The sequence below is a fragment of the Oncorhynchus mykiss genome, chromosome 12, assembly GCF_057628025.1.
Source record: "Oncorhynchus mykiss isolate SJ-2025 chromosome 12, ASM5762802v1, whole genome shotgun sequence".
Taxonomy (NCBI): Eukaryota; Metazoa; Chordata; class Actinopteri; order Salmoniformes; family Salmonidae; genus Oncorhynchus; species Oncorhynchus mykiss.
In genome coordinates, this window is record NC_143033.1 from 53,497,422 (window position 1) to 53,641,600 (window position 144,179).

Sequence of the window (144,179 nt, forward strand, 5' to 3'; positions counted from 1 at the left end):
GAATGGACCTCGACGTCACTGCCAGGACATATGGAGGGTACACGCCACTGCACATTGCTGCATTGCATGACCAGGAGTTTGTGTTGGCCATGCTGGTGTGTGAATATGGAGCGGAAGTGAATATAAGAGACAATTGTGGGAAGAAGCCATATCACTACCTACACAAAGGGATTTCTGCTGAGGTGAGGGAGCTACTTGGTGAACCTAATGCCCAGCCCCAGGAAGTTATCCAACTGGAAGGGAGGAGCTAGATAACTTCCCAGAACTCTCCAAAGGCTTGCATACGATAAGTCGCCTCTTCAAAAAAGAAAAAGCACAAGCAAAGACCCACTTTTTATTCGCTGGGTGACGACCCGAGGGACGAGAGAGATGAAAGTTAATCCATGCACAGAGCCACCTCCGATGTATTTAAGTGACATGAGTCTGATATGAACTGCAATAATAGGCTATTATATTTTGCATGAAATCTATCTAATCATGTGTGCTTTTGAGGATTTTGACTCTGATTTAGAGATGACAATATAGGGGTATAAGAGGAGGAACAGGTACAGTATGTACATAAGGGTTTTATTCAGTTGTGTTGAACTTAGTTTTCATAAATCAACAAGAGCAACCAGCATATCATTCCAGTCCCCTCCCTTTTAAGCAATCAAACCTCAAGAAAACATATTATCAGGATAGGAGGTATAGTAAGTAACTTGTAAAATGTGGTACTCTCTGTTGTGTCATGTACAGTGCCTTGCGAAAGTATTCGGCCCCCTTGAACTTTGCGACCTTTTGCCACATTTCAGGCTTCAAACATAAAGATATAAAACTGTATTTTTTTGTGAAGAATCAACAACAAGTGGGACACAATCATGAAGTGGAACGACATTTATTGTATAATTCAAACCTTTTTAACAATCAAAAACTGAAAAATTGGGCGTGCAAAATTATTCAGCCCCTTTACTTTCAGTGCAGCAAACTCTCTCCAGAAGTTCAGTGAGGATCTCTGAATGATCCAATGTTGACCTAAATGACTAATGATGATAAATACAATCCACCTGTGTGTAATCAAGTCTCCGTATAAATGCACCTGCACTGTGATAGTCTCAGAGGTCCGTTAAAAGCGCAGAGAGCATCATGAAGAACAAGGAACACACCAGGCAGGTCCGATATACTGTTGTGAAGAAGTTTAAAGCCGGATTTGGATACAAAAAGATTTCCCAAGCTTTAAACATCCCAAGGAGCACTGTGCAAGCGATAATATTGAAATGGAAGGAGTATCAGACCACTGCAAATCTACCAAGACCTGGCCGTCCCTCTAAACTTTCAGCTCATACAAGGAGAAGACTGATCAGAGATGCAGCCAAGAGGCCCATGATCACTCTGGATGAACTGCAGAGATCTACAGCTGAGGTGGGAGACTCTGTCCATAGGACAACAATCAGTCGTATATTGCACAAATCTGGCCTTTATGGAAGAGTGGCAAGAAGAAAGCCATTTCTTAAAGATATCCATAAAAAGTGTTGTTTAAAGTTTGCTACAAGCCACCTGGGAGACACACCAAACATGTGGAAGAAGGTGCTCTGGTCAGATGAAACCAAAATTGAACTTTTCGGCAACAATGCAAAACGTTATATTTGGCGAAAAAGCAACACAGCTGAACACACCATCCCCACTGTCAAACATGGTGGTGGCAGCATAATGGTTTGGGCCTGCTTTTCTTCAGCAGGGACAGGGAAGATGGTTAAAATTGATGGGAAGATGGATGGAGCCAAATACAGGACCATTCTGGAAGAAAACCTGATGGAGTCTGCAAAAGACCTGAGACTGGGACGGAGATTTGTCTTCCAACAAGACAATGATCCAAAACATAAAGCAAAATCTACAATGGAATGGTTCAAAAATAAACATATCCAGGTGTTAGAATGGCCAAGGCAAAGTCCAGACCTGAATCCAATCGAGAATCTGTGGAAAGAACTGAAAACTGCTGTTCACAAATGCTCTCCATCCAACCTCACTGAGCTCGAGCTGTTTTGCAAGGAGGAATGGGAAAACATTTCAGTCTCTCGATGTGCAAAACTGATAGAGACATACCCCAAGTGACTTACAGCTGTAATCGCAGCAAAAGGTGGCGCTACAAAGTATTAACTTAAGGGGGCTGAATAATTTTGCATGCCCAATTTTTCAGTTTTTGATTTGTTAAAAAAGTTTGAAATATCAAATAAATGTCGTTCCACTTCATGATTGTGTCCCACTTGTTGATAATTCTTCACAAAAAAAATACAGTTTTATATCTTTATGTTTGAAGCCTGAAATGTGGCAAAAGGTCGCAAAGTTCAAGGGGGCCGAATACTTTCGCAAGGCACTGTACATTGCATTCTTAGTGTATCTAATGGTGTGTCACGTTTTTATTTCATATTGAATTAGTAATGCATGACATACTAATGGGATTCAATGTCCATTTCAGCAGATCCTTGTCAAACTAAATCTGTACATGACCATTTCAACAACAGATTAGGAAACCATTTAAACATTATTGCGTTCCTGTATTAAACATGTGATTAAGAGGAGAATAGGGTATGAATATGGCTTCATGCCTGGACATTTATAGTGCCTTCACTCTCAGTGTTGGCAATTTCCATTTGTATAATAATTTCCCTGTATAGTCGTTGAACTGTGAAATATATTCTAGGTAATTTTCGATCGATTTTCTTTCTAAGAAATACATTTGTGGGAAGAGGCTGTAGTACTGGATAATTGTGAAAATAAACAAGAGTACGTGGCCTAACTGTTCCAAGATTCCTGTAGTATGAATGTGTTATGATGAGTAAATAGTGATAAACTGTTAAAGGGTTGAGTTGGTAAAATGCAAAGACATACTTATGAAATCTCAAATGACATGCCTTTTGTCTTTAATCTGTGTTATTGCTCTCGTACAATACATACTTTACTAATAATAATATGTCATTTGCCAGTGTTAGGAAAAAAATATATTTCATGAAGATAAAAACCAACTACTGAACTCTGGCATCCCAAATATCGGCATGTGAAATATGTCCGTTTGTTGGTTTCGTGGCTTCATATAGGCAGCATGAGATTGTGATTCAGCTAACTGAGCATGTGCTAATGTCAGCCTGGGCCCCTGAGGCTGAAGAGATGAGAAGTGAACAGGCTTACTCAAGCTGTGTCTCTGCCCCTCTCATGATGTCACCTCCTTCGCAGTGAAATGTCTGCGTCAAGCCAATTCTCACCCCAGGGCTGGAACACTGCAGCAGGGCCAGGGGCGAGGACACAGTCACACGAATGACTCGTCACTGTCTTTTATTACACAACACTTTTTGGACCATTACCCACAGTCCCACACTACGGTAGCCTGAATATTCACTGGACCACTACCCACACTACAGTAGCTTGCATATGATATCTGTATAACACCGGTTTTGCGATCCTTGTATATTGTAAATGTCTCTCAATCAGTTTATTGTAAAATCCAATTTACTGTTATGTCCTTGTTTGCTAAAGTATGCATATGCTTAGCTTGACCTTCTCTAGTAACCTTGGGAGTCCGACGAAAAGTACTTTGCTATTGGAAGTTAGTTAATGCTGTATTCTGGCATCTCTCTCTTGGTTTCTGGAGGGATGTGCCAAAAAATCCTGTTTTTTCTCAAACATTCAATGCCTCATAATAGGCGTTTGTTGTTGTTCACAAACAAACTGGGCAGCATTCCATCAGAGCTGCTAACGAGGCCAGAGGACATGGGGAGACGCCTCCCTTCAACAAGCCGATCCAATCCCACTGAATTTGAGCTCATCAGCCTCTCCATATAACACATACCATATTAGTGAAGACATTAACATCTGCTAACATTATGAATCTGTTGTTTCAAAAGATGTTTCAAGAAGCATAAAATGAGTTAGATGTACCTTAGGCCATTTTTATTCAGATATAGCGAATGGTTTGGTGGAAGGATAATGTTTAATTTATTCACAATATAACAAAATGTCATGACAATTTCAAGCAACAAATTAAGAAAACTTTCCACAAGGCAAACAAAACACAACACAGGGAGGTGACAGTGAGTCAGACACAATGAAGACAGGCAGAGGAAATACAAAGGCCCATACTGTCATCACAAGACTGGGATTGATTGAAAACCAATAAACGTGTCATTCGTTGTGATTATCCTTTCTAAATGGATCTCTTTCCGGATTGCAAAACCCTACCCCCACTAAACAAACAATACCTGTTTCAAAACATCAGTCCTGTTGTGGGATATTTATTAACACTTTTTGACAAATGGGTAAAAATAAGTGATAAGTTACTAACAATAATATATGTTTATATACATAGCAGGAAATAGCATGGGTCTGTTGAAAGCAAGAATGTCCTTTCTGTTGGTGACGCTCTGCCTCGGTTTCCAGGGACAGATCTTTCGCATGTCTCAGGAATTCCTTCAGGCCATATAAACAACGAGGCTCTGAGGCAGAATCCCACTTCACCTTTGTGGCTGTCCTCTATACAAAGGCCAAAACAAACACACATTTGTTTAGCAAACTGAAATGGACATCGCCATAAATCTCCAGAGAAATGTGTAGAGTGAGAGAGTTGAGCAGTGTACATTATACATTTCCACAAAATATTCTATTGTTTGTGTTCTCTCTTAATTATTTCGCAAAAAAAAAAAATCCATTCTGCCGATGAACAGTACATTGACATTTTTTCTTCTTCTTTCAGTTCTGCAACCATCAACGCCTGAGGAAGTCCTCAAACAGAAGATCCACTCGTGGGTGAACGTTATATAGTAATATAGTACATGAGCACATGTATGAGAGCAATAATAACAACATTCATCTGTGAATTAATAGGATTGGGCAAACAAGCAAAAGGACCAAAGAACACAAAGCAAACACACGGTACTGTTACCTAAACAGGGAAAGGTTTCTCTCATCCTAATCCCCTCACAATGAACACATACACTATCAATCAGAGGGAAGCAGTGATGTAAGTAAGCTCTGCTGGATCATCATTTAGCACAGGATCATAACAACGCTGTGCTTTCCACTTGGTCAAATATTCAAACAATATTGATCATAGCAAAACAGAAATCAACATCACACAAGGACCAAAGAACACGAAGCAAACATTATTATGCATTCATTATTTTTTTTGTTTTGCATTATTATGCAAAACAAAAGGTCGAAAATGAAGATTTGTGGTTGTGCATTTCCACATAAGTCAAAACAAATAAATAGGCATGCCTGATGAAGGCTTTTCCTGGGGAATGTTGACATTGAAGGCCACCACAAGGATTCCATTAAAACTATTACTAGAGCGAGGACAGATTCACTACTTCTAGAGTACTGTGAGAGAGCCTAATAAACAGTCTAGTGGAAGAAGGTAAAGGAAAGAGAGTTAAGTTCTTGGTCATTTAATTCTTGTATAATTTCAAGTCAGCGTAGTTTGTCAGATACAAAGGATATATTGTTTTTAATGATCTGGAATGGAAATGCTTAATATCTTTTTAAAAGATTCACCTCTTTGGTGTAACTTTGTCAGCGTGAAACAATAAGACATAACATCGGTAGTCTAAATTGCAGTGGGCTATACTGTACATAATTGGCATCGTTGAATGTCATACATACCACCAGTGGAGGCTGCTGAGGGGAAGACGGCTCATAATAATGGCTGAAATGGAGCGAATGGAATGGCATCAAACACATGGAAACCACTCCAACCATTACCACGAGCCTGTTCTCCCCAATTAAGGTGCCACCAACTTCCCAAACTTCCTATATAAACCAGTTGAAAAAACAACATTGGATGGAGTAAGGCTTAGCTTTTGAATTTAGTGTTTTCAAAAGAAAACAGAAATGTGCAGTTACATATCAAAGTGCTTTTTTTCATTCACCTTTTTTTGGTTTTCATCTATAGTGCCTTCATTTTAAACGCGTAAAAAAAACAAAAAAACATAAGGAGATTAAATCTACCACCTACTTTGACTGAGATACACAGTATTTTAGCAACCTTATCAGGCTATCCTCACTCACCAGGCTTCAGACAGACACATACAGTACAGTATGATTGATCAACAAGACTACTTCCAGGCCAGAATACAATCTTAAAGCTTATAATGTTTTTCAAAGTCACAGACGGAGGTGAAAAGGACATAAAATTATAGTGATAATAGATATACTGAACATTCCACACTGTAGTCCTAACTTCTACACCTCTCTAAAAGGCACACAAATATTCCTTATACATACATACATATGGACAGATGGTAGTCTGAGGGACTCCTTTTTTTTCTTCTTTTTTTTTTACAGACATCCATGTCATTTTGCTGGCTGGTGACAGCCCAGGATGGATGAAGCAGAGGCGATTCAGGGCTCTATAAGCCCAGAGAGTTGATGGACAGCTGGGGGAGATGATAGACTAGGATGGGGTCCTGATGGTGGTCCCCAGGGAGGGAGGGTGTTGAGCAGGGACTCTAGCTGCTCTTCCCCCAGACGCTGCCTCTCGTCCAGGTCCTTCATCCTGATGAGGAGCGAGGCCTTGGTCTGGACGAAGTGCTGGTAGCCCTGTAGCTGCTCGGCCGTCAGGCAGCGAGACAGGAAGTTAGACACCATCCTCTCCCGTCTGTCCAGGTTGTCCTTCAGGTCTTTGGCGTCCTCCCACTGCTTGCACAGCAGACGGTGACGGTTGTCCAGAGAATCCTGCCAAGGGATTAAAAAAGGTTGGATTATTCCCTAAATGTTTCATCATTATCCAATGTGTACTAGTAGTGTTTACGGAAAGGCATTTTGTGGTCAGCTCCAATGTGTACTAGTAGTGTTTACGGAAAGGCATTTTGTGGTCAGCTGTTATGGAGAAACTGCCAGTCAAGTAAGCTCATGTTGCAGTTTCACAGTAAAGTGATGCAGTATTTATTTTTGTCAACAGAGGGCAGGACAGATAGAAATTTGCATCGAAACTGGTTTGGAGTTTCGGTGACTCATTGTAAATACCAGCACTGCTGATAGCAGCAGAAAACACAAGCCACTAAAACACGCTCAATACAAAGGGCAGTCAATGTGAAATTCATAGAAATATTTCAACTATGAGCCCATTGAATACAAATATGAAGATCCAGGGAAACAACAAAACATCCGAATTTAGCATGGGCACTAAAGCAAATTTGAAGCACACGAAACTAGAACATTTAGCAAGAAACTACTGTGGAGATAATCAGAGGGGAATCACATGACATCAGGTGATGTACGCTGCAGTCTAATCATAACATCTTATTAGGAATTGACTGAAAAGTACATATCCAGCTGAGAAACACTGTCAACATGTTCATTACAAAACCAAAACAAAACAATCCCTCTTCATTTCTCACAATTGCTCAGATAAGGTGCTTTTTTTTCAACCAGCATGTTCGCATGTTGCATGTTTGATCTCTCTCACCTTCTCCTCTTCGTCTGTGTGCTGGTCCACGGTGCTCAGGGCATTCTGCACGCGGGCCAGCCGAGAGGACAGACACAGCAGCAGGCTGACCACGCGTTCCAGGTCTCCGATGAACAGGCCGTAGCGCTCAAGCTCCACGGGCGTACATCGCTCCCGAACCAGGGCCTCCACGGCCTCGCCCCGCACCCCATTCTCATGCACCTCCACCTGCAGGGCACCACAGGGCTCCTCCAGGGCCCGCAGGCGCTCCTCAATACACACCACCAGCAGCCTCTGTAGGAAGGGGAGGGAATTGGTGAGTTTGAGAGAGAACATTATACATGACATTGTGCTTTTGGGCTCTTTATGGTCAGCTCAAAACAAACAGGAGATAAGATAAGAGTCTGACAGTTTATCTGGCATCTCAATAATCAGGGCAGACTTTATCAGGTGGTGCCAAACCTGCTTAGTTAAACTGCATCCAGATGACATCATCAACTGGCAGAGATAAAGTAAACCCACTTCTATTACAACAACAAAAAACATAATGCAGAGCTGAAAAGCAATAATGACCTTCTTCTCCGTGACATCCGCCTTGCTCAGTGGCTCTGGTTGGGGTTGGATTTGATCATCGTCAGGAGATGTGGGACGTGCTTCAGGGTCATCCACCGCTTCAGAGCTTCAGGTAGAGAGAGCGGAAAAAGACACGGGCATGATACTGATGATAGTGATGCATATGGATGAGATTAACCTTGGAAAGATGTTCATCGGCCTTTAGCCATGAGATTGTCTTTTACACGTGTCTCTCAATCTAGTGCAATTTGGAAGCAGATATCTAGGCGCGTTGACATAACAGCAGGTAACATGGCACCTGCTGATCGAGGGTGTGGCCATCAGACACCTGAACCGGTACAGTATAATGTGTCTAATAATGAGAGTCACCTGTCTGCAGCGTCTCTCTGCTCCAGCTTCTTCTTATAGTGCTCCTCCATCAGCAGAGTGTCCTCCGACAGTAGACGCTCCATTAGCATCAGCGCCGTCTTACGATTGGTCAACGGGTGCAGCACCCGAGCCAGCGATTGGTCCGCTGTGACCACCTCCTCCACCAGCTCCTCCCATTTTGACTCCTCTGTGGTGGGTGACTTTTCTGGGCTCTCTGTCTCGCCTGCTGGGGTCTCCCCCTCCACCGCATTGGTTTCCTTTTTTTCCTCTGGTTGTTCGCCCTCCCCCCTCTGGGAAGTGTCAGTGTCAGGGACTGGTGTGGTGGAGGAGGAAATTGTAAGGGGCTCACAAGCTGCCGGAGCAGGGGCTAGATTTGGAGTTTCTCCCTCGGCCAGATTATCAGAAAGTGCTGGGTCCTCGCCCTCGTCTTTGCTCCCTGGTTCAGGTGGTATGATCCACAGAGTGGGGTCTGTGGTGACTCCACAGCTCAGGGAGACTTCCTGAGGGGACTTGGGACTCACACTGGGCTCGTCCACTGACTGCTCTCTCACCACAGAGTGGTGTAAAGGACGGGCGGTCTTCACTCTGCTGGAATGAGAAAGACATTAGAAAATGGAATTATTCAAATAATATCAACAGTGATAAATAGCCATTTATACAGTAACATTGATTTAAATGATGAGAATATCATATGCTGAGTGAGGGTCACTTTATCATTATATGGTCACCTACCTGGAGCCAGTCTTGCTCTCTCTAGTGCCCCTGGGATTTGTGGGTATGGAGGGAGAAGTTGAGGTAGACTTGACCGCTCTCTCACTGGACTCCTGACCGTTATGGGACGGTGGGAGTGGGACATCGCAGGAGAGCTCAGCGGTCTCGATCTCATCTTTAACGAGGGGGCCAAAGTCATATGATCTGGGGGAGCCGTCTGAGCGAGTCCTGACCCGAGACGAGGTTCTCCATGCAGGGGAGACAGACTCACTAGACTCTCTGGTGCTTTTAGTCATCTCCTCTTTGTCTTCCTCACTGCCCAGCTGTGGTGCAGATTCCTGCTTGAAGAGGGGCTTCCTCTTGGTCTGCCTCTGGGCTTTCTCCTGGCCCTCGCCAAAGAATGAGACAATCCTCTTCTCCTGGCCTGGTCCTGGGCCCATCTGCCTACTGCAGAGCTGGTCCAGCTGCTCAGAGCTCTTATTGAGGACCAGAGAGTGGCTGACCTGGGACATACCCAGCTCCTCCATGGACTTTCCCCGCTGGGCCACCACCCGGACCCGCTGACCCTCAGGGACTGACATTGCCTGGCCTCTCCTCATTACCACCGTCTCCTCATCTACTGGCCTCTGAGTCTGAGCGCTGAAAAAGAACACAGAGATTGTGATGAGATTCAGATGCTTTGGAGACTGACGTGCCAGTTTCCTCTCAGATATGGTATGTTCTTATCTTACCCTAATCATAGCTGATTAAAAAACACTAGTTTAGAAAAATACTCCCTGAATATAGTTGTAATGTAGGTCTAATGTTTATCTTGATGTTACGTCTATATACTTCTCAGAATAGAATGTTGGCATGGTATACAGTATCCACACCCCTCAACTTATTTCACAATATGTTGTGTTACAGCCTGAATTCTAAATATTTTTTTCTCACCTATCTACACACAATACCCCATAATGACAATGTGATAACATGTTTTTAGACATTTTTTTTTATTTTATTGAAAATTAAATACTGAAGTATCTCATTTACATACAGTGCCTTCGGAAAGTACTCAGACCACTTTACTTTTTCCACATTTTGTTACATTACAACCATATCCTAAAATTGATTAAATAAAAATCCTCAGCAATCTACACACAATACCCCATCATGAAAAAGCAAAAACAGGTTATTAGAATATTTTGCAAATGTATTAAAATAAAAAAACAAAAATACCTTATTTACATAAATATTCAGAAAATTTGCTATAAAAACACAAAATTAAGGTCAGATGCACCCTGTTTCCATTGATCATCCTTGAGATGTTTCTACAACTTGATTGGAGTCCATCTGTGGTAAATTCAATTGATTGGACATGATTTGGAAAGGCACACACCTGTCTATATAAGGTCCCACACTTGACAACGCATATCAAAGCAAAAACAAAGCCATGAGGTCGAAGGAATTGTCCGAAGAGCTCCGAGACAGGATTGTGTCGCGGCACAACAAAACATTTGTGCAAAGCTTTCATCAAGGCAAAGGGTGGCTACTTTGAAGAATACATATATTTTGATTTGTTGAACACCTTTTTGGTTACTACATGATTCCATATGTGTTATTTCATAGTTGTGATGTCTTCACTATTATTCTACAATGTAGAAAATAGTCAAAAATAAAGAAAAACCCTGAAATGAGTAGGTGTGTCCAAACTTTTGACTGGCACTGTATGTAAAATGTGATATTTATTTGTATTATTTTATATTTAATACATTTGCAAAAAATTTTAAAAAAAAATGTTTTTGCTTTGTCATTATGGGGTATTGTGTGTATATTGATGAGGGGGAAAAACGATTTAATGCATTATAGAATAAGGCTGTAAAAGTCAAGGGGTCTGAATACTTTCCGAAGGCACTGTAAGCATTCCTACCCCTGAGTTAATACATGTTAGAATCCCCTTTGGCAGCGATTACAGCTATGTGCCTTTCAGGGTAAGTATCTACGACCTTTGCACACCTTGTACAATATTTGCACTATTTATTTCTGTTAAGTTGGTTGTTGATCATTGTTAGGCAGAAATTTTCAAGTCTTGCCATAGATTTTCAAAACTGTAACTAAGCCACTCAGGAACATTCAATGCCGTCTTTGTAAGCAAATCCAGTGTATATTTGGTCTTGTGTTTTAGGTTATTGTCCTGCTGAAAGGTGAATTTGTCTCCCAATGTTTGTTGGAAAGCAGACTGAACCAGGTTTTCCTCAAGGATTTTGCCTGTGGTTAGTTCTATTCAGTTTCTTTTTATCCTAAAAAACACCCTAGTCCTTGCCGATGACAAGAATACCCATAACATGATGCAGCCACCACCACGTTTGAAAATATGAAGAGTGGTACTCAGTGACATTTTGGATTTGCCCAACACATAACACTTTCTATTTAGGACAAAGTTCATTTCTTTGCAGTTCCAGTTTAGTGCCTTATTGCAAACAGGATGCATGTTTTGGAATATTTTTTAATCTGTACAGGCTTTCTTTTCACTCTATCACTTAGGCTAGTATTGTGGAGTAACTATAATTTTGTTGACGCATCCTCGGCAACTGTATTAGGAAGAACGCCTCTATCTTTGTAGTGGCTGGGTGTATTGATACACCACCCAAAGTGTAATTAATAACTTCACCATGCTCAAATGGATACGCAATGTCTGTTTTTTTTACCCATCTACCAATAAGTGCCCTTCTTTGCGAGGCATTGGAAAACCTTCCTGGTCTTTGTGGTTGTATTTGAGTATGAAATGCACTGCTCAACTGATGGACCTTACAGATAACTGTATGTGTGAGGTACAGAGATGAGGTAGTCATCCATGCAACTTATTATATGACTTGAAATTACACTACATGGCCAAAATCATGGGCATTAATATGGAGTTGGTCCTCCCTTTGCGGCTATAACATCCTCCACTCTTCTGGGAAAGCTTTCCACTAGATGTTGGAACATTGCTGTGGGGACTTGCTTCCATTCAGCCACAAGAGCATTAGTGAGGTCGGGCACTGATGTTGGTTAATTAGGCCTGGCTTGCAGTCGGCGTTCCAATTCATCCCAAAGGTGTTCGATGGGGATGAGGTCAAGGCTAAGTGCAGGCCAGTAAAGTTATTCCACACTGCTCTCGACAAACCATTTCTGTATGGACCTCGCTTTGAGCACGGGGGCATTGTCATGCTGAAATAGGAAATGGCCTTCCCCCAAACTGTTGCCACAAAAAACAGCCCCAGACCAATATTCCTCATCCACCAATCTTTACAGTTGTCACTATGCATTCGGGCAGGTAGCGTTCTCCTGGAATCCGTCAAACACAGATTGGTGAAGCGTGATTCAGCCATCTAGAGAGTGTGTTTCCACTGCTTCAGAGTCCAATGGCGGCGAGCTTAACTCCACTCCAGCCGGTGCTTGGCATTGCACATGGTGATCTTAGGCTTGTGTGCGGCTGCTCGGCCATGGAAACCCATTTCATGGAGCTCCAGACAAACAGTTTTTCTGCTGACGTTGCTTTCAGATGCAGTTTGGAACTCTGTAGTGAGTGTTGCAACCATGGACAGATTATATTTATGCGCTACAGCACTCGTCGCTCCCGTTCTGTGAACTTCTGTGGCCTAACACTTCGCGGCTGAGCCGTTCTTGCTCCTAGACGTTTTCACTTCACAATAACAGCACTTACAGTTGACCGGGGCAGCTAGCAGGGCATAAATTTGACGAACTGACTTGTTGGAAAGGTGGTTTCCTATGACAGTGCCACGTTGAAAGTCACTGAGCTCTTCAGTACGGGCCATTCTACTGCCAATGTTTATCTATGGAGATTGCGGGTGTGGCTGAGAAAGCTGAACCCACTCATTTTAAGGGGTGTCCACATTGTATTTAGGCTTGCCATAACAAAGGGGTTGAATACTTATTGACTCAAGACATTTCAGCTTTTCATTTTTAATTCATTTGTAAACATTTCTAAAAACAATTATGGGGTATTGTGCGTAGGCCAGTGAAACACAATATCTCAATTGAATCCATTTTAAATTCAGGCTGTAACAACAAAATGTGGAAAAAGTCAAGGGGTGTGAATACTTTCTGAAGGCACTGTATGTGTTTTCCCTTTCAATGCCGCAGTAAATCAAGTTGGAGCAAGCACCCGTGTACAACACACATGGTTTACAGTAAACATTACAGGCACAGATACTCCCACTTTCCCAATAAACTATTGAGGGCAACATACCTGGAAGTGTCCAGAGTATTCACTGGTGAGGGATCATTCATGTAGTTGTGACCCTGTAGCCAAACGCATACCAATAATCAACATTAATAACACCCTTTGAACATTTATTGGGGTACATTCAGAAAACTGACATGGGCCTCCATAAAATTCCATGAAATTCTACAAATACCATTAAAGCCTGGTGAGTGAGGCTAGTGTTCTGATGATGATGATGATGATGATGATGAGGCTTACCTGAAATGCATGGGGCGTTGAGGTGGAACGATTTCTGAAGAACTCAGGTGGTTCAGGCTGGTCCAGAAGACTTTCCACAGAGGCAGACTTCCCCTGAGAGTGGCTGGGTAACTCTCTCCAGCTGGCCTGTTGGGAATAACCTCGGGCCTGGGTGGAGCTGGAGCTGAACTGTGAGTACCTTATCGAGCTGGAGGTTGAGTCCAGGATGCGACCAGCGGAGTGGGGCCTGTGTAGCTTCTTCTTGGGGCCTTCTTTATTCCCAGACTGAGGCCTGGAATCCCAGTCAGAAGGCTTCCCAGCCGTGGAGTGCCTCTGGCTGGGGACTTGAGAGGCTTGAGGGTTGGGCTGCTGGGACTCAGCCACCTTGTGTCCCGTCTTGCGCTCCATGTAGGCCACCAGGGCCTTGTGCTGGAGGTGCTTCAGGGATGTCTTGGAGAGGCTGGAGGCAGACATGGCCCTGCCTCTGGTTTCAAACATCTTTCTCCTAGCTGCCACCAGGCCCTGTTCTCCCAGCTCCCCCTCCTCACTTGAGAGCACTAGCAGGCCTCCTTCACTTTCGTTGCCCAGGGAACGGCAGGCTGCGTGGTGGGAGGGTGTGTCACCCAGCTGGTTCAGATTCTCCGGCTCTGAGTAGCACAGCTTCTTCTGCTCTGGAGTCAGGCGCTTCCTTCCCCTGATTCGAGGCACCTGAGGCTGGGCAACATTCGCTGGTCTCCCGTTTTCCTTTTCACTGTCCTTCACCACCACGCTCTCTATCACCTTCTCAACCTCCTTCCCCGTTTCCTTTATGTTCTCCTCATCGGTCCCCTCAGAGTGTGTTGGGGAGGGGGTGAGTGTGTCTGTTGAGGTCTCAGAGTCCTGTGAAGAGGAGACCATGTGAAGTACTGTGGGCCTGAGCTCAGGCCTCTGCCTCACTCTGTGGGGCCAGGACAGCTGCAGGTCCCTCCTCTTAAAGGAGGTCTCCCTGAGCACCTTAGACTGGGCGTCCTTCAGTTTCTCCTTGTAGTACTTCGTGAAGGGGTCATCCAGGGTGTTGCAGGGGTGGGAGGTAGCCTCCACTCTCTCTTCCTTGGATGTTTCACCCCGTGGTGTCGTATCACTACAGCTAATGGGGGTGGTGTTCCGGCCTGCATCTTTACTTTTCACACTGACCTCAATGTCCTTTTCGGGCTTGTGCAAACTCAGCGCCACCCTGTTGGCTCCAGTGAGGTGGTACAGAAGCGGGGTGGTTTCCTTGTTTATCTTTTCACTGGCAACGTCTCCTAATAGCTGCCTCCTCCCTCTCTTGACCTGTTTGTATCTCTTGTGGTGGTTGGCCTGCTCCATGCTGATTGGAGGAGGGACTACCAGGTTGTGGAAGTTTGATAATGGAGGGCAGTTCTCCTCTGGGCCGCAGTAGAAGATGTGGTGGTTGGGGCTGTGATGCCTGCCGATCTCTCTGCTCTGGACCTTGTGACTTTGCTCTAAGGCATCGAAACTGCGCGAGCCCTGGTTTGAAATGTGAGAGGGGCCGTATGAAATTCTATTCTGAATCAGTTTCTCCTCATCTTGACTCTTGGTGTAAAACTCCCTATCATTGGTTGTTGCGGTGTCATGGGTGCTGTGCTGCATCTGTTGGGTGTTCCTGAACATGTTGTCCATGGTGTTGTGTGAACTCTCCATCTCCACCAGCCTGTGGGTCTCCACTGGCTCTGGCACAGGGCTCTCACTGCCCACCTCTGGCACACACAGAGAGCCATGCTTCAGACTGGACTTACAAACACCTGTAACGAAGTAGAACTGGCCCTTGTGCTGGATGCTGCTGTTGACCATGTTCTGTGCCACATGCCAGGGGCTGGCGGACCGCTGCTGCTCCGGCATGAGGGAGCCATGGGCCAAGTGCGCCCTCTTGCGCTGACCCTCCAAGTGCCCGCCATCGCCGCTACCGGACTGCTGTTTGGGCTGCTCAGGCTGACTCGTGTGAGGGGGTGATCCACTTAAGATGTTTGCTGACTTTTGTTGCTCAGTGTCATTAACTGTGTGGTCAGGGTTGACTGGGTCCCTGTGATAGGGCTGTGAGGCCCGGTGGCCATAGACTAGGTCAGGCTTGAGACAGGCAGCAACAGAATTATTTGTCTGGGGCCGTGGAGGTGGCCTGTCTGCCAGCTGGCCCTCGGGGCCGTGCTGTGCCCTACAGTTCTCCAAGTTCCTGGTGGCTATGAAGCTGTCCATGCGGGCGGGGGGAGGAGGCGGAAGGGGAGGAGGGGGCGGTAGCGTTTCCTGATTCTGATCACAGTACTGTGAAGTACTCAGGCAGCCATCGTTGTGGCGGTACTGATTTGAGATGGCCTCCACCGAGCGGTAGAGCTGATCCATGCTCTTGGCGTCAGAGTCGAGGACGTTGGGATGGTAGATGGCCTTCACATACTTCAGGTCTGTGTAGTGCAGGCTGTGGTGCTGGAGGTCGTCTGAAAGGAGGGGGGACGGATATTCTGGGGCACTGGAGCCCCCAGAGAAGGAGCTGTAGGCCGAGTCGCCCTTGCCGTGCTGGTGGGTGATCTGGTCGATGCTGCTAGTGGACTTGGCTGGGGAGAGCCGACTCAATGGTAGGCTCAGAGGGTGCAGGTCTAGGTTGCTCATTCTCTCAAAGTGGAAATTATAGGAATCCATCTGGCATTGGAAACTGAAGAGTGGACCCAGGTGAAATGGGAGTGATACGGACACATTTAGCTTAATCTTTCACTTCTGAGAATTCAGGTCATTTTCTGCCTTCTTTTCTAAGCTTCTTCAGTAGTCTGCTTTTTCAATAACTCCTAAAATTAAAAAAAAACACATTGGTTATCTTAATAGAAATAAAATGTCATTTATCATGCTCCATTTCCTCCTCCTAGAGCTGGGAGTCAAAAATCCAACCTAAATATGCCATAGCTTTTTCCTGCCAATGAAAACATACAGGAAATGGGGCATGCACCATGTGCTGCTTTCTCGGCGAGTATAGCTGACTGTGTTGACTATTAGTACTATGTTTGTGTGAGATTATCATCATGGCATGTCTACTTGGACAACAACACTCAATACCGACCTACTAGATCAAAGGTACAGCCACAGAACCTTTCAGCTAAATGCAATTAAGAAATTCTCAGAGAATTCTAACAACTATTTCTCTCTAAATAGATTTTTGGAATTTCTGACATCTGCAATGCTGCATGACCTCTCTTGTTAGTGAGAGGTGGAAATCTAAGTTCCACCCCTGACAAAAATATGTCCTTTCCAAGTGCTAATGTACACCGTAGCACTGGTATCTGTAATAGTGCCAAAGTACACCGTAGCACTGGTATCTGTAGTAGTGCTAATGTACACCGTAGCACTGGTATCTGTAGTAGTGCTAATGTACACCGTAGCACTGGTATCTGTAGTAGTGCTAATGTACACCATACACTTATATCTGTAATAATATAAATGTGATTTCACCGTTCACTCCATTGATCTGGAATTTCTCACGAGAAAGACTTGCCCACTGCCCACACGTGCCCACTGGTCCACTGTCAGGACGAGGGCATTTCCATGTAAAAGGACCCATGATCACCAACATGTGAAGTTCATAGGAGCATTGGTTATCAAATTGGGTGGCAAATTGGGTGGCAAATGAAAGCTATGAGTCAATATGTTTGATAAATTAAGGCATATATACATTTTTGAATCGTTTTCCATCCTAAAAATGCAATAAGCAAAGGCTTTGATTTATTGTCAGACAGATATAAAATCTGTCCTATAAAACATTTACCAGAAAAAGTCTTAAAAAGGGATTACAGAAGATGTACATTAAAACACAATAATAATGTAAAGACCCCTGCCAACTAATATCAACACTTATATTTAGTTTAGGATATTTTTTTCTGCATTCTGTAAGTTTAAGAACCATTGACTTGAAATACGGTTACCAAAAACTATTGGTCGACCGATTAATCGGAACGGCCGATTAAATAAGGACGATTTCAAGTTTTCATAACAATCGGAAATTGGTATTTTTGGACACCAATTTTTTAATATATATATTTTTTAAAATTACACCTTTATTTAACTAGGCAAGTCAGTTAAGAACACATTCTTATTTTCAATGACGGCCTAGGAACGGTGGGTTAACTGCCTTGTTCAGGGGCAGAACAACAAATTTTTACCTTGTCAGCTCGGGGATTCAATCTTGCAACCTTACAGTTAACTAGATCAACGCTCTAACCACCTGCCTCTCATTGCACTCCACGAGGAGCCTGCCTGTCATGTGAATGCAGTAAGAAGCCAAGATAAGTTTAATGCTAGCTAGCAACTTATCTTACATAAAACAATCAATCAATCAATCATAATCACTAGTTAACTACATATGGTAGATGATATTACTAGTTTATCTAGCATGTCCTGCATTGTATATAATCGATGCGGTGCGCATTCCCGAAAAAGGGCTGTCGTTGCTCCAACGTGTACCTAACCATAAACATCAATGCTTTCTTAAAATCAATACACAAGTATATATTTTTAAACCTGCATATTTAGTTAATATTGCCTGCCAAAATTAATTTATTTTAACTAGGTAAATTGTGTCACTTCTCTTGCAACAGAGTCAGGGTATATGCAGCAGTTTGGGCCGCCTGGCTCGTTGAGAACTGTGTGAAGACTATTTCTTCCTAACAAAGACAGCCAACTTCGCCAAACGGGGGATGATTTAACAAAAGAGCATTTGCGAAAAAAGCACAATCGTTGCACGACTTTACCTAACCAAAAACACCAATGCCTTTCTTAAAATCAATACACAGAAGTATATATTTTTTAAACTTGCATATTTATCTATTTAACGGTTCTCTTCTTCCTCTTCCTCTGAAGAAGAGGTAGCAGGGATCGGACCAAGACGCAGCGTAGTTATAATTCATGGTTCTTTTAATAACGAAACTATACATGAAATAGACTACAAAACAAGAAACATGAAAACCCGAAACAGTCCCGTGTGGTACAAACACTGACACAGGAGACAATCACCCACAAATTCCAACACAAAACAGGCTACCTAAATATGGTTCCCAATCAGAGACAATGACTAACACCTGCCTCTGATTGAGAACCATATCAGGCCAAACATAGAAATAGACAAACCAGACACACAACATAGAATGCCCACCCAGCTCACGTCCTGACCAACACTAAAACAAGGAAAACACACAAGAACGATGGTCAGAACGTGACAGTACCCCTCCCCCCCCCAAGGTGCGGACTCCGACCGCACAACCTAAACCTATAGGGGAGGGTCTGGGTGGGCACCTGTCCGCGGTGGCGGCTCTGGCGCTGGACTTGGACCCCACTCCATAATTGTCTTAGTCCACCTCCTTAGCGTCCCTTGAGTGGCGACCCTCGCCGCTGACCTTGGCCTAGGAACCCTAACAACGGGCCCCACTGGACTGAGGGGCAGCTCCAGACTGAGGGGCAGCTTGGGACTGAGGCTGAGGGGTAGCTCGGGACTGAGGGGTAGCTCGGGACTGTGGGGGAGCTCGGGACTGAGGGGGAGCTCGGGACTGAGGGGGAGCTCGGGACTGAGGGGGAGCTCGGGACTGAGGGGGAGCTCGGGACTGAGGGGGAGCTCAGGACTGAGAGGAAACTCAGGCAGGTTGATGGATCTGGCAGATCCTGGCTGGCTGGTGGTTCTGGCAGATCCTGGCTGACTGGTGGTTCTGGCAGGTCCTGGCTGACTGGTGGTTCCGACAGATCCTGGCTGACTGGCAGTTCTGGCAGATCCTGGCGGATCCTGGCTGAATGGCGGATCCTGGCAGACTGGCGGATCCTGGCTGACTGGCAGTTCTGGCAGATCCTGGCTGACTGGCGGCACTGGCGGCTATTTGCAGACTGGCGGCACCTTGCATACTGGCGGCACTGGCGGCTCCTTGCAGACTGGCGGCACTGGGCAGACTGGCGGCACTGGCGGCGCTGGGCAGACGGGTGGCTCAGGCGGCGCTGGGCAGACTGGCGACTCTGATGGCGCTGGGCAGACGGGTAGCTCAGGCGGCGCTGGGCAGACTGGCGACTCTGATGGCGCTGGGCAGACGGGAAGCTCCGGCAACGCTGGAGAGGAAAGCTCTGGCAGCGCTGGACTGAGGAGCTCTGGCGCCTCTGGACTGAGGGGCGGGAGCTCTGGCAGCGCTGGACAGGCAAAGTGCACTATAGGCCTGGTGCGTGGTGCTGGCACTGGTGGTACTGGGCCGAGGACACACACAGGAAGCCTGGTGCGGGGAGCTGCCACCGGAGGGCTGGTGCGTGGAGGTGGTACTGGATAGACTGAACCGTGCAGGCGCACTGGAGCTCTTGAGCACCGAGCCTGCCCAACCTTACCCAGTTGAATGCTCCCGGTCGCCCTGCCAGTGCGGCGAGGTGGAATAGCCCGCACTGGGCTATGCAGGCGAACCGGGGACACCGTGCGCAAGGCTGGTGCCATGTAAGCCGGCCCAAGGAGACGCACTGGAGACCAGATGCGTAGAGCCGGCTTCATGACACTTGGCTCGATGCTTACTCTAGCCCGGCCGATTCGAGGAGCTGGTACAGTGCCTTGCGAAAGTATTCGGCCCCCTTGAACTTTGCGACCTTTTGCCACATTTCAGGCTTCAAACATAAAGATATAAAACTGTATTTTTTTGTGAAGAATCAACAACAAGTGGGACACAATCATGAAGTGGAACGACATTTATTGGATATTTCAAACTTTTTTAACAAATCAAAAACTGAAAAATTGGGCGTGCAAAATTATTCAGCCCCCTTAAGTTAATACTTTGTAGCGCCACCTTTTGCTGCGATTACAGCTGTAAGTCGCTTGGGGTATGTCTCTATCAGTTTTGCACATCGAGAGACTGACATTCTTTCCCATTCCTCCTTACAAAACAGCTCGAGCTCAGTGAGGTTGGATGGAGAGCATTTGTGAACAGCAGTTTTCAGTTCTTTCCACAGATTCTCGATTGGATTCAGGTCTGGACTTTGACTTGGCCATTCTAACACCTGGATATGTTTATTTTTGAACCATTCCATTGTAAATTTTGCTTTATGTTTTGGATCATTGTCTTGTTGGAAGACAAATCTCCGTCCCAGTCTCAGGTCTTTTGCAGACTCCATCAGGTTTTCTTCCAGAATGGTCCTGTATTTGGCTCCATCCATCTTCCCATCAATTTTAACCATCTTCCCTGTCCCTGCTGAAGAAAAGCAGGCCCAAACCATGATGCTGCCACCACCATGTTTGACAGTGGGGATGGTGTGTTCAGCTGTGTTGCTTTTACGCCAAACATAACGTTTTGCATTGTTGCCAAAAAGTTCAATTTTGGTTTCATCTGACCAGAGCACCTTCTTCCACATGTTTGGTGTGTCTCCCAGGTGGCTTGTGGCAAACTTTAAACGACACTTTTTATGGATATCTTTAAGAAATGGCTTTCTTCTTGCCACTCTTCCATAAAGGCCGGATTTGTGCAATATACGACTGATTGTTGTCCTATGGACAGAGTCTCCCACCTCAGCTGTAGATCTCTGCAGTTCATCCAGAGTGATCATGGGCCTCTTGGCTGCATCTCTGATCAGTCTTCTCCTTGTATGAGCTGAAAGTTTAGAGGGACGGCCAGGTCTTGGTAGATTTGCAGTGGTCTGATACTCCTTCCATTTCAATATTATCGCTTGCACAGTGCTCCTTGGGATGTTTAAAGCTTGGGAAATCTTTCTGTATCCAAATCCGGCTTTAAACTTCTTCACAACAGTATCTCGTACCTGCCTGGTGTGTTTCTTGTTCTTCATGATGCTCTCTGCGCTTTTAACGGACCTCTGAGACTATCACAGTGCAGGTGCATTTATACGGAGACTTGATTACACACAGGTGGATTGTATTTATCATCATTAGTCATTTAGGTCAACATTGGATCATTCAGAGATCCTCACTGAACTTCTGGAGAGAGTTTGCTGCACTGAAAGTAAAGGGGCTGAATAATTTTGCACGCCCAATTTTTCAGTTTTTGATTTGTTAAAAAAGGTTTGAAATATCCAATAAATGTCGTTCCACTTCATGATTGTCTCCCACTTGTTGTTGATTCTTCACAAAAAAATACAGTTTTATATCTTTATGTTTGAAGCCTGAAATGTGGCAAAAGGTCGCAAAGTTCAAGGGGGGCGAATACTTTCGCAAGGCACTGTATGTACCGCACCGGGCTATGCACCCTTACTGGAGACACCATGCGCTCCACAGCATAACACGGTGCCTGCCCGGTCTCTCTAGCCCCCCGGTAAGCACAGGAAGTTGGCGCAGGTCTCCTACCTGGCGTCGCCATACTCCCTGTGTGCCACCCCCCCAATACATTTTTGGGGCTGACTCGCGGGCTTCCTTGCCAACCGTGTTCCTTCGTATCGCCGGCTCCTCTCTCCGGCTGCCTCTGCTCTCCTAAGTGCCTCCACCTGTTCCCATGGGAGGCGATCTCTTCCAGCCAGTATTTCCTCCCAAGTGTAGCAACCCTTGCCGTCCAAAACATCTTCCCATGTCCATTCCTCCTTTCGCTGCTCCTGCTGCCGCTGCCTGTCACCACGCCGCTTGGTCCTGTTGTGGTGGGTGATTCTGTAACGGTTCTCTTCTTCCTCTTCCTCTGAAGAAGAGGTGTAGCAGGGATTGGACCAAGACGCAGCGTAGTTATAATTCATGGTTCTTTTAATAACGAAACTATACATGAAATAGACTACAAAACAAGAAACATGAAAACCCGAAACAGTCCCGTGTGGTACAAACACTGACACAGGAGACAATCACCCACAAAACCCAACACAAAACAGGCTACCTAAATATGGTTCCCAATCAGAGACAATGACTAACACCTGCCTCTGATTGAGAACCATATCAGGCCAAACATAGAAATAGACAAACCAGACACACAACATAGAATGCCCACCCAGCTCACGTCCTGACAAACACTAAAACAAGGAAAACACACAAGAACAATGGTCAGAACGTGACAAGCTAAAAGGTTAGCAGGTTAGCAGGCCATATTAACCAGGTGAAATTGTGTCACTTCTCTTGCGTTCATTGCACGCAAAGTCAGGGTATATGCAACAGTTTGGGCCACCTGGCTTGTTGCGAACTAATTTGACAGAATTTTACGTAATTATGACATAACATTGAAGGTTGAACAATGTAACAGCAATATTTAGACTTAGCGATGCCACCCGTTAGATAAAATACGGAACGGTTCCGATATTTCACTGAAATAATAAACGTTTTGTTTTCGAAATTATAGTTTCCGGATTCAACCATATTAATGACCAAAGGCTCGTATTTCTGTGTGTTATTATGTTATAATTAAGTCTATGATTTAATATTTGATAGAGCAGTCTGACTGGGCGGTGATTGGCAGAAGCAGGCTCATAAGCATTCATTCAAACAGCACTTTTGTGTGTTTTGCCAGCAGCTCTTCGCTGTGCTTCGCTGTGCTTTAACTACAACCTAAAACCTCTTACCTTGGAATATTGAAGTCTCATGTTAAAAGGAACCACCAGCTTTCATATGTTATCATGTTCTGAGCAAGGAACTTAAACGTTAGCTTTTTTACATATTGCACTTTTACTTTCTTCTCCAACACTTTGTTTTTGCATTATTTAAACCAAATTGAACATGTTTCATTATTTATTTGAGGCTAAATTGATTTTTATTGATGTATTATATTAAGTTAAAATAAGTGTTCATTCAGTATTGTTGTAATTGTCATTATTACAAATAAATAAATAAAAATCGGCCGATTACTCGGTATCGGCTTTTTTTTGGGCCTCCAATAATCGGTATCGGCGTTGAAAAATCATAATCGGTCGATCTCTACCAAAATGTCTTAAAGATATGTGAGTTTTTCTAAATTATCTCCCTCATGAGGAGGGAGGATAATGAAAGTTCACAGAAGTAACAAGTAAAGGTAGACCTACCAATTAGTGTTTTTACTAATATCAATTTTGTTTAGGAATTATTAAGTGATTCAAACTCAAAATGATGTTACCAAATCGGTGACAGAATTTCAGAATTTCTGCAACTTAATTGGCTACAATGGGAAATCATAGTAGTTACAAACCACAGTTGGGTCACCTGCTACATTTCTCCCTTCCACTGGCATGGTGCACAAAACTTGAGAGAAATAAGATTTTTGTGCGTATGGAACATTTCTGGGGTCGTTTATTTCAGCTTATGAAACATGGGACCACTTTACATGTGGTTAGAGCGGGGTAGCCTAGGGGTAGCCTAGTGGTTAGAGCGTTGGACTAGTAACCGGAAGGTTGTGAGTTCAAACCCCCGAGCTGACAAGGTACAAATCTGTCGTTCTGCCCCTGAACAGGCAGTTAACCCACTGTTCCCAGGCCGTCATTGAAAATAAGAATTTGTTCTTAACTGACTTGCCTGGTTAAATAAAGGTAAAATAAAAAAAAAAAAAAAATGTTGCGTTTATTTTTTTGTTCAGTATACATACAAATGCAAGGTGTCATGTTATAGCTGACACCCCATTCTTTCTGCAGACATCTTTGACTCTTAATTCGGCATACAATTTAAGTGAAAAATCTTAACGCAGTCTTAACGCAATTCTGTTACTGTAGAATTGTCCATGACTTCAACTATTAAGGTCTCTAAGGGCACTAAGTCCTGAGTTAGGAGGGCTCAGCCTCAGAGGAGAATAGGCCTTTTCTTGGCTAATCACGGAAATGGAGGGCTGGGAATTTAAATATCAGCAATTAAGCACAAGAGGCTAACAAAAGAACAGTTCTGTTTTCTTGCAATGCAAAGATGTCGACAGCATTTTTTTTTCCTATAGCAAATGTTTTTCACAGGAAAACAAAATGTATTTCAAATATAATTGTAAGGAAATGTGTAAAAAGTATCAAATACAACATTTGGAACAACATGTTTGAGTTTAATGGAAAGCCTACATACAGCATGGAACACCTGCTAGAGGTGCCTGTGGAACCAGACCCCTTAATTAGAACCTTGAGGTGCACGTTGCACCGCTCCAAAAATGCCCGGAATTCCATATACATTTTGCAGACATATTTGAGGATTAGTCATGTGATAACTTTTTTTTTATGGATTATCCACCACTGGAACACTGCATGTAGCACTGTGTGTTGGATTAACTCATCAGGAAACCAACCAAGCACATACACTGAATGTGGTGAATGACTTGACAATTAGTCAGTTTCTTTAAGGTCTAATCTAAGGTTTTAAACACCAAACACCACATCACAATTGGTTAGTCGCCCGTAAAACGGCTGCCATTTTTTCCCGGCGCCATCATCTGTTGGGTGTTTGTTTGGTGTTTGTTAAAGAAAAGCTTTCAAAGGTAAATATTGTTGTTTATATGTCATGGTTCAATATCTCAGTGATAAAACCAAGGGCTTTTTTCTCCATTTTGTCGTAGCAGGAAGTAATAAGTTCCAAAGAACTTTGAATCGTCATCTTCAATAACGGCTTGAATAAACAATTTCATGCTGACCTTGTTTGTAACAGAAGAGGGAGTCTGATTTATCTAGGTTTAGTACAGTGAAACTTCTCTTTCTGGCAAAATTGGTGTTTACAATTAGGTTTTACCCAACATCAAAATACTGATACAAAGTCCACCAACAGGAAGCTGTAATGGTGGGTGATAGTACAGTTTAAGAAGAAAGCTGAACACAGGCCTTTGGTGATTAGTTTTCCTCCAGGAGGTGCATACCTGTCACGCATACACACAGATCAGTGTAGCCAACACAAATACAAGCCAATGAGCTCCACAGTCCTTGATGCAGAACAGGTTTCACTCTCTCATGGGCCAACACAGACATACACAAAAAAATTGGTCAAATACCAACCATTTAAGATGGCTGAGGTACCTCTGTTCCAAGCCACGTTGTACCAGAAACTACAGTGACCATTCTGAGACCTTCAACGACCAAGTGTTATAGATCTCCCCCTTGTCCCCTGGTTTGCAGCTGATGAAAATATGAAAACCTCCAGCTATCATGCACACTGACGTCCCGGGTCTAGTTAGTGATGTTAAAAGGGGTTTGTTTTCATGTGTTGTAGAGGTACACCTGATTCTCAATGTGCAGCGGCTGCCAGGCTTCTATCCTTGAACTGCTAGCACACTAACAGGGGAACTACAGGGGAGCGCTCATTTGAAAGTGATGGGGAGGCCAGTTAGTGGCAAAAATGCACAGAGAGAACAGAGAGAGAGAAATTCCCAGACAAATACACTCACACCATTACTACAGCAAACTACACCAGAAAACTGAACTGGTTGGCTGGATAAACCATCACATAGGCTAGTGACTAATATTAGAGTCAAATCAACTCATACCAACAGGCCTAAATGGAATACATTTTTAAGAGTACCACAAGGAAACTTGTAAGCAGCAACTTACCAAATCCTGTGACAAAGTTGTTGGTTTGAGAGCTCACACTTTTGATGCCACATGAAATAATGAAGAAGAAAAAAACAACTATTTCCAAGTTAGCACTTGACTTTTAGATACAATTCAGATTGCTTTAGTAGTAATCTACTGGTGAATCTATCGGTGAAAGAAGGACCAAAACAAGTTACCAGGAGGAAATGTAAAGTTCCAGTGAGTCCTTCTCCCCCAAGACCAAGACGAGAGGCGGCTATTGCATGCCTGTGACGTCTGTCCGCCTAGCTGATGAACAATGAGCACCGCAGATAGTTAGTGCCGTAAAAAAGAAGAAAAAAAAAAAAAAAAAGGGCCTCGCATTCCTGGCTGGCTTCAAAGAAAGACAGTGCTCGGGCACCATTCATTCCCAGGGTCCTCGGCACATGGAGAGCAGCCAAGCAGCAGGGGTGGGTGCTGCTCTCAACCCTAAACACTCACAAAGACGGACAAGCCAGGGACCCCACCTTTTCCCTCCTCGCCCCTCTACTGCAGGCCCCAACTACCCAAACATTGGTCTTCATTTCCAAAATCTTGGGCCAAAAAGGTAGTTGTGTCTCAGTTGTTTCAGTGTAGGACATTCCATTTTACTCCAATCTCATTATGCTGACTTCTTTAAAAAAAACAGACTAAGGTCATGGAGATGTTATGACATTTCACAACAAAGACATTATGTTTGATTAGCTTAAGGCATAGTGCCTGAGGGCATTTCCATGTAAAAGAACCCATGAGCACCAAAGTGAAGTTCATAGGAGCATGTCAAATTGGGTGTCAAATGAAAGCTAAGAGTCTAGATGTTTGGGAAATGAAAGCATTAATACATTTTTCAACCATTTTCCATCTAAAAAAAAATGTAAGAGACTGAAAAACAGCTTCTATCTCAAGGCCATCAGACTGTTAAACAGCCACCACTAACATTGAGTGGCTGCTGCCAACACACTGACACTGACTCAACTCCAGCCACTTTAATAATGGGAATTGATGGGAAATGATGTAAATATATCACTAGCCACTTTAAACAATGCTACCTTATATAAATGTTACTTACCCTACATTATTCATCTCATATGCATACGTATATACCGTACTCTATATCATCGACGGTATCCTTATGTAATACATGTATCACTAGCCACTTTATACTATACTATGCCACTTTGTTTACATACTCATCTCATTTGTACATACTGTACCCGATACCATCTACTGTACCTTGCCTATGCTGCTCTGTACCATCACTCATTCATATATCCTTATGTACATATTCTTTATCCCCTTACACTGTGTACAAGACAGTAGTTTTGGAATTGTTAGTTAGATTACTTGTTATTACTGCATTGTCGGAACTAGAAGCACAAGCATTTCGCTACACTCGCATTAACATCTGCTAACCATGTGTATGTGACAAATAAAATTTGATTTGATTTGATTTGATGTTGACGTTAACGTCCACAGATGGACCGGACCAAATCTTAACATATTATAGACGTATGTTCCACGAGTTTGTATTTTTGACGTTTTTGGAAAACGTCATAAAAACCTGAGCGAGATTTTACCGGAATTCCGTTACCAAAGTTTGCATCTGCACGGTTCTTTCACTAAATTAGTTTGTGTAAAATGTTCAGTGCAAATTGTTAAAGGTAGTGCATAGATGTTTATGGTATGTTACACTTTGGAAACAATCTTTTTGTTTGGCATACATTTTAAAGTAAAAAAAAACATTTTTTTGTCAAAGAATAATTCTGTTACACTGGAATTGCCGCTGACTACTAGGCCTGTTTCACCTGTAGTGGTGTTTTCCTGTAAGATACAGTATAGACCTGTATTTCCCTGATGATCACTTGGCCATTGTGCTTTATGTTATTGGCTGGTTCATTCTGGAAGCGTCTGGTCTGAGGTGTTATGTGCTCTGTTGTTATTGTCAAATCTTTGACCTGCTGCCATTCCCACCTGCCAGCCCACTGAATGAGTCACAAAGGCGTAGAGATGGGCAAGCAACACAGGAGAGAAGGGCTATTCTTAACACCACTCGGACACTCCCCACAGAGCCACAGTGCTGAATCCAACATCTACATGTTGTTTTTGTATATTTGTGCACATGACTAATTGTATTGACTATTGACACCCACACAAAATGGACACGTGAAGGGCAAGTTTAAGTGATGCAGCCGTTTAAGACCCTACATTGACTTGATGTGCCTGATATGTCAGCTATACCATATGTCAGATTTAGCCTACTTAACTTGGTAACAAACCATTTTCTACCTGGCAACTAATCTCAGTTTCCCCCAATCACATACAGACATTCAATAAGGGAAAAGCGAGAAAGAGAAAGCAAGAGTTTAAAGTCATTGTTTTAAAATACTTAGTTGGGAGGTGTCAGGGTTCAAAATCTCAGTAAGAAGATTTGATTGCTAGGCCGAGCAGGGCAGAATTCCACCATTGCATTTCAGGCTTTCATAGGTACTTATTTTTACAGCGTGACCTCAATTTTAATGCCGCGAGACCAGACCACCAGGGGCTCGGCATGCACTCTCTACCAGGCTGATGTCATCGAAGACAGCTAAGTGCACTAGTATTGACTCCAGTGATGCGGAGCCTGAGGATGACTGGATGAACGGCTGCTGACCGATAAGATGTCCTAACGGGACCAGATCGTGTGAATTACAGGGTGATTTTCAAATGTAAGGCAGTCCTATAGGTCTATGCTAGGTAATTGGAGAGACCCTGAGGATCCAAGCATCTATATGGCACGTAGGCTGCTTCAACTCAGCCCAGGTTACTGCTGCAAGCCAAAGAACAGAGGTTGGAAGGCTTCCGGGCGCTAAATTTGCACATACAAATTTGCCCCTCCAGCCGAGGGGCACTTGGAGCACCAGATTACACAAGTCATGTAAGCAATAAAGAGAGTTTTGAACCACTGACACAAACAAAACATCTGACTACAGCCTGAGGTGTCTGTCAGTTGAAGCTACTGTAACTTGTTTTGAAAGCTTATAGGCCTAGGTCAAGGATGGGCCCAACAACTGTGGCCTCAGAATTGGGTGGAAACAAAAAATTAATGACACGGCAAGAGACACAGAAAGATAGAAAAATGGATAATGGAACGCAGACTTTTCCATCCTGTTAAAACCCAGTTCTAGGACTTTTCTCAAGGTCCCAGGGTAAGAGAGAATTTCACTGTTGAGGCCGATCAAACAAACATTAAGAGGAAGAGTTTTTGAAAAGGTGGAGAGGTTGAGTTATTGCATAGGGGCAATTACATGGTAACACAATTACGCGGAGACTCAGATGTTATGTTTTAAAAGCACTTATGTTGAACAATTTACACATAAAATTGAACAAAACCACATTTACTGGAAGAACTGTGCAGATGCAGATTTTGGTGACAGAATTACGGTAAAAGGGGACGACGGGTGAGCAGCAACATGTGAAGACGTGTTTTCTCTGTGCTCCGATCCAGGGCGAGCAATTTACTATTAATACTTGACCAACACCTCCCCACCGTGCTCATCTTGTAACATTTCATTTGGAGTCGAACCCAATTTACTAATCTGGCTTTTATTTCTGAAAATGTTGGCCTTTTAATCGTAAAATGTCAAGACAACAACGGCAGCGGGCCAAAAAGGAGCAGGCTTCTGCTGAAGCCTCGGGCTCATCTGACACGGACTCTGACCCCGAGGTGAGGGGGCTCCTACAATGCTCTGGACACCAAGTTTGGAATTCTTTACCCAGCTGTACTGAAGATCACTACACCCTCTGGCCAGCAGAAGACATTCTTAGACCCAAGTAAGGCCAAAGAATACATTGTCGTGCACATACATCCGCGGGAGGACAGGCGACCTAATACTAACTAGCCATTGTGGGGTCATACTGTGACCCTGCAAAAGCCGTGCTAACGCGACCAAAGACCAACTAGTGAATTCATATCTTGATTATAAACGTGCCTCCACCCTGCTGCCAAAAAAATGACAATTATTCACCCAGTAACTTAACGTTATGAGCAACAATGGTATGTATAGGGTGACATGTTCTCACAAGGACAATATAGTTTGAATAGTATTTTATTTACAGTACATGGTACAACTAGCGTTTACCAACTAGCTGCTGCTGTATAGCCACGGTTGCAATTTTTGGTGTTCTGGCTTGTTAGGATGTTCAACAGAGGGTTACATTTATACAAATGTTGAATTTTACTCGGTTTGTTTTCCTATTTACTTATCTTATTTAATTAAATGTTTTTGGAGTATATATATATATATATATATATATATATATAAATATAAAAATCTTACCTTTCAGCACGCTGGCCATTACGATCGTACTAACATTCATTTCAGATTACTCCGACTATGCCTAATTCACAAGCTCCACATGCTTTGTCAGCTGGACCATGAAAGGAATTAACCAGGTGCTCAAGCGTAGCTGAGTGTATGCTCATCTTAAGTCCTTAAATCCGGACATTGTTTCTCTCCAAGAGACCAATCTCTGGTCCAGCGACCATGATAAACTAAAGAGAGGATGGGTAGACCAAATATATTTCACGCCAACGTTGGTGCTGAGGCCAGAGGGGCAGCCATCCTGTTTAGCACACAGGTTATTCTGGCCAACCTCTATGGTCCTAATTGGGATGATGCTCAATTTTTCTCTAACCTCATCGTAACACTTCCTGACATTAACTCTCCACATTTGATATTGGGCGGAGATTTCAATTGTGTATTGATTCTAGAGGTCGACCGATTAATCGGAATGGCCGATTAATTAGGGCCGATTTCAAGTTTTCATAACGATCGGAAATGGGTATTTTTGGGCGCCGATTTGCCAAATGTTTATTTAATTTTTTATATACCTTTATTTAACTAGGCAAGTCAGTTAATAACACATTCTTATTTTCAATGACGGCCTAGGAACGTTGAGTTAACTGCCTCGTTCAGGGGCAAAATGACAGATTTTCACCTTGTCAGCTCGGGGATCCAATCTTGCAACCTTACAGTTAACTAGTCCAACGCATTAACGACCTGCCTCTCTCTCGTTGCACTCCACAAGGAGACTGCCTGTTATGCAAATGCAGTAAGCCAAGGTAAGTTGCTAGCTAGCATTAAACTTATCTTATAAAATACAATCAATCATAATCACTAGTTAACTACACATGGTTGATGATATTACTAGATATTATCTAGTGTGTCCTGCGTTGCATATAATCTCACTGAGCATACAAGCATACAAGTATCGAAGTATCTGAGCGGTGGTAGACAGAAGCAGGCGCGTAAACATTCATTCAAACAGCACTTTCGTGCGTTTTGCCAGCAGCTCTTCATTGTGCGTCAAGCATTGCGCTGTTTATGACTTCAAGCCTATCCAATTCCAGAGATGAGGCTGGTGTAACCGAAGTGAAATGGCTAGCTAGTTTGAAACGCTATTAGCGCGCGCTAACTTCACTCGCTCTGAGCCTTCTAGTAGTTGTTCCACATGCTCTGCATGGGTAACACTGCTTCGATGGTGGCTGTTGTCGTTATGCTGCTGGTTCGTCCCCAGGGAGGCGCGAGGAGAGGGACGGAAGCTATACTGTTACACTGGCAATACTAAAGTGCCTATAAGAACATCCAATAGTCAAAGGTTAATGAAATACAAATGGTATAGAGGGAAATAGCCCTATAATTCCTATAATAACTACAACCTAAAACTTCTTACCTGGGAATATTGAAGACTCTTGTTAAAAGGAACCACAAGCTTTCATATGTTCTCATGTTCTGAGCAAGGAACTGAAACGTTAGCTTTCTTACATAGCACATATTGCACTTTTACTTTCTTCTCCAACACTTTGTTTTTGCATTGTTTAAACCAAATTGAACATGTTTCATTATTTACTTGAGGCTAAATTGATTTTATTTATGTATTATATTAAGTTAAAATAAGTGTTCATTCAGGATTGTTGTAATTGTCATTATTACAAATAAATAAAAAAATCGGGTGATTAATCGGTATCGGCTTTTTGGGTCCTCCAATAATCGGTATCGGCGTTGAGAAATCATAGTCAATCGACTATGGAGTCACACTCAAAATTAAATTTGGAGTCACACTCAAAATTAAAGTGGAAAACCACACTACAGGCTGATCCAACTTTGATGTAATGTCCTTAAAACAAGTCAAAATGAGGCTCAGTAGTGTGTGTGGCCTCCACGTGCCTGTATGACCTCCCTACAACGCCTGGGCATGCTCCTGATGAGGTGGCGGATGGTCTCCTGAGGGATCTCCTCCCAGACCTGGACTAAAGCATCCACCAACTCCTGGACAGTCTGTGGTGCAACGTGGCGTTGGTGGATGGAGTGAGACATGATGTCCCAGATGTGCTCAATTGGATTCAGGTCTGGGGAACGGGCGGGCCAGTCCATAGCATCAATGCCTTCCTCTTGCAGGAACTGCTGACACACTCCAGCCACATGAGGTCTAGCATTGTCTTGAATTAGGAGGAACCCAGGGCCAACCGCACCAGCATATGGTCTCACAAGGGGTCTGAGGATCTCACCTAATGGCAGTCAGGCTACCTCTGGCGAGCACATGGAGGCCTGTGCGGCCCCCCAAAGAAATCCCACCCCACACCATGACTGACCCACCGCCAAACCGGTCATGCTGGAGGATTTTGCTGGCAGCAGAATGTTCTCCACGGCGTCTCCAGACTCTGTCACGTCTGTCACATGTGCTCAGTGTGAACCTGCTTTCATCTGTGAAGAGCACAGGGTGCCAGTGGCGAATTTGCCAATCTTGGTGTTCTCTGGCAAATGCCAAACGTCCTGCACGGTGTTGGGTTGTATAGCACAACCCCCACCTGTGGACGTCGGGCCCTCATACCACCCTCGTGGAGTCTGTTTCTGACCGTTTGAGCAGACACATGCACATTTGTGGCCTGCTGGAGGTCATTTTGCAGGGTTCTGGCAGTGCTCCTCCTTGCACAAAGACGGAGGTAGCGGTCCTGCTGCTGGGTTGTTGCCCTCCTACGGCCTCCTCCACATCTCCTGATGTACTGGCCTGTCTCCTGGTAGCGCCTCCATGCTCTGGACACTACGCTGACAGACACAGCAAACCTTCTTGCCACAGCTCGCATTGATGTGCCATCCTGGATGAGCTGCACTACCTGAGCCACTTGTGTGGGTTGTAGACTCCGTCTCATGCTACCACTAGAGTGAAAGCACCGCCAGCATTCAAAAGTGACCAAAACAGAACCACTCTTTTATTGGGGGTGTCTTGCTAATTGCCTATAATTTCCACCTGTTGTCTATTCCATTTGCACAACAGCATGTGAAATGTATTGTCAATCAGTGTTGCTTCCTAAGTGGACAGTTTGATTTCACAGAAGTGTGATTGACTTGGAGTTACATTGTGTTGTTTAAGTGTTCCCTTTATTTTTCTGAGCAGTGTATTTTTGGCTACGGTGTATGTAAACTTCCGACTTCAACTGTATTTACAGTACTAGAGAGATTTGGGTTTGGCCAGTCATTCCTTTCCTGGATTAAGATTTTGAACTCGTCCCCAGTGGCTTCTGTTTGCACCAACAATGTTACCTCCAGATACTTCCCTCTCCACAGGGGGCTAGGCAGGGTTGCTGTTTATCCCCTTTCCTATTTGATATGGCTATTGAGCCTCTTGCTATCGTCCTGCGGGCCGGAGGAGAGGATTAAGGGAAAATTAAGAGACAATATAACTCACAAAGTGTCCTTATATGCAGACAATCTTCTTTTATACATCTCTAACCCTGTGGAGTCTATACTCTATCTCTTGGACATGCTACAAGGTTTTGAGACATTCTCCGGTTATAAGTTAAACCTAACAAAATGTGTGCTCCTCCCCATTAGTCAGTTAGCAGAAGGAATTGGGCATGCCAATTTCCCAATTTAAGGTGGTGCATCAGGTCTTTACTTATTTGGGGATAAAGGTCACACGCTCATTTATGGCTCTGTTTAAATATAACTTCAAAACACTCCTGGAGCGCACTAAGCAGGATTTCATAAGGTGGTCGTCTCTTCCCATTTCTTTAGCAGGTCGCATTAATTTTGTTAAGATGACTGTACTACTTAGGTTTTTGTACTTATTCCAAATGATTCCCATTTTTCTGCCAAGTCGATGTTCAAACAACTGGACAGCTACATTTCCAACTTCATTTGGAATAAGTCAAATCCTCAAATGAGAAAGGTATATCTAGAGAGACCTAAGCCTGCAGGCAGCTGGGCCTTCCCATTTTTTTTTTTTACACTACTACTGGTCAGCAAACATATCTAAAATGTGTTTATTGGGTTTCTACATTTGAAAACAAGGATGGCCCAACTTGAGTTCCAGTCAAGCCTTCCAACTTCTCTAGTCTCACTCCTGTGCTCCCCAATGTCCATGAACCTTGGCACTCATGTTTTGGCACTCACCCCATTTTTAAGAACTCCCTTAAAATCTGGTCCCAATTCCGAAGTCACTTTAGCCTTCAACAAGCAAGCGGCTTCTCCCCATTAACATCTAATCACCTCTTCCCAGCATCACAGATTAACACGCCATTCCAGTTCTAGCATAGGAATGGTTTGGTGTTTTTGTTGAGAACTATTTGTTGATAACACATTTGTCTCATTTGATACTCTGAAGGGTTGACCATAATATTCCCAATACCCACTTGTTTAGAAACCTGCTAACTCGCAGCTTTGCCAAAAAACATTTCCCTTAATTTCCACTCGAGCCTACTAAGTGTCCAGTCGAGATGTGCTTAGACCTTAACCCTTATCTGAAGGGCACAATCTCCAGGTTATACGACATAATACAGAACATTAATCCGCCTTGCTTTGCAAATTCAAAATCTGCATGGGAGCAAGACAGGTGGCGAGCTACCCGATTATATACGGCAACAAAGTATTGAGCATATCCACATATAATTTTGCATAAGGCATGGGCTTAATCAGTTTAAGGTTTTGCACCGTCTCCATTACTCAAATGACAGATTGGCAAAAATAAACCCAAATGTTGACCCCAAGTGTTTGAGATGCCACCAGAGTCCAGCGACTGTGGGACACATGTTTTGGTCATGCCAATCTTTGAGTAGCCTCTGGGACCCTATTTTTGAGGCATTCTCACATACGTGTAATACAACTGTTAGCCCCAACCCGGTCACTGCCATTTTTGGGGTACTTCCCCTAGACCAGAATGCTACCGCGCATCAGGGTGCCTCGCTGCTAGCTCGCCGCCTTGTCCTCTTCCACTGGAAGTCTGCAAAACCGCCCTCCTTTATGCAGTGGTTTAAGGAGGTGATGTCATCTCTGCCTCTGGAGGAGGTTAGGTACACTGTGCATGGGTCCCGACAAAAGTTTGACTAAACCTTGTCTCCATTAATACAATATGTGGAGAGCCTGTCTTTTACTTATGTAACTTGCATAGTTTGGTAAGCAGTCATGTCTGTTCTAGTGGCCATTTGTGCTGCTATGAATTTTTATTTAACTCTTATTTAATCAATGTTTTGTTTCTATTACTATTTGTTTCTGTTTTTCTTTCCTATTTAACTTACTTTTATAGATGGCTTGGTGGGTGGGTGGTTTGGAAGGAGTGAAGGGTTGGAGTGGAGGGAGGGGATGGATGGATGTATGGATGGATGGGAGAATGAGGGGTTGAGGTTGTATTGTTTTTGTTGTTATATCTGAAAATCTATAAATAACGTAAACGTTTTAAAAAATAATTACGGTAAAATTCTCCTCCTTTTTTTTTAAGCGGCTATCTTTTCCAAAAACTGTTAAATATCTGCTCTGAATTAAGATTCAAAGATATCTGCAGAAGGAATGGGGTGTCAGCTATGATATGACACCTTGAGTTTGAAAATAAATCTATTTTGGTTATTGAACTATAGTAAGTGAGGTGGATTTACACCTGGTAACAGAATTACGGGAACGGAATTACATAATGGGTACTTCCCCTAGACCAGGGGGGACTACACAGAAATGCATAATTATGCATGTCATTATCTTTATGGTGAAAAGAATGAATTTGAGATTCATGGTGATCTCGAATCGGTACAAAAAGGTAGAAATATGCCTCATCGTTTGCATATATGAGTATTATTCTACACACTGGCTATTATTTTGTTTTAATTTAACCTTTATTTAACCAGGCAAGTCAGTTAAGAACAAATTTGTATTTACAATGAAGGCCTACCAAAAGGCAAAAGGCCTCCTGCGGGGACGGGGGCCTGGGATAAAAAAAAGAAAAAATAATAATAATAATAATTAAAAATAAAAATAAAACACACATCACAACAAGAGAAACAACACAACAGTACATACATCCCACAACAACATAGCAAGACAGCAACACATAACAACACAGCATGGTAGCAGCACAACATGGTAGCAGCACAAAACATGGTACAAACATTATTGGGCACAGACAACAGCACAAAGGGCAAGAAGGTAGAGAAAACAATACATCACACAAAGCAGCCACAACTGTCAGTAAGAGCGTACATGATTGAGTCTTTGAATGAAGAGATTGAGATAAAATTGTCCAGTTTGAGTGTTTGTTGCAGCTCATTCCAGTCGTTAGCTGCAGTAAACTGAAAAGAGGAGCGACCCAGGGATGTGTGTGCTTTGGGGACCTTTAACAGAATGTGACTGGCAGAAAGTGTGTTGTATGTGGAGGATGAGGACTGCAGTAGAAATCTCAGATAGGGGGAGTGAGGCCTAAGAGGGTTTTATAAATAAGCATCAACCAGTGGATCTTGCGACGGGTATACAGAGATGACCAGTTTACAGAGGAGTATAGCGTGCAGTGATGTGTCCTATAAGGAGCATTGGTGGCAAATCTGATGGCAGAATGGTATAGAACATCTAGCTGCTCGAGAGCACCCTTACCTTCCAATCTATAAATTATTTGTCCGTAATCTAGCATGGGTAGGATGGTCATCTGAATCAGGGTTAGTTTGGCAGCTGGGTTGAAGGAGGAGCGATTACGATAGAGGAAACCAAGTCTAGATTTAACTTTAGCCTGCAGCTTTGATATGTGCCATAGCCAGTTCAGAACAAGGTTAAGGGTAGAGAAAGCTTGTTGGACACTAAAAAAGCTTTGTTGTAGAGCATTTAACACAAAATCCGCAGAAGGGCCAGCTGAGTATAAGCCTGTATCATCTGCAAATAAATTGATGAGAGAGCTTCCTACTACCTGAGCTATGTTGTTGATGTAATTTGAGAAGAGTTGAGATTGACCCTTGGGGCACTCCCTTGGTGACAGGCAGTGGCTGAGGCTGAGGCAGTGGCTGAGACAACAGATTTTCTGACTTTATACACTGCACTCTTTGAGAGAGGTAGTTAGCAAACCAGGCCAAAGACCCCTAAGAGACACCAATACTCCTTAGCCGGCCCACAAGAATGAAATGGTGTACCATATCAAAAGCTTTGGCCAAGTCAATAAAAACAGCAGCACAATATTGCTTAGAATCAAGGGCAATGTTGACATCATTGAGGACCTTTAAGGTTGCAGTGACACACCCATAACCTGAGTGGAAATCAGATTGCATACCCGAGAGAATACTATAGACATCAAGAAAGCCAGTCAGTTGATTATTGACAAGTTTTTCCAATACTTTTGATAAACAGGGCAAAATAGAAATAGGCCTATAACAGTTATGATCAGCTTGATCTCCTCCTTTAAATAAAGGATGAACCGTGGCTGCCTTCCAAGCAATGGGAACCTCCCCAGAAAGGAGAAACAAGTTAAAAAGGTTGGAGATAAGGTTGCTGCCCCTATCATCGCCAGGCCTAAAGAAGAAAGTGTCTAAACCATCTGATCCAGATGTTTTTTGGGGGTCAAGTTTAAGGAGCCCTTTTAGCACCTCAGACTCAGTGACTGCCTGCAGGGAGAAACTATGTAGCGGGGCAGGGGAAAAAGAGGGAGAAGCATCGGGGCTAGTCGCATTAGAAGGGATGAGAGATGAGGAAATGTTGGATGGGCAAGGAGGCATGGCAGAGTCAAATAGGAATCTTGACTTAATGAAGTGGTGATTAAAGAGCTCAGCCATGTGCTTCTTGTCAGTAATAACCACATCACCAACATTAAGGGACATGTGCAGCTGTGAGGAGGAGGGTTTATTCTCCAGGTCTTTAACCATTTTCCAGAACTTCTTGGGGTTAGACCCACAGAGAGAGAACTTCTCCTTAAAGTAACTAACTTTGGCCTTCCGGATAGTGCACTTATTTCTCATTTGCCTGAACGATAGCCAGTCAGCCCGAGTATGCGTGTACCAAGCATTTCGCCAAATGCAATTCTTGAGGTGGAGTAACTCTGCAAGATCACGGTCAAACCAGGGTCTGAACCGGTTTTTAATTTTCTTTATAGGGGCGTGTTTGTTAACAATACCACTGAAAATATATAAAAAATAAGGTCCAAGCGTCTTCGACAGAGGGGATCAAGCTGATTCTACACCATTTTACAGAGGCTAGTTCATGAAGGAAGCTCATTAAAGTTTTTTAGCAAGCATCTATGACAAATCAGGGCAGGTCGTTTCAGTGAGCAGCCATTACGAACACAGGCTGTAAAACAGTGATCACTAAGGTCATTACAGAAAACACCAGACTGATACCTGTGAGGATAACATCAAGGGGAGTAGCATTTTCTGGGTGTTTGGAGTCATACCTTCTGGGATTGGTAATAATCTGAGAAAGATTTAGGGATTCCCATTGTTTTAGGACTTGGTCAGGTGGTTTAAGCATGTCCTAGTTTAGGTTACCTAGCAGGGCAAATTCAGAATTGGTGTAAGAGGCCAGGAGAGAGCTTATGGCAGGTAAGGTACAGGCCGGTGCTGATGGAGGACGATAGCACCCAACAACAGTCAACAAAAAGCAATTTGAAAGTCTAATGCTTAAAACCAGCAAATCAAATTATTTGGGGACAGACTTGGTGGAGACAACTGAGCACTGAAGGTGATTATTGGTTAAAATTGCCACTCCCCCAACTTTGGAAGATCTGTCTTGTCGAAAAAGGTTATAATGAGCTCCGCCCTCAAACAAGAACTAATTTGGTTGGTCCGTACCGGACTAAATCTAAACCAATCATAGACATCAACATTTTACAAGTTTGGACATCACAGCACAGTAGTCCACAGTAGAGTAGAGTTCAGTAAATACAGTACATTCACTGTACTCTAGTGTGCTTCACTGTACTGTACTGTGCTGTCCAAACTTGTGAAACATAGATGCCTATGATTGGTTTAGATTTAGTCCGGTCACCAATCATGGATGTCTGTGTTTGGGCCAAATCACGTCCAAATCCGCGCCAGACCGAACAGCTACGTCTGTAGATGTTTAAATGCAGGCCAGTTCGGACCGGCCCCAAAAAGACTGTGACTCTTTTAATTATTATACATTTTGTAATGCACATTATCTCTTCTCCTCCGCTCCTGAGTGCATGTGCTGGAATTGAAACATAATTAATAGAACGGACATCCCCATTCAAGTCAATGATGGCATAATGGGTGGACTGGCATGGCAGCCATTGCGAGTGTACTCACAGGAGCAAAGCAGGAAGTAAAATATGTGCTAAAATAATATGCTGTGATTTGTTTGGACTGCAACCTGTGTGCTGCTGCTACATTGTGGGGGCCATTGCCTAGGCAACCAAAGACTAATTTGCTTGTTTCAGCAAGGTTTTGACTAGAAGGGATGCAGTTTTTGTCAGATCTGACTTTTTGAAGCATGTTAGGAGAATTTACGCAGAAGGTTAGGAGAATTAATGTAGCAGGTTAGGAGAATTAGATGCAGATTAAGAAAAGGGTTAGGGTTAGCTAAAATGCAACAACAACAAAATCTGCTTATCCCTTCTCGCCATGACCTTTCAGCAAGAAGTAACCATAGAAATAGAACAAATTCTGTGGGAGTAACAGTTTCATCACGTCATTAAGAGTCCAACTTACTGCCAAAACGGACTCAAAAACGCACAAAATCCCTGTCAGTCCCGTCTTCAGTCAGCTGTTCGTTCCACACACCAAAAAAAGCGTTGTTTTTTTTGCATTCCATTTTACTTTCATGATGGTCTTCATCCAAAACCCTTGGTTACATAGTAATTGTGCCAGCCCTATTTGTACCACTGTAGCAAATGAAACTGCAGTAATTCCGTTACAGATTTTTTGGTAATTCTGTTATTGATTTGGTAACAGAACTATGAGTTTTAAGCACTTAATAATTTATAAACAAAAATTGATATCAGTAAAAACACTAACTAATTGGAAGGTCTACCTTTACTTGTTACTTCTCTGAACTTTCATTAAACTCCCTCATGAAGGAATTTTTTTTTAAGATAAGTGGTTTTTGGTAATGGAATTACAAGGCACAAGGCAATGTTTCTTAAACTTACAGAAGGCAAATCTTTTCTCCAAAACTAAATATACAGTGTGAAATGCACTAGGCAGTCCACTTAACATCTCAGACCCTGGGTGACAGTGACAGGATAACCGAGCACCACATTTTCACAGATTAATATTGCAATGTGCCCACCGAGCATGAAGGGGACATCAGCTTGACATTGTTGGACGGTTTCTGCACACACTGGTATGAGTAACCAGTACCAGTTGATATTTAACCTTTTTAGCACACGGAGAGCAAGTTCAAACATTCTGCTCCATAAAAATACCACAGTTAAGCATTCTGAATCTTCCCAAAGCTGAAGCTGGTCAAACATTAACCAATAAAGCATCATCTCCCAGAGCGTAAGGATGAAAAAAGAGCAGGGTTATTACTTATGACATCTTATTACCTTCAAGTGGGCACAGAAAAAGACAATTACTTTTGTATTAAGAGCATCCTGAGGCAGACAAATAGCAATAAGACACTACCAAGGGGGTAAACCTAGGTATTGCTGGTACTCAGGGCAAACAATGTGAAGCTGCGGGGAAGGGCAAATTTAGTGTGTTTATCTAGCCATTTTCAGCTAGCCCCATAGACTTCGTGTCAGACAGCAACACAGAATTGGGCCATCTTGGGGGAATGGCGTCTCGTGGAAAACGTGGAAAACCCTGGGCTACAAGGTCAGATCATTCACAGTTCCACAGAGGATAAGACAATGACAGCATCCACATTGAGCATCACCTTATTCAAGAACTATGGTGATACAGCAGTGAAAGAAACGGGCAATGGAAGGTGTGGAAGGAGAGAAAGTATGGCAGGATGTGGAAGACAAACAGCAATCAATTGACCCACTTCCTGAAAGGAGGCTGATGTAGGTCTAGGAAAGTTGCTCTTCTGGCTTGTCTTTTTCAAAACACCTCACAGCAGTCCCATCCTTCCCCAAACCCCTCCTATACATTTGTCTGTTGTTGTGCCATATGCTATATGAATTGGCTAAAGCATCTACAGATCTGAGATCAGGCAGAAGAATCAGTCCAATTCAGAAACTAGAAGAGTCCCCGCTCTATAGTGGTCTCTGAGCAGTTACATAAGTCAGTGTAATCTGTTTGGCCTGGCCATGGAGACATAAATGTCCCCCTGATGGCCCCAGACCCTGCCATTGTGCCTGCAGCAGTGTGCCTGACTTCCCAGATAATTTATTACAGGGTCTTTCTGGGTAGTCAGTGAATAGGCTACTCCTAGATAGAACATATGTTACGCCAAAACACAAAAACAAGACAGAGGCCCACGTCAGCACTCATAATACTATCACACATTAGGTGAGCTATCTGTAACTAGCTCACAATGTACAATATTTTCCCCATAAAACGGTATTCTTATTGCCCATTAGAAACAATGATTTTTCAGTTCAAATATGCAATGTCTTGAGCTTAAGCAAAAGTACAGTGCCTTGCGAAAGTGTTCGGCCCCCTTGAACTTTGCGACCTTTTGCCACATTTCAGGCTTCAAACATAAAGATATAAAACTGTATTTTTTTGTGAAGAATCAACAGCAAGTGGGACACAATCATGAAGTGGAACGGCATTTATTGGATATTTCAAACCTTTTTAACAAATCAAAAACTGAAAAATTGGGCGTGCAAAATTATTCAGCCCCTTTACTTTCAGTGCAGCAAACTCTCTCCAGAAGTTCAGTGAGGATCTCTGAATGATCCAATGTTGACCTAAATGACTAATGATGATAAATACAATCCACCTGTGTGTAATCAAGTCTCCGTATAAATGCACCTGCACTGTGATAGTCTCAGAGGTCCGTTAAAAGCGCAGAGAGCATCATGAAGAACAAGGAACACACCAGGCAGGTCCGAGATACTGTTGTGAAGAAGTTTAAAGCCGGATTTGGATACAAAAAGATTTCCCAAGCTTTAAACATCCCAAGGAGCACTGTGCAAGCGATAATATTGAAATGGAAGGAGTATCAGACCACTGCAAATCTACCAAGACCTGGCCGTCCCTCTAAACATTCAGCTCATACAAGGAGAAGACTGATCAGAGATGCAGCCAAGAGGCCCATGATCACTCTGGATGAACTGCAGAGATCTACAGCTGAGGTGGGAGACTCTGTCCATAGGACAACAATCAGTTGTATATTGCACAAATCTGGCCTTTATGGAAGAGTGGCAAGAAGAAAGCCATTTCTTAAAGATATCCATAAAAAGTGTTGTTTAAAGTTTGCCACAAGCCACCTGGGAGACACACCAAACATGTGGAAGAAGGTGCTCTGGTCAGATGAAACCAAAATTGAACTTTTTGGCAACAATGCAAAACGTTATGTTTGGCGTAAAAGCAACACAGCTGAACACACCATCCCCACTGTCAAACATGGTGGTGGCAGCATCATGGTTTGGGCCTGCCTTTCTTCAGCAGGGACAGGGAAGATGGTTAAAATTGATGGGAAGATGGATGGAGCCAAATACAGGACCATTCTGGAAGAAAACCTGATGGAGTCTGCAAAAGACCTGAGACTGGGACGGAGATTTGTCTTCCAACAAGACAATGATCCAAAACATAAAGCAAAATCTACAATGGAATGGTTCAAAAATAAACATATCCAGGTCTTAGAATGGCCAAGTCAAAGTCTAGACCTGAATCCAATCGAGAATATGTGGAAAGAACTGAAAACTGCTGTTCACAAATGCTCTCCATCCAACCTCACTGAGCTCGAGCTGTTTTGCAAGGACGAATGGGAAAAAATGTCAGTCTCTCGATGTGCAAAACTGATAGAGACATACCCCAAGCGACTTACAGCTGTAATCGCAGCAAAAGGTGGCTCTACAAAGTATTAACTTAAGGGGGCTGAATAATTTTGCACGCCCAAGTTTTCAGTTTTTGATTTGTTAAAAAAGTTTGAAATATCCAATAAATGTCGTTCCACTTCATGATTGTGTCCCACTTGTTGTTGATTCTTCACAAAAAAATACAGTTTTATATCTTTATGTTTGAAGTCTGAAATGTGGCAAAAGGTCGCAAAGTTTAAGGGGGCCAAATACTTTCGCAAGGCACTGTAGGAGAGCAAATGAATAATGCTATTGCAGGACTGGGAAAGCATGTATACCGAACAAAATTCTAAACGCAACATGCAACAACTTCAAATATTTTACGGAGTTACAGTTCATTAAGGAAATCAGTCAATATAAATACATTAATTACGCCCTAATCTATGGATTTCACATGACTGGGCAGGGGCGCAGCAATGGGTCAGCATGCCAATTGCAGCACGCTCCCTCAAAACTTGAGATATCTGTGGCATTGTGTTGTGTGACAAAACTGCACATTTTAGAGTTGCCTTTTACTGCCCCCAGCACAAGGTGCACCTGTGTAATGACCATGCTGTTTAATCATCTTCTTGATATGACACACCTGTCAAGATTACCTTGGCAAAGGAGAAATGCTCATGAACAGGGATGTAAACAAATTTGTGCACAACATTTCAGAGAAATAAGCTTTTTGTGCATATGGAACATTTCTGGGATCTTTTAATTCAGCTCATGAAACATGGGACCAACACTTTATATTTGTATTTTTTTCCAGTATATATTTAACACCACATACAGTCATGGGATTGACAAAAGCCCTTATCAGTAGGCCTAATTCTCATGATTACTTGTACTTTAGTTTGTGGTCATACGCACATCCTTAAAATGTACGTGCTGCATGGGCTAATTAAGTATACTGGAAAATAACAGTTTGATCTGACGAAGATCCTTGTGGATCGAAACGTTGTCAATAAAGGTGGTAATTGAGAGAATACAGTGTGAGGGCCTTTCTGTTCTTGATATGTTTTACGTTACACACCAGTCCTAAACAGACAGCAATCAATGATAAGTGAGACAAGATTTAAGACCAATTTCTTTTTTGTTATAACCGTCCTCCCTTTGTTATATAGAAATAAAGTACCAAAAGTAAAGTAGGAGCACTCTCTGTAGCCTTATCAAAACTGGCACATTCGGCGTAATTAGTTTCACAATAGCAGGCCTACACCACGTTTGGGCTTTGACATTTTCCTTTGTCATCAGAGGTGGGAGACTAAGTGCCCTTATTACCAGGCTGTTCACACCTTGGTGCAGCGCCTGGAGGATCACGGTCAGATGTCTAGCTCCCTCCAATTACCTGTATTCAGCCATTTTACCACACACGTATCTCTGTTTGTCTATTCTTAGGCTCAGGATAACAATCTCTCCTTCTCTCTCGGGAGGTGGTAAAGGAAAGTTATGTAAAACATGGGAAAAAAGTATGTATTTTTGAAGGATGGAATAACAACGGTTACCATTGTGTACAACATTGTGTATGGGGGTCCTCAAGGGAGATTAGAGGATTTCCACTCAACTGTGTCCTCCTTAGTCACTGAATCCCAGTGGACAATGGAAACCCAAACCTCCAGTATGGTGGTTGTCAGGCATGGTGTTTTTCGTTAGCGTGGCAATGTAATGTGCATTACTGCATTTATGCCAACATGGCACTCTCACCCAAGCCTTATCACGGACACTTTACTCAGGAGCACTGGCACAGTGGCAATTACTGTACAGAAGGAAAGGAATGTGCTTGATAAGGTTGACTCAGGTAAAGCAAATAGGCTCTACTGGCACAGGTAGTATTACGTAACATCTCTATCTGGCATCTTATCTCCACTAGTAGATGGGAATACAAATACTGGCTTGGGTTCCAAACATTCCCCTCTCTGCCTTTTAGACAGGAGAACAGGTACGGACAGACCTGAGGGCTAAGGCCAGATTCACTCAAATAAAACTATGCAAGGGAAGAAGTGACAAATGAATGACTGCCACTGACGCCATCAGATTACCGAGAGGCTTAAAAAATATCTGAGATTGGATCCAAAATAGTGCCATTCCCAATAGCCCCTATGGAGTGTTACCTCACAAAACCCAGGCAAAAAAATAACATGATTTGGGGGATTATCACAAAATGGAATAGTCCTTTGAAGGAAGGATTGTTGACATATATTTGTATCTAAAAGCATAAATGATAAATAATTTATAATAATTACATTTGGCATATTTATGATATTTTGGCCTTACCCAGGCCTGATATTGTGTTATCTGTAGGTGCTACAAAGCAAAAAGTGTTGTCATATGTAAAAGGAGGGCTGTGATTGGTTACATTGCCTAACATGCCAATTTCTCTGTATCAAATGGGCAATATCTTTAAAAATAGCATTGACCCCACTCTGGAACTTTGATATAATTTTGATAAAGTTTCATATGACATTTTTGTTGCTTTGTAGCACCTACAGGATGAAACAATATGGAGTCTTAAAGGAGGCCTGGGTAAGGCCCAAAATGTCATAAATATGCCAGCTTTGATTAAGTATTTCTCAATTGAATCCTACAGATGAAGAACCATATATGTGACAATTTTTCCATTTTAAGATAATCAGTTATTTTTATATTATTAATTGTGTGTACCACATTAGGTGTTATGGTTGACAAATAATTCACCATACCCATATCTTCCAACAACAAATTATATTTATTTGTTATTTCAAAAAATACTTTTTTTTATTTCCGTTTTAATTTTTAGAATGCGGAAAAACAGTTTATCTCCAGTGATGATTTCAGTTTGTGGAAGAACAGTATATGTGACGTTTTGCATGATAAGATGTCCTTTTTTAACACCTGATATTATGTTTTAAGTAATTTCAAGTACATATGCCCTTCATGTAAATAACTTAAATGCAATATGCAGTTAATTCATTAGTATGGAGGTTCATTTAAAGGTGGTCTATCAACTTTAGCACTGATGACTTGTCTTAAAAGTTGAGTCATGAAATCTTAGTCTCATTTAAAATGAAGCCCTCAATGTGAACATACCATAGAACTACCAAAATAGAATACAATTAAATTAATTCAATCAAAACAAGAACAACTTGTACATATTAAAAATGGATCAATGTGATGTGTCAATATGCATGTCCATTATGCAGGTCCCTAAGGTCAACATTACAAAACGTTCAGAAAACCATTCTCTTTGCGTTTAACACTATGATCAGCAATTAGGTTTTGAATTGCGTTAAACCCATGCTAAAGGCAAGACATGTCCTTCTGTACTGAGGTGACGGCAGTAAATAAGTATTAACTGCTTAGAGTTCATGCTAAATGTGGTGACAGAGACGTACTGTATATTGTAATGAATAAAAAAAGGGAATCAAGATCAAATGAATACTCACATACTGTATGTGATGACTTATTTGTTTTTAATTAATTCAGATTAAAAAAGGTCCAAATGATCACACACCAAATAATTCTCAACAGAACACATTGTACATAACATTTTCTACACGAGGAACAACATCTTAAAATTAAATTAATTCAATATATTGTGCTGGTTCAAATCATACACAAATTGATTCACATAGACACCTACTATACATTTAATTTCCTACAACAGGGGTGACATGTCTTCTGAAATGTATTCAGATTCAACATACTATACAGGTTCAGGGGATCATAAACTCACAGAAAAAAAACGGTTAATTATGTAGCTTGGTTTAACAACAAATGATTCACTCTGAAGTGATTTATAAAAAGAGCGTGAAGCAGCTGGCAAGTAGTTGAGCAGGTCATCAGATCTTGGTACTTGTTTTTTTTTGATGGGCAGAGGACTCTCATGTGCTCTAGGGTAGTGGCTTGCAAAATAGGGAGGTTGAGGTGTAGCTCCTTGTTTTGGTTTGGAGATCAGCCACGATTTCCATCCCTCAAATAGACTGTGGCTCTGTCTGGCGTACAGATTCCAAGGATCCTCAACTGAAATTAGAGTTGATCCTAAATTCCTGACATCAATAATAACTTTCACAGTCAAGCATTAGGATATTTTATTGTTAGAACAACATGTTGCGTGTTGATGGGATGTTAGTAAACTATTCTCTATGCAATACCTGGGACTTTTAACCACCTCACTGAGGTGGTCTGTAGTCCAGCTGGTCGCTTGAGGACAGAATCTGGGAGGTGCCTGAAGTCTTCACATTGCATCCTCATCACCTTGAATGGTTTTGCTGGTTGTGCTTCAAGTATCATCTTTGAAAGATCATCAGGTGTATGAAGGACTGACACCATGTGCCTCTTCTCGATGGTGGCAAAAGATCGATCACAAGGAAGAAAAGAATGACCAGAGACCATGAACTTCTGCTCACCTTGGGTGAAGTAACCCATAGAGACGAGCATCGACATCAGATTGAGCATCCGTCAGTTGTTATTCTGCCCACAGCATCTGTCACTGAAGATGATCAACTTGCGCACCTCTGATTTGGTGAGTGGCATGAATTTTGTCTTCACCCACTTCAATCTGCAGCTTGCCCCCTCAATGGACCCTCGGTGTGCAATCCCCTCATTCCAAACACACATGTATGCAGGTGTAGCCATGTCGAATCATCCGGTGGATGGAGAAAAAGTAGCTAGCTATGTTTCTTCTATAATCTAGCAATAACATTTGTAATGATAATGTATAAGTTAGTAGCCAACGAACTTTAGCTAATATGTTTTCTCTATAGTTATAAATTAGACAACCCAGAACATACATGTTAGTTACTGTACTCTATAGCTAGCTAGCTTGATTGTTTGATATACGGTTCTTCCACATACCTCTTTTGGACAGCTTTTCCCAGTTCTTTCTTGACCCTTATGATTTGTATAGGGTTTTCCCGGATCCCGTCATTTCTTCCTTTGCCTGTCTTTCCACTCTTTTAGTTGTGTTTTACGTTTCTTTCCCACATTTCGGCGATTTTCATCAGCAACAGAAAAGTTGTGCGCTTGTCCGTCCATTCTGAGTGGTGCACATAAACGGTTATTCTACGAGAGCCTATCTTTAAATTTACAATTATTGTTAATTAGCGCATGGAAAGCTTGTGAAACCGGTTCACTGTCGAAAAAGGGTGTCCAATAATGATTTTTCATGTCTATCTCTCTTTTTTTTTAATGTCACATATATAGTTCTTCGTCTGTAGGATTCAATTATGCTTTTAGATATAAATGTCAAATATGTGAACAATCCTAATTTATTCAACATAAAACATATTAACATATTAAAAGTACCCGTTTTTATTTTGTACATTTATAAGACATATTGTTTGGAACAATATACTATACATCACATTTCGAGTGGGCTCCCCTAATTCTTAAGTTCTGATCAATTTTATGAGCACCACCAAATAAAACAAGTGAACTACTCTGTCCCGTTCTGATTTTCAGGCTGAGTTAGTTGTCACAAAATGGGGCAAAATTGGCTCAAACGATCAAAACACACCTGACCAAAATGCATGGCTTTTCTTACAGATTTAGAGAGAAATCCCTAGGGAACTACTCCAAATATGACACTGTACAACACAATGCATTTTCTTACAGATCATAGTAGAGGTCGACCGATTATGATTTTTTTCAACGCCGATACCGATACTGATTATTGGAGGACCATAAAAAGCCGATACCGATTAATCGGACAATGTTTGTTTTTTTTGTTTGTAATAATGACAACAATACTGAATGAACACTTATTTTAACTTAATATAATACATCAATAAAATCAATTTAGCCTCAAATAAATAATGAAACATGTTCAATTTGGTTTAAATAATGCAAAAACAAAATGGAGAAGTAAAAGTCCAATATGTGCCATGTAAAAAAGCTAACGTTTGAGTTCCTTGCTCAGAACATGAGAACATATGAAAGTTGGTGGTTCCTTTTAACATGAGACTTCAATATTCCAAGGTAAGAGGTTTTAGGTTGTAGTTAATATAGTATTTATAGGACTATTTCTCTCTATACCATTTGTATTTCATATACATTTGACTATTGGATGTTCTTATAGGCACTATAGTATTGCCAGTGTAACAGTGTAGCTTCCGTCCCCCTCCTCGCCCCTACCTGGGCTCGAACCAGGAACACATCGACAACAGCCACACTCGAAGCAGCGTTTACCCAATGCTCCACAAAAGCCACAGCCCTTGCAGAGCAAGGGGAATAACTACTCCAAGTCTCAGAGCGAGTGACGTTTGAAACGCAATTAGCGCGCACCCCGCTAACTAGCTAGCCATTTCACATCGGTTACACCAGCCATTAGGCTGATAGGCTTGAAGTCATAAACAGCGCTGTGCTTGCGAAGAGCTGCTGGCAAAATGCACGAAAGTGCTGTTTGAATGAATGCTTACGAGCCTGCTGCTGTCTACCATCGCTCAGTCAGACTGCTCTATCAAATCATAGACTTAATTACAACATAACACACAGAAAAACAAGCCTTTGGTCATTAATATGGTAGAATCCGGAAACTATTATTTCGAAAACAAAACGTTTATTAGTTCAGTGAAATACGTTCCGTATTTTATCTAACGGGTGGCATCCCTAAGTCTAAATACTCTTGTTACATTGCACAACCTTCAATGTTATGTCATAATTACGTAAAATTCTGGCAAATTAGTTCCCAATGAGCCAGGCTGCCCAAACTGTTGCATATACCCTGACTCTGCATGCAACGAACGCAAGAGAAGTGACACAATTGCACCTGGTTAATATTGCCTGCTAACCTGGATTTATTTGAGCTAAATATGCAGGTTTAAAAATATATACTTCTGTGTATTGATTTTAAGAAAGGCATTGGTGATTATGGTTAGGTACAGTCGTCCAACGATTGTGCTTATTTCGCAAATGCGCTTTTGTTAAATCATCCCCCAGCGTTGCATCGATTATATGCAACGCAGGACACGCTAGATAAACTAGTAATATCAACCATGTGTAGTTATAACTAGTGATTATGATTGATTGATTGTTTTTTATAAGATACGTTTAATGCTAGCTAGCAACTTACCTTGGCTTCTACTGCATTCGCGTAAGAGGCAGTCTCCTTGTGGAGTGCAACGAGAGGCAGGTGGTTATAGCGTTGAACTAGTTAACTGTAAGGCTGCAAGATTGGTTCCCCGAGCTGACAAGGTGAAAATCTGTCGTTCTGCCCCTGAACGAGGCAGTTAACCCACCGTTCCTAGGCCGTCATTGAAAATAAGAATGTGTTCTTAACTGACTTGCCTAGTTAAATAAAAATCGGCAAAATCGGCGCACAAAAATACCGATTTCCGATTGTTATGAAAACTTCAAATCGGCCCTAATTAATCGGTCGACCTCTAGTCCATAGTTCCCGACAGAGGGCTATGAATCATTTTTGAATGATCATCAACATCTGCTGACTGCGTTCCCTCCTTATCTGAGCAACCAAACACGTTCCCTCATGTACTCTGTGTGTGGTGTGGGACAATGCTTAGGTAGCATGTTCAAAGTCAATGAAAAAATACAGAGGGACATGCATGGATACATGCTGCTGAAGTAATGTCCAGTCAAAACAAAAAAAATTGTCAAGATAAAAATGGGACATTACCGATATGTTGCTTAACTGGGCCAGAGGATACGGAATCTCTCCTTTAAATGTATGAATGAATAACGCTTTTGAACATGAATGCACAATAAGGCAACCTGTCACACTGGCCTGTTCACAGCGGCAGGTCAGCATAATTTGCCTAGCGTTGCATCAGATTTGACTTGCAAAACATGGCAGCAACCAGGAAAAAAAGAGGACCGTTCAAAAGTACTTCCCCCTGACCCAATTATGGCTGAAACTCCTCTGATAACGGATCACTAACGGATGACAAAATGGGGTCGACTTCAATGAACCCTACTGCTAAACATATTGATAGGCTGTTTTTACATTGTCAGTCTGCTTCCTGATGAGAAGCAGAATTCCTGCTAATGTCAGCGACTCGTCACGGGGCTGTGACCAGGCCTATAAACAGGGATTCTTAGGCTCTCAGTTGGCTGCTGTTTCAACAGTACTTATTCCATAGCGATAAAGCAATCAGAGGCCTGAAAGAATGTAAACGCTGTCCCTTTAATTATAGTTCCACCTCCAACCATAGTCCTAAATTCTCAATTGATTCCCATTGTAAAACCATCACATGATTAAATTAAACTCTTGCAAGCCACACAATGGCTGCTTTAAAAAATACATAAACGTAATAACCATTCTGAGGAGTCAAGTGATTTGTAATCTCCATTGTGTGCAGCCTCCTTGCGTGGCTAATTTTGGCTGATCACAAAGGCCAACTATTAGAGCAATTTCCTTCATACAGAGTGGAGCCAATTAGAGGGAGAAGGCTAGGAAACAAAACACACAGAGATTAAACTTCACCCTGTAGCATTGCCACAGTGCAACACTGCCTGAACTTTGTATCCTGGAATGAATGAAAGAAAGCCCAAGAGGCGAGAAAAACAGATGAGAAGAATGTGATGAGTTTCGAAAAAAATAGGGGAAGAGAGAATAGGCCTCTTATATGAGCTAATATGACAACCATATTATTTCAGCCTCAGTCCTGGTGACAGGCCTTCAGGGACGCCTTTTCATCACAGCCTATGAAAACTTACCTTCCCCCTGGCGGCCTCACTGCCAGCATGTAGGGAAGTACACTGGCTCACACCCCACGGCCCTCTCAATACACTACAATGTTTGAGACATGGGCTTTGTAGTAAAAAAATATCAACAAAGTCCGGACCATTTCAGTTGGTTTAGTTGTGGGCAAAGAGTAGAACCTGTTAGTGAGGCAGTTGAAGGCTTTACAGGCTCCATTAGCAAGGTCCTAGGAGGGCTGCATAGCAGTGAAATGAGGTACGGACCTTCACTGTGGACACACGTGACACAAGAAGCTTGACCATGCAGATCACATGGAGATTCCTTTGGGTACACAATACGCTAAATAGACCCATGTCCATCACCCCAGGTCTCGTATTGACCACTGATGACTTTGTTTTCTCCATCTAGATCTATTCCACAAGAACCCTTTTTATTTCTCTCACAAAAGGGATCAGACAATAACTCACAGCCACTGACTGATTGCCAGGTCTAGATACAATGATTTTCCTCCGGATGAGGGCCTGGGCTCTACTGTAACTGCAAAGAGGAACTTAAAGGTGGGGAAAGGAGAGAAGCGAAAGGGGGGGAGGGTTCTTCAATGAGACACTGACCCTTTTGAGCAGCACAGTGCTGCCTGAGAACTGTAGGTGGTGGTACTTTCTCCTGTCTCCCAGGAGTAAGCCTTAGTGCGCACAGCCAAGTGTGTATGGAATGCCAGACATTCTGGTCACCCCCAGTGGGCCTCTGTCAGTCCCAATCTCTCTCAGGGAGATACACTCAACACGGCACTCTGGAGGGATCCCCCATGCTGCACCTTGTCAAAGCCAATCAGCAGGAGTTACTGTTAGGGTCTGTCATGTTCCTGCAGTGATGGGTCATGAAAGTGAGAGGATTCTGGATATCAAGCCTCCACACACAAGACCACTCTGGATATCAGTTACAAATACATTTATTCACCTATCATTTTAGGAGTTCATCACTAATCGAATGACTGCGAATGAGACATGAGGTATTGATAACAGCGTCTGCTAAATGACTAAAACGTAAATGAGTAAAAATCCCACTTCCAATTCTAGAGTGCTAGTGGAGCACTCTTAACAACTGTCATAAACAATTCTGCCAATGGACTATTGAAACTGTCTTATCTTCTGTGTTCCTCCTTATGTCAGTCAGGTGATACCATGAGTACATCAATATTGTGTCAACCGTGTCATAAAAGCCCTGGACCCCGGTCCATTATACATGGGGCAGGATTAACGGCCATCTACATTCCTCTCTATTGCCAATAGCTGATCTTTGCTCTCTCGAACTGTAACTCACATGCACCACAGCCTGGATAATCAAATTACAGTGTCCAGACATACCCACTGTTAATGTATCTGGTTATTTTCTGTTTTCCTGTCATTCTGATTGCACACTGCACCCTGTCATGAGTTAATAGGAGAGGATAGCGGTGACAGATGTGTGTCGGTGACTTCATTAACTCTTTCACAGAGGGACAATGGGAAGGGTTAGGGAAGGTTAAAGAATTTGAGTAGAGCCATGGGTGTTTTAGGTAAACTGATGCCGGATGATGAAATACGAACTCTTGCTGCACTGAAATGAATCATGCCTCTGCTGTTATGGCCTGCAGAACAATAGCTGATCTATTTGACATGGAGGCTGGTCCCTGTTCAACAGTGGAAAAGTACTCCAGGCGACGCTCAGTGTTTGTGCATCTAATTATGTTGGTTTAGTGACTTTTGTTGTGGCATTTGCCGTGGTATTTGCCATGACTTACTGGTTTGGCATCAAATCGTGTAGTGGATTTGGCAGCAGTAGGATGGTTTGGTGCGGTTTTCACACCAAATTGGTTTGGTGCGGTTTTTCCAAACTCTGGTGCGTTTACTCCCTTAGTTCGGTTCGCTTGGACTGGTGTGAACACTATTCGCACTAAACAACACACTGTGGTTTGCTCAGAAAGGGTGGTTTCGGCCCGATTCAATTTGTACCGTGGTGCGGTTCGCTGCAGGTAAGAAGACAGTCCAGACCAAACACAGGAAAGTCACACATTTGATGAAATGCACAAAACATCATAACTTGATATGTCTGAAACATTTTGTGAGTAGCAGCATATTTATGAGCACATCCGATGCAGATTAGGGGATTGGGGACATAGCCTATTCACAAAGCAGTTAGAGCAACTATTTCCTCCAGTATGTTGTTGGAAGACCAAAGTGAAAGTGATATGAAGATTGGGACACACAAAATAATCAATCAAAACACTTATGGGCTTGCCTGTTTTGCATGTTATTTATGCATTAACACCTGTCACATATCAGTGTGCAAACTATAAAGAAAAAATATATATACACATGAGTTAATAAAGCTGCATACAAACATGGTCTCTTTTTTGTTTTCTTGAGTAAGGCAGCACCAAAACGCAGGTGTTTCAGCCTAGCTCAGTGCTTTCTGTGGTGGTGGGGCAAGCCAGCAGACAATATGGAGTGTTGCGCCGTGATTGGCTCAATGTTCTGTCACTCATAGGGACACTACATCACCGCCAAGGGTAGAGCTAGAAAATGCAAGTCCCTTCGGTGCTGCCATTGAGTTACATTAGAAGGGCCCATCCATGAAGGCTTAAGGTCATTGGCCACAGATAGAATTATGTCAAATCACGTTATATGTGCAGTAGCTTTCATTGAACTGAACATGTCAACATATTTTGCAAAATCTTTGCTAGGAGTCATCATCATGAATCAAGTTGAAAATCTATTGGCCAATCGTTTTTAATCCTTGTCATTTGAAGAGAAATAATTATGATAAATTATAGATAAAACATATCATCGGCCATTGGACATAAACATTACACAATCATTTGGAAATTGCAAATTCCACAAGGAACAGTTTGGAAAGAATCAGTGACAGTGGCTAACTGGAAGCATTGAAAAGTAATCACTAGCTTGCTATTCAGTGGAGTGCCTGTGTGGTCCCAAATCTCAGATTAAGGGGCTATTTTCCAAGTTTAAAATGATAAAAATTCAACATTGGCCATGCTGTCAAATAAGCATGATTTGTGCAACGCTCATGACTTGTGCAACGTCATCATGACTCGACCATGTTTTTTTCCGAAGTCCCAATTGTTTTGAAAGCACCATCAATCCAGAGAATGCCAGACTTTAATGACAGAATTTGCCCACGAAGGACCACCTGTTCAAGTGAGCACAGCCCAACAAGAGTCCAAAAATGTTATGTATGCTGCCGCATAAACTATGTAATATGCCAGGGAGATAGTATTACTTTCTTAGCTACAATATACATATGTGTATGTTGTGTAATAAGATGTTAGTAGCCCATATGCCTCCCGCTAATAATTTGGTCTATTTACCCCTCTTAATTTCACCTACTGTTCTGACTTGGTGGTGCACACGTCACCTATAACCTGTTTTAGATAAATGTAATCATTGAATATTGCAAGAGCTTTCATTGTCTGATATATGCCCCCTTTATTTAGCCTATGGTTCTGAGTTGGTTATAGAGGTAGAACACTGTAAGAACGGCCCATGTTCTGAATTCTGTCGCTGTACATTTCAAAAGTGCTAAACAAAGTTATATTAACTACATCTGTCCTAGCTCGCTCATTAATTCTCTCTTTTTTAGAATTTTACCCCTTTTTTTTCTCCCCAATTTCGTGGTATCCAATTGTTAGTAGCTACTATCTTGTCGAAGGTTGAAAGTCATACGTCCTCCGATACACAACCCAACCAAGCGGCACTGCTTCTTAACACAGCGCGCATCCAACCCGGAAGCCAGCCGCACCAATGTGTCGGAGGAAACACCGTGCACCTGGCAACCTTGGATAGCGCTCACTGCGCTCGGCCCGCCACAGGAGTCGCTGGTGCGCGATGAGACAAGGATATCCCTACCGGCCAAACCCTCCCTAACCCGGACGACGCTAGGCAAAATTGTGCCTCGCCCCACGGACCTCCCGGTCGCGGCCGGTTACGACAGAGCCTGGGGCGCGAACCCAGAGTCTCTGGTGGCACAGCTGGCGCTGCAGTACAGCGCCCTTGCCCGTGCACCATCGTGCATACATTTATTTTGTCCCCCCACAGCAAACGCGATCACGACACGCAGGTTAAAATATCAAAACTAACTCTGAACCAATTATATTAATTTGGGGACAGGTCGAAAAGCATTAAACATTTATGGAGATTTAGCTAGTTAGCTAAACAACCCAGGCAATATCAATAGCCTACTCAAACTGCGCACTGTGCCCTGCTTTGCGTGCTGACCAATGAGAGTTAGGCCGCATGTCACCTTCAGCAGTCAAATGTTTGTAAAATGGCTTGCCTAATGTTGGGCTTTATTAGGTGAGTGACAACCAATGTAAATCGCTAGGTTATTGTTATCAAATGTGCTGTTGAAAATGGTGTTTTACCGGAATAAAGTAGCCTAAGCTACCGCCTGAGAAACAAAACATCTGGCTATATCCTATCTGTTGATCAGGGGCTTAGGCTACATTCAATTTTATTTTGAATATTCAGGTTCACCATAAGCAATAGTATTGGTAGTTTTGCTTTAAACAATCAGTGTAGATGGTCATTTGTAGATATACAGGGTAAGTTTACAATTTCATAACAAGGATAGAAAAGTTCTCTGTAAAAATGTACAAACGGTCTAAACCATTAGATTTTTTTTGATGGGGTGAAATACAAAGTTGTGCTATATATTCATTGGCCATGTCATAGCCAATTAAAAAAAAAAATATTTATATATATATATATATATTGATACATGAATAGCTCAAACACTATGATGGTGAATTCAGATCAAAGGTGGGGGGACAAAAGGCAAACATTGGCCCCTTAGCTGAGAGTGGGGGATGCCCAGTTTTCCTTATGGCTCAGGGTAGGTGCCTACATACATCACTGACATGTACATCACTCACACACACAATCACACAGAGAGAGAAGTCAGCTCAGACAGGCCCAGCTCATGAGCTCCATCAGGAGCAGATTAGAATTGAGAAAGGAAAATGAATGTGTTTACGCAACAAACGTTAGAGGTAACGTATAACGTCTAGGTACGTATCGAATCGTCTTGAGAGCGGGTTGAGAGCTTCCAGGTTCCTTTGTGTCCACATCACTAAGGGTATATCATGGTCCAAACACACCAGCACTATTGTGAAGAGGGCACGACAACACCTATTCCCGCTCAGGAGGCTGAAAAGATTTGGCATGGGACATCAGGTCCTCAAAAACTTCTACTTCTGCATCATCAAGAGCATGAGAGCTGGTTGCATCATCGTTTGGTATGGCAATTGCTCGACATTCGACCGACCACAAGGCACTACAGAGGATAGTGGGTAAAGCCGCAAGTGGTACAGGAGCGGCAAGTCTGGCACCAGAAGGCTCCTTAACAGCTTCTACCCCCAAGCCATAAGACTGCTGAACAGTTAATCAAATGGCTACCCGGACTCTGCACTCTGTTTATTATCTATGCATAGCCACTTTACCCCTACCTACATGTACATATTACCTCAATTACCTCAACTAACCCTTTTCCGTTAGTTTATGTAGCACATTTTTCTTATTTACTTTTTAAAAACTGCATTGTTAGTTAAGGGCTTGTAAGCACTTCACAATAAGGTTGTATTTGGCATATGTAACAAAGAAAATGTTATTTAATTTGAAAAGGAAAGATGCACATCCCTAATGAATCCTAACACAAAACACATCATACTGAGTCTGGGAAGTACAACAAGTTGGAAATTCTCAGGTACTTCCAGGAGATGTATTCAACTGTGACATAATACTGATTGACTGACCCAGGGTGATCAGCCTTTTCAGATGATAGGCATACTCAACAGTACAGAATACTGTACTTGAAAGATGAGCTGCTGCATTATGTAGGTATGTACTGGTGAGACGGACAATGTCAGGGTGAGGGAGAATGCGACAGAAAATAAGTGCCAGAGATAGCGTGGGGGACGAGAAGTATGCTGCATGTGTTTCGCCTATGAGTGTGTGTGTTGCATGCAAGTGTGTATGCAAACGCATTCCCTGGCAGACCTGTGGGTGCAGAGTTGTGTCCTGACCACTGCTGAGCGTGCCAGACCGGACAGGACACAGAGAGGCAGTGTTCACCACGCATGAGTGATTTAGTTTCAGCATCAGGACAAAACCCCAGTGTCTGGTTTCCCCCAAAACAACACAGAACAATGGGTGTCATTTTTGTTCCCACTTTAAATTAAACATACAAAAGTCATTAGCCTAAAAGGCCCTCCTTGCATTATTCAACCAGATCTAAAGTGACAGCATTCCTTCAATTTGAGACATGATATGTTGATAGACTGGCCCATCATTACAGAACTAGTCTACACTATAGTTAAAGTATATTAGTTATAACCTCATGAAAATACAAATATATTATAAACTAATAATACATAGAATTATTAAATGGTATAGTGGAGGAGATCAATATATTGCTTAGGGATGGTTTACCAATACGCCTCTTGAGAAATTCCTTTGCTAAATCAATTTTCAATCTCAACTTCCTAAGCATGATCAATTAGACTATAATCTCAGTCCCATTAGCAGATCTGAAAATACTTTTAAGACATCTGCCTAGGTGTAAAGCAAAACATTGTACTTGGATGGTTACAATTACTATGTAGTTATGTAATTTTACCATTTAATAAACATCACAACAGCAAAAATGCTTCATTATACTTATGTAGATACAGTTTGGGAAATATTTTCAGTAAATAAAGCATTTTGAAAACAATGATACAATAAAAGTGCAATTTTGATAATTATTATCAAACGATAGGGTCTCTTTACATTAAGCATCACTTCGTCAAGGGAAATATTGTATTATTTCTAACAAAGATGCTATATCTACATATATTTCAGGATGTTGTGTATCCCTGGAAATATTCAGAATTAATGTAAATATTGTACTTTTTAAAACATAGCTTGTTCCCAAAAAAGTATTTTCTTGGCAGAACTTATGGGTTAAGTTGAGCCAATGGGACAGGGTAAGTTAACCTACACATTTCGTGTACTGAATAAAATATTACCACTACCTTTTTAAAACCATGTCTATCTTTACTTCTCAAACACAATTCAACACAATCACAATTGCTTTTTTTGTCTTTTAAGCACAATTCAACACAGGCTAAACACCTAACAAACACTTTGTACTTAAAAATAAATAATTGAAACATAGGCCAAGACCTGTTGTTAACTCATATTCCAATGATAATGCCTTGAATTATTCCTGGGAAGAAAACACTTACATTTGCTAAACTTGCCATGGGCTTACCCCATGGCCATTGGCTCAACTTGCTCAGGACAAACATTTTGACGATAAGGACACACTTATGCTAGGTTTAGGACCTCATAATAAAGCTTAGAGACCCCAACCGATGTATAGAACAATCTAATAGCTGCAATATATAATTTTTTGGGCAGCCATACCAAATTCACATAGAAATGTTAGTTACAGATCTGTCCTTTTCAATGAAAGCAAGTCTAAGAAGCGGTAGATATGTTCTATGTGCAATATTTCTATGCTTTCCATAATTAAGTTGAATTTTCTGTCCTTTTTGGTTTTCTACACCAGCTTCAAACAGCTGAAAATACAATATCATTGGTTATTGAAAATATATTTCACAGCGGTTTAAATGGTACAATGATTCTCTACACTATGCTTGTTTTCCCACAAACTGAAATTAGGCGAACTATTCAAATTTTTGCAACCAGGAAATGGCAGAGTGATTTCTGCATATTGCACATTTAAAATGATCTACTTCGGTTTAGATATAAGCATCATGAAACCTCTAACACAATTCATTAATTTGACTTGGTGAAAATTAGTTTTTTGAACCCAACTTGTTTACCACTTTCTCCATGTGGTTTTTTCCATCACAGACTTCTTGAAATGATGACCTCTTCTTAAATATTTGGTCTAATGATTAATGTTGCGTATGGTTTCCTAGAAACAATGGTGGCTGAATTGAACCCTTTGGCTCAATTTACGCCACTCTCCCCTACAGCTTTATAGTCAGTATCCTAAATAGCAAAACTATTCCTGGCCAGGAGGACCGAAACTGTAACAGGTTGGTGGAGAGTACGATACCGATACACCTGCTAAACTTCATAATAATAAACATACCTGGGTGCTCGACGTATCTGCGAATCCTTGTGTCGCTCAGGTGAGATGAATGTTATTTTTTACTCGAACTGAATAAAAACTTTCACCTGATTGAAAATATGAAACAAATGGTCTTTGAGAAAGAACACAGCTAATACGCTTCCCGTATGGCTACCTTGGCCACACAGGAAAGAAAAGCATGAAAGGTAATAGAATTGCATAGCATTCCAGCCCAACCAATGGGCAGATGAGTGGGCGGGGCTTTCCGAGTACTAGCCATTGTATGAAATATCCCGCTTAGAAATTGATTGCAAGTCATTAAGGATGACTTGGATTTGAACTCCTATCACATTTCAAATGATTTATTCAAACATAAAGGTGAGTTTAAATGTTATTCATCTCCAACCCATATAACTAGGTTATACAAGCTGAAGGTCATCAGACAGGTTAAGAAATGCCTGTGGAATGTTTGTACAATAAGCAACAAAGTTTCTTACACACCATAAAGGCCAACTACAGTCTGTTCTTGTCTTTAATTGTAAGACATTACCTTTATTTAATAGGGAAGCCCTTTAGAAATTAGTGTGCATATAATCTGAACATCAGTGTCTATTCCCTTGGCACAAAAGGGTTAATGTTCCCCAAGAAGTGCAATGTGGGTTGAAAGTAGCTAATCATTTTTAAGAGCCTTTGCATACTAGAGCTATACACACTACTTTGTTTCAGTAATGCACGGCCTAGCATCGTTAAGCACACGCTCTATTGCCAAGGACCCAACAATGTTGTTAAACCACTTACAGAGAAAGTAACCATGCAGATAGATGCATGGTCACTCCAGAACACAGCTCTTTTTACTGTTGATCGGTTTTGGGATACTTCCCCTCAGATGACCAGGGGACTTTGTCAGGCAGATCAGAAAGCCCCACCTGGCATTTTAAAATGTTTCCAAGACAGGTTCCAAGGTAAACACAGTCAATGTAGTGACATTACAATTCATGTCCACAGGGTGGCAATTCAGGCCTTGGAACAACAGGTACAAGAGCCAGTATGACTAGCATTAAGGGGGGGGGGAGATTTCCAGATATGTGGGGTTTCTTAAGAGAAGCCAGCAGCCATTTAAGGGCTCGGTCTTAAAATGTGTTGTGTTCAATGAATGAGGTTTCTACAATCAACCAAAATCACATTCTTAAATACATCTACATCCAAGTGTATTGACATAATGGTACAATGTATTGGAAACCACAAGTAAATTAAACATAACCATATATATTTTATTCTCAATACAGTAAAATACAAATTATATTCAGGACAGACTCAGAAATCCCATTAGTAACAAGTAATACTTCACAAGAGATTTTAAAATGACATGTTATTCCAAGTTTGAATAACAAACTCATAAGAGTACCTTTACTTAATATTGCATCCATAATACATCTGTTATCAATAGTTTAAAACTAACCCAATTAAAACTACTGTACTTTGTATGCTGATGAGACAGTTAAAAATAAGTACAACATACTGTATAAACTTCTACAACTGCTTGACATACAGACATATTTCAAAAGACATCTCGGATCAATTTCAAAAGGGCTAGAGCTTTCTCACGTGAAGTAGAAACTTAGATGGTTTTCTTATGATCAACTGTACATCTCACACCAACATCCATCCCATTCAATCTGATCAGCAATATACATTGCATGGATTTAAATGTCTCCATATCAAATACAGAAAAGACAATATTAGCACTTGATCTAAAGACATCAATGATGATAATGCTTATGACAATGACAGACATTGGTGAAGCAGGAGACAAGGCATACAATACAGTAACAAAAATGATTAATAAACATATTGATATACAGTGTTCAGAGACTCAAGTGTCATCTAACATTTTTTGAAGAAAAAAGCTCAGAAAATGTGCATATAATCTCAAAATGTATTTACAACTTAATTTCAATACAAATGTTAAACTGTAGTAGAAATGTACCCTAAAAGAAATATTTTATATACAATTTATACATATTTGTATTTAAATAGAGACATGCAAGTGTTAAGTCTTTCTATTGAAGGTCAGAACATTTCATTTTACCCTGGATTTATTCAAGTTATAACTAACTATACTTACATTGAAATATGGTATCAAACAACCCACACAATATCTTCCAAACACAAAATAATATTCAGTAAAAGCCAAACAAAGAAAAAAAAATGGTTGACAAGCTAAAGTGGCAGAAAAACAAATACATATGAGTGAAAGCCTTGTGAGATATGTTAAAATGATCCTCATATTTTGTACATCTGAATAGGATGGAACACAAACCTTGCAGCTGTACTTAAAAGTTTACCAGTGTATGAAGACATGGCTACATGAACACACACACCCAGAGAACTATCTGAGAAAAGTGGCCTCCAGCTTAAGGTATAAAATGGCTTAAGCCATCCATGTTTGGTTACAAAAGCAGATGTATACCAGTAAATCAGTGGACAAGCATGAGGCATAAGCTAAAAGCATTGGACATTTGTGTCAAACAAAATAGGTTTTGGCCAACAATTAAAAAGTGGAAATTCCTGATTTCAAACTAAAAGCCAAAAAAAGGATTTACAAAGATTTTACTTAAAAAATCCTGCATAGATAAAACATCTTCCATTATTCTGAGTGCAAGAAGAAATAACAGTTTCCCCAAAATTAAAGACCAGGGTGCCAATGAGAAAAAGGTACTAGTGTTTCCAGCATGTGTATATTATACATGGGCTAATAGGAAAAAACCCTTCATCATACAATACCACAAGTTCACTTTTCTGTTGACTTGTTGCAAAACTAATGACAATACAAAATAACATAAATATTAGGGCAGTTTACCACTATAGTAGCTCAATCTAACCTGTACCATAAATATAGACCATAGATTACATTTCTATATTTTGTAATACACAAATTACTATTACGCTATGTAGAGAACCCAGGAACAACTTTTAAACATTAAATTAAGTATGACAGTTTCATATTCAATACAAATACTTTGCATTTCAAGCCTAACAATCTGAAAGTGAACAACTTTGAACAGAGTAACTGCTTGGTACATAAATAAAATATATATTGGCCATGTACTTTGTGATTGGAATATAACACTCATGAACTTACAAGTCCATCTATGTATGGCTAATAAGCACCACCAATGTGTATGCTATATAACCTATAAAAAGAATTGTAGTCTTAAAATGCAAGTGCATTCATGTCCTTCCTTGCAGTAAGTATCTGCTTTTGCCAGGCAATTTTTGAAGAAACTATACAAATAATTACATTGTGTTTCAAGGATAACATTTGCAAAACCAACCACACACCCTGCTGCGCCTTAGAAAAATACAGCAACCCTTTCCGGTACAAACCTATAAGGAATCAAATAGAACAATAACACCTTGTTGAGAAATTAATGATCTCTCTGGGCAATTCATCAACAACAAAAAACCTTTCCACTACAGTCAAACTAGATTTCATAGGAAGAAGAACTCATTGACAAATAGGAAATGGTTCTTCAGAGCGATGAAAGTAACTTAAACAAAATCAATTGAATGGTGTATCACAGGCGAACGCCAAATGTGGTCATCTGTGCGCTACATCCCCTTCAAATGGCAACTGTTAAGAGTAATGTGTGCATGCGTCAGTGATATCTGTCAGGCAAACCAAGCTCTCGGTCACTTCACACACCATCAAGACTGTCTTCAACCCACTGATCACAGCTAGCGTCCAGTACAATTCCAAAAAAGTTACATTTGGAAGCCTGAAATAACTCTTTAAAATGTCTCCAAATTTGATTTGAAACATTTGATTTGATCAAACCATTTAAATCCCCACCAACTTTGCTGGATCTGCATTTCAACACATGGTATATTCTAGTTTCCTGTAGATCAGATACAAGGCACAAAAAAGATAAGAGACAAACCTTAGTTTTAAAGCACCTTTGGTTTGAAGGAAGTACTTTGGTAAAAAAAAAAAAAAAAAATCTATATATAAATAAAAGCCAAATGTGAATAATGTGCTTATAGCCTATAGAATTGTGTATTTCATCTAAAATAATTCTGCAAAAGCGTTGTGCCAAATAGAACAATGACTTTCTTTTGCAAAACCCAAAGATATGACAAAGACCACTAATAGTAGATTTGCTAGTATGTACAGATAGCTTAATCCTCCCCCCCCACCCCTGGGATAGTCGTAGATCTAAGATGCTCAATATCGCTCAGTGTTTTTGGCAAGCTGGTGTAGAAAATGGACACAGTGTTATAGTTCATGTGTGCATGGAGGGGCAGTGGGGATTGGGGGGGTTATAGCATCCTTCAGGGAATGAGCTTAGCGTCCAGCCGCAACCAGTGTAGGCCCTGCCGTGTGAAGCGCACCAGTTCAGTCATGCTGCTGGTGTTGAAGATCAGAGGGCCCATCACCTTGTCCAGTTCCGTGAAGAACTCTGCAAAATAGACAGGTCACAGCCAGGGTAAGCAAGGTAAACACTTAACAGTCAGAGACCTCTTGCCTAGGAATTGCTTGCCAGTTCAACACTTACAGAGTTAGTTTCAATCTAATAGTAGTATTCAATTATTTTATCTAATGTCTTAAAACAAGCACTAGATAGGATATTGATACCTTGGAAGTTGGGCTAACACTGCCATATGCATGCTGTCTAGTTTCTTCTTGTGCTGATGAAGCTGATAAGAGGGAGTGAGTCAGGTACCTTTCTGCTCTTTTGCCAGCTGCTCTGCTTGGTCCCACACCTCAGTGGCATAGAGGAAGTTGGAGGTGACCTGGACGTAGCTGGCAGCCATCTGGTGGATGCGTTGGGGAATGGTGACCGAGGAGCTGCCGCTGGATGTGCCTGACGAGTAGCTACCGGCACTACCTGGGGACAGCTTGGGAGAGACTGGAGAGGGCATGCCAGCCGCTTTACTGAAAGACAAAGGTAGATGCAGATGGATGGTAAGAGGAGAATCACAACCGCTCAAAATTGGATTTTTCCACCATGATTCAGCATTACTGGTTCAGCATCTGGACCATTAATTGATGACTCTCACTTCCTCACAAGTGAAATACATTTAAGAAGACTGTTGGTCTCAAGACAGCATACAACAACGAAAATGTCTTACTTTCCCATTCCAGGAGAGGGCGCTTGGGTGTTACTCAAGGAATTCTGAAAAACACAAATTGAAATGCAGAATAAACACGAGCAATTTGATATAAACAAATAAACATAAGCAATGCAACATGAATGTCTGTCATTCTTCTGATCCATACAACAATAAATTAAAGCAATGCACACTTAAGCAAAAATATCACAACTCTGAACTTGTACCAAGGATAATAAATTACCTTCAGGTGCTCCGTGAGTGTTTTAGAGTATTTCAGTGCACTCTCCTTCCTCAGCTTGAACAGTCGCAGGTAGAGGAGGGACTGGCATCGCAGGCTGGAGTGGGAGGGAGGGATGAATGAACTTTAGCAGAGTGACTCAACGAGCAGTAGCACAATGACACTAATGTCCATACACGCTCTAAATGGAATCTATTGAGTGATGAGTCAGGACACCTACCACAACACGGCTAACCGTTTATCTGCTGACGTAGCGTCTGGGGCCATGTAGCTCTTTAACTTCATAGTGTACCTAAGACATACACACAGACGGAGACAAGAGAGAAAGAGAGTGAGAGACTAATGACTGGTTCTCAGTAGGTCTGTCTGGCAATGCCACACAAGCACTCTTAAGAGGTTTTATAATATTATGGTATACTGTCAATTCAGTTAATTATTTGTCCATTTGTACAATTTTGGGTACATTGTGTCTTTATGAAAAGGTAATTGCTACTGTGAAGATAATTTCTACTTGATATCAAATTGTATTGGTCACATACACATATTTAGCAGATGTTATTGCAGATGTAGCAGAATGCTTGTAAAACAAAATAATGGAAAGTTGCTTTGGAGCTAGAAGCAGAGCTGCCATATCTGTCAGCGATATCATGTTGAAAATATGTTAAAACATGTCGTAAAGAAGTTGTCGAGAAACACAGCCATTTGTTCTTACTTGATGAGCTCCACGGTCTCGGCATACATGGGGAAGGGGGACTTAGCCTCCTGAGCACTCTTCTCCAGTGCGTTTCCGCACTCAATAAAGGACACCACAGCATCCAGGTAGTACACGGCCTTCTCAAACCGGTCCATCTGCACACAGCAGCAACACACATTAGGGAAACCGGCTCTTATGCAACTGATTCCCTCTCACTAATCGAGTAGACAGTTAGTAGCAAGGGGAACGCTTCATGACCAATGCTAGTGGTGAAAGCAACGTTGTAATAAACATGGCAGACTTAAAATGTCATGAGTATTATGTAGATTTCTAATACAAATATTTGATGGTTTCCCTGGATACTTGAGAATAGGGCTAGACAGGCTCCCGTCTCCCAATAAGAACAGTGAGATACACTTAAGTATCTGATGATAATCCCCAGGTGAATTATTGATACCAAGTGTGGACAATTATAGCTCATCTAGCTGCTCCACTTTCAGTAGCCAGAGGACCCAAAAAGAGGATGCAAAAGCACTGAATAGTAAAACCATTAAACTCTTCTATTCCAGAGTGTGTCCAAAATAATTACTAAATTCCCTAGCTTTTCGTGAAAAACAGTTGTCATACTCTAGGCCCTCATATTCAACTCTGGATCTCAAAGCCAGTTCCATTGCTTTTTTTCTCCTCCATTATTTCCCTCTAATCAGGGACTGACTTGGACACCAGGTGTGTGCAATTACTTATCAGGTAGAACAAAAACTATCGGGCTCCGGACCGTGTAGGGTAAGAGTTGAATGCCCCTGCTCTAGGGTGTCCAAACAAAAACGCATCTTTTGACCAATGGGTCAATGTCTCTATCATAATCCGTTCAAAAGCTATTGGAGTGTTTAACCTTGTAGGATGGCCAGAATTAGGGTGAGGAGAAAAAAAAAAGTGGTCAAAAATCAGGAAAATTGCATCGTGTCAGCAAGGCTGGATTCTGGGCTACTGGCTACCTGACAGGCTCACTTTCCCGTTTAACTCGGCAGCTTCTCAAATTCGTAGGACAGAAAACATTATAGAGGTAAGATGGATATCGATTTTGAGTCATCATATTTTAGTATAAGCTTTTAAATATTAATTTGACATTCCTGTTTGAAAATGTCTCACAAAAACAAGCATCTCTCTGAAATGTCAACGGACCACTGAGCTTATACCAAGCTTCTTATTTTCAAAGCCTTTCACATTTAACTCAGCTCGTGTCATGCAAATTTTTCTTTTTGCAACCAACAGAAACAACGTTGAAGATGACCACAAATTGTGAAACCTTCAAAAGTTGTTACAAGAAACCCGCACCGCTATGTCAGAGCTCGGTGCTTATTATTGGATGCATTAGGTTACGAAATCCAATATATAAATGCTAAGTTAGAGAAAGAACCCACTGAACAATTCAGAACGTGAATAGTCATATTTGTCTTGGTAAAATAAGGAAATTACATTTCATCAACCAAAGAGCATTTTCAGCCCTACATGCTCTTGGTTTCACATTAGAGCTAACACAACCGTTTCTTACCAGTGCATCTGCATTGTGTTTCAGTTTCTTGGCCTGTTGTAAGTAGTGATCCGCAGAGTGAACCCTGAAAAAGAACAGGTTCACCAGTCAGTTATTGCATTCGTTTCCTGTACGCCTAAACTTAGAAAAATAACATACAAATGTTTGAGTATACTCTCTAAACAACTATGCACAAGGTTCTTCGCCACAGCAAGTGGACGGACCCTTCCCACTGAGCTTTTAAACTGGTAATGTATGGTATCTCTGTTTTACACTCGCACATCCATTCCCCATATCCCAGACAACCCTATCCCCTGCAGCTCTACATGCTGACTGGCAGTGGGTTATCCACAGTGGAGAGATGGCTCTTCTTACCTGTCCTCAAACAGCAGTTTTGATCTCAGGGACTTTGAGCCATCCGAGGAGAGCCGTGGCACAGCAAGCTTGTTATCAGAGCCCTTTGAGGATTTCTCCTGCAGAGAGACAACGTTTATAATCCTATTCCTACGTGGGCTATTTTATGTGACAATGTGATGGGAATAACAAATCATGCCATGGTGAAAGTGGTGAGCTACAAATGTTATATTTGTTTCCTTCCCAAATGTATTTGCAGTCGGTGGACATTTTGTGTGACACTTGAGCCAGAATAATGCTCAGTGCAGCTGGTAAAGGGCACCCTAGTTGTGTGTGTGTGTGTGTACACACACACACACACGAGTTTGGATAAAATGGTGTCATAAGTAGAGCATGACAGTGTGCAGCCCACATAGACGGACAGGCAGACTAGACTGACACACCCACATACCTTGCCCTCCCGGCTGCTCCTGCCCTGCTTGTCCTCGCCCTTCCTGTGTTTGGAGGTGGAGCTGCTCTTGGTGCTGTGGCCTCCCTCCTTACCGCTGCTGGCTCCGCTGGACAGGGAGGTGGAAGACTGGCTGACCGTCCGCTTGCGGCTCTGGTGCTCTGCCTTGGGTGTTCTCTGCAGCCCTCCTGACCCTGATATGGAGGGAGAGGGCACCGGCTCTTCCTTCACTTTGGCCTCCATTGCCCTCTTAGACCTGGTGTGGGTTGTTTTCAATTTTAGCATTCAATGTTCATGTTGGGTTGCAGTAAGCATGGTATGGTTTGAATAAAAAGTCACTCACTCTTTGCTGCTGTTCTTGTGATGAGATGAGGATTTGTCTTCAAGTCTGGACTTCTTGCTATCAGGCTTGGTGCTCTCGTCATCATTCTAAAGTGAATAACAGGGGAGGGGAAAGGATGATTTATTGTGGGTGCATTTGAAAGGCTTGTAAGGAATGGGGTCCTTGGTATTTGACTGGGTATCAACTGAACATGAAATATCACATTCTATTCTCTAGGTCATAAACATTAGGAAGATGGCCAAAACGTATTGACATTCAAGCTTAACCCATAAGACTCTAAGCCCTGTCTAAGCCCAGGGGGGGGTGAGAAGGTCATACCAAGGATAATTTTGCCATTTGATTTGGAATTGTAAGATCCCTTGTATAACGTATAAAAATTATATCTGGCCTTACTGCTATTAGCCCATACAAACACATTGAATAACAGATTCACTACAAGTTTGTTCTGAAGTATCTATCCAATATCAGAGATTTTATAAAATCCTGATTTCATTTTTATTACATGTATTTAAAATCACTTATTTGTGTCACTAAACAGTCTCCATATATTACTTCCATACATATATTTTGACTGGTTTTTGCCTTACATGGTGACATCACCATGCGGTAAGTTAGTTAGATCGAGTTCCAAACCTCTGCCAATAAGGCTAATTTTCAGTTTTCCTCTTTCCACTCAGACCACTCCCAAACAGTCCTGGCAAAATTATTGCTTGAGAAATTGGTCTTTGCTAAGAAACTATTTTTGTTTTCAATTAAAATGGTAAAATTAAACAATCACAGTAAGGTACCTAAGGGTGTATTTATACTTGGTCCCTTTCAGCTAATTTGTGAACTCAGTGCGGTTCGCTTAATTTTTTTGTGCAGTGCGAACACTCCAAAGTAACTCAGACCCCCCCAAAAGAGCCGCCGAAGCGAACGGAGACCATCTTGAGAGGTGGTCTGAGTTTGGTTCGCTTGACTGCAGTACGGTTCCCTTTTTTAGAGCAATGTGAACACAAAGCTCCCCAGGTTCCCTTGTCATTATTCCTGCACCACACACTTGACTACTGCAACACCTTTTCCCCTGCCATAAGCCCTGACATTGAGCCACAAAAAAGAGAAGATGATGTGCAGGTTCATGGAGAAAAAGAATGTGGCGTTTTTGGATAAAGATTAGCGATTTTCAAGGATGCACAGAAATGCAAAAATATGTTTTGTACTGGTACAATGTTCAGATTATGTGATCTATAGGCTAAGAGAGCTTCATAAACGGCTTATCTGATTTGAATACTTTGAGACGAAAAACTTGGTGAGAATCAATTAAAGCATTATTTAATCTGCATTATTGGTCTGCTATTTATTCTGTTACCAATGATTTTCAGCTGTTCGAAGCTGGTGTAGAAAACCAAAAGTAAAAGAATCAAAAACGAAACATAAGGGGAAGCATAGAAATACCGCACATAGAAAAAGATCTACTGCGACTTAGACTTGCTTTCAAACGAGAATGGCAGATCTATAACTCACATTTGTATGTGAATTTGGTAGGGTCGCCCAAAAGGTTACATATTACCGCTTTAAAGGATAACAAATAAATAATTCAACCTCATATTCATCATCTCCAGCATTACCCCAACATGTGTGAAAATGGCACATTTTTATGTTTTGTAGTAAAAAAGATACAGGAACATAAATGGTTTCCAATGACATCATCAACCAATAAATATACAATTAGTAGGCAATTCCTACTCATAACTGGTTAAAATCACATGATGCACACTGAATGGAATCTTCCTCTCTTTTTTTTACTACAAAACATAGAAACGCACCATTTTCATGTTGATGTTAGTTAGGGTGGTGCTGGAGATGACTATGAAGTAGAAAAATTGCGAAATGTCCCTTTTACTAAATGCAGTCTACACTATATATACACACACAAAATGATGTGGACACCACTTCAAGTTAGTTGATCCGGCTATACACCGGTTGCTAACAGGTGTATAAAATCAAGCCCACCGCCGTGCAATCTCCATAGACAAAAATTGGCAGTAGAATGGCCTTACTGAAGAGCTCAGTGACTTTCAACATGGCATCGTCATAGGATGCCACCTTTCCAACAAGTCAGTTGGTCAAATTTCTGTCCTGCTAGGGCTGCCCAGGTCAACTGTAAGTGCTGTTATTGCGAAGTGAAAACGTCTAGGAGCAACAACAGCTCAGCCGCAAAGTGGTAGGCCACACAAGCTCACAGAACGGGACCGCCGAAGCGCGTAAAAATTGTCTGTCCTTGGTTGCAACACTCAGTACAGAGTTCCTAACTGCCTCTGGTAGCAACGTCAGCACAAGAACTGTTAGTCTGGAGCTTCATGAAATGGGTTTCCATGGCCGAGCAGCCGAACACATGTGCAATGCCAAGCGTTGGCTGGAGTGGCGTAAAGCTCACCGCCATTGGACTTTGGAGCAGAAGAAACGCGTTCTCTGGAGCGATGAATCACGCTTCACCATCTGCCAGTCTGGGTTTGGCGGATCTGGGTTTGGCGGATGCCAGGAGAATGGTAGCTGCCCCTATGCATATAATGACATTCTAGACAATTCTGTGCTTCCAACTTTGTCACAACAGTTTGGGGAAGGCCCTTTCCTGTTTCAGCATGACAATGCCCCCCACCGTGCACAACATGTAAGTAGGTATATCTAGCTGTTCGATAACACATTCTGATGGAAGGGCTTATCCTGCACTTTGTAAAAACCCAGAGTGCATTGAATGAATGTTGGAAAAAGATCTGGGTTCCTTTCTAAAGATAGCAATGTGAATGCAAAAATGACTTGGACCACAAAATAGGTGAAATAGTGAACTGGCAAAAGCGTTGAGTCCTCTTTCAAATTCAAGGGCAGTGTGAATACAAAGAACTTAGTTATTTTGCTATTTTTTTTTTTTTTTACCCCAGAGTTCACTTTAAAAGTACAGATATTGGTCCTCGTTAAAGAGGACTATTTGTGAAAACACCCTAATGGCTACCCAGAAATGATTTGATATTGAGATAAAAACAGCTGGATTGAAAATGTAACAGACCTTGTCATAACAATCTTTTTCACCAATGTGAATAGGAAAGTCCTAACACGGCATGAATAGCAGTGTGCTGTGGCAGGCCATACCTTGTGTTTCCTCTTGCCCTTACCAGAGCTCTTCTCAGAGGGCTGCTTCTGGAAGTCCTTGTCTCTGTCCAGGGAGCAGTCCCTCTCTACTTTGGGCTCTAGCAGGTCTTTGTAGGGCCGTCCAGGAACGCGGGAGAGCAAGCTCAGGTCGATCTTCACCATGAGCACCTGCTGCTGCCTGATGGGAAAGCGGTCATCCGGATCGCTGAGAGGAGAGAGCAGTTCCTTCTCTTCCATAGGAGAGAACACACACACTGGAGTCCTGATGCTCTCTGTGTACTTGGGGGTCTGAGACGACGAGGGAATGCTGTCGTTCTCCTCCGATTCTGAGGAGGAAGAGTCCGTGTCCACAAACTCCCGGGACTTCTGGGAAGTCTTGGTGGGTGCCTTGCTCTTTCGCTTGTCCACAGCCGGCCTGGGTGAGGACTTGGGCTCCTTCTTGATGTTTGGTTTGCGGGAGCCCTTGGTGGCGGCCTTGGGCCGATGGGGAGGGATCTCAGGAGCGGGTTCACTCTCAACCCTCAGCCCCCCCTTTGGCTCCTCCACCACCGGGGGCTTCTCAGACTTTTTCGGCTGTTTTTTACCCACTGTTCTGCGCTGGCCCGGGCCACCCTCACTCTGAGCGGGAGATTTCTGCCGGCCACGGCCGCTCTCTGAGCCCTTCTGTGCTGCCCTCAGGTCCCTGCTAGGTGTAGGCGCCCCTGAGTCTTTAGACCCGCCCTGTCCACTGTAGCCACGGCCTGAGCTCTGGTCCCGCCCCTCCTTCTTGTACTTGGTGGGTACATTACTGTCCACTGGGGAGGCCGGGGAGAACTGCTTGGCTTTCTTAAACCAGTTGTCCAACTGCCATTTATTGGCTGTGGCTGGTTCAGGCTGTGGGGAGAAGTGTAGAAATTGGGACTGGGATCTACTACATCATATTCTGCATGCCTTATCAGGTCAGGTGCCAGAAGGTAAACAGTACTGACAAGTGACAACCCTTGGTTATAATACAATAATGTAATAACTGGTCCAGAAGATGGTAGGTGAAAAGGAAAACTAGGCCTACCTCTGGTGATGCCGGGCGAGGGGGCTCATTGGCCTCGCTATCCGTGGAGCTGCTCTCGCTCTCGCTGTCCGACCCTGAACTGCTCTCTGAGCCACTGTGACTGCTGGAGTCGTCCCGCGAGTGCACCGCTCCCTCGCTGTTATTACTGTTGTTACTGTGGGAAAGACAAGTAAACGCAGTAAGTTAGTGGACAGTAGGCCAGGGCCGTTCATGTGGAGGCATCCTCAGTTAGTAGTTACACATGGAAATAGCTAGCTATTCTTATAGCATTTGTTTCCAGTTCTGAGGGGGGTGAATCGTATCAAGAACTTGAGCTCCAATGAGTCGCAGTCTGAGAGACCAGTAAGGACACTACCTTGCTGATGCGTTTCTGGAGGCGTTTTTGGCCGAGTCCTGTTCTCCATCACTGTCCTCATCACTGCTGAGCTTCAGGTCATCTTCCAGCAAAACATTACTGGAACATTACAAGGCCATGGAAGTTACACATTAACAACACATATGGCTTCATTACCACACAAACAACTACAGGGAGAACTAAGCAATATGGCTCCTATCCTGTGTCCCTCAATGTTTGTGGATCCTCTGTCAACTGTGTCACGATCATTAAGCAGCTAGCCATAATGTTCTTAAGAGATTTACAGGGTGAAGGGACACTCACTTGGCCTGATCTCCATCGCATGGCGCTGCCTTGGACTGGTGACTGCTCGATGTCTTGGTTGGTCTCTCTGGAGGTGAGGAAGGGTGAGAAGAGAACTCATTACCATTATGATAATGGTGAAATCAACCTGCATCCAGAGGTTCAAAATGTGTGAGACTTGAATGTAAAGTGCTGGGAAATACTTACTGTGTGCACCAGGAAAACTTGCGTGCTGGGTGTCCTAAAAAGATAATCAAGATATTTTTTGTTTATACAGAGACATTACATGCCTTTTATAAGTTCAACCACACTGCTCATTATTACAAAAACAGCTACTTTTTGATTATGGTAGTGTTTAACGATATGGCATTTTCTTTATTCCAATATTTCACTGAAAATACATATTGCTTTGTTGTACTTTTCACACTCTCTCTCATGTCATCTATTCAGCCGGCGCAATGTTTTGACTAGTCATTGGTACAATAAGATACACATTTTTTTAATTGGATGTCTGAATAGCATTTGTTAGGCCAACAAAACAATACCAGTCAAATGTTTGGACACACCTACTTATTCCAGGGATTTTCTTTATTTTTTATATTTTCTACATTGTAGAATAATAGTGAAGACATTAAAACTATTAAATAGTTAGCTTTGCACACTCTTGGCATTCTCTCAACCAGCTTAATGAGGAATGCTTTCTCAACAGTCTTTAAGGAGTTCCCACATATGCTGAGAACTTGCTGGCTGACTCTGCGGTCTAACTCATCCTAAACCATCTCAATCGGGTTGAATTTAGGTGATTGTGGAGGCCAGGTCATCTGATGCAGCACTCCATCACTCTCCTTGGTTAAATAGCCCATAGCCAGCCTGGAGGTATGTTTTGGGTCATTGTCCTGTTTGAAAAACAAATGATAGTCCCACTAAGCACAAACCAGATGGGATGGCGTATTGCTGCAGAATGCTGTGGCAGCCATGCTGGTTAAGTGTGTCTTCAATTCTAAATAAGTCATAGACAGGGTCACCAGCAAAGCACCCCCACACCTCCTCCTCCATGCTTCAAGGTGGGAACCACACATGCAGAGATCATCCATTCACCTACTCTGGGTCTCACAAAGACACAGTGGTTGGAACCAAAACAATCTCAAATTTGGTCCTATCATCAATGTCCATTGCTCATGTGTCTTGGCCCAAGCAAGTCTCTTCTTATTATTGGTGTCCTTTAGTAGTGGTTTCTCTGCAGCAATTCGACCATGAAGGCCTGATTCACACAGTATCCTCTGAACAGTTGATGTTGAGATGCCAGATTGACTGACCTTCCTGTCTTAAATAATGATGGACTGTTGTTTCTCTTTGCTTATTTGAGCTGTTCTTGCCATAATATGGACTTGGTCACAACACAACTGATTGGCTCATCAAGGCAAAGGTTGACTAAAGAATAAATATGTTTTGATTTGTTTAACACTTTTTTGGTTAATACATGATTCCATGTGTGTTATTTCATAGTTATGTCTTCACTATTATTCTACAACGTAGAAGATAATAAGAATAAAGAAAAACCTTGGAATGAGTAGGTGTGTCCAAACTTTTGACTGGTACTGTTTATGTAGGCCTAACAAATGCTATTCAGACATCCATTCAAAAAAAATGTGCATCTTATTGTACCAATGACTCGTCTAAAAATTGTGGCAGATGAATAGATGACTTTCTAAGAGATAGTAAAATATGACCATTTCTATGCTCAGCCTCTGTACGTCTCTAAGGCATGCTCTGCTGTCTGACCTTGGAGGGGAATGGAAACTTTGAAGGCTCTGTTTTGCAGGGGGTGTGAATGGCGGTCAACGGAGGGGGCCAGGACTGAGTCATTTCCTGGAGGGAAAAATGGAAAAAGTGAAGTTGAGTAAGATCTCAATGACGGGAAGAAGAAAAAATAATTTCTTACTCAGATTACAGTTCATGATATCCTCTGAAAAGTATTCTTACCTTTAAAATCTCATCAACACAATTCGCATCACCAGTCATGGGACCCTACAAACATCAACGATTGTACCATTGTTAGAAGAAGAAGAAAAAGGCTCATAAACAACAAACGTTAGTGTGTCATATTTCATCTTGTTAGTGACTAAGTCACTAAGTTTTATTCTATAGAATCTCTAGAATTGAACTCATTCTAGTTCTGTGGTTTTACCTCAACAGGCTGCGAGGGGATCTTGAGCTTGGAGAGCGATGCCTTGCCGTTGGACTTCATCTCCCCCATGGTGCTGCTGTGGGACTGGCCACTGTACATCGCTGATGAGGTCTTGGGCTCCACCGTCTCCTGGCCATCCATGGGGCGCACGTAGGCTGTAGGCTTCTGTAGCATGGAGCTGGGCTTGGACATGAGCGAAGGGGGGAAAGCCTGGCTGGAATGCGGGCCGCTGGTGAAAGATGTGTGCACACGCGACGGGGAGTCCCAGTTGGCCTCGCGCTCACGTGGGGACTTGGAGCGGTAGCGCTCCTTGCCGTGGTGCTCAGCACCTAGTGACCGGGAGTGACTGGAGCTCAGGGAACCCTTGGCTGGGCTAGACGTGTGGGACTTGGAGTGTTCTGAGCCATGCTTGCTGGACTTCTTGTGTTCCCGCTCGTGTCTTTGGCTACTACTGCTGCTACCGCTACTCCTGCTACCGCTGTGGCTGCCCTGGAGGCTGGATCTCTTAGAGGACTGGGAGGACGAGGTGCTGGCCGCTGGGCCTACTGGAGTCCATTTACTGTTCTGGCCACTGCCACCGCCACGCTGGTCCCCAAACAGAGACTGGCCAGACTTCTCCTCGGAGGACGACGAGCCTGAGGGTTTGCCACCGAGTTTTGGAATTGTGTCTCCGATAGGTTCCTTCATCTCGTCGTAGTTTCCAAGCATACTCTGGATACGACTGGACAGTTTATCTTCTTTGCTGGACTGCACATACAAAGAGAGAGTGAGAAAGAAAGAAACAGAGGGTCACCTTCAGGACAGCAGTTAAGCACTTGAATTAATTGCTTTTAGTCTAATACATTAATTAAATATGCTACCCAAACTTTGGATTTATTCTGGTGAAAACTTCTGAAATATAAAAAAAAGAAGAGACTTGAATGTTTCTTATAACATTAAAGAAACATTGACAATGTATTTTTGTTAGGGAAATTATACTATTAGCCCTCTGATATGAAGCTTAAAGTTGAAACAATATTGAGGAGAGGGCGGCCCTCTCAACTAATCACACAAGAGAGACAATTGGCTTATTCAAACTCCCCTCCTGACCAGTGAGGCCATCTGCATGGGGTGATAAGGGCCTTCCATGGCTCCATTAAAGAAGTTAAATCAATCACTCGGAGGGGCTCCTGCTACAGATGACAAGAGGTAAACCACAGTGCGTGTAGCCTATCCAATTTCACTTGGGGGCCCCCAAACCGATTCTTTCTGACAGATACCCGTGTGGGGTGGGGAACCATCTGTTATCTGTAGCAGGAAATGTAGAATATGTGCTACACAAAGCTTTGCTGGTCTGGATAGAAAGCAGAGAAAATCCATCAGAGCCCATTCACTCTAGTAATTGGGTTTGCCTTGCAATATGTTGTGTTGTGTATGTGTACAATGCATAAGTGTGCCGCCATGCAAGGCCTACACTTTGATAGAAGGGCTCTCGGTAGCAAACAAACAGAGCAAAGAAAGTAACACCTAACCCCCATCTTTCACAATTCATGCACCAGTTTTAAACTACATTTACAATGTTATTAGGAGAGAACTTCAAAATGATATAACACACAGTAAAGTGTAGAGCAACATTAAAAAAATGGAAAAGCCATAGGCCCTGACAAAAATACATTGAAGTGCATATTGGAGTCATTATACTACAAAAGCCATTTAAGATCAGCATTTTTCTGCCTGGGGAAAGATGAACTGCATCTGTGCGACCCGTGTACAAATGTTACCACGCTGCTATAAATTGTAAAAGTTCAGTGGCAGATTTGTTTAGTGGCGCTTAAATAAACAGACGTGGAATTTACAGGAAGACATAGTAAACAAATGTTACTGGACTATGAATACTATTGGTCAGGACTGATGTTACATAACTCGCTGGAAACTAATCACAAAGAGGCATTCTACTGCCTACATGAGAAGATTGAGTTTTAGTTATCCAGTTGATGTTTCACATTTCTACATTACATGACCCATTTTGTAACTGCATGAGTAAACAAGCGGTGGCTTCTCTAAAAACAACACAGTGGACTCAGGGCTCTGAGAGCTGCGGAACACAACATGGCTGCCATGGCTGGTGGTGGGAGGGCGACTTCCCTGGGTCCTATTCTTCATCAAAGCCCCCTGATTACCTTTCACTCTGCGGGGGCAAGAGACAGCTTGGCTTTCCATGTCGAACTCACCTCTCACCCCTTTTCATTCGCTACATGTCTGGACACGTTCAAAATCATCTGTTGATTGGTCCTCTAACTAAGAGAGGAGCCACTTACCTCTGCTTATATCTGGTTAGTGGCAAAGATTAGACTGAGCCAAGGTCTGAAATCCTTATAATCGAGTTGGTGGGATGGGAGATCTGGCTCTGGCCCACATCAATGCTCATAGAAAATGTGCATCCCTAAACCAACTGCTTTCTGTTGTTTAGTTGACTACAGAGGCCTGGTAAGCATCAACATCAATAAGGGTTAGGTCTACTACTCAACCACTATCTAGCCATACAAGCATCCTAAAGTTGTCAAGACTGCATATGACTGCAGGTCCCCTTTAGCTGTGGGCTGTTTAATGCCCACAATGATATAGCAATTTGATGGGACAAAAGGACTAGCGGTTATGCACTTACCTCAGGCTCATTGTGAGAAGGACTAAGGAAGGACCAGATTAGATAAAGGGACAGAGGAGACTGATTTGCAGCGTGGACAGGGTGAGCATGAAACCTCAGCTTGCAGGGCCCGGGCCCTAAATTCCTCCTGAGCAGCCAGCAACAGACCTGAGCCCACATTAACTGCAGCTAATGCAATTCCTCTAAACAGTGCACTTACCTCCAACTCTCCCTGCCACTGTTCAGATATAAAAACACGTAAGCAGTTCTCTGGGTTTAAAAATAGTTATCAATGAATCCTGCAAATCAATCATAGCATAATGGGAATACTTATAGGAGAAGCAAGTATAAACTCTAAGATGTAACTAAATGACAGAAGCAAAACAAAATGAATAACAAAATAAACTTACAACTTTATAAGGTTCAGGAAAGAGAGGGGAGTGAGCTGGAAAGGCCTCTCCTCCCTGCTGGATTTCTTGATTTCGCCTTTCTCTTTCTTTCATACGGAGCACATTCCGGTCTTCACGGTTCATGTTGCTAACAACAGAGACACAGTCACTAAGCGTGGAGAAGAGAAAATAGCAGCTTCCAAATACTTCGGTCTACATTAAAAAACACCAAGTGATACTGCAGAGTACACAAAAAAAAGATAGGGGGCAACTTAGGGGAAGGGCATTTTTCAATGGCTTAAAAGGGGAGGGACAAGAACATCTACACACCCCTGCAAGTCTAAAGCGTTATAATGAATGGGTGATCAAAAGCTACTGATTGTAGGCCTATGTGTTGGAAACACTGTGGGGCAGAGATAGCACAGTTAAATCAATGGAATAAATGAAATTAGCATATGAACAGCTAGGCTATCTAGTAATAGGTAGGCCTATTCACTGCCTTCTAATGACCCACTTTTCTACAGTACATATCCCACCCTCAAAATTATCAATCCAATAACAAGACCACAAATCGTATTTCATGTTTTTTTTCTTCTCCATCTCATGAATACAGTGTGTCATTTATTGTAATATAGTCGCTAATATTTCTGATGGCATGTGATAAGCTTTTAGGCGCTAGGTGGCCCGGAGGCAATCTGCCAACATAATTTCTACTAACAGCTTCGAAATAATCACTGCAAGTAGGGCTGGGTGACATATAGAATGAATTATATTAATTCGAATGTACGTTTTTTGCACGATATACCAAATGCTTGTATAGCAAGAATCATGTAACAAAATGTTTTTTCTCGTTTTTATGAGCGCTCATGTCTGCTTGTTCTCGTGTTGTCTTTTTGGTCTTGTCTCCTTTGATGCTCCTATGCTGGGTGCGCCTTCCCATTTACACCAGAGATCTGTATATAATGATGAGATGCTCATGTATCAGCTCTAACAAAATGGTAGTTATTGCCTCAAAGGAGGGAAGGCAGGCGACAAGCTTAGGTCAGAAATAAGTCCATTGAAGCACATCAACAGCTCTCACATCGCATCTTCCTCTTGGTTTACACACACACACACACAAAGATGAGAGATCACTTCTTCCCTGACAAGCGGTTCCAACTCACTATTAGTATTTGAGTTTTGGTCCAACAGAATCGGTCATATGGACACCGAAACACATTGAGACATTTTATTGTAAAAGAGAAGTTAATCTTTATAACAATACCCTTTTAATGTCTTAACTGCTCAAATTGCCTGCAGAGCAGACACTCCTAAAACAGGATTATCAACAAACATTGATTTTTGGAAAATGTATGCTCAGTTTGTCACGCGCGGCATTGTGGTACCAGGTACCGCTAGGAGCATTTTAGCCAAAGACTTATACTAGCTGTCTAGTCTGTTTTAAAAATTTGCACTAAGCAGAAGACACAATTATATAAGGATTTGGCTACTTGTTCTCATTCTGAGAAATAAGGTAGGCCATTTGATTTCAACATCAGAACAAAGTGGACACACTGTTTGAACTAGAGGTCGGCCGATTATGATTTTTCAACGCCGATACCGATTATTGGAGGACCAAAAGAGCCAATACCGATTAAATTGGCCGATTTTTTAAATTTATTTGTAATAATGACAATTACAACAATACTGATTGAACACTTATTTTAACTTAATATAATACATCAATAAAATCAATTTAGCCTCAAGTAAATAATGAAACTTGTTCAATTTGGTTTAAATAATGCAAAAAAAGTGTTGGAGAAGAAAGTAAAAGTGTAATATGTACTATGTAAGAAAGCTAACGTTTCAGTTCCTTGCTCAGAACATATCAAAGCTGGTGGTTCCTTTTAACATGAGTCTTCAATATTCCCAGTTTTAGGTTGTAGTTATTATAGGAATTATAGGACTATTTCCCTCTATACCGTTTGTATTTCATTAACCTTTGACTATTGGATGTTCTTATAGGCACTTTAGTATTGCTAGTGTAACAGTATAGCTTCCATCCCTCTCCTCGCTCATCCCTGGGCTTGAACCAGCAACACAACGACAACTGCCACCATCGAAGCAGTGTTACCCATGCAGAGCAAGGGGAACAACTACTAGAAGGCTCAGAGCGAGTGACGTTTGAAACACTATTAGTGTGCGCTAACTAGCTAGCCATTTCACTTCGGTTACACCAGCTTCATCTCGGGAGTTGATAGGCTTGAAGTCATAAACAGCGCAATGCTTGACGCACAACGAAGAGCTGCTGGCAAAACGCAAAGAAAGTGCTGTTTGAATGAATGTGTACGCGCCTGCCTACCACCGCTCAGTCAGATACTTGTATACTTGTATGCTCAGTCAGATTATACGCAACGCAGGACACGCTAGATAATATCTAGTAATATCATCAACCATGTGTAGTTAACTAGTGATTATGATTGATTGTTTTTTATAAGATAAGTTTAATGCTAGCTAGCAACTTACCTTGGCTTACTGCATTCGCGTAACAGGCAGTCTCCTTGTGGAGTGCAACGAGAGAGAGGCAGGTCGTTATTGCGTTGGACTAGTTAACTGTAAGGTTGCAAGATTGAATCCCCGAGCTGACAAGGTGAAAATCTGTCGTTCTATCCCTGAACAAGGCAGTTAACCCACCGTTCCTAGTCCGTCATTGAAAATAAGAATGTGTTCTTAACTGACTTGCCTAGGTAAATAAAAGGTATAATTAAAATATATTTATATATTTTTTTTAATTGCCAAATCGGCACCCAAAAATACCGATTTCAGATTGTTATGAAAACTTGAAAATCGGCCCTAATTAAATCGGCCATTCCGATTAATCGGTCGACTTCTAGTTTAAACAGTTGAAGACGGACACAAGGGTTTGTTCAAAACAATTCAACTGTTCTGCCTTGTTAGCTAGCAAATAGATCCAAGTTGGCTAAACTTGAAATATAAAGATTCCTATAAAGATTAGATGGCTACTCACTAGCATATGAGCTTGTGCTTGAGAGATTGTTTATGAGACCCGTGTTCATTTTCTATAATGCCTGCTACGTGAATGTGCATTAAGCATGGTTCTGGTTAAATTTATAATGAAAAATGCATTTTTATAGAAAAACTTGGAAAGCAAGAACAGTCATTACAAAAAAAAGCAGGTTAAACTGGCATCCTCTCAGCCAGTTTCATGAGGAATGCTTTTCCAACAGTCTTGAAGGAGTTCCCACATATGCTGAGCACTTGCTGGCTGCTTTTCCTTCATTTTAAGGTCCAACTCATCCTAAACCATCTCAATTGGGTTGAGGTCAGGTGATTGTGGAGGCCAGGTCATCTGATGCAGCACTCCATCACTCTCCTTGGTTAAATAGTCCTTAGCCAGCCTTGAGGTGTGTTTTGGGTCATTGTCCTGTTTGAAAAACAAATGATAGACCCACTAAGCACAAACCAGGTGGGATGGCGTATCGCTGCAGAATGCTGTGGCAGCCATGCTGGTTAAATGTGCCTTCAATTCTAAATAAATCAGTGTCACCAGCAAAGCACCCCCACACCGTCACCTTCATGCTTCACGGTGGGAACCACACATGCTGAGATCATCCATTCACCTACTCTGCGTCTCACAAAGACACAGTGGTTGAAACCAAAAAAATCACACATTTGGACTCATCAGACCAAAGGACAGGTTTCCACAGGTCTAATGTCTATTGCTCGTGTTTCTTGGCCCAAGCAAGTCTCTTCTTATTATTGGTGTCCTTTAGTAGTGGTTTCTTTGCAGCAATTCGACCATGAAGGCCTGATTCACGAATTCTCCTCCTGAACAGTTGATGTTGAGATGTGTCTGTTACTTGAACTCTGTGAAGCATTTATTTGGGCTGCAAGCTGAGGTACATTTCACTAATTAACTTATCCTCTGCAGCAGAGGTAACTCTGGATCTTCCTTTCCTGTGGTGGTCCTCATGAAAGCCATTTTCATCATAGCGCTTGATGGTTTTAGCAACTGCACTTGAAGAAACTTTAAAAGTTAGTTGTTCAGGTCTTAAATAATGGACTGTTGTTTTATCTTTCCTTATATGAGTTGTTCTTGCCATAATATGGACATGGTATTTTACCAAATAGGGCTGTCTTCTGTATACCACCCCTACCTTGTCACAACACAACTGATTGTTTCAAAAGCATTAAGGAAGGAAATCCCACAAATTAACTTTTGACAGGGCACACCTGTTCATTGAAATGCATTCCAGGTGACTACCTCATGAAGCTGGTTGAGAGAATGCCAAGAGTGTGAAAAGCAGTCATCAAGGCAAAGGGTGGCTAATTTGAAGAATCTTAAATATAAAATATAGATGTTTAACTTATTTGGTTACTACATGATTCCATATGTGTTATTTCATAGTTGATGTCTTAACAATTATACTACAATGTAGTAAAAAGAAAAACCCTGGACTGATTAGGTGTGTCCACAATTTTGACTGGTACCGTGTGTCCTTCTAAACGTGAGTTCTATTATTGTGGCTTCAAAAACAAAGCCATTTGCCCTTGTATTCCATCTCTAGTGATTGGCGTCCATGTTGTAGAGTGAACAGCGATTCAGAATAGGTCTAACTACTGTTCACAGTGAACTGTCAACAAGATGATTTTTTTTAAACAAAAAACTAGGCCTATGTACTAAGAGGGATATGTGCTCAATGTCATAAGAGGTCAGGCATCACCTGAAAAGTGGGTACTATTAATGGAGATCTCCATGAAGTGAAAGGTTTAGTTGGTAGTTCCTCAAAAATAAGCCAGCACTTTGACATACAGGCCTACCCCTCTCTGTTGCTTTTAAGGGTATAACAACAAGTTAAGGAGTGTTGAAATAGTAAGATTAACCTGGCCTGTCCCCCCACCTTCCCTCAAAATACAGGGCACAGCACCTGATTAGACTAGGCTATATAGGGCATATGGCAATTCCCTGACTGCTCAATACACTATAAGCTACAGGGTTGAGTCATCACTGAACGCAGATGGTTTTCTACCTTCCAGTAACCAGGAACAGAAAATACCACAGTCACAACTGGTATGATACGGTCATTTAACGTTTTTTTAATAATTTTTTTATGTGGCCACCATTACAACTCCATTTACACCACTCACTCTTATTAACACATTCGACCCCCATCACGTGGCCTTTCAGCATACGGTCTGAATAGTGAGAAACAGGAGATAGGATTTCTTGTTTTCCTAGAATTTGCCTACCAAAGACCTTCACATAAGGAGTAGGCAAACCTAACTAAAATAGTTCAGAAACTGATGGTGAGGGAGGACTGCCATTTGAATTTGTAGATGCAAATGACTCCATTTGGGATGGACCTTGAGTAAATGTGTGAATGGGCTGTTTAGTCAATACATTTGATCACTCAGCTTTGTTTATGTCCTGGCTCTCTAAACACTCCCCTCGCCATTAATCATTAATCCATTCTAATCACCGCTGTGTATTATGAGGCAAGTGGGGGCTTAAGGCGTCAGCACACTTCAGTTCGACTGGCGGCTAGGTGAACCGAATGGGTGTGCTCGCATACTCCCTTAAAAGAGCTACGCTTTAAAAATGAGGGGGGGGGGAGCATTTTGAGATGCCGTAGCAAGTATATACTTCCTCAAAATAGTCTGAATGAATTTAAGATCACAAGAATGACAAGAAATCTGTAATTAATTGACATTTTTGCTGAGGAGATCTTAGTCGCACAATTTTACATCTAAGATGTTTGGTGCAGTACTCAATGAAAAACATTGCTTGAAAACGAGTTGTCTCGTTTAATGACAACAAAGACTTTATTGAATAATCACTACTATTGACCAATCACTGACGAAGGGCCGTATTATTCTGCTACCAACTTTGGCTTGCCTCAAGAAAAAGATGTGTGCGCATGAACAGCCCCAAAAAATCTTGAATACAAAAATGTCAAAAACAGGTCACAATATATTCTAAGATGTGCAAACTGTTCCAGATGGGAAGCATGCGGACGCCTTTAGAGAAAATTGGAAGAGCATCAACAACAACTCTATTATGAGTGTCAATGGCACCTGTGCATACATACCAGTATGTTAACAGTAGACTACTCACCACTACCAAGCCAATTTAACAAAGTATGTGAAACTAGAATGAGGCCTAGCAATAACTTTGACTCAACCATGCATACATTGAAACTGGGCCTATGCTGTGAACAAGGCACTGTAGCCATATGCCCAACCAGCTGGCTCTGATCTACATTACTAAAGAAGACAATGCTACCAAACAACTGGGTGATTCTCATGAAACAAGTTAACCACGGCAGTAGAAATTTAGTTAGAAAGCCATGGTGCATCTGCAACAATCCAGTATCATTTTGTTGCTACACTATGCCATTATTTGAAATAATTTAACATTTCCATCCCCATATTCTCATTACCAAAATGCGTCCGGATTATATTCTCGGGTTATTTTATACAATTATACTTCAAATAAAAACTCACATATTTGAATAAGACAAAATACATTGCTGTAGTTTGTCCATAAAGCATACAAATCTAGGGCAGATGATGGTTTAGCCCAGTGGGGGGGGGGCAAACTTTTCCCCTCTGCCCCCATTGGGGAACACCCCTCACGCCTACCATAAAAGCTGTCAGTGCAGTCAACAACATGATTTTACTGTTTTACATATATTTCCACACTATGATGTTGGAATAGTATTGTGAAAATGATAACACCATTTTAGTGTAAGAGCGGTTTGCAAAGACCGCCTGAAATGTAGGCCCATTTTCATGGGATGGAGTATTGGCGTTCCATGGTGACATCACCGTAAGGTAAATTAGAAAGAGCGTTCCAAACCTCTCTGCCAATAACAGCTAGTTTTCAGTTTTCCCCTCCCCACTTAGACCACTCCCAGACAGGCCTAGTAATATTCTTGCTTGAGATATTGCCCTTTGCGTCAATATCTTTTCGACCATTTTAATTTAAAACAAATCACAGTATGGTACTTAATTGTTACCGAGAAATGATTTAATATCGAGAAACAGATGCATTGGACCTTTAAGATTAATGAAAGGTATCTTATTTCCCAAATATTCTAGCCTATGAAAGTGTTGTCCTAAAATTGTGGCTTTCAAAAATAACAAGAATTAAAGTCTATAGCATAAGCCCAGGTATAGGCTATTTTCAATCACAGCTTAATGATAGACAAAACAAACAATATAATTTATTTTCATTTTACATTAGAATGCTAATAAAATAAAAAATGATCCCGTTCTGAAGACGGTAGACTGCTTCTATCTAGCCCATCATGTCACTACGGTAAGACAGCCCGTTCCTCATAAAACTGTCACTGCTCCATGACAGCGAGCCACAGACACCAACCTGCTCCATGCTGAAGCTCCTCAACCAGAAAGGAATATTGGAAAAGATTTGCCTGCAACACTTACACTATCATTCGTTATGATTCGTCCAGTTGCATTCGATTTCACACTATAGCCTAAGTGCCATTTTAGCAGTTTGTTACTTTTTCCACAAAAATGTTTTACAAAAAAAATGGTTGGCCAATAGGGGCCGATAGCATCATCTATCAATGTTTTATGGGTACATATTCACGATAAGACAAAGATTGACATCGCTTAACCCTAATACTAGTTGAAGTTTACATTAAAATATATTATTTATTACGTATAAACCATGTGGAAATGTTTCTCATCACGTAACACTTTCAAGTTCCTGTAACATCTCCAATACATTTTTTAACAAAGTTATTCAGCCATGCATGATGCATCATCTAGAGGAGTAATCCTTAGATGACCACAAGTTAATTTCATTACTTACATGCCTTCTGAAATCAGGATATTTTTTCTCAAAACACCCCCTTTACCACACTTGACCTTCTCATTACTTCAATGACTAAAAAGCTAAAATTGGGAAAAACCCAGAAAAACATTAATTTACCAACACGGAGGAATGAATGGGCTTTGTAGATGTGGTCAATTGTTTGCTAACTCATAATGGCAGTCTACAGATTGAGAAAGGATGATTGAAAGACAACATGACAATGTCCCCACACAAAAGTGCATGAGTAGTCACCCAATAGTCATCTTCTTGACCCTCAGTGGTTTCCATTTTTATCCACCACTTGTAGGTCTTCCATCCCTGACATCCTTCAACCCTGACCTTATTTTTCTTTCTCTGCATCAACGACTACCTGTCCAGTACAAATGTCTTGGAGTACAGAGGTTTCTAACTGTTCCTAATGTTGGTAAAGCCACCATGGCTAGATGCACAATATGCATAACTGTAGTTTGTGTGTTTCAATCAACTTAAAAATCAGAAGAAAAATAACATTCATGCTCATGTTCATTGAATATTAGGGATCTCAACATATTATCCCCATGTGTTTCAACGCAAACCGGGCTTAATAGGAGCATACTGGGCTCAATTGGAACAGGGATTTATAGTGAAAAAGAGAATAGAAAAGTCTACTTGTAAAATATTTGGAAACCAATGGTTTAGGGTATGAATATACACTATAGACTACAAGATAGTACGGATCATATTGAACAACATTGCTTTTTGTCATTTACATTCTGTAGAGGGAGTGCTTTTTGTGACACTGTACCCTTTAAGCCCACCTGAGACAGTCAAATTTACAAAAATGGCATGTATAGCAATGCAAGGTTAATTTAACAGTAAAATAAGAATCCATTCAAAAATGTAATCTATGAATGTCTGAAATATATTATCTGGTTATAGTTCACCAAGTTGTTGTTACTGTGAGACTGACATGCAGGCATAACTGCTAGTATGAAAACTCCATATTTTCAATTGGCAAAAAATAGTAATGAAAGCTCATGAAATATGCTATCATGTGCACGTATCACCACATTCATCTCTTCATTTTAGATTACGTTTGAGAAGGTAAAATATCTGGAAAATGTGTAGGGTAGCCTCAACACCAAACATTTTTTGCTGCTTTGAAAATTGGCCATTAATGGGCACTTACACATAATTGTCAATAACGTAATACAAAATCTGATTAACAGAAAAAGTTGAGTTATCTATACTGAACAAAAATAAAATGCAACGTTTAACCCAGGACCTCCAGATCCAGCTTCTTTACCTGCGGAATCGTCATACCAGCGACCCGGACATCTGACGAAACTTTGGGTTTGCACAACCAACATTTCTGCACAAACTGTTAGAAATCATCTCAGGGAAGCTCATATGCATGCTCGTCATCCTCACCGGGGTCTTGATACAGTTTGTCATCGTAACCGACTTCAGTCAGCAAATACTCACATTTTAAGGGCCACTGGCATGCTGGAGAAGTGTGCTCTTCATGGATGAAACCCGAGCAGAGAGCAGACAGCATCTATGGTGTTGTGTGGGCGAGCGGTTTGCTGGTGGGGTTATGGTATGGGCAGGTATAAGCTACGGACAACGAACAATTTCATTTTCCAATGGCAATTTGAAGGCACAGAGATACCGTGACGAGTCCCATTGTCGTGCCATTCATCTGCCACCATCACCTCATGTTTCAGCATTGATAATGCACGGCTCCATGTCGCAAGGATCTGTACAAAATTCTTGGAAGCTGAAAATGTTCCAGTTCTTCCATGGCCTGCATTCTCACCAGACATGTCACCCATTGAGCATGTTTGGGAAGCTCTGGATCGACGTGTACGACATCGTGTTCCAGTTCCCACCAATATCCAGCAACTTTGCATCGCTATTGAAGACGAGTGGGACAATTCCACAGGCCACAATCAAAGGAGATGTGACGCACTGCATGAGGTAAATGGTGATCACACCAAATCACAATTGACTTATTTCCTTATATGAACTGTATCTTTGAAATTGTTGCATGTTTCATTTATATTTTTGTTCAGTGTAGTTTTTCATTTGAATCCAAAGATGGAAGTGGGCTTAAAGGGTTTGCTTACCCTATATAGTATTAGTTTTCTATGTTTGACAATTAGCATGGAGCTGCAACTCAGAGTATTGTTTCTTCATCCTATGTAATGTATTCTCATACATTTTTTCCCACCGTTTCAGATAAATTAGTCATTGAAGTTGTTGGATTAATGTCACATTCTACATTCTGATATTACCAGGTTCTGACCACTAGATGGCGCTGTTCCTGCCATTAGGGAATTATTTGCTGAAGCGGCAGTTCACCCAAATTAAATATTGGTTAACAATGTTTTTTTGTTTTTTTTAAGTATCATAATAGCAGGAATAACGCCATCTAGTGGTCAGAACCTTTAAATATCAGGATGTAGGATGGGACATAAACCCAACAACTACAATTACTACTTGTCAAGCGTACAGAACTGATACTATATACTCAATATTGGTGTGGGATTGGCGTGGGGTTAGGGTGGCTTTTGACCACTTCTTTGGATTCCTCATGCCTTACTCATTTTAAGAAAAAAGTTTGGTCCAAATCGGATGGAAGACTGCACCTAAAAACTCTTTTGGTGTTTGTTTCAACAAATACCAAAATATTGTTTTTTGGGAGGAATTTTCCAATAAGTCCACTTTTGACTTAAATGCATTCACATAAAGTATTTTGGGATTAACTAACGACAGTTTGATGCATTTGGTTACTGAATCTCTAATAGAGCTTAGTACAGTTTTTTAACAGGTCCTAATCTTAGTGATCCAAGAGGAATTATGGCAAGTGATCCAAGATACATTTTTTGGTTTAGCTCCAGTTTCGTGAGAATTACCCAACTACGAAATATAAAACACCATACCCGCCCAATTGTGTTTTATCTTGAAATGGTCACTTTTACTCACATTTTAGCACTGGTACAAAGATAAACTGTACTAGCAAACACATTTGGAGAAAATAATGGTTGTGGGCAAGGCTACCAGTCAAGCAATGCGTTTTCATACCAACCTTAGTACCTAACTGTGCAAATAGAGATCGCCAGCTTGTAGTCCTAAAAAACGGATATTAGTTACCTCAAGTTCATTCAGCCATTCCTATGGAGGAAATTAGGTTTTGGGATAAGCACCAAAAACAAGGTCTGAGGTTAACACAGGTTTAGGAGATCTTATACGTTTTCTGCTATAAGATAAGTCAGTTAACATAACCTCTATGAACTATGAAGCCTTTATGTGCTTGTTTTGATTACATAAATGCTTCAAAGTTATAAAAAAAAAAATACTTGAGCTGATGAAGATCATCTCAGAACAAAACATATAAGATCTCCTAAGCCTGTCATTACCACAGAGATTCTTTTATGTGTTTATCCCAAAAAACATGAATTTCCCCAAAGGCTCTGGCCGACGAGCCATGGGGGAGTTAGTGCTTACAAAAATCCGCCATTACTATTGCTCTCTATTACTAAAGAGTGCAAAGTCTGAGTCTAGGGAGTTGAAATGTTAACTGGGGGGGGGGTATACTGAACTGGTAATTAAGGCTTCCTGACCTCACTTCTCTATGACAAATAGATAAGACTAAGAAAAGACTGAAGAGGTAGATATAAGTGTCTGAACACCATGAAAGTAGGACCTTGCTTCTTTGAGAAAAATAAATTTCCACACCATCATAACCCTACTATCACAATTTGTTAATGAAGTTTGGTGACAGTCTGACTAGTACAACAGTTAGGCTAACGCTATTCACAGGAAACATAGCCAGAACACCAACAAGAGAAACCAAGTAGTTGTGTTGCTTACCCTGACAGAGAGGCCATGGCCCAAAGCACTTAAACATTGGAAAGGGGATTCAGTGAAACTCCATGGGGTTCAGAAGTGTTGTCATACTCTGCCGGCCTGCTCTCTGGTAGTACTCCTTTAATGATGACAGGCGTTGTCAAAACTGGGTTTCCTGATCTACAGCATCGACATTACAGTATTTCCTTGGAGTAGAGATACATTTGACTCAGGGAGGGGAGGTTACTGTTCGTTCACGGAAGATACCACCCTGCTGAACAGCGGGTGCGCTAAAGGCAGGGGACAATAGGTGAAGTTGAGAGGAGGCTCTGTGTGTGTGTGATGGGGGGTTGCACGCATGAGTGCACAATGTGCCATACACTCTCTGAGGTGTTTGAGATATTATAATTGGAACAAACTGTTGTACTGCCGCAAGGCAAAATAGTACTGACAGGAGCTTAAGAATCTTTGGAACAATGGTAATTAGGACATAATTTTCAAAGTGAACAAGAGACATTCTATCACTGTGCTAGGTCAAGTTCCCTTTACATCACAAAGCCTTCTCTAAACAAATGAATCTAAACAAGATCAGTACAGTAAAAAGACAATAAAAGGAATATGAATAGGCAGGAGAAAAACAGGCCTGGGCCTAAAATAATGGAACAATAAACTTGATGTCTCACACTTTAGAGAAGAAAAATAAGGAAAAGGTGTCTACAATAAAAAGAACAGCAACCTCTTCCGGAAAATGGAATAGTCCACCTAGTTCCATAAAAGGAGATGTTATTTTATGCCACTGAGCCTCTCCTCCTTGTGATGTCATGAGCCACTCTGAGGATGCCAGAGCCAACCAGAGCCTGTCTCCCCGTCAACAACCTCCCTCCCCCACTATGCCCTGGAGCACTGGGTAAACTAGCAGCAATTTCTTTAAAGGGACAGCGCCTGTTTTCTACTTGAGATGGAAACAGGGGAAGCCCTACTCAAGTCACTAAAGGCATTTCCCAGACAGATATTTTTCATCAGCAATATGATGACATAGCCTATTGCCCAGAAGTGGTATAGCCCAACTATTTGAATGGCTGTGGCAGAAACCAAAACCTAACTAAATAGCTGAATTGAACACCACTGGATGAGTAGTCTACCATACTAGATTTAAAGAATTGTCAATAGAGCAGTAAGCTAATTGAATGCAATGAGAGTTTAGGCCTATAGCCTACACCTAGTCCACTTTAGCCTGATCCCAGATCTGTTTGTGCTCTTGCCAACTCTATTGCTCATCGTCAAGTCAAGGCCCCATAAAAATACAATTCCTGGAACAGCATTTTGTTAGTGACGTTAGTGATGACAACAGCTGTGAGCAGCAGGATGTGTGCCAATCTCCATATGGAAACACTAACCCTAAATTGACTTTTATGACATGAGCAAATCCATTAAGACAGCTTGGGAAATATTATTTCAGATGCTTTAAATATATGAAAATTAAGGTGGACCGTCAGGAGTTTGGGGAGTCAATTGGCCTTTACATTCAGGGAATAAAATTAGGCCCAGTCTATATCAAATAACAGTTAGGGAAACAAAAGTAAGGTAACTTTTTTGCCCTTCAAAAAACCCCTTGCCTATGTGTCACATGGTCAAGCTCCTTCTCACTAACATAATGATAAAGGCTAGCCTAGTTCAGTCAAATATGCATAATGCAGTCTCAATTTAGCTGTAACTTCCTAGCATTAAATCATAATAGTAATTTGTTTTAGTATTAGGCCTAAGGCAAGGATAAGTTAGGATAGTGTACCCATTTTCTCTTTAAAACATGTTTTGAAGAAATGACAGGCTTAACACCAAACATGTTAGTTGGATGAACAAACTACGCAGGAGTCTTTACAAAACCTGTGTTTTATTGTTTAGGGAAATGACAAGAACCAACAGCTCAAACAAGCCTTATCTAGCCAGAGACAACATGGAAATTCCTGTATTATTCAGTAGGCGGTTTCCCTGTCCCATCAGACATAGACTCCATACTGACCAACCAGTTGAAGAGGCTATATTTGGAACACTTGCATATCTGTTGGACTTGAACTACAAATAGAAACCTAAATCAGGCTCACCAAGCCTAGTACCTCTATGGTATTTAGACAACATTAAAACAGACATTTTCACTCCTCTGCCAGCCTATAAACATCTAATTTATTGTTTTGCCAAATAAAAACAACAGGACAGTGTGATATTAGAACAAGGTTGTAGGCCACCTAGGCTATATGATGTAGGCCACCTAGGCTATATGATGTAGGCCAGGGCTCTCCAACCTTGTTCCTGGCGAGCTACTGTCGTGTAGGTTCACTCCAACCCCAATCTGGCACACCTGATTCTAATAACTAGCTGGTTGATAAAAACGGAACCAGGTTAGTTTCAACTGGGTTTGAAGCGAAAACCTAGAGGACAGCTCTCCAGGAAGAGGGTTGGAGACCCATGTTGTTGAAGGCTATGCGTTCAATAAAATAGCCTGCATGATATGCTGCCATACAAGATAATTGTATCCAGAGTCAAAAAAGAAACAAAGGCCGCAACAGGGGCTGGTGCGCAGCATATTTTTTTGCTTTGACCCAAGAGCCCTGAGGAAGCAACTGATGGCTTATTAGTTTCACCAAGAGCTTTCCCTAGGCGATGTAAGGGCCTTAAACTACCCTCCTATGACTACAGTATGCGGTATAAAACCAATTGACCAGGCTAGATTGTGTTAGCGAAATAAATACGAACACGTACAGAGATCTAGTCTGACTAAAAATAAACCGTGTACACAGCAGTGCGTCCAGGTGCTGGTTTTGGCAGGAACAACTAGTATTCAAAAACAAGTGTTTAACTACTAGTCTAGTTGGACTGCTTTAGAGACGGGGGTTTCATCAATCCTTGTTTGCAATAGCTTATTTCCAACCTGAAACCCACCATTTACAGCATTGTTAAAAATACATTTAAAAAAGGCTAAATTTATGGTAGACTAGTTTTTGCCATATTGGATGAATAAATTGTCCACTGCATTGTCTTGCAAGATGCAAATAACCACATTTAGGCTACATTCATTGCTTGTACATTTGTAAAAACAAAAACTGTACCAAGATTGCATAATCCTTGCATCACCACCAGCTGAAACAATAGCCTAAATATTTCTGTCATAACTCGGCTGTAAAACCACATTCTTGAGCAGTTGAACCTTGAGCAGTTGGCCTTGGAGGAAACAGTTTGGCTAGCTGAAGCCATAGAGCAACCTAAACAGGAAGTTGGGAAGACTTCACACAGAAGCATATGTCTGTACTGTAGCACTTATTATGCTTGCCAACAGAGGCCATGCCTCAGAGAAATTGGTAATTATGTAGCAACTACCAAGACTTGAGCTGCCCTTTCCTCACTGTAGCACCTAAAATGGAGTCCTAGACCCAGAAAGTCAACTGTGGATGGAGAAAAATACAGCTATTTAGCTCTGTTTAGTATTTTTTATTTAAAAAAAATGGGACATAAGGGAAGACAATGGTGTTCACACTAAAGAATTTCTAACATGCTTATTGTTACAGTAGTGCTCATGTAAAGGGCACCAACTTAACACTATCAAAAAAAAAATACTACTAAGGCTACCTATACTGAACAAAAATAAAAACAACATGTAAAGTGTTGTTCCCATGTTTCATGAACTGAAATAAAAGAAGCCAGAATTTTTCCATATGCACAAAAATATTATTTCTCTCAGAAATGTGTTTACATCCCTGTTAGTGAGCATTTCTTCTTTGACAAGATAATCTACCCACCTGACAGGTGTGGTATATCAAGAAGCTGAATAAACAGAATGATCATAGCACAGGTGCACCTTGTGCTGGGGACAATAAAATATCACTCTAAAATGTGCAGTTGTGTCACTCAACACAATGCCATAGATGTCTCAAGTTGACAGCATGCAATTGGCATGCTGACTGCAGGACTGTCCAACAGAGCTGATGCCAGAGAATGTAATGTTCTGATGAGTTTTTTATTGTTATTCTGTAATAAAGCCCTTTTGTGGGTAAAAACCTCATTCTGATTGGATGGGCCTGGCTCCCAAGTGGGTGGGCCCCTGCCTAGTTATGTGAAATCCATAGATTAGCGCCTCATTTATTTCAAATTGACTGATTTCCTTCTATGAAATGTAACTCAGTAAAATCTCAAATTGTGGAGGTAATATTTTTGTTCAGTATAAATAAACAAACACTTGACTACTATGGGATGCATCCCGTCAAACATTGGTCTGGTTTGATATAACATTTCAGAAAAACACCCTCAAAGACAATTAGTGTGTATCAACACCCATTGGTTAATTAAGGCATAGTGTTCTGAACCTGGGCAATTTCAGATTTCCTTCTGGCTGCGGTTCTTTTTTTACAGGCCAAAATAAGTAGGCTAATGATGAGTGCTAGGTCTTTTGTGCCTAGGTTGCAACAACAGAGTCAAAGCATTGGCATCATTAGATGTTGCAAACCAGGGGTTTCAAACTTTTCTTGCCCAGAGAATCCCGCCCAGGCAAACCAGTGACTCCGGGACCCACATCATATTTTAGCAACAAAGGTGAATGGTAAAGGTAAATAAGAAATCAACATTTTAAAATAAATAGATTTGGTAGACAGTTTCATTAGTTTGACCACCCCACAGTTCATTGGAAGAGGAAGTGTAAATTCTAAGTCTAGCAGCTAGAAAGGCATCTTGGTGGTATAATTTAAGCTAATTTCCAGAAATGTCACAGTTTAGCATGGAGCTAAGAAATTTGAGGGTTTCAAAATATCCTGCAATTCTATGTACCTTTCCATGGCTAATACTCTATTCCTCTGCTCAAACATAAAAATGGCATGTGTTCTGAACGCCCGGTTTTCTGAATTTTCTATTCTCCCGACTGTCTAGCTTTTGTTTGATTGTTAGATCTGAAAAATTGGTTTATTTTATATATATTATATATATATCTTTCTGTTTGCTTTTCATCTGGTTTTGGTCGTTTAAATTGACAAATTGTTCTTTCATAGGCCTCCCGGGTGGCGCAGTGGTTAAGGGCGCTGTACTGCAGCGCCAGCTGTGCCATCAGAGTCCCTGGGTTCGCGCCCAGGCTCGTGGGGCGAAGCACAATTGGCCTAGCGTCGCCCGGGTTAGGGAGGGCTTGGTCGGTAGGGGTGTCCTTGTCTCATCGCGCACCAGCGACTCCTGTGGCGGGCTGGGCACAGTGTACGCTAACCAAGGTGGCCAGGTGCACGGTGCTTCCTCCGGCGCATTGGTGTGGCTGGCTTCCGGGTTGGATGTGCGCTGTGTTAAGAAGCAGTGCGTTTGGGTTGTGTATCGGAGGACGCATGACTGTCAACCTTCGTCTCTCCCGAGCCCGTACGGGAGTTGTAGCGATGAGACAAGATAGTAGCTACTACAACAATTGGATACCACGAAATTGGGGAGAAAAAGGGGTAAAATTCAAAAAAATAAAAAATAATTGTTCTTCTATGTTGTTTTAGGTCTCTCGTTGTGATGCGTGTTTTGTCCTATATTTTTAATCCCAGCCCCGCAAAAGGCCTTTTGGTAGGCCGTCATTGTAAATAAGAATTTGTTCTTAACTGACTTGGGTTCATTAAAATAAAACAAAGACAGAATACAGATGTATTTATTTTTTAAATATTTTTTTTTTTAAATCTCCAATGGCTAATTTCCTCCATATTAAAAAGGGATAGTTAGAGTGACAATGAAACCATTTATCTAATTCCCCAGTCGAATGTACAGGAACAGAAAGTATGCACACTGTTCCCGAAGACTTCCAGTCATTGCGCTAACGCTAGTTAGCATTCGCTCGTGAAACTACCAACAACTTCCTTCATACTGGGCACAGCAACACAAAAACATGGTATCCACGAAGGTATAGAATAATTATTAAAATACATTTAAACCCCCCCCCAAAAAAAAAAAATAATAATAATAATTAGAATAAATAATTCAGGGACCCACTGTAGTACCTCCGCGGACCCCAGTTTGAAAACCCCTGTAGTAAACAGTCGCCCCAATTTTTTAAGACGCTAGCTAGCTTGCTACAGTACCCATGTATTTCGGATACATTACTGTCAATTTTGTTATTTTGTTTAAAAAAAAAATCACATGTTCTACGACTTCCAAATACGCACCTGTGATTGTGTTCATTATGACCAGAGATTTTGGCAGATGTCTGAGACTACTCATGATACAGGTAGCCAGCTAGTTAGCCACCCAAGCTTCCATGCTAACTGACCTATCAGCTAACTTTTCCACTAAGCCAAGGTCGGCAAACGACTTAATTCTGTCAACTAACGTTAATTTAATAGCAAATTGTCGACGGTACGGAAACTTTCAATGGGGTGTCACCATGGATAGCTAGCTAGTTAGGCAATGCTAGCTAACGTACAATGTTAACTAGTTATTCCGTTGCCAACTAGTCTACCACTTGCTCGATATTACTGGCCATCTATCTTTAATATTCACGCGATAAATAGCTAAATTACAATGTACAGGAATTGTTACCATAACCGCTAACTAGTAACTACATAACAATAAAGATTTTAGTTAACATTTTGTTTAATCCACTTACCTCTTCTCTTCTTTTTAGGCCCAAACCATTCTAGCTATTGGAAAGCCCTTTCTCTTTGTCTTTTCCACTTTCCAGTTTAAAAAAAAAAATGGACCCGACAAAAATGTTACAATAATAGTTAAAATACTTCAAACATGAAAAGACTACATCCTCTCTATCAAGTATAGCTGTGACAGCAGAAAACTATTCGTCATTATTTTCTCTATCCATTTTTACAACAAGGCTAGCTAGGCAGAGATGAGTGGATGCATGCAAGAAAGCAGCTGTGATGACTTCGGTTCCCTAAACTTGATCACGTGATCACGGCGTATTCGTAAGGTTCCGATCATGAATCCTACAGTATCTTGGAAAGTAATATTTTGTTGTGTATTTAAATACATAAATTAGACATTTTGCAATAGTTGTTAAAATGAACTTATTCTGAATGCATTCAAGGAATTTCATAATTTGACCCAGGTCATAAACTTCATTATGTTGAAGCCTGTTTTTCCTGACCTTTTGGCCCCCACTGCTGATAAATTGACTTGAATGGGGACTCTGGTTCTATTCCTATTCATTTAATCCTCTCCAATAGGCAAAATACAGATAGAAAACCTTTGGAAAACTGGGCCCGGGTTTGCACGATCAGGACTCAAACACAGGACACAGATTAAGTAGCTTTGCCCAGGTCCCTGCGACCGACACCTTATAGCACTGTAGCCATTTTATTGAGGTCCGACCCCCTTGAAAAAGGTTGCAAGTTATTGTGCTAAGGCTGCAATATACAGTGCAGTCGGGAAGTATTCAGACCCATTGACTTTTTCCACATTGTTACATTAGTTCCCCACCATCAATCTACACACAATACCCCATAATGACAAATACATTTATAAAATAAATCAGGTTTTTAGAATTATATATATTTTTTAAAGAACAAAACATTTACCTAAGTATTCAGACCCTTTACTCAGTACTTTGTTGAATTCCCTTTGACAGCAATTACAGCCTCTAGTCTTCTTGGGTATGACGCTACAAGCTTGGCACACCTGTATTTGAGGAGTTTCTCCCTGTTCTCTACAGATCCTCTCAATCTCTGTCAGGTTGGTTGGGGAGCATCTCTCCAGAGATGTTCTATCGGGTTCAAGTCCAGGCTCTGGCTGGGCCACTCAAGGACATTGAGACTTTCCCCAAAGCCACTCCTAAATCGTCTTGGCTGTGTGCTTAGGGTCATTGTCCTGTTGGAAGGTGAACCGTCACCCCAGTCTGAGGTCCTGAGCAGGTTTTCATCAAGGATCTTTGCTCTGTTCTTTGCTCTGTACATCTTTCCCTCGAGCTGGACTAGTCTCTCAGTCCCTGCCGCTGAAAAATCTCCCCACAGCATGATGCTGCCACCACCGTGCTTCACCGTAAGGATGGTGCCAGGTTTCTTCCAGACGTGATGCTTGGCATTCAGGCCAAAGAGTTCAATATTGTTTCTCATGGTCTGAGTCCTTTAGGTGCCTTGGAAAACTCCAAGCGGGCAGTCATGTGCTTTTTACTGTTGAGTGCCTTCCGTCTGGCCATTCTACCAAAAAGGCATGTGGGTGGAGTGTTGCAGAGATGGTTGTCCTTCTGGAAGTTTCTCCCATCGCCACAGCGGATCTCTGTCAGAGTGACCGTCGGGTTCTTGGTCACCTCCCTGACCAAGGCCTTTCTCCCCCAATTGCTCAGTTTGGCCAGGCGGCCAGCTCTAGGAAGTCTTGGTGGTTCCAAAATTCTTCCATTTAAGAATAATGGAGGTAATGTTTTCTTTGGGACCATCAATTCTGCAGAATTGCTTTGGCACACTTCCCCAGATCTGTGCCTCGACACAATCCTGTCTCGGAGCTCTACGGACAAGTCTAGGACCGAAAAGCTCCATAACAGCTTTTAGTTTATTTGGTAAATATTTCCTTAACTCTTCTTGAACTGTACTGTTGGTTAAGGGCTTGTAAGTAAGCGTTTCACAGTAAGGTCTACACTTGTTGTATTCGGCACATGTGCCAAATAAAGTTTGATTTGACTTGCTTCAACCTCATGGCTTGGTTTTTGCTCTGACATGCACTGTCAACTGTGGGAACTTATATAGACAGGTGTGTGCCTTTCCAAATCATGTCCAATCAAGTGAGTTTACCAAAGGTGGAGTCCAATCAAGTGGAGTCCAATCAAGTTGTGAAACAGCTCAAGGATGATCAATGGAAACAGGCATGCACCTGAGCTCAATTTTGTAATTATGGGTTATTGTGTGTAGATTGATGGAAAACAATGATTTCATTAATTTTAGAATAAGGCTGTAACGTAACAAAATGTGGAGAAAGTAAAAGGGTCCGAATACTTTTCGAATGCGCTGTATTGTAGCGAATATGGCTTCAACTGGGACTTGAACTCAGGCCCATCGACTATCAACCCAACACCTTAGCAGTTACACCAAGAGATCCATTCTCTACCCTCTACACTACATGGCCCTTCCATCGGGAAGCACACCCCTAAAACACTTCTCTATCTCAAGTACAAAGCCCAGGCACACCTTCGATGGCCTCACAGTAGTTCCACCCCACTTGACACCAATGCATACAATTTGCTACACTGTCAAGGTACTCAAGTGCTATAATGGTTGACTTTGTTCCATCTGGACAGAAAGAAAATACAAAAAACACCAACAGGTAAATACACTTGCAACTGACTTTTTATTTTTAAATTATTCAATGCTGTGACACTAGGTAAAAAAAAAAGTTTAAAGCATGACCAACTTACGGGTGGCAGGCATACATTGGCATGATCACAATTGGGCTGTGCCTAACAAAACAGAGACCATACAAATGTCCTTAAAATGGCAGTTGATAAACAGTCAACAACAACATATCAAAAGAATGCCAAAATCAATAACACGCTTCACAAAATAACCAAAGCCAAGCTATACTGGGCTGGTAATGTTTCTGGAATCGTACTAGAAAGAATGTGAAAAGAAAAATGAATGGGTAAATGTGTCTACAGCTGCAGCAGCAGCCCCCCCCCCCAAAAAAGTATTTGTTACATATCTTTCAGTAGCAAAAGTCAAAAGTCATAACAGTAGATACATAGCTGTACATGTATGGAGTCACTCAAAAACATTAGTAGAAAGTAAGGAACTACAACATGTAAGAAGCACATACATTTCTCAATTTTAATCTAGATACATTTCCTAACTTGTTATGAGACATGACCACACCTTTCCACTGACTTTACAGGGGGGTTAATGCAGGGGAGAGAACACATTCTGACAAATGCCTCACTGCTTGTTGATTACAATTTACACCATATCATTTTTAAGACAGCTCCTTAACAGCTAAAGGGTCAGAGTTTAGCTCAGGTTAATGCCATGGTGGAACACAATACAGCTCAGCCTTCATTTCTTCTTCTTTTTCTTCTTGGGAGGACCTTGATCCGAGTCGCTACCTTTAGATGAATCGGAACCCGAGCTGCTTGAGCTGCTAGAGGAAGAGGAGCTAGAACTGTCATCACTGTCGTCCGACGAAGAGCTTGAGGAGTCACTACTGTCAGACGATGAGTCACTGGAAGAGCTGTCAGAATCACTGCTGCTACTACCACTTGAATCCTTTGACCTGAAAGCAAGTAACACAACATACAAAACCATTGCATAAGCAGAATAGTGAGTACATTGCAGAAGGCATAGTGCAAGCAATGTCAGGCACAGCCTAGATCTCTATTGCATATAATAATAAAAATTACGGCGCTCTACCCATTTAAGTTATATCTGCAACCATCAATGTTAGAACCATTTTATGGGGTTAGAGCTGAAAAGTAACCTGTGACAGTTACCTTTTCTTCTTAATTTTTTTCTCACTGGAGTCCTCCTTTCCTGGTCTGAATACAGATGAAAATAGTAACATGTCATGGCTGAGAAAATTCCAAAGATTATTCAAAACCAACCAGGGGAAATGAAAAGTGAAAAGGAACTTTACAGAGGATATGGCCTCCCATTGACAAGTTCTACTGTAACACCTCTTGATGGCAGTGCTAGACAATTATGAGGTTGGATTAGTGCTAGCCTCAAACCGATTACCACTGTATCCATGCAGCGAACCATTCCTGTATGCTTCCGAGAACAGGGTGTCTTGCGAGGCTATTGCAGTACATGGTATGGTACCCCCCCCCCCCCCCCCCCCCCCAGCATCATCATCCTCCGCACCTCCCTCTATTGGTCACGAGTCCCAGGTGACTCTCCAGTGTTTAAAACATCTTCAGAACAACAACAAAAAGTTACCCACTGTCAAGCTGACTTCGCTATACAGCGCTCATCCAAAACAAATAAAATACTTCATGGTTGACCTACCCTGTGGTATTGACCTGTTTATTTTCATTTTCTTTCAGTTTCTTTTTCATTTCTGTCGTCCTTGATGGCCTGTGAAGGTATTTTCGTTTACCAATGCACTCATATGTCCAGTGTCCAAACTCCAAACATTTCTGACACCGAACATGTTGTTTATTTGCTTCCCTGTATGAAAATCAAATTTCGTACAGTTTAGCAGATGTTGTACCAGGTGCGGCGAATTGCTTTTTTAACTCACTCCTAACAATGCAGTAAAATGTCAAACAGTACACACTAATCAAGCAATTTAAATATGAAATCAAGAAATGTCCGAACAAATCCAATTTAAAAACCAAAAACAAATAGCACTGTAACAGTAATCTAAATTCAATCTATATGTTTTACACCGGATGAATTTACACAAGATATAATAAGAATGGTATGTACCAACAGTAGATTTATTAGTGAGCTATGTCAAGAATCCAGTGTATAAATATGTGCGCATAAACAGTGTAACTAAAATGCAATGTACAGTAGTAGAAATATTAGAAAGAGCCATGTTGAGAATACATTATTTAAATAAAGAGTACAGAACCCCATGGCAAAATGGATAGAATTGCAGGAAATGTTAGTGCCACTGAATTAATTTAAAATATTGATGGGAGACTCTTACGGAGTGTAAATGTTTTTTAGGCTGGATCATGTTGTTGTACGTTTTAATTATGTAAATGTATTGATTGTTGCCGCTTTCTTGGCCAGGTCTCCCTTGAAAAAGAGATTGTGTCTCAATGGGCTTTTCCTGGTTAAATAAATAAATTGAACGGGGGGTGGGGGGACATTGACATGAGTATAAATTATCAATACTGAAATAGCTGGATAATGCCAGCTGTTTCTTGGGCAAATGGTTACCGTGGTACTATTAAGTGCACATGATACTTTTCCGGAATAGTGTAACCTCCCTGACTGGATCTGAGTGTCCACGGCCTGTTAAGAAATGTTGAGACCAATGTGGCACTAGTAGTTGCTAGCTCAAGAACTGTGCCTGTTCCCCAGACACAGTGTTGCACTTCAGTAGTAACGTAAAGTTAGCTAGCGCTAGCTAACTTATGTAGGGGCTATAAAACATGCATACAGGAGGAAATGCATGCTTGTTAGACAAATGTATACTATATGAAATGTAACTATTTTGTTAACTTGGTACATCATTATTGCCTACATAATCTCAAACAAATGAAAAAAATGTTGTAGCCAAGTAACGTTAGCTAGAGAGCGTTATAAGTCAGGCCAGTATTGTTAGCTAGCTATTCGGAACTCAGTCTTAACATGGCGATCTCTAAATACTCTGAATCGAGTAAGTATACCAAAATACCTTAGCATGTTAGCAATAACCAAACTTACGCTTGCCGACGAGCAATAACTCTGTGCATGGGCGTCGCCATATTGCAATTTATCCAAAGATAACTAACCCAAGACAGACCACAGCCTGTCGTTTCCAATGGGAGCAAATGAATCATAGTGGGCAGAACAGGCAAGTTTGAAGGGCAGAGGCAAGCACGAGCTAGTGAGATCCTATTGGCGCGCTCTAGCATGTATTTGCATATTTCCAGTAGCGAACGCCTATTCTGTGAAGTACGCGTGTGCAATAACTCAATTCGACCTTGCGCTCCAAAACAACGCAACTTTGGTAAATGGTAATGTCTACAAAACTTAGTCCACCATGTTCGTAACACGATTATAGTTTTGGGAAAAGAAAACTGTATTGAGATCAAATGTTTCATCAATGAGAAAATGTGAAGAATGTCGACCAAAATCCATCTCTCTCCTTCTTCTCCCATTGGGCTTCCTTTTATCACCATATTTGTCGGTGAGTGGAAATGCCAACCGGATGCTTCAGATTTATACATCCGGCAAAAATCTGGCTCATTGTTCATATATCAGCGGCTGAGCTACTTCATTTTCTTCAGTGGGGTTTAAACAGTGGTTGGCATCCAATATTAACGTTGCATTACCGCCACCAACAGGACTGGAGTATAAATCATTATACTTTTTGATACAAAAAATACCTTTTCATCTAATCCTACTGTCATCACAAACCCACCACCCCATTCTACTATTTGACCCTATCTAATCTTACACCAGGCCAATGGCCTGGGAGGATGTAGCCCAATATTGGACTAAAGAAGCCTAACCTTACTCATTAGTACAAGGACCTTCAATGTTCTGTTCAAAGGGTGAATTGGCTCAGGAAGCAAAAACAGCCAAATAATACATCTAAACGTGAATTTATTCTCAATTGCGGTACGGTTCTAAATCCCTCAACTTTCATATCACATAAAAAAGTATCATATTCCTCTACTTTCATATCACAAGGCAGTTAACCCACTGTTCCTAGGTCGTCATTGAACATAAGAATTTGTTCTTAACGGACTTGCCTAGTTAAATAAAGATCAAATATATACTTTTTTTGAAACACCAAAATAACTTCACAAATGCAAAATTCACACTTACTGTACGGTGTTTTAACACAGTTGCAGCCACAGTATTTTTCAGTGACAACACGTTTGTGGCGTCTATCTTCCATTGCCACACAGGTGTTTGGAGACATAGATAGCTATTTAGCACAGGGAGCCCAAAAGAAAACAAGAGCTGTACAGGAAATATGCCCTGTGGGGACCCTAACCCTATGAACGTGTCTATCAATTCAACCTTTTGTTTTTGAAAGGCTGCGGTGCGTTCTGTGTACCTACCGCATGCGCTCAATATTTTCAATTTATGCGTTGCTGTATAGTGTGGTGGTACAAGCGGAAGACTGTAACTACCAATTGGATAGTACGAAATTGGGGAGATTTTTTTTTATTATATATATATATATATATATATATATATATATATATATAAAAACTGAGAATAATAAATAAATATTAATTTAAATATTTTAGCTAGTTGAAAAGCAAAGCACATATTAATAATATTCATAAAAAATATATTATGAAGTACAAATTACAAGTGCATAACTCTATCGTAATTTTCCAAGAGAGAAAACTTGTTGGAAAAACAATTTGTATCATTATTTTATTGCAATGTGATCATAAACCATTTTCAATATTTGATTGACAATAAAGAAAATCCTCATGTTGGTCACATTACTGCTGATTAATGTGAGCTAGTCATATTGCGTGCCCTTTGCAGTTCCAAAACAATCCAAAGGGTGGCAGTTTAGACCACAAATTAATGTTTCGCATGAAATAATGTTCTAGTTACCTGCACTAGAACAGGGTTGGGATTTTAGGTTTCCATTTTTTGGATTATGTTGGAACTGCGTGATCTCACATTAGCAGTAGGCTTGTATTTTTACTGTAGGTGGAGGGGGGCAGATCATTTTTGCAGATATGTACAAACGCAGGCACCAAACACACTTGGAAATTGATTAAATTATTTTATTATATTTGTGGTAATAAATCACAGATTCCAAGGTCAATTAGCTACAGGACAATAATTCTACCTATTTAATTACACAAAAACACCTCCTCCAACCCCCCTGTAGTAACAACACTTCCAACTAAATAGTAACAATGTTTGCGAGTTATATTACACAGTACTAGGATTTTAGGCTCCTGAGTGGCGCAGCAGTCTAAGGCACTGCATCACAGCGCTAGAGGCGTCACTACAGACCCTGGTTCAATCACGGGCTGTATCACAACCGGTTGCGATTGGGAGTCCCATTAGGTGGCGCACAATTGGGCCAGTGTCGTTCGGGTTAGGGGAGGGACAGTGACAGTGACAGAAACATATCAGGGTCTAACAGTTTATACACACAGGACATGTCAGAAGTGGCATCTTTCTTTTTTTGAGAGGTAATGTTTAGCAAGAACTACTTCTTCTGGCTGGAGAGGAATATGACATGTTTGTCTTGTGTGGGCCTCCCCTCGCCTGTGTTCTCTATGTCCTGTCTGCTTCTCTCTCTTCCTTGCTGTCTGAAGTTCTGCTTTCCTGAATCTCCTATATCATTACAGAGATGGCATAGTATCACTGCCGTAGCAATATGGAGGATTCTGAACAGACAAAAACACACAGAAGCAATATGCACGTACACACACACGCAACATGTCCATATTACCTCAACTAACCGGTGCCCCCGCACATTGACTCTGTACCGGTACCCCCCTGTATATAGTCTCGCTATTGTTATTTTACTGCTGCTCTTTAATTACTCGTTACTTTTATTTCTTATTCTTATCTGTACTTTTTTTAAACTGCATTCACTGTATTCGGCACATGTGATTAATAACATTTGATTTGAGCAACAGGCAAATAATGTTTACCTGAATTGAGCTAAAGGTCAAATCTGGGAAATTTCTGTTCCTTAATCAAATTAAATCAAATGTATTTATTAAGCCCTTCTTACATCAGCTGATGTCACAAAGTGCTGTACAGAAACCCAGCCTAAAACCCCAAACAGCAAGCAATGCAGGTGTAGAAGCACGGTGGCTAGGAAAAACTTCCTAGAAAGGCCAGAACCTAGGAAGAAACCTAGACAGGAACCAGGCTATGAGGGGTGGCCAGTCCTCTTCTGGCTGTGCCGGGTGGAGATTATAGCAGAACATGGCCAAGATGTTCAAATGTTCATAGATGACCAGCAGGGTCAAATAATAATAACCACAGTGGTTGTTGAGGGTGCAACAGGTCAGCACAACAGGAGTCAATGTCAGTTGGCTTATAATAGCCGATCATTCAGAGTATCTCTCCCGCTCCTGCTGTCTCTAGAGAGTTGAAAACAGCAGGTCTGGGACAGGTAGCACTTCCAGGGAACAGGTCAGGGTTCCATAGCTGCAGGCAGAACAGTTGAAACTGGAGCAGCAGCACAGCCAGGTGGACTGGGGACAGCAAGGAGTCATCAGGCCAGGTAGTCCTGAGGCATGATCCTAGGGCTCAGGTCCTCCTCCGAGAGAGAGAAAGAAAGACAGAGAGAAAGAAAGAGGGAAAGAGGGAAAAAGAGAGAAAGAGAATTAGAGAGAGAATACTTAAATTCACACAGATCATCGGATAAGACAGGAGAAATACTCCAGATATAAGACTGACCCTAGCCCCCCAGACACATAAACTACTACAGCATAAATACTGGAGGCTGAGACAGGAGGGGTCGGGAGACACTGGCCCCGTCCGACGATACCCCCAAACAGGCCCTGTCCTTAATGATATTAGCAGTTCACTCAATATTAAGCCTGATTAACACAAAACTGTCTTACCCTTCACTAACAACAATATCCATGTTCTCTCTGTTGCTTTAGCAACTAAATCGACATGGGTTCAACCATGGGGCAAAACAAATGAGGTTGGTTTAGATAGTTGACAACATGTAACTAACTATATTTCATCTCCTATGTTTATTGCAAACAAATACATTTGCACAATGACCACTTGTCTCAAATACATAATTACAGTTGTTGGTTAGCTAGCACATTTTAGCCATATTTACATTGACATGTAATCAGTCAAAACAAGACATGGTATCAATAACGATGACACATGCTGAAATGAGCCATTTACATTCCTTACATGGCAGTTAATCATTCTTGCTAGCAACCTGGCAATCCAGAATCACAACAGGCTGACTTCTGCCCCATGGAAGCGAGCACATAATTTCCGTGATGTTGTCAGCCAACCCATATATGTAGCTAGATGCTAAATAATTGTATTGTAAACACACACACACACAAAAAAACGATTAACTTACTCTAACATATTTGGACGGTGACGTTACTTGATTAGACAGTAATTGGTTAGTTAGTGATACTTGTGGGTGGAGAACATAGTTCAGTTTCTAGATAGCTTATAAATTATTGTCAAAACCCTGCTCATAATATGTACTAGGTAGCTAATGTTAACAGCAGTCCTAGCTAAACTGGGTAACGTTAGTCCCTAACGTTAGTTAGTTTAGCGTTATCTGTCAGTGCAGTTCTTGAGTCAACATGTTGAAACGTAAGTTACTCGAATCTGGCAATTTAAGTTTCTCACGTTTGAGGGATTTATAAAATTGTAACAGTTAAATGAAAAAAAGAAAAATGATTTTTTCCCCCACCCCATTTACATTGTTAATATAATATCTGGCCAAGAGAATAATAATGTTAATAAAATAGTTAGGATTGGAATTACAACTATAAGTATAATGCCATTTAATATCATCAGAGGTAAACATAGGTAATTCTGGAGATTTTATACACAACAATCCATTAATTTCAATCCATAATTTACTAGAATGGCAGCATTAAAAACATATGCTCTAAAGATTCTGAATCAGAGGAACAAAAAACCCAAGGTATTTTGTCAAAATTGAATCTTTTGTGCAATAAATCATTAACAGGGTAGATGGAAGAAAATATTTTAAAATGTGTTTCTTTAACTTTAGGTGTAACTGGACATTTATTCGTTATTCAAAATCATTCGTGGCTGAGAGACAAAATCATTCGTGGCTGAGACAAAATCATTCGCAAAAGCCACGGTCTGGTGACGTCAATGACTCCCACCACACCTATTTTCTAGTGACGTTACGTTTGATACCGGACCTCCGATGCTTTCGTCGAAATCGCTCAACCGTTTACTTCAAAGCAGTGTGCAGATGCATTTATCGCTTTATCAGAAGCACGTGATCAATGACGTCCGGCGATTCGTTTCATCGGACAACCACCTGATTGGTATGGCATTGGGCTCGTTTGCGTGGTAAGGCGAAAACAACAGACAAGACAAAAGGCGAGGAGTGAAATTGGGGGAGGTGCTTCTTTGACAGCCGGACACTGATGGGGGTTTTCCAACAGCAAGGCTCAGTGGAAAATAGCTGTGTTGCCATTGTTTATACATTTTGTCTTTATTATGTAGAAATAAGCATGTCTCCAACCCCCATATCACACACTGAAATATGTACAATATTGTACAATCAATTGGTGAGAGAGAGACTCATATCACATTACGTTGTACATATCCATTGTAGAACTGCGTCAAAGTTGGTTCCTGTTTCAGGCACTTCTTTGGTCACGTTCTTGTGGGTCAAAACAAAAACACCATGATTGGTTGACAATAGAGCCTCCCACAATACAGGTGATGGCTGCAGGATGAAGTTGGTGAAGAGCAACTCCATGACCTTTGATCAAACTTCATGTGGTCGACATGTAGACAGACGCAAGTCGGACCATTTTTATATAATATTGCAACACACTTTGAAAAGTGACAAGATGGCGTGTGGGACGTCATCTATAACAAAGATTATGGATATACTGACAAGACGTACATGTCTCTCCACCCTAACAATGGGAGTCATCCACAAAGCGACACGGCAGGCTGTCTAGCTCCCTCCTATCCTTTCTTAAGATTGGTGGATACATCTTATTGTAATTATTTTTGAATATTCAATAGTGGTTGTTGACGTCACACCTATTTAGGCGAGGTGCTGGCTAGCGGAGTAGAAAACGTGAAAATAAAAGAGAGCCGCACACTCTAGGAGCTCAGATGCAAACATTTAATTATCAACGTTTCGACAGTCAAAGCTGTCTTCATCAGGGTATAATCACAAACACTGCGGGATGACTCGTTTATGTAGTGTCAAAAGACACAGGTGTCTGTAATCATGGCCAAGAGTGGCCTAATATCATTGGTTAATTATCAAACAGCATACAAACAACAAATGGATAGCATACGATCATAAATTCATTTGACTACACAAGCTTATTAACAATTACAATGGCAAAGTCACAATAATGGCTTCAGATCAAAGTCTACGTTGAGACCGAAGGGCGCAAGGGTCTTTAAGTTAAAGATCCAGGCAGCCTCTCGTTTTAACAATAGATTATCAAGGTCACCCCCTCCTAGAGGTCACCCCCTCCTATGTTCGATGCCAATATAACGCAGAGACGAAATCGAGTGGCCTGCCTCCAAGAAAAACACTCAACAACTTAAGCATTATTAATCTTCTATCCGATCAAATAAACCTCACGTAGCAAATAAGCCATTCATTTTTTTGGTTGAACAAATTCAACACTCATTGACCTCCATACACAAGTCCTTGCTTGGTGTGCGAAACAACAAAAAAACGTGACATGCTGGAGTGTGTCAAAATAGATCTTCTGTTTCGTGCGTTAGGCAGGAATAGGAAGTTATAGGCAAAAAACTCACTAATTGTAACTCAGAGATTCCGAGCTGTCTTAAACACGGTATTGAATTGGGCTGCAGGCCCGTTGTTGGGAGAGCCCAGTATTGTTTGCTACAATTTGGATTTCAGGCGAAAGGATTTTCCGTCACTCAGCGCCCTTCATGACAGCGTTTGCGACCATTTTGCTGTCTTGCTTGTGTGTCTGAGTGGAGCTGACGTATAAATAAATATATACACAAAAATAAGCCACAATTGGCGAAAAGGGACAGAAGTGAGGGAGAGGCTGAAAGCTGTGGCTAGCGATCAATCGTTGATACAAACAAACAATGAAACTTAACTCGGTGTGTCCGCGGTTCGGCATGGCTGTGCTGTGACTGGGTGAGAGATAGTTATGGAGAAGAAAGTGAAGCAGGTATGGAGCATAGTAGTACAAATAAAGCGGCGAATAAGAAACATAAAATAAAAGGAGTAGGGGTTTGAAGGTGAGCGAGATGTCTATGGAGGCCGAAAAATACGTTTGAGGAGAGCAAACCGTTCCCAACGCTAGAGGCTGTTTGCCGGTAGAGAGGGCAAGATAAGTCGCAAGGGGAGCATGGAGGTGAGTAGGAGGATAACGTGATTCTGAAGTTTAGGGAGAAAGGGGGAGTTGGGGCTATGAGTCCGATAAGGTTGACGGCTGTGATAAGAGTTGGTTGGGGAAGTTGTCAATGTTAAGATATTGGAGATTGTTGGTGTTCTGTAAGGACATGGAGCAGAGGGAAAAAACTTTCAGAGTGAAGCAAATAGGGAAGTGTAAGGTGGTGTTGAGCAGCTCGACTGATCAAACAGGGAAGCAGTGGATTAAAGGGGTGATAACAGGAGTGCCTGTGAGTGTTAGCACTAAAGAGGGAAGGGACAACTTGAGAGGAGTCATTCTAGTGAATGTTCAAAGATTGCAAGCAACAAGGGGTGGATTTAGAGTAGATAGCCCATCAATTCCGTTACACTGCAAGGACCAGGTACTTCCAAATAAAGTAACCATAGGATAAATTAGTTATTATGTGAGGGCTTACAGTGGGGCAAAAAAAGTATTTAGTCAGCCACCAATTGTGCAAGTTCTCCCACTTAAAAAGATGAGAGAGGCCTGTAATTTTCATCATAGGTACACTTCAACTATGACAGACAAAATGAGAAGAAAAAAAATCCAGAAAATCACATTGTAGGATTTTTAATGAATTTCAACCTGCTTCTAGCAGCTTACCCGGAATTGTTTTGGGCAACACTGCCCTGGACCAAACAGGCAGACACATAGGAAACATGTGCTTGACCCTACATAAAAAAAATATATACTCTCGATGTAGGAATAAGGAAAAATGTGCTAGACCCTACATAAAAAATATATTATCTCGATGTAGGAATATCGCAAAAATATGATCAATGTCTCATTCAAGAGAAGAAATCCTCATGAGTTATGACATCGGCCAGAATTGAAATATGACATGTATGATAGACGTTTTCGCGATCTAAAAGTCGTATACCAATTAACTTCCAGTGTAGTGACAGCGACTTTATCGCAGTACCACCTCATACCAGCCGGATTTCTGCCCGCTTGAACGTCAATAACTTAGATACACTTGAAACATGAATAAGGGAAACGATAGATCATCACTCAGAGATGCACAAAAACAATATAATTTTAAAAATTGGTGAATCTTCTCTATAAGTATATTTAAAAACAAATAATTTTAGACTTTTACTCAAGTACTATTTTACTGGGTGACGTTCACTTTTACTTAAGTCATTTTCTATTAAGGTATCTTTACTTTTACTCAAATATGAGAATATGGTACTTTTCCCACCACTGTTGGTTGCCCCGACCAACCTATCATCAAACTACAGTACTTGCTCTGAAGTTTGACTAGTTTGACAGTCAGACCTTTATTTTCTGAGTTCCCAGTTGTTTTGAATGCACTAAAGTTGGATGTCTGAGATTTCCGAGTTCCCAGTTGATTTGAAAGCGACATGAGAAGTCTTAAAGTCTCGATCAGGTTTTCCCAAACTCGGTCCTGGGGCCCATTGAGGAGATGGATATTTGTAAAGAAGAGTGAGGTCAGTTTCAGGACTTGAGTAAACAGGAGCTGTCTCAGGTTGATCTTAATTCAGATATAGAAACAGTGAATGATGGAATAAGAGAAGCAATAGTAGGGTCTGTAAGCATTGGTGTAAAGTACTTAAGTAAAAATACTTTCAAGTACTACTGAAGTAGTTTTTTTGTGGTATCTGTACTTTACTTTACTATTTATATTTTTGACAACTTCTACTTCACTTCATTCCTAAAGAAAATAATGTAATTTTCCTCCATACATTTTCCCTGACACCCAAAAGTATTAGTTACATTTTGACAGGAAAAGGGTCCAATTCACACACAAGAGAAGATCCTTGGTGATCCCTACTGCCTCTGATCTGGTGGACTCACTAAAGACAAATCCTTCGTTTGTAAATTATGTCTGATTGTTGGACTGTGCCCCTGGCTATCTGTCAATAAAAAACAAGAAAATTGTGCCGTCTGGTTTGCTTAATATAAGGAATTTGAAATGGTTTATACTTTTAATTTTGATACTTAAGTACATTTTAGCAATTCAATTTACTTTTGATACTTAAGTATATTTAAAACCAAAAACTTTTAGACTTTTACTCAACTAACATTTTACTGGGTGACTTTTACTTGAGTCATTCTCTGTTAAGGTATCTTTACTTTTACTCAAGTATGACAACTGAGTACTATTTCCACCTCTGGCCGCAAGGCAGGTGATTCCTATGGGTACAGAGTAACGCAGTTCGCTGGTGGACTGAAGAGTGTAGAGAAGCAGTATGAACAGGGCTTCCAAAATGTTGAAAAGGTCCCATAATTACCAGTACCTGATTCAGTATAAACAAGCACAAGCAGTAGTAAGAACGATCATTAGAACAGCTAAGACGGAGTATTGGTGCCAGTTCTGTGGAAACACAGGCAGGACCGCTTCTGTGGGAGAGGTATGGGGGAGGATTAAGAGGATGAGTGGGGTCTGCTGAAATTGGGATCTCCCTGTGCTGAAAAGTGGGGAAATTAATGCAGTGAGAGATATGGAGAAGGCAGAGAGAGATGTTAGCCCAGATATTTGTGAAGGTCCACAGCTCAAATACTTTGATAGAAAAGGGTCAGTGTGGGAGAGAGCTGGTCAGAGGAGAACATCCGGAAGTCCTGGATCAGAGAACGATGGTGGGGGATGCATTGAATGTCCCTTTTTCGTTGGCTGAGATGAAGAGCGCATTAGCTAAAGCTGAGGTAACATCTGGGAAGGATGAGATGTGTTACATCATGATGGCTCATCTCAGTGACACTGCAATAGGGAAAGTATTGGGCCGTTACAATAATCTCATGTATGTACATTTGTGGAAAGGATGATAACGGAAGACTGAAGTACTTTCTAGAGAGTAGAGGAATAATGTCACCAGATCAAAGTGGGTTCAGGAAAGGCAAGGGAACGATGGCTCCTCTACTGTGCCTTGACTTGTCATAAAGAAGACACAGGCAAATGAGAGTTGATGGTAGCTGTGTTATTTGATGTGGAAGAGGCTTATGACATGATGTGAAAGGAAGGCCTACTTATCAAGTTGGATAACATGGGGGTTGGAGGAAGGGGTTTAACTTGATAAAGGATTACATTTTTGGGCGATCAATGCAAGTGAGGTTGGGGAGCTATGATGTAGATAATGGTACCCCCTGCAGGGAAGTGTCATTAGTCCTTTGTTGTTCTCCATTATAATTGACGATGTATTCTTCCAGGTGAGACCTGATATTGGGAGGTCATTGTTTGCGGATGATAGGGCACTGTGGAAGAGACAGAGAAATATTACCCATAAAGCCAGAGTTCACGAAGCGATTAGTGAAGTTGAGTAGTGGTCCGTCAGGTGGGGCTTCAACTTTTCAGTTGAGAAAACATAGACAGTGTTTTTTTCTAGAAGGAAGGTTGGGGAGGAAATCTTATTGAAGTTGTATGGAAGGAATCTAGAGGAAGTGGGAGGGTTTAGGTTCCTGGGGTTCTGGTTTGACTCTCGAATGACATGGCTGTGTGCTTAGGGTCATTGTCCTCTTGAAAGGTGAACCTTTGCCCCAGTCTGAGGTCCTGAGCTCTCTGCAGCAGGTTTTCATCAAGGATCTGTCTGTACATTGCTCCGTTCATCTTTTCCTCAATCCTGACTAGGATTGTGTCCCAGTCCCTGACACTGAATAACACTCCCACAGCATGATGCTACCACCACCATGCTTCACCATGGAGATGGTGCCAGCTTTCCTCCAGACGTGACGCAATATTGGTTTCATCAGACACAGAGAATCTTGTTTCTCATGGTCTGAGAGTTCTTTAGGTGCATTTTGGCAACTTCCAAGCAGGCTGACGTGTGCCTTTTACTGAGGAGTGGCTTCCGTCTGGCCACTCTACCATAAAGGCCTGATTGGTGGAATGCTGCAGAGATGGTTGTCCTTCTGGAAGGTTTTCGCATCTCCACAGATTAATTCTGGAGCTCTGTCAGAGTGACCATCGGATTCTTGGTCACCTCCTTGACCAAGGTCCTTCTTCCCCAATTGCTCAATCTAGGTGGTTCCAAACTTCTTCAATTTAAGAATGATTGAGACCACTGCATTCTTGTGGACCTTCAATACTACAGAATGTTTTGGTACCCTTCCCCAGATCTGTGCCTTGACACAATCTTGTCTTGATGCTCTACAAACAATTTGTGCGACCTCATGACTTGGATTTTGCTCTGACATACACTGTCAACTGTGGGAACTTATATAGACAGGTGTGTGCCATTCCAAATCATGTCTAATCTTTCGAATTTACCACAGGTGGACTCCAATGAAGTTGTGGAAATATCTCAAGGATGATCCATGGAAACAGGATGCACCTGAGCTCAATTTCACATCTCATAAGCAAAGGGTCTGAATACTTACATAAATAAGATATTTCTGTTTTTTATGTTTTATAAATTTGCTAAAATATCTAAAAACCTGTTTTCGCTTTGTCATTATGTGGATAGATTGACTATTTTTTTCCACCCATTTTACAATACAGCTGTAATGTAACAAAATATGGAAAAAGTCAAAGGGTCTGAATACTTTCCGAATGCACGGTATATAGCGCTGTAAAGGTCATCACTAGATTATGGAAGTAATCAGCAGCTCAGACATCTTAAAAAAATATGTAATCCAGGCCCAAGCCCTAAGAATATGTTGTGGAGCACTCAGGACCTTCCCGGTGGTAGTGATGCAGGTAGCTTTGGGAGAGATGCCGTTAAAGTTAAGAACAGATGGCCGTGACATATTGAGTAATTCTACAAGGAGATAAGGTTACACATCCTACAGAAAAGGTACTCCTAGAGTACTGGGAAGATGAACGAAATCTGAATACAAGCCTTGGGTGGATAGGCAGTGGCATGGCCAGAGAGATGGGGTTGTTTGGGAGGGAGTTTAGCCCTCTGTGGTTCTTCCTGCTATCCCACCTTGGTTTCTCTATCAGCCACTGACAGATCTAGGGTTGCTTGATAGGGTAAGAGATGTTGAGGAAGGAGTAGATTCAGTTGCGAATATTTACAAACACAATACTATGCTTTCTTGAATATATTCACATATGGATCTAAGGACCCTAAAACAGGGAGGACAGGTGCAGCTTTTAGTGTTCCTGAGTTTAAGGTGGCAGTGACCAAAAGAGAAACAGATCATGTATCTGTTTACACAATGGAGTTGTTAGCAATACTATTGGCTGCACAATGGGTGGAGGAGGTGAGGCCAGACAGAGTAGTCATCTGCTCTGACTCCTGTGCAGCGCTGATGAGCTTAAATGCATTTGTGTCTCAGAGCAGACAGGATGTATTGTATGAGTTTTTGCAGTGTGTGTATACAGTCGTGGCCAAACATTTTGAGAATGACACAAATATTAATTTCCACAACGTTTGCTGCTTCAGTGTCTTTAGATATTTTTGTCAGATGTTACTATGGAATACTGAAGTATAATTACAAGCATTTCATAAGTGTCAAAGACTTGTATTGACAATTACATGAATTTGATGCAAAGAGTCAGGGCAATCCGCCCTGGCATACTGTGAATTAACTTCTGGGCCCATTCTTACATAATCAATGGTTGGAGTTTGTCAGAATTTGTGGGTTTTTGTTTGTCCACCCGCCTCTTGAGGATTGACCACAAGTTCTCAATGGGATTAAGGTCTGGGGAGTTTCCTGGCCATGGACCCAAAATATCTATGTTTTGTTCCACGAGCCACTTAGGTATCACTTTTGCCTTATGGCAAGGTGTTCCATCATGCTGGAAAATGCATTGTTCATCACCAAACTATTCCTGGATGGTTGGGAGAAGTTGCTCTCGGAGTATGTGTTGGTACCATTTTTTATTGTTCTTAGGCAAAATTGTGAGTGAGCCCACTCCCTAGGCTGAGAAGCAACCCCACACATGAATTGTCTCAGGATGCTTTACTGTTGGCATGACACAGGACTGATGGTAGCGTTCACCTTGTCTTCTCCGGACAAACTTTTTTTCCGGATGCCACAAACAATCAGAAAGGGATTAATCAGAGAAAATGACTTTACCCCAGTCCTCAGCAGTCCAATCTCTGTACCTTTTGCAGAATATCAGTCTGTCCCTGATGTTTTTCCTGGAGAGAAGTGGCTTCTTTGCTGCCCTTCTTGACACCAGGCCATCCTCCAAAAGTCTTTGCCTAACTGTGCGTGCAGATGCACTCACACCTGCCTGCTGCCATTCCTGAGCAAGCTCTGTACTGGTGGTGCCCCGATCCCGCAGCTGAATCAAATTTAGGAGACGGTCCTGGCGCTTGCTGGACTTTCTTGGGCACCCTGAAGCATTCTTCACAACAATTGAACCGCTCTCCTTGAAGTTCTTGATGATCCAATAAATGGTTGATTTAGGTGCAATCTTACTGGTAGCAATATCCTTGCCTGTGAAACCCTTTTGTGCAAAGCAATGATGACGGCACATGTTTCCTTGCAGATAACCATGTTTGACAGAGAAAGAACAATGACTCCAAGCACCACCCTCCTTTTGAAGCTTCCAGTCTGTTATTCGAACTCAATCAGCATGACAGAGTAATCTCCAGCCATGTCCTCATCAACACTCACACCTGTGTTTACAAGAGAATCACTGACATGATGTCAGCTGGTCCTTTTGTGGTAGGGCTGAAATGAAGTGGAAATGTTTTTTGGGGATTCAATTTACTTGCATGGCAAAGAGGGACTCTGCAATTAATTGCAATTAATCTGATCACTCTTCGTAACATTCTGGAGTATATGCAAATTGCCATCATACAACCTGAGGCAGCAGACTTTGTGAAAATTAATATTTATGTCATTCTCAAAACTTTTAGCCATGACTGTAGGGTGAAACAGATGGGGGTATGTGTGATGTTCCTCTGGGTACTAGCTCATATGGGAGTAGAGGAGAATGAGGATGTGGATGTCATCGCCAAGCAGGCTCTTAGACATCCTTATGTTGAGATGGAATTGTCAGTCAGTAAAGCAGAAGCCAAGGGGTTAATAAGAAATTGGTGAAAAACAAATGGCAAAAGTTGTGGAACAGGGAGAGAAAGGGAAGACACCTGTATAAGATCCTGGAAAAGGTGGGGGCAGGGAGGTCCTCAGGCCGAGAGAAGGGAGGAAAGTGTAGTCACAAGGCTGAGACTGGGACACACAAGGCTCAATAGTAGGGGGCGGCAGGGTAGCCTAGTGGTTAGAGCGTTGGACTAGTAACCGGAAGGTTGCGAGTTCAAACCCCCGAGCTGACATGGTACAAATCTGTCGTTCTGCCCCTGAACAGGCAGTTAACCCACTGTTCCCAGGCCGTCATTGAAAATAAGAATTTGTTCTTAACTGACTTGCCTGGTTAAATAAAGGTAAAAAAAAAAAAAAAAAAAAAAAAAATAGTACATTGAAATTGGTGGGGAAACATCCGACTGTGATCATTGTCAGAAGGAGATGGAGACAGTGGAACATGTTCTACCAGAGCACAAAGTCTAGGTCCAAAAGGCTTTTTAACAGCTTCTACCCCCAAGCCATAAGACTCATGAACAGCTAATCAAAGGGCTACCCAGACCCCTCTTCTACGCTGCTGCTACTCTCTGTTTATTATCTATAGTCACTTTAACTCTACCTACCTGTTCATATTACCTCAATTACCTTGACTAACCGGTGCCCCCGCATATTAACTCTGCACCAGTACCCCCTGTATATAGCTATTATATCACTATTATATCGTTATTGTTATTTTACTGCTGCTGTTTAATTATTTTCTACTTTTATTTTCTATGTATCTATTTTTTACTTAACGATTATTTTTTCTTAAAACTGCATTGTAAGCTTGTAAGCATTTCACTGTAAGATCTACACCTGCTGTATTCGGCGCATATGAGAAATACAATTTTATTTGTTTCTGTGCCAGAAATATGTGAGGGAAAGGGAGCGATTGTTATTAGATTTGAGGAGTAATGGGGTTGAAGAGCCAGGTAGGATTGAGACCTTCAATGTCTCTGGTCCACACTCCTGTCCAGTTGGAGGCGGTAATGCACCTTAAAGTTGGTTGCCAACCTCCATATAAAGCTGATAGAATAAGAAGGTCCTGGTTCAGAATGAAATCTTTCAAATAGAAAGGTTCAGAGCCAAATATCTATTGACAGAAAGGTCTAGAGCCATCGAGAACTATTCAATTCTCGCGATATTGCATTAAGATTCCGCGTGAACTCGCAAAACCACCTTGCATCTACCGGTGTGCACCACTACCACCAGAGTACTCCGTATTGTGCTGTGGATTATGAATTCAATTTGAATTTACACTTTTGATTTAACATTATCCACTGACTTTTATACGTCTTTCAAAATAATTCAAACACGTTTCTGTTTAAAAAAAAAAGAAGAGTTATCTACGTCTCCATTTCATACAGTAGTAGAATACAGGCAAGGTAGCGTGGAAGATGTCAGTGGTGGGAATTGATCTGGGCTTTCAAAGCTGCTATGTTGCTGTAGCTCGAGCCGGAGGAATTGAAACCGTGGCTAACGAATATAGCGACCGAAGTACACCGTAAGTAGAACATTTTAAAACTCGTTTCACTAGTCGAGATTTGCCATCCACTTGAAACAAATACATTTGGTTTGTGAGTGGCCAGTTTCTGCGGCCTTGACAACTAACGTTAGCTAGCCATTTGGCTAACAGTTGTGTGTGTGTGTGCAGGGTAACGTTACTAGCTACTGCACGTGATTTCCGCTGGATAGCGTTATTCATCCCGTTTTGTCGGCAATTGTAATTATCGTTATTATTATATGGTCTTATTTCACATGTGTATTTAACTAGATAATGGTTGCTGACTAGCAGTAAGTTATCATAAGGCGGGTGCCTACTATCATAGCTAACTAGCCAGTTAGCTAGCTCACCACTTACTGCGTTTAGTTAACACAGCCATAAAGTAATAAACCCCGCCCATTTCTACAAATTCTCTAACGAAAATCTAATTTTTAAATGTAACCTTAATACTAACCGTAACCACACTGCTAACCTTATGACTAACATTAAATGAAGACAAAAAAGCAAATGTTTGTTTTCAATAATGTTTACGATATAGCCATTTTTACTTTGTAGCTGGGGTAACTAGTGGAAACTGCTTACTGTAGTAGCTTGCTTGCTATGTATGATGACGTCCGTTAATCGCTGGTAGGAATATTCTAGCAATTTTGCAGAGCGTAAAGCTATGTCGCAAAGTATAATGAGATGTAATGATCCCAAATGTAGTAAAAATGTATTCTTATCCTTTCCATATTCGTTTATGGCACCACTGGCAACATTTTTAATTTACAGCTAGTGTTTTAGCTACATTAAATCATATTAAAATCTGTTCAAATGTACCCTCAGGAAGATTGACTTTAAAATTATTTTATGTTTTGACATTTTCGCATGTTTGAGAATGATATATATGGCATTTGTGAAAATTCTATGGACATGTAGTGAGAAAGCAGCCATGCGTTTTGGACAACTAATAGACACTGCACCAAATAAAACCACAAAAAAACATGTTGTGCAGACCAGTGCACCATAGCCAATCAGAGCTGCGGTAGGCCTACATGCAAATAAGCCATTTTCCACACCAGCCTGCCATCATTGACTTTGAACTGGACTGTATGTTTAGTAACAGTGCGACTTTAGAGCATTAGAACGAATTTGCCACAAAATACACCTGAATGGATTCCTGCAAATATGTAAATACCACAGGGGGAGTCCTACATTTGAGTACTTCAGTCCTATTGATCAAACAACCATGAAAAGGTAGGGTTAGTGGACTATGCATGTAAACAAGATCAACAACTAATGCCATCCAGAGCGAGATTATTTCAAATTTAACGAGGGAACTTTCGATAAACCCTCTCAAACTTGGACCTCAACATAGCCCTGATGGGGAATAGTAGCCTGCTCGTCCTTCTGCAGCTTGCCTGCCCATGTATGCTTGTCCCAACTTGCCTGTCTGCCCACCCATTTAATTGATGCCAAATACATAAGATCAACTAAGAGAGATGCTAACTGTAGATACATTGTTCAAGTTCAGCATAGCTAGCAAAGGAATTTACATATCTTGCTAGCTAACAAAATGCAACCAAAAAACAATATGAGGGGGAAAAGTCAATCCTTCACCCACTACTCCAATGACATGACATCCTCCTAGCTACCTAACATTATATTCTGTGGTTTTAGGTTGTTAAATAAATAGCTAGCTACATAAATAGATATGTCAACCCAGGGGTGTCAAACTCAATCAGTGCACAGGCTTTATTGGGGGAGGAAAAACAGCAAATTTGCAGACCAGACATATCCTATATTTGTTTTTATAAAAAAAAAATTAACTGTGACCCAAAGTGACTATTGTTTTATTTGAAAAAATATGGCTCATTATAATGTTCATTTATGTACATAGGATACTGTATATTGCAGTAGTGTCACTGTCACTGTGAAAGAAAATGTTCAGTTAGAATAGTTTCACATATGAGCCCTGTATCAGCAGGTATAATGAACAGATATGTATAGAGTACAAGGAACATGCGGTTTAATATATTATAGACCTGCTAGATCTACTGTCTCATTTATATTATGACATTTCACCTAGATCTACTGTCTCATATTATGACAGACCAGCTGTATTTACTGTCTCCATTTCACTTTGGCCATTGTTGTGGGCCTCCCCTCCCCTCAACAGCCTCAAATAGGCTATTTCACAAATAATATTTTATATTATAAATTTCAAACAACGGCATTAACATGAGAATAACTTACCAGTCCAAAACGATGTCCTCTCAGTTAAAAAAATATTCCCCCATTTAGGAATCGCTAAATGAATCGTCCTCAATCAATTTCTTCTAAAATTGTGTGTACATCTGTATATCTAGACTTAGATTTAGCTTTCCTTGACTTAGTTGCCATACTGATTGATATATAAACAGCTGAGTATGCGCTTTACAAAAACAACGCTGTGCGCAACATCCGTTGCTCCTTCCGGTATGAAACTTCAATGGCGAATGACCCTCTTTACGCCGGAGTTTACTACATGGGTTGGTCTTCCAACACAAACATTACATATTGCCGTTTACCTCAGCTCATTGGCTATCTACCCAGCTAGATTTCAAGACGATCAGTGGTCATTGGGTTAAAATACAGTCAATCAACGAAACAGCGGGCAAATCATTGGTGCACAATGATGTCGTTACTTGTTGTCTTCAAATGGTTTCTTTCAGTCAATACGTCCCACAAAATGACCCATCAGGTTTGGTTGTGTTAAACAAACCAGTTGATTGCAATGAAACCAAACATGACTGGAAAAGTCACGTTCTGTGTGTGTATTTACTTCGAGTGTGTCGTCAAAAACGGAATGAGACAGAATTCACTACACAAGCGGTTCACAAAATGTTTTGTGTTAGGCTATAAAAATGGATTTTATCAAACAATAGACCATTCATTGTGTAACAATGAGCATTGGGATTGCAAACAGAGGAAGATCATCAAAGGTAAACCATTTATTTTATTACAGTTTGATTTTGTTACGCCTGTGCTGGTTGAAATAGTTGTTTTTTATGGGGCTCTATCCTCAGATAATCACATCGTATTCTTTCGCAGTAAATCCTTTTTTAAATCTGACAACGCAGTTGGATTAGCAAGATTCTAGGCTTTCGAAACATGTGAGACACTTGTATTTTCGTGAATGTTTAATATGACTATTTATGTAGCGATCACCCTATGTTGTCGAATTTCATCCCGCTACCGGGTTCCGTGTGCAGAGAGGTTAACACACACGGACGCAGCGGTCTAAGGCACTGCATCTCAGTTGCAGTCCCTGGTTCGAATCCAGGCTGTATCTTATCCGACCGTGGTTGGGAGTCCCATAGAGCGGCGCACAATTGACTCAGTGTGGTCCAGGCCACCATTTGTTAATAAGATTTGTTTTTAACGGACTTGCCTAGTTAAAGGTTACTCACACACCACACTGACCAACAAGTTATTTTGTTGGCAGTTAAGTGTATCCCCATTACCTGCAAAACATAATCAAACCCTATTTCTTTCACTTACTGGCTGTGCTGTTTTGTTGTTAATTTGTTCAGTTATTTCATTCTGAACCAGGATTTCTATGGAATGCCGTTTGGGTCTTTACATGTTTATTTTTTATTTATTTCACCATAATTTAACCAGGTAGGCTAGTTGAGAACAAGTTCTCATTTGCAACTGCGACCTGGCCAAGATAAAGCAAAGCAGTTCGACACATACAACAACAGAGTTACACATGGAGTAAACAAACATACAGTCAATAATACAGTAGAAAAGGTCACAGTATGTGCAAATGAGGTAGGATAAGGGAGGTAAGGCAATAAATAGGCCATGGTGGTGAAGTAATTACAATATAGCAATTAAACACTGGAATGGTAGATGTGCAGAAGATGAATGTGCAGGTAGAGATACTGGGGTGCAAAGGAGCAAGACAGATAAATACAGTATGGGATGAGGGAGTTGGATGGGCTATTTACAGATGGGCTATGTACAGGTTCAGTGATCTGTAAACTAGAGGTCGACCAATTATGATTTTCAACACTGATGCCGATTTATTGGAGGACAAAAAAGACGATACTGATTAATCGGCCTATTTTTAACAAATATATAAACAAATAATAATATATATATATAATAATGACAATTACAAAAAATACTGAATGAACACTTATTTTAACTTAATATAATATATACATAAAATCAATTTAGCCTCAAATAAATAATGAAACATGTTCAATTTGGTTTAAATAATGCAAAAACAAAGTGTTGAAGAAAGTAAAAGTGCAATATGTGCCATGTAAGAAAGCTAACATTTAAGTTCCTTGCTCAGAACAGCTGGTGCCTACCATCGCTCAGTCAGACTGCTCTATCAAATCATAGACTTAATTTTAATATAATAACACACAAAAATACGAGCCTTAGGTCATATGGTCAAATCCGGAAACTATCATCTCAAAAACAAGATGTTTATTCTTTCAGTGAAATACAGAACCGTTTCGTATTTTATCTAACAGGTGGCATCAGTCTAAATATTCCTGTTACATTGCACAACCTTCAATGTTATGTCATCATTACATACAACTCTGGCAAATTAGTTTGCAATGAGCCAGGCGGCCCAAACTGTTGCATATACCCTGACTGCGTGCAATGAACGCAAGAGAAGTGACACAATTTCACCTAGTTAATATTGCCTGCTAACCTAGATTTCTTTTAGCTGAATATGCAGGTTTAAAAATATATACAGTCCTTTTTCGCGAATGCGCACTGCATCAATTATATGCAACGCGGGATACGCTAGATAAACTAGAAATATCATCAACCATGTGTAGTTATAACTAGTGATTTATGATTGATTAAGTTTAATGCTAGCTAGCAACTTACCTTTGCTTCTTACTGCATTCGCATAACAGGCGGGCTCCTCGTGAGGCATTGGACTAGTTAACCGTAAGGTTGCAAGATTGAATCCCTGAGCTGACAAGGTAAAAATCTGTCGTTCTGCCCCTGAGCGAGGCAGTTAACCCACCGTTCCTAGGCCGTCATTGAAAATAAGAACGTGTTCTTAACTGACTTGCCCAGTTAAATAAAGATTAAATAAAGGCGTTTAAAAAAAAATCGGCATCCAAAATTACAGATTTCCGATTGTTATGACAACTTGAAATCGGCCCTAGTTAATCGGCCACTCCGATTAATCGGTCAACCTCTACTGTAAGCAGCTCTGACAGCTGGTGCTTAAAGCTAGTGAGGGAGATATGAGTCTCCAGCTTCAGTGATTTTTACAGTTCGTTCCAGTCATTGGCAGCAGAGAACTAGAAGGAGAGGCGGCCAAAGGAAGAATTGGCTTTGAGGGTGACCAGTGAGGTATACTTTCTGGTGCGCATGCTGCGGGTGGGTGCTGCTATAGTGACCAGTGAGCTGAGATAAGGCGGGGCTTTACCTAGCAGAGACTTGTAGATGACCTGGAGATAGTGGGTTTGGCAACGAGTATGAAGCGAGGGCCAGCCAACGAGAGCGTACAGGTCGCAGTGGTGGGTAGTATATGGGGCTTTGGTGACAAAACGGATGGCACTGTGATAGACTGCATCCAATTTGTTGAGTATGGTGTTGGAGGCTAGTTTGTAAATTACATTGCCGAAGTCGAGGATCGGTAGGATGGTCAGTTTTATGAGGGTATGTTTGGCAGCATGAGTGAACAATGCTTTGTTGTGAAATAGGGAGCCGATTCTAGATTTAATTTTGGATTGGAGATGCTTAATGTGAGTCTGGAAGGAGAGTTTACAGTCTAGCCAGACACCTAGGTATTTGTAGTTGTCCACATACACTCGGTCAGAACCGTCCAGAGTAGTGATGCTGGACGGGCGGGCAGGTGTGGGCAGCGATCGGTTGAAGAGCATGCATATATTTTTACATTAATTTAATAGCATTTGGAGGCCACGGAAGGAGAGTTGTATGGCATTGAAGCTCGCCTGGAGGGTTGTTAACACAGTGTCCAAAGAAGGAACAGAAGTATACAGAATGTTGTTGTCTGCGTAGAGTTGGATCAGAGAATCACCAGCAGCAAGAGCGACATCATTGATGTATACAGAGAAGAGAGTCGGCGTGAGAATTTAGTCATGTAGGTGGGGTTCCGTTTTCCGTCCGATCTGTGGGGTTCCGTTTTCCTTACCAGGAGTGGCTGATAGGCCTCATCAGCTAGCTGGGAGAATGGGCCTAGCAAGGGCAAGCTCCAGGCTAATTGGTGCTTGCTTCGGGACAGACGTTAGCCAGGAGTAGTCACTCGTATAGCAGCTAGCTAGCTGCGATGATCCAGGTGAAACGGTTCCGAGCTTGCGGTAGGAATCCGGGGATATGAAGAGAAAATTGGTTCGGTATGCTCTGGTTTGAGTCGCGTTGTACAAACTGGCGAGAGCTTTCCGAGCTAAAGGTTAGCTGATGACCGCTAGCAGTGGTTAGCTGACTACTAGCTAGGAGCTAGTGAGCTGGCTAGCTTCTGTTGGGTGTTTCCAGTTCCGAAGTAAATAAAAAAAACTTTTGAAAAAAACAGATCCACACCACATAGTGTGAGCCGGGTTGCAGGAGAGTATTTTGAAGTTGAGGTTTAGAAAAATATAAAAAAAGATATGCGAAGAAAAAGATATAAAAAGATATATACATGGGACAAGACGAAGGACAAAGACGTCTGATTGCTACGCCATCTTGGATAAGACGTGGGAAAAGATGCACGTCAATAACACTTTCACATGTCGAATAACACAACATAATCTGTTTCAGTAGCTATAGTTAGCTAGCTAACTATATAGCTAGCTGTCATCTAAAATAACCCTAATTTATAAGACGGTTCTTATTTGATTAATGGCGGTCAGACCATCTATGTGAGCCACAATAGTGGACTTTGCAGTTATCCTTCAAAATAAAAGTATGGCATAATTTTACTATTTGTATTCATTTGCATCACTGTCGATTACATACTTTTATTCAGAAGGCAACCCACAAATTATTATTATTACAAATTATTATTACATCATGTACCTACGTTATATAGGTATGCACGGTATCTTTGACATCGGTTTTTAACATCGGCGTTAAACTAGACCGGGCCGATACCGATGTTGGCATTTTTGGCTAATATCGTCCGATTTTGATATGTCCATCGATATATCGTGCATCCCTAATTTGAACAAAATATACATTTGTCCAGCCTTTGCTGCTATGCTTTCTGATGTGCATAATATACTGCGACCCTAATCAAAAAGTATTTAATAACTCCAGTAACAAAAAAACGTAGCTATAGGTTGTTGTAACATTTAAACTTAACATGTTTTTAATTGTTTTACACTGCATGGATCACCAGGGTGGTTGAATTCAGCATTTCTGTATGGTGCACTCAATGTCTTGTAGTTGAGTGCAGCATAGGCTACTGCTCAAATGTTGTTGTAATAGGCCTACATGTTTCTTCTTTGCATGGTGTTTTATTGCAGGATTTGTTTTTTGGTTATTCATTGTCAAGCTTTAACTGACGCTAGACTGCAATATTTTAGTAGCCTAGCTAGGACTGTGGAATGTTTGTACACTTTCCCTCTGCTCGCTGTAAACAGGACACACGAAAGCAGCACAATTGAAGTTGAATTTACAGACGCAAGCGCAATAGGCTGTAATGAAATAAAGTATACTCAACCAACCACAATTGAGTTAGTTCATATAAGGAAATCAGTCAATTTAAATATATTCATTAGGCCATCATTTATGAATTAAGATACCTTTTTTTTAATGTAGGAGTGTGGATAAGAACCTGTTGTGACCACCATTTACCACATACAGCGTGACGCATCTCATTCACATAGAGTGGATCAGGCTGTTGATTGTTGCCTGTGGAGTGTTGTCCCACTCGTCTTCAATGGCTGTCCAAAGTTGCAGGATATTAAAATAAATGTATTTGGCACATGCGCTGAATACAACAGGTAATTCACCTTACAGTGAAATGCTTACTTTGACATATTGATGGGAACTGGAACATGCTGTTGTACACGTCGATCCAGAGCATCCCAAAAATGATCAATGGGTGACATGTCTGAGTATGCAGGCCATGGAAAAACTGGGGCATTTTCAGCTTCCAGGAGTTGTGTACAGATCCTTGCGACATGGAGCCGTGCATTACCATGCTGAAACGTGATAGCGGTGGATGAATGACACGCCAATGGGCCTCAGGATCTCATCATGGTATCTCTGTGCATTCAGGTTGCCATTGATAAAATGCTATTGTGTTCATTGTCTGTAGCTTATGCCTGCCCATACCATAGCTCCACCGCCATTATGGGGCACTCGGTTCACAACGTTGACATCAGCAAACTGCTCGCCCACACGACACCATATGTGTTCTCTGCAGTTTTGAGGCCAGTTGGACGTACTGCCAAATTCTCTAAAATGACATTGGGTGTGGTTTATGGTAGAGAAATTAACATTACGTTCTCTGGCAACAGCTCTGGTTGACATTTCTGCAGTCAGTATGCCAATTGTACGCTCCCTCAACTTGAGACATCTGTGGCATTGTGTTGTGTGCACATTTTTGTGATCTTTAATTTCATCCCATGAAACATGGGACCAACACTTTGTGATGTGTTGATATTTTTGTTCAGCGTAGATGACTCCACTGTTAACTTATTTATACTCGCTTGTGTTTCGTATTCTGCCTGCGGGCCTTGTTTGACACGTGTGCTAGCCTATTAGCCACGTTATGACTGACTTGTGTTCATTGCCTTTGCTAGTTTGATTGTATTGACCTTCCCAGCCTTAGTTATGATCACCCGTTTTTGTTTAAAATATTGTGTAATTGAAACTGAAACAATGCATCCGAATGGGTGGAGGCAGAAAACAATGTACCAGCCCAGCTGTGATTTACAACCTGATAGATTTCTTGGTAGTTAAAGAAATAATGCTCTTGGCGAATTATATAAATCATGCATCTATTCTGCCAGCAATGCCTTACTGTATTTCATTGTATTTTGAGTCAAATATAACCTATTTTTAAACCTCTTATAAAATTGGTTTTGAACCATAAACTTGGAATTTTATATTTGTGACTTATTATTATTAATATCGACAAAGTATACTGAACAAAAATATAAACAACAATTTCAAAGATTTTACTGATTTACAGTTCATAGAAGGGAATTAGTCAATTGAAATTCATTAGGCCCTAATCTATGGATTTTACATGACTGGGCCTGGGAAGTCCACTCCCTTGGGAGCCAGGTCCACTCCCTTGGGAGCCAGGTCCACTCCCTTGGGAGCCAGGTCCACTCCCTTGGGAGCCAGGTCCACTCCCTTGGGAGCCAGGTCCACTCCCTTGGGAGCCAGGTCCACTCCCTTGGGAGCCAGGTCCACTCCCTTGGGAGCCAGGTCCAGTTTAGCAGAATTAGTTTTTCTCACAAAAGGTATTTATTACAGACATAAATACTCCTGAGCACCCCCATTCCCCTCCTCAGACGATCCTACAGGTGAAGAAGCAGGATATGTAGGTCCTAGGCTGGCGTGGTTACAGGTGGTCTGCAGTTGAGGCAGGTTGGATGTACTGCCAAATTCTCTGAAACAGAGGCGGCTTATGGTAGAAAAATTACATTCTGTCAACAGCTCTGTTGGACATTCCTGCAGTCAGCATGCCAATTGCACACTTCCTCAACTTAATACATATGTGGCTTTGTATTGTGTGATAAAACTGCACATTTTAGTGGCCTTTTATTGTCCTCAGCACAAGGTGCACCTGTGTAATGATCATGCTGTTTATTTAGCTTATTGATATGCCACACCTGTTAGGTGTCTGGATTATCTTGGCAAATGTGTACTTTTTGTATGTATGGAACATTTTCTGGCATCTTTTCTTTCAGTTCATGAAAAATTGGACCAAGACTTTACATGTTGCATTTATATTTCTGTTCATTGTAGTTAAAATGCTGTCAGTTCCACTTTAAGTCAATGATTACAGAGTGGGGTTGCTAAAATACATGTCAGTGAGTGACACATCCATATGTTTGATTTACATACTACTTGTGATGATTCTGATATACAGTATACTTCCACTAGTATAATGGATGTTTTATTGACACATACACCAGACAGGTGCAGTGAATGTGGTGTTGTACAGCAGGGCTGCCCAACCCTCTTCCTGGAGCGCTACAGTCCTGTGGGTTTTCAGTTCAACCCTAATTTAACACACCTGATTCTATGATTAGCTTCTCAACAAGACCTTAACTAGCTGAATCAGAGATGCTAAAGTAGGGTTGGACTGAACGCTTACAGGACAGTAGATCTCCAAGAAGAAGGTTGTGCAGCCCTGCTGTACAGGGTCAGCTATTGCTCAAGGGCACACGAACAGATTTTTCACTTTGTCGGTTCGAGTATTTGAACCAACAACCTTTTTGTTTCTGGCCCAATGCACTAGCCACTAGGCTACCTGCCACCCTAATTAGTAATCACCTTCGGCAGGTAGTCTCGAAATTCTTGTCATCTCTGCACCTGACCTCGGTCTGAGATTTAAATCGGTCTGAGATTAAGTTGTTAATCAGGGTAGCAAATAACTGTGGAAGATAATTATTGTCAGCCTTTTATTAATAATGAGGTTTCGTTATACATTACTGCATTGTAAGATTTACTATACTTTGCTTGTCAGCTTAACTATACGGGTGTAGTGACATCGGCATGCAATTGGGTTGTCTACATTTTGGTGCATTAACCTCTCGCTGACATCATCATGTTGGCATTGCGAGTTTTGTCTGTTGTGGCAGTTAAGCATGTAGGGGTAAACAATTTTGAGCACCATGCACACAGGTTATTGATAACAGATCCTTCCATCTTCACTTTTTTTTCAGAGCATGTGTGTCCTTTGGACCACGTAATCGTTCAATAGGAGCGGCAGCCAAAGGCCAGGTAAGCTTAAACCTTATAGCTAATACAATTCAGTTGTTAAAATAAAGTAGAATGTTATTTGATCATGGTATTTGTTGTTTTGTTTTTGAAAGGTTGTAACAAATTGTAAGAACACTGTTCAAGGGTTCAAGCGATTCCATGGCAGGGCATTTTCAGACCCCTATGTCCAGTCAGCAAAATCTAGCCTGGTTTACGACCTGGCCCAGTTGCCTTCTGGGTCGACCGGGATCAAGGTAAATGATCAAAAGTGAAGTATACTTTCTGTTTTAGCACTTGATCCATCATGGTGGTAGAGGCTGAACAGTTGAGATATTCAATCTTCAAGACGTTTGTACTTCGTTACTATACTTTTTACTAGGTGATGTACATGGAGGAGGAGAAAGTCTTCAGCATTGAACAAGTCACTGCCATGCTGCTGACCAAACTGAAGGAGACTGCTGAGACCGCAATGAAGAAACCTGTGGCTGATTGTGTTATCTCTGTAAGCAGTTTTACATCTACTTAGACGAGGCCCAGAGATGTAAAGATACAGAGCAGTATTTTTTGGTTAGCAAAATGTCATTCCTACAGCGACGCCTATGCCCTATTGTAACTCCATATCTTTTCTAAAGAGTAAATGTTTTATCACACAGTATAAGCAGTCAAGGATGACGTTTTTGTTAAGGGTCATCATTTTTCCTAAATGTGCTCCAGGTCCCCAGCTTCTACACTGACGCAGAGAGGAGGTCCGTTATAGATGCTGCTCAGATTGCAGGACTCAACTGCCTACGACTTATGAATGAGACCACTGCAGGTAATGCCATTACCATGCTAACGCTGAGCAATGTTAACTCATGGAATCTTGGTCTGAACAGATTTTTCTGTCTCTTTGATTCTTCCAGTTACACTGGCATATGGGATCTATAAACAAGATCTCCCTGCCCCTGAGGAAAAGCCAAGAAATGTGGTGTTTGTAGATTTGGGCCATTCTGGTTATCAGGTCTCCATCTGTGCCTTCAACAAAGGAAAGCTCAAAGTATGTTATTTATATGTACAAAACTTTTTTTTTTAATAGAATAAGGCATGGAATTAATGTTCTTTCTCTTTTCAGATGCTAGCTTCTGCGTCTGACGCAGCATTGGGTGGCAAAGACTTTGACGAGGTGTTGGTGAACCATTTCTGTGAGGAGTTTGGCAAGAAGTACAAGCTGGATGTGAAAACCAAGCCCAGAGCCCTGGTTCGTCTCTACCAGGAGTGTGAGAAGCTCAAGAAGCTGATGAGCGCCAATTCCTCTGATCTGCCACTCAACATTGAGTGCTTCATGAATGACATTGACGTCACTGGGAAACTTAACAGGTTGGTGAAGCAAAATACAAGTCCTCTCACCCATCACAGTACCTCTATTACATTTAGGCCATCCGCAGTGGAAAAGCCATGTGTCAGGAAGTGTTTTCATTCGGTGCCTGTGTATCGTCATGATGCAAGCAGCTGCATGTGTGTATGGTATCTATTAATATCCCATGACCACTGTTGTTCCAGAGGCCACTTTGAGGAGATGTGTGCAGGGCTTCTGGCCAAAGTGGAGGCTCCCCTGCGCAGCGTCATGGAACAAGCCAGTGAGTAACTGTAGTAGTACTAATAGTAGCAGGAGTATCCCTCAGCACAGCCTGTTCATGTTCTTGCTAACACCTGGGTGGGCTGTTTAATTTGACTGGTGGTGTGTTCCATGCATTGTTCAGAGCTGAAGAAGGAAGACCTCTATGCTGTGGAAATAGTGGGCGGTGCCTCCAGGATCCCAGCCGTCAAAGAAAGAGTTTGCAAATTCTTTGGAAAAGAACTGAGCATGACTTTAAATGCAGACGAGGCTGTTGCAAGAGGATGTGCACTGCAGGTATCATGTCATGACTCGCTGCCCCCAGTGACCTTTTCAGCAAATGGGCACGCTGTTTTTAGCCTCTCACGGAACTGGTTGTTATCACTGTAGTTGTCAACCTGATTAGCACAAACTATTTGCAGTAAATAACCTTACTGTTGACATGCCATGAACTGTATACAGTTGTTAACCAGTTAGTAATGTAGCCCCCCTGAAATGTGTTATAATGCATGTGATTGATCTCCCCAGTGTGCTATCCTGTCCCCCGCCTTCAAAGTCAGAGAGTTTTCCATCACTGATGTTGTGCCCTATCCCATCTCCTTGAAGTGGAACTCTGCTGCAGAGGAGGGGTTAAGGTGTGAACTCTCTTCTTTACATTTGACATAGGCTTATTTGACACTGATTGCACTGAACTCAGATCAGCAGTGACTCACAATCTTCTTGTCTCCTCCAATGTCAGTGATTGCGAGGTATTCCCAAAGAACCATGCAGCACCCTTCTCCAAAGTGTTGACGTTCTACCGGAGAGAGCCCTTCTCCTTGGAGGCCTACTACAACAACCCTAAAGAGCTGCCGTACCCAGACCCCTCAATAGGTACCCAAACAAACAGGCCTGAAACTCTAGACCCGTCTAATAAGCAATAGGCTTGCACATATTCAGTTAATTTACTTTGAATGGTTGGCTCTAAGGCCATGTTAATCAGTGTCTAATAATCCACTTGTGAACTCCTTAGGTCAGTTCGTGGTCCAGAAAGTGGTTCCCCAGGCGAATGGTGAAAGCTCAAAGGTTAAGGTGAAAGTTAGGGTGAATGTCCACGGTGTCTTCAGCGTGTCCAGTGCCTCCTTAGTGGAGGTCCTGAAACCTACTGAGGGAGAGGAGCCCATGGAGACAGACCTTACTGGGAAGGAAGACGAGGTTTGTGTGCTTTGTTTTGGCGCGGTTTTCACAAACCTATAATCTACCCACACCCAGTTGATTGGAAAATTATCAGCCCAGACATATTTAGTAAAATGGCAGGTAATTCAGCTGTCATGTCTGAACAAGTTAGATATGTTCCAGGACAGATGTGTCCATTTTCTATTCCCTGTGGGTTTTTTTTCTTTCACAATGATGACTTTCTCCAATATGTGATCTGTGCACTGGGATGCCAAGCTAACTCTTGGTGGTGTTAACTCCACATTAATGGCTAATCGAATGTTTCTCATCAGAGTAAGATGCAGACTGACCAAGATGAGAAAGCCCAAGGTGATGGACAGAAAGACAATGCTGACAAGAAGTCTGAGACTGAGGAAATGGAGGTAGCTAACGGACTGCGTATTTCCTTTGATAATAAGTGCGATAACATCTTTTTCTACCACTGACATTCTGAGGGGATGCTTTTTGTCTAGATGTATTAATGATTTTAATTTTAAACGTAACCTATATTTAACTAGGAAAGCCAGTTTAAGAACAAATTCATATTTACAATGACTGCCTACACGGCCAAACCTGGACGACGCTGGGCCAATTGTGCGCTGCCCTATGGGACTCCTAATCACGGCCGGTTGTGATAGTCTGGATTCGAACCAGGGTGTCTTGTAGTGGCACCTCTAGCACTGTGATGCAGTACCTTAGACCGCTGCGCCACTCGGGAGCCCATGATATAGCCTTATTTATGGGACCAGTGCACATTTATCTAAAAGGTGTATTTTTTTTTTTTACCTTAGACGTCAGAGGATGGAAAAGAGAAGAATCAAGCTTCATCAGCAAAGAAACCAAAAGTGAAAACGAAGACTGTCGAGCTCCCAATAGAAAACAGCCTGCGCTGGCAACTAACCAACGACACAGTCAATCTGTTTGTGGAGAATGAGGTAATATTGTAGGATATCATGGCAACTTGTCCAGTCATGAATTATTTTTAATTAGCTGAAAACCTGTATTGACATGAAATGTATGTAGTTGTCTCAGCAATTGTTTTACAAGCATAACCTTGACACATTATTGTCAATCGTAAGGCTAGTTAGTGTACAGTATTTTTGTGTGACTCAAACTGAAGGTTAATGACTTGCTTGAGCATGTCAATCTTTATCTACAGCAAGGCTGTGATGGGAAGGAAAGTAAAAATATAAAACAATATGTATTTGATGTGTCCATCTCAGGGTAAGATGATTATGCAGGACAAGCTGGAGAAGGAGCGGAACGATGCCAAGAACAACGTAGAAGAGTACGTCTATGATATGAGAGACAAACTGCATGGATTGTTGGAGAAGTTTGTCAGTGAATCTGTGAGTATATTGCCACTATATACCTTACACGCATTGAAAACAAATGATGAGTTATTCAAGTGAATGTTTTCCAAATGCAGGACAGAGACACCTTTTCGTTAAGACTTGAGGACACCGAGAACTGGTTGTATGAAGACGGCGAGGACCAACAGAAACAAGTGTACATCGACAAACTGGCTGAATTAAAGGTAACATTGTTGGTCAATTCATGTCTCTGGTTTTAGCATAGGATAGATTGTGTCAGGTGACTGAACTGAATGTCCCTTCTTCAGAAACTTGGGCAGCCCATCCGGGAAAGATACAATGAGGCTGAGGAAAGGCCAAAAGCATTCGATGAACTCGGAAAGCATATCCAACAGTTCATGAAGATTGTAGAAGCTTACAAAACAAAGGTAATTTATAAGATTATTATTGCATAGTTGTGCACATAGTTTTATCAACCTTGAGCTACTGGACATCTAATGATATCTCAATGTCTCCCAGCACTGAAATGTTCCTTATGCCTGTCTTGACACCCAGGAGGAGCAGTATGAGCATTTGGATGAGTTGGAGATGTTGAAGGTGGATAAGCAGGTGAACGATGCCATGATCTGGATGAACAGCAAAATGAACGCGCAGAGCAAACACAATCTTACCCAGGAGCCTGCTGTCAAAGTCAGAGAGATTCAGGCAAAAACAAAGGTAAGTGCTAATAATCGGTTTGCATAGTCTTTCCAATAACTGTTTTGCCTGGTCAGGTCACATGGTCAAGGAAAACTCCTGGTCCTAATATGACATATGTTCATCCAAATGTAAAAATGTCCCAGATGTCTAACTATGATATCCTCTCTCCATCTTTGTAGGAGCTTGACTCGGCTTGCAACCCAATCGTGTCAAAACCCAAACCTAAAGTGGAGGTCCCCAAGGATGAGAAGGCAGAGCAGAATGGGCCAGTAAATGGACAGGAGGGCACAGAGGCCCAGCCAGGCAGCCCAGAGAAGGGTGCAGCAGGGGGCACGGTGGCTCCTGAATCTGCAGAGGGCAACAAACTGCCAGAGATGGACATTGACTAACTGCTGCAGCTGCCTCTCTAACCCCTCTGACATCTTGCTGATGGCCTCTCTTTTGATTACACAATTGGACTATTCCTTTAAATACTCTCAATCTGCCTTCTTGGCATGTAACACTTTACCTGTTGATATACAATGATAGCGTATTGATCAGGCTGTTTGACATAAAATACTATAAGGCTGCAGGATGGAAACTTGTTTTCTGTGTTTCGCTTCAATGGCCATTTTGCAAGGAATGTTCATCCCACTTCCACTGAGAATGTCATATTAAGAGGTGGTACGCAGAGGAAAGTAGTAAAGACGTTTGATGAAATTGTTAACTATTATTGATTGGGGGTAGAGGTTCAAGCTTAGCATCATCATTATTCCCCATTGGATATGACTTACTGTGCATTTGTTTCACTTAAATCTTGCACCTGTTGGATAAATGGATAGGACACCCTGCTGGGGAGAGATTGGATGGAATAAAGGTTAATGTATTCAGAGATGGGTATTATAGAGGCACCAATTATCTGTCCACTATATTCAATTAGATTTGAGTTACTGTCATGCAGTATTTTAATGTAAGGCTGTCTCTTTAAAAGCAATGGTCTGTGAGTTGTTCTCTGGTATAGACTTGTTTTTCTATTCTACAACAGTGTGGATGTGTGGGGAAGACCAGTTTGGTGCTGTTACCACTAACCAAAAGCAAAATAAATACATGTTGGTGTCTGAGAATTATGTGAAAGATCGCTGAAAGGTTATTTGAAAATGCAATGCGGAGCGTGTTGATTTTGACCTTGAATTCAGCAAGAGGAAAAAACTCCATACAATTTTCTGGTCTAATGTCATGCAAAGGTTGTATAACAACACAACATGTTTAGATGGTATACTTTCATAACAACATTGTATGAAAGATTCAATCATTTTAAGGTCTGTGGAGGTTTTGATGAACAATGCATTATTTTTCGACCACCCCTCCACAAATAAAACCCCCAGGGGTGTACTGCCCAAGGTGTGCAGAGAAAGTGAGACCTCTCCTGAACCCCCCCCAGTGTAACAGTATAACTTTAGACCGTCCCCTCGCCCATACCCGGGACCCTCTGCACTCAACAACGGACACCCACGAAGCATCGTTACCCATCGCTCCATAAAAGCCGCGGCCCTACTACTTCAAGGTCTCAGAGCAAGTGACGTTACCGATTGAAACGCTATTTAGCGCGCACCACCGCTAACTAAGCTAGCGTTTCACATCCGTTACACAAGCTTCTCAAAGGCACTTCTTCCCTGCTGGCTGGGTTTCTCTTTCTTTCTGTTCCAACCACCATGACCTACACAGCAACATCACCAGTAGTATTCTGGTTGTGCTTTGGTTAAGGCTGTACTCTACAGCTCTCACAATATTCTGGGTTTCTGAGACTAGTCAAATCTTAAATTTATTGGTTGGGTCCGGTTTTTCTTGATCACAGGTGCAGTGAAATGCTTGTGTTATAGCTCCAATGGTGCAGTATTTTACACAGCACGAATACAGTCTGACTGCTTACTGTTGTAGTTCCCCTTATATATTGAATAACCATCCTAGGATGGCCAGTCATAAAAAGCTTTATCACTACATCAAGATAATTCCACTCATTTCCCAAAACTCTTTCCCCGCAGGAGGATCTGAAAATCTCCCCCAGCAGAGACTTGCAGAAAGATAATCCATTAATAAATGTTGTTGAAAGTGTTGCTGTAATGCAATGCCTCTTTCCGTAGGTCCACACTTTACTGGTGAGCTTACTTATAATTGCCCCGGCTCTGCGGGAGGGAGGAAGGCTGTCATCTATTATTGGTAGATAAGTTGGATGACCGTTCAAAACTATTTTCCCAGTTGTCTAGAATGTACTGAATTCGTAAGTCGGATATTTCCTAGTTCCCAGTTGTTTTGAATGCGGCATATAGCAAGATATATTACATTAAAGGAGATAGGAATACCCTTGGGAAATTAATGGAGAACGTGTTTTCACCTCACACAGTAGACTGTCGACCAATCGCGTTCACGTTGGCATGCAGCTGCTAAAGTAATCGTTACGCAATCCCTTTTAAAAGTCAAGAGTATGAGTCAAGAAACCTGCCTATTTTCCTCTAAAGTACCTAATGTCACGATTCCAAAACTATACGATATTACAGAGAACAAGTTATCTATATCGGAATATATTTGTATTATTGTTCTTGTTGAAGTTGTTTTTGGAGCTAGCGCCCAATTTATGGAGTCATTTTCACGCCATATGTACTAAATTCAAAATAAAATAAATCGTGAACATGAAAAAAAAAGTTGAGAATGTAAACATATTTTCGAGGACGGGTGAAATAATGGATGTTGAAATCAAAATAGAAATGTAAACTAACATAAAACATCAAAACTATTTTAAGTCGTTGCCAGCCTGTAGTTAGCCACTGCCAGCCATAGGGTTGTCCATATGTTTTTATTAAACCAAGTCACGTCGAAATAAGCCATTTTGATTTTAGACCCATCACTAATGTATCCAGTTAGCTAGCTAGGTAACGTTACATCTATCCACCATGACGACACTCTAAAATCATGAGATTGAAATCATATTTCACCCTTTACGGACAGCTACTTGGTTTACAGAAAGCATACTTTCAAACTAGTCATATCTGAATTACACTTAGAAAAACGTTCTGGACTAGCTGGCTATTTAAGCTAGAGACATTCCAACTTGGTCAAAGTATGATAATGCATTTCCCCATATATCCAGCTGATGTTCACAGCAGAGTATTCAGAGGTGGTTTTGGCCTCATCTCTGTGCTGACCCAGACTATGAATAAGTTTCAAGTCCAGTGCCACCGCATCAGCAAGCACAGGTACATCAATTGCATGGTCAGGGGCATCATCAGCTGACAGAGGTGCAGGGACAAACCCAGAGATAGCTGCATTCCTCTAGTAACCAGGATGGCCAGGTGCATATCAATGGTCCTAGAATACAGGAAATGTGTACTTTTGCTGTCTATACTCAACCCATCATAGGGTCTACCCTATTTTGGCGATTGATAAATTCAGCCAATCTGTAAATGATGCATTACTTTTCTCATCATGTCTCACGCACTCACACTTTTTTTGCATGTTACACATGCAAAGTTGTTATTTTGGTACTTTACACATTTGCAGACACAAAATAAGATTAATAGACATGCTCTCTCTGATACATAGTGATGCACACTTAAATCTCTCTCTTTCTGATAGTGACACACTGTCTTGTATGCCTCTTCCACCTCACTACACCGTTTCTCATTACAATTATTAAATTAAATAAACTTAAACATAACCTTATCAATGTGAATTTTCTCCCTTTTGCTTGAAGGTCCTTTCTGAACCTCTTCCGGAGGCAGGCTGCCTCTGGAAAAATAAAAATGAACCCTTCTTCTAGAACACCAGGCAAGAATACAAAGGCCTTTTATTCAGTCTATGGCTTCCTGGAAATCCATCAGAAGCAGACAAATCTCTGCAAGAGTCTGTCCCTGGGGGAAGATTGCAGTTAATTAATGTTTTATTACTAGTTGTGTTGTATGAGTCAGATTTATTTATACATTTCATTTATCCTTCTCCAGTCCAATGCTGACACTGTAGTCGGCCTCATCGCTCCCGAAATGAGCGGGAGAGGATCCTTCAGGGCTGCCATAGTCAAACTTTAAGGACTTTGTTAAAGATGTGGAAACTGCAGGTGAGCGTCAGCCTTTGTATTTTTTTAATTGTCAACATTTAATGGTAATAAACCAACAGGGCTGGGAAGATAATGTGTTCAGTTGCTGATTACCAGTTTATAAATGGTAACATCTATTGGATTACTCACCTAGTAACATAGTCCAATTACTTTGCCTTCTAAAGCCATAGTTAATACTATGAACAAAGCAATGTTTTTCACATTGACACCAGCAAACACACACCGGTAATTGTTTCAGGAGGAATGGAGGAAAAGGAAGCGGCAATGCACGGCGAATTAGTAGGAGAGAAAGATGGACAAGAAGTGGAGCCATCCAGTTTAACAGTTCCCACTATCCCTATAGTTATGCCATGGCTGATGGGTCAGGGGCACATAAGAAATTAGTTAAAGTATTTTATACAAATACTGTTTAAATGTAGGCCTTAGACACTCACTGTAAATAAGACAAAACAATATTTTACCCTTTTCTTGTCCTCATATAGCAAAGTGGCACATCCCAAATTATGCTGAGCCGCAGGTCTATGACCCATGAAGTGTCCGTCATTTTGTCAACAAAGCAGCATGGTGCATCGTCCAGAGACATTTATATTTTCCATAAAATGTTATAATTTTCAAACTAGTTTTCATTGGGACGGCAGATAAAGCAATCACTGACATATGAACACAGAATCCTAGTCATTACTACACAGGATTAATTGCATCACTTGACATTCTGTTGCTAGTTTCTATTTGAAGGTTTAATTTCTGTTCAAAAAGATCACCATTTACCATGTAGTGAAAACATTTATTTTCTTTTACATTTAATGACTGCAACCATTTGTATTTTAGTTATTTAAATAAACTTTGTCCATAGTGTGGTGGCAGAATTTGGGGTGAGCTGTTCTGTAGCCTATTTGGTGTTGGACTGTGATATGCCTTTCATAGACTCCTAGTATGTCTGCACCCTAACACAATGCCATTGTGCTCTGGAACTGTTGCTTGTATAAATAACTTGTAACAGTAGGATTGTATTATTACCTCTCACTACATAAAGGGACATGCAACCATTTACTCTGAAATCTTCCCTGCAGCTCCTTGTTTGAAGACTATTCTATTATACAATTAAAATAGTCTGCCTGAATCTTTGGTTACTAATGTTGTGGAAAATTTTATCCAATCAAAAAAATAAAAAATAAACAAATAACATTTTATAAAAATATATATTATTGTTATTTATTTTATATAAATAGGCCAATTGGTCTCATTTTGAATTACTGGACTAGACTTATTCCTTGCGACAGTATCAAGCAGCGGTATAAGGATAATACAGCCAAAAGTAGCAGCACATACTTCAAAACAGATGCATAAATATCTTGTCCATAGTCTCGAGATGGTGAGGTTGGGTCAATGGCTGCTTTGAGCAGTGTCATATCCTGGGCACTCCACTGGTGGGACCTCAATTCCCTGGCCATGCTCCTCCAGCAGGCAGGCATCGTCCAAGCTGTTTAAATCCTGAAAAAATGGAAAATCATGTTACATTTACAACCACTTTTTAAAATATATATATTTTTTTAGATGAGACTTACATTTTCATAGTGGCTCCTTTAAAATCTATAACTCCACATTGCCAGGGAAGGTGACAGGATTCTGTACTTTCTCATAGCTGGTTGGGGGTCAGATTTTGCTCGGTGTGCAGAGGATGTTTATCCCATCCATTGGTAAAGGTGTCTAGGTCTGCTTGGAGGCACACAATAGGTGACCTGTCAAACAGCCTTCAAGGGAGCCCTCATCTTCCAAACTGTAGGACATTGTAAAATGTTTGACACGGCGATCCACACATCCCACCATAACCGTTAGCATAGGAGAGAGCATTTGAAGCAACATAATGAAACATTCAACATCATAGCCAGTCCTGTCCAACAACAAATGTTAACCTTTGAGCATGAGGTGATGTAATTGGTCAAAGTATTCTAAGGTACTTTGCATTTCTACTTCACCGTCTCCAGTTGAATTGACCCGTTTCAACCCCATCACTGTGCACTTTCACCATCCTGTGATGCTCATAATTGATTTAATCTGTAGTCTAATAAACTGCATGGTTTCCAGAGGCATAGTGTCACGATTCTTCAAAGTCGAACCCAGAAGCAGACCAGGACAAGGAGAGTAGGAAAAAGATGAGTATTTATTTACAAGTGAATGGGTAGATATATCCAGGTGGTGTAGCGGGTAGCGGTGATGAGTTGATGGGAGTAAATAGGTGGATCCAATGGGGAAGCGGAATCTTCTGACGACCAGGCGGGAATGGGGTAAATGATCCGGGTGAGTAACTGAAGACAGAACAAACAGAGGTAAGTTCAAGGCAAGCAATACGTAACAAACAACAAAACAACTTCTATCCAACTTGAGGCTGATACTCTGGCACAACATACTGTTCATGGCTAACGATCCGGCAGGGAATGGATGTCAGGTCCGGGCTTATGAAGAGGAGAGATGATCAGGACCAGGTGTGCAGATAGCTGATGGGATACAGGTGCGGGTAATCAGAAACCCCAACTGGCTACATTGCCCGGCAACCAGACAGGGTGCGTTCCAGGACGCCGGAAAAACTCTCCAAGACAGAACATAGGTAAAAAACAGACTCAGGAAACGGGATTCGTGACAGTACCCCCCCTCCGACGAACGCCACCGGGCGGACTACCCGGAGCGCCAGGGTGGAGGCGGTAAAAGTCACGAAGCAGGTCATCGTCAAGGATCTGACGCCAAGGAATCCAACTCCTCTCCTCAGGACCATATCCTTCCCAATCCACTAAATACTGGAACCCTCGACCCCGCCGTCTGGAGTCCATGATGCGGCGCACCGTGTAGACAGGACCACCTCCGATCATCCGAGGAGGAGGGGGTAGCAGAGGACTGAGGTGAACCGGCTTGAGGCAGGAGACATGAAAGGTGGGGTGTACTCGAAGCGTTGCCGGCAATTTGAGTCGGACCACAGCAGGGTTAATGATTCTCTGCACCACGAACGGACCAATGAACTTTGGTGACAGTTTCCTCGACTCAGTCCGTAGAGGAAGATCCCGTGTTGCCAACCACACCTTATCTCCGATGGTATAAGCGGGAGCAGGAATACGGCGACGATTCACCTGGATCTGATACCGGTCAGAAACTCTAAGGAGGACCTTCCTGGCCCGATGCCAGGTCCGGTGGCAACGACGAATGTGGGCCTGGACAGAAGGGACCGAAAGATCCCTCTCCTGAGAAGGAAACAAGGGAGGTTGGTATCCGTACAGGCATTGGAAGGGGGACATCCCAGTGGCAGATGAAGGAAGGGTATTATGGGCATACTCGACCCAGGGTAATTGAGTTGACCAAGAGGTGGGATCAGAGGAGACAAGACAACGCAGCGTGGACTCCATCTTCTGGTTGGCTCTCTCCGCCTGACCATTAGATTGGGGGTGAAATCCAGATGTGAGACTGACTGTAGCTCCAATGGCCAAACAGAAAGATTTCCAGACAGCAGAGGTAAACTGAGGACCACGGTCAGAAACAATGTCACAGGGTAACCCGTGGACCCTGAACACCTCCCTAACCAGGATCTCGGACGTCTCAGTGGCAGAAGGCAGCTTGGAGGGGAACAAAGTGGGCAAACTTGCTGAATCTATCTACAATGGTCAGAATAACCGTGTTACCAACAGAAGAGGGCAACCCCGTGACAAAATCCAGAGCCAGATGCGACCAAGGTCGCCGGGGAATAGGTAGGGGGTGAAGAAGCCCAGAGCTGGCCCGATTGGTACTCTTATTCTGCGCACAAACAGGACAAGCGGCAACAAACCTCCGAGTATCTTCTCCCATGGCAGGCCACCAAAATCTTCTGCGCAGTAGCGCCATAGTCCGAGCAACACCAGGGTGACAAGCTATCTTGCTGGCGTGGGACCACTGAAGGACAGCAGAACGAACCGACTCAGGCACAAACAACCGACCGGGTGGACCGTTACCGGGCCCGGGCTGTGTCCGAAGAGCCGCCATCACCTCCTCCTCAATCCTCCATGTAACGGCTCCCACGACAACGTTCTGGGGAAGAATCGTCTCAGTCTTGGCCTCACTCTCCTCCGTCTTGGAGAACATCCGGGACAGGGCGTCCGCCTTCCCGTTCTTCGACCCAGGTCGGAACGTCAGGGAAAAATTGAAGCGTCCAAAAACAAAGCCCATCGGGCCTGACGAGAGTTGAGACGTTTAGCCGATTGCACGTAAGCCAGATTCTTGTGGTCAGTCCAGACCACAAACGGTTGCTCCGCTCCCTCCAACCAGTGACGCCACTCCTCCAAGGCAAGCTTCACAGCGAGAAGCTCCCGGTTACCCACATCGTAGTTTCTTTCAGCTGGAGAAAGACAAGAGTAGAAGGCGCAGGGATGGAGTTTACCGTCAGTGGAGCTACGCTGGGACAGGATGGCGCCCACCCCCACATCAGACGCATCCACCTCCACAACGAACTGACGGGAAGTGTCAGGTTGAGAGAGAATCGGGGCGTTGGTGAATCGGCTCTTCAAATCTAGAAATGCTCGGTCTGCCTCAGGAGACCAACAGAATTTTCTGGTGCAAGACGTCAGTACAGTTAAAGGGGCGGCCACCCGGCTGTAATCACAGATAAACCTCCGATAAAAATTTGCAAACCCCAGGAATCTCTGGAGCTGCAATCTCGAACCGGGCTGGACCCAATCCCGAACTGCCCGAACCTTCTCTTGGTCCATCTTGAGCTCTCCCCTGGAGATGATGTAACCGAGGAAGGACGTCGTGTGGGCGTGAAAATCACACTTCTCAGCCTTCACGAACAGACGGTTCTCCAATAACCGCTGCAGGACCTGCTTGACATGCTGAACGTGGCTAGAAAGCTCCTTCGAGAAGATGAGGATATCATCCAGGTAAACAAACACAAAAATACCAATCATATCTCTCAGAACGTCATTCACCATACTTTGGAACACAGCAGGAGCGTTGGTCAGTCCAAACGGCATCACCTGGTACTCGAAATGTCCCATCGGAGTATTGAACCCAGTCAACCACTCGTCTCCCTCCTTGATCCGAACCAAATGATAAGCATTACGTAAATCAAGCTTCGTAAAAACCGTAGCACCCTGTAAAGAATCGAAAGCCGAGCTCATCAAGGGCAGGGGATACTTGTTCTTGACCGTAATATCATTCAAACCCTGATAATCAATACACGGTCGAAGAGAGCCATCCTTCTTGCTCACAAAAAAAAATCATGCTCCCAGAGGTGATGACGAGGGCCGAATGAGACCTGCAGCTAGAGACTCCTTGATGTAGGTCTCCAAGGCCTCACGTTCAGGTCGAGAGATACTGTATAACCGTCCCTTGGGTAAGGAAGCTCCACGAAACAGATTAAATCGCACAGTCATAAGGTCGGTGGGGAGGAAGGGACTGAGCCTTCTGTTTACTGAATACTTCACCCAACTCGTGATATGTTTCTGGAACCAGGGACAAATCAGGAGGAACAGAGTCACTGATCTGACTGGAAATGGCAGGAGAACAGGCAGTCCTAAGACAGTTAGCATGACAATCAATGCTCCAACTAGTTACCTTACCCGTCACCCAATCAAACGAGGGATTGTGTTCCTTCAGCCAGGGGTAACCAATAACCAGAGGAACATGGGGTGAGGACAGAATGAAGAAGGAGAAACTCTGAATGATTCCCCGACAACAACATCTTAACCGGTTCAGTCCTCATAGTGATCCGTGCCAGACTACTGCCGTTCAGAGTGGTTGCTTCAATGGCTTCCGGCAATTGCTCCTTAGAAAGCCCCAGCTGTTCCACCAAGTCGGCATCAATAAAGCTGCCATCGGCACCTGAATCGATAAAAGCGTTAATCTCTAAGCTCTGATCCTTATTCATAAGGGTCGCAGGAAAACGGGGTCTGACAGGATTCTGGAGAGGTTGA

At 41.8% G+C, this 144,179-nt stretch overlaps 4 protein-coding genes and 1 pseudogene across 10 annotated transcripts; 2 read left to right on the forward strand and 3 right to left on the reverse strand.

Annotated features, from left to right (window-relative positions):
- The window catches only part of LOC149979209 (ankyrin repeat domain-containing protein SOWAHA-like), a 1,415-nt pseudogene extending 999 nt beyond the window's left edge, over nt 1-416 (forward strand).
- A 3,526-nt stretch (nt 417-3,942) lies between these two features.
- Nucleotides 3,943-60,106, reverse strand: shroom1 (shroom family member 1). 4 transcript variants are annotated; one of them, XM_021624129.3, is made up of 8 exons: nt 59,920-60,106; nt 13,530-16,321; nt 13,296-13,348; nt 9,086-9,703; nt 8,354-8,938; nt 7,985-8,090; nt 7,433-7,705; nt 3,943-6,699 (listed from the first exon to the last, which is right to left on the reverse strand). In XM_021624129.3, exons 2-8 carry the CDS (start codon nt 16,176-16,178, stop codon nt 6,367-6,369), a joined length of 4,617 nt encoding a protein of 1,538 aa, XP_021479804.3. In that variant the 5' UTR covers nt 16,179-16,321; nt 59,920-60,106; the 3' UTR covers nt 3,943-6,366. The 4 variants fall into 4 exon arrangements, with proteins under 4 accessions (XP_021479804.3, XP_021479802.3, XP_090048881.1 ...); XM_021624127.3 differs by having other exon boundaries at nt 8,354-8,941; XM_090192755.1 differs by lacking the exon at nt 59,920-60,106 and adding an exon at nt 25,932-26,383.
- A 1,042-nt stretch (nt 60,107-61,148) lies between these two features.
- On the reverse strand, nt 61,149-97,339 carry LOC110537760 (AF4/FMR2 family member 4). 4 transcript variants are annotated; one of them, XM_021624132.3, is made up of 20 exons: nt 96,908-97,339; nt 78,654-78,780; nt 75,621-76,367; nt 75,416-75,460; nt 75,215-75,301; nt 73,640-73,673; nt 73,454-73,520; nt 73,151-73,249; nt 72,796-72,949; nt 71,748-72,620; nt 68,622-68,707; nt 68,282-68,534; nt 67,852-67,949; nt 67,498-67,561; nt 65,964-66,100; nt 65,472-65,543; nt 65,255-65,348; nt 65,032-65,075; nt 64,623-64,834; nt 61,149-64,358 (listed from the first exon to the last, which is right to left on the reverse strand). In XM_021624132.3, exons 2-20 carry the CDS (start codon nt 78,774-78,776, stop codon nt 64,231-64,233), a joined length of 3,417 nt encoding a protein of 1,138 aa, XP_021479807.2. In that variant the 5' UTR covers nt 78,777-78,780; nt 96,908-97,339; the 3' UTR covers nt 61,149-64,230. The 4 variants fall into 4 exon arrangements, with proteins under 4 accessions (XP_021479807.2, XP_021479806.2, XP_090048883.1 ...); XM_021624131.3 differs by lacking the exon at nt 96,908-97,339 and adding an exon at nt 90,331-90,756; XM_090192757.1 differs by lacking the exon at nt 78,654-78,780 and having other exon boundaries at nt 96,908-97,211.
- Nucleotides 97,340-99,572: 2,233 nt separating this feature from the next.
- Nucleotides 99,573-103,090, reverse strand: LOC110537761 (uncharacterized). Its single transcript, XM_021624133.3, has 4 exons — nt 102,612-103,090; nt 101,238-101,399; nt 100,724-100,768; nt 99,573-100,506 (listed from the first exon to the last, which is right to left on the reverse strand). The coding sequence occupies exons 1-4, from the start codon at nt 103,067-103,069 to the stop codon at nt 100,290-100,292; spliced, it is 882 nt and encodes a 293-aa protein (XP_021479808.3). The 5' UTR covers nt 103,070-103,090; the 3' UTR covers nt 99,573-100,289.
- Nucleotides 103,091-117,980: 14,890 nt separating this feature from the next.
- On the forward strand, nt 117,981-135,265 carry LOC110537762 (heat shock 70 kDa protein 4). Its single transcript, XM_021624134.3, has 19 exons — nt 117,981-118,469; nt 129,326-129,383; nt 129,476-129,616; nt 129,742-129,864; nt 130,077-130,176; nt 130,265-130,398; nt 130,474-130,718; nt 130,902-130,978; nt 131,102-131,253; nt 131,485-131,591; nt 131,696-131,829; nt 131,969-132,150; nt 132,444-132,533; nt 132,942-133,085; nt 133,374-133,499; nt 133,580-133,687; nt 133,772-133,891; nt 134,019-134,180; nt 134,342-135,265. The coding sequence occupies exons 1-19, from the start codon at nt 118,363-118,365 to the stop codon at nt 134,549-134,551; spliced, it is 2,520 nt and encodes an 839-aa protein (XP_021479809.1). The 5' UTR covers nt 117,981-118,362; the 3' UTR covers nt 134,552-135,265.
- Nucleotides 135,266-144,179: the final 8,914 nt, after the last annotated feature.

Coding starts and splice junctions, on each gene's coding strand:
- LOC110537762 (XM_021624134.3), top strand. CDS start 118,363: ATGTCAGTGGTGGGAATTGATCTGGGCTTTCAAAGCTGCTATGTTGCT. Junction 129,617..129,741: donor CTGGGTCGACCGGGATCAAG/GTAAATGATCAA, acceptor ACTTTTTACTAG/GTGATGTACATGGAGGAGGA. Junction 130,719..130,901: donor GTCACTGGGAAACTTAACAG/GTTGGTGAAGCA, acceptor CTGTTGTTCCAG/AGGCCACTTTGAGGAGATGT.
- LOC110537760 (XM_021624131.3), bottom strand. Junction 75,461..75,620: donor TCCCCTCGCAGCCTGTTGAG/GTAAAACCACAG, acceptor TGATGTTTGTAG/GGTCCCATGACTGGTGATGC. Junction 68,708..71,747: donor AGGGCAAGAGGAAACACAAG/GTATGGCCTGCC, acceptor TATTCACTTTAG/AATGATGACGAGAGCACCAA.
- shroom1 (XM_021624127.3), bottom strand. CDS start 16,178: ATGGATTCCTATAATTTCCACTTTGAGAGAATGAGCAACCTAGACCTG. Junction 13,349..13,529: donor CAACGCCCCATGCATTTCAG/GTAAGCCTCATC, acceptor GTTTGGCTACAG/GGTCACAACTACATGAATGA. Junction 8,091..8,353: donor CAGAGAGACGCTGCAGACAG/GTGACTCTCATT, acceptor CTCTACCTGAAG/CTCTGAAGCGGTGGATGACC.
- LOC110537761 (XM_021624133.3), bottom strand. CDS start 103,069: ATGGTGATAAAAGGAAGCCCAATGGGAGAAGAAGGAGAGAGATGGATT. Junction 100,769..101,237: donor AAACAGGTCAATACCACAGG/GTAGGTCAACCA, acceptor ATCTGTATTCAG/ACCAGGAAAGGAGGACTCCA. Junction 100,507..100,723: donor AAAAAAATTAAGAAGAAAAG/GTAACTGTCACA, acceptor ACTTGCTTTCAG/GTCAAAGGATTCAAGTGGTA.